The sequence below is a fragment of the Erythrolamprus reginae genome, chromosome 3 (assembly GCF_031021105.1).
Source record: "Erythrolamprus reginae isolate rEryReg1 chromosome 3, rEryReg1.hap1, whole genome shotgun sequence".
Lineage (NCBI taxonomy): Eukaryota > Metazoa > Chordata > Lepidosauria > Squamata > Dipsadidae > Erythrolamprus > Erythrolamprus reginae.
In genome coordinates, this window is record NC_091952.1 from 8,863,989 (window position 1) to 9,008,167 (window position 144,179).

The following is a 144,179-nucleotide window of genomic DNA, read 5'->3' on the forward strand; positions in this document are numbered from 1 at the left end:
TGGGGCTTGCCAGATGCTGACTGGCAGATTTTGGAGTTGCTTACTTTCAAGTTTCCAGAGCCGGAGGTGAAGCCCATCTGCACTATTCCTGCTTCGTTGACCCAGAACCTAAAATGAAATAACAGTTTATTCTTCTCCTCAAGCAACTTGTTTGTCTGCCACAGTGGTCTCCCAAGAGGGATAAATAATCCTTTGGGGTGTGGGAAGGAAATATTAAAATCTTTGTTTACATTCCTTGTTTCCTCTAAAAGAATAAGAAACAAATTCAGCTCTACTGGTGTCTCAGGTGTACTATATTGCAAATTTTATATCTTGTTTGTCATATACATAATAAATGAATACAGTATATGTGTGTGTGTGTATACACACACACATATATACACTTACATATACATACATACACACGCACACACACACAATCTATCAATATACAAACAAAATATAAAATATTGTGGATATGGGGTTTCCGGTCACAATTCAAAGTATTGGTAATGACCTTTAAAGCCCTTCATGGCATTGGACCAGAATACCTCTGGAACCGCCTTCTACCGCACGAATCACAGCGGCCGATAAGGTCCCACAGAGTTGGCCTTCTCCGGGTCCCGTCGACCAAACAATGTCGTTTGGCGGGCCCCAGGGGAAGAGCCTTCTCTGTGGCGGCCCCGGCCCTCTGGAATCAACTCCCCCTGCAGATTAGAACGGCCCCCATCCTCCTTGTCTTTCGCAAGTTACTCAAGACCCACCTATATCGCCAGGCATATGGCAATTAAGACATCTCCCCCAGGCTTTCTTATATTTTATGTTTGGTATGTATGTGTGGTATGGTTTTTAAATTGTTGGAGTTTTTTAATATAATTTTATTATTAGATTTGTGCCATTATTATACTGTTTTTATTATTGTTGTGAGCCGCCCCGAGTCTTCGGAGAGGGGCAGCATACAAATCTAATAAATTTAATTGAAATTGAATTTCATAAGCTGTACACCGTAATCATCACAATATTGACAAATCACTGCTTGAACTATCTTGCCTTGCATGTAATGAATCTATCTCATATACAGTCATACTTCATCTTACGAACTTAATTGGTTCCGGGACGAGGTTCCTAAGGTGAAAAGTTTGTAAGACGAAACAATGTTTCCCATAGGAATCAATGGAAAAGCGATTAATGCGTGCAAGCCCAAAACTCACCCCTTATGCCAGATGAAGCGCCCGTTTTTGCGCTGCTGGGATTCCCCTGAGGCTCCCCTCCATGGGAAGCCCCACCTCCGGTTCTTATTTAGAAAAGTTCATAAGTAGAGGCGTTCGTAGGTAGAGGTACCACTGTATATAATTTCTCAAAAGGCACAACGGGATCTGAGATTGGGACCGGGTGTTCCACAAAGAAAGAAAGAAAGAAAGAAAGAAAGAAAGAAAGAAAGAAAGAAAGAAAGGAAGGACAAAATAAAAGACCTCCTCTTAAATAGTTTTCAAGTAAAGGACGTTTAATGAATTATTGATATTTTATTGTGTCTGGAATACAACTAATGAGGCATGGGGGAGAAGTAAGCAGATTATGTTTTCCCCCCAAGCGTGCCATAAATGACAATTTTGCTTGTTTTATTGCCTGGGCTTGCATTTCTGAAGCCAAATATTTCTGCTGAACTTCTGCAGAAGGAAATGTTGTCAGCTTTCCAACTGACGCTGACCAGAACTGTCACGTATTTGATGGTGGAGCTGCTTTAGATGAAACAGCACGAAATCTTGGAACCTCCCGTACTCCTTTTTCCGATATTTCTGCCGAGGAATCTGCATATTTATTTTTCCTGCTGATTCATACAATCTCCAGACTTCCTTATCGTCTCCAAGGAGCGTCCTGTTTTTCAGACAGGGACATGGTGGCCAGAAGTCTTGAGACATCATCATCATTATTAATATTATCATTATCATTAGGAAGAGGGAGATTGCGATCCTGCTGCATAGAGCGCTGGTGAGACCACATTTGGAATACTGTGTTCAGTTCTGGAGACCTCACCTACAAAAAGTTATTGATAAAATTGAACGGGTCCAAAGATGGGCTACAAGAATGGTGGAAGGTCTTAAGCATAAAACGTATCAGGAAAGACTTAATGGACTCAATCTGTCTAGTCTGGAGGACGGAAGGGAAAGGGGGGACATGATCAAAACATTTAAATATGTTAAAGGGTTAAACAAGGGTCAGGAGGGAAGTGTTTTTAATAGGAAAGTGAACACAAGAACAAGGGAGCACAATCTGAGGTTAGTTTGTGGAAAGGTCAGAAGCAACGTGAGAAAATATTATTTTACCGAAAGAGTAGTAGATGCTTGGAACAAACTTCCAGCAGACGTGGTTGGTCAATCCACAGTAACTGAATTTAAACATGCCTGGAATAAACATACAGTCATACCTCGTCTTACGAACCTAATTGGTTCCATGGGGAGGTTCGTAAGACGAAAGGTTCGTAAGACGAAACATTGTTTCCCATAGGAAACAATGTAAAGTCAATTAATCTGTGCAACCAAAAAAAACCCCTCACAAAAAAACGCTGCCGCCCAGCTGTCACCTTTTAAAACAGCCGTTCGGGTTTGGCATTTGTAAGACGAAAAAAGTTCGTAAGAAGAGGCAATTTTTTTCTGAACCCCGGGTTCGTATCTTGAGTTGTTCGTAAGACGAGGGGTTCGTATCTTGAGGTACCACTGTATATCCATCCTAAGATAAAATACAGGAAGTAGTATAAGGGCAGATGGACCAGGAGGTCTTTTTGTGAAACAAACACAAAGGAATTTTCTCCACATGGTCATTACTAATTTATCCTGTAGCCTCCATTGGTTTTGCAAATAGCCTGGGAAAGAGAAATTCAAAGGATGCTCTACCTTTGAAGCTTTGCGGAATGTCTCAAATGTACATAGGGAAGAAATTCTCTTAAATGCTTTCCTTGCCTTTAAAAAAATCACCTTGAGATCTATGGTATCCTTTCATGCATATGTTCTGGGAGTGTGTTGAAATTCAGAAATTTTGGAAGGAAGTGCAGAACGAAATAAATAAAATGCTAAATATTAATTGGATAATTACAAAAGAAATAGCGATATTAATTAAACAAAGAGAATTAAGAGATTTTAAAGAAATAAAAACTGCAGCACTGGAAAGCGCTCAAGCGGTAGTGGTATTGGGTTGGAAAGAGTCTATAAAATGGACACTACAGAACTGGTACTGGTACATGGTGGATCACATTCATTTTGAAATCATGGAAATAAGATTAAACAACTTTGATGAAAATAAATTGGAGAAGCTGATGGCACGATGGAATAAGGTGAAAGGTTATATGCTGAGTAGAATCTGTGACGAAAATGTGAAAAATAAACTCCAATCACTCTTTCAATAATAACAAATGCAAAGTAGAGCTAAGGAAAAATATAAACTAGTAAATATTTGAACCCCCCGCAATTGGTGGTGGTGGTGATGGTTATTGTCAGTCGGGTGATGGGCACATGCACTGTGCACTGTTTTATGTTTGTCTTATGTAACCTTATGTGCAAAACCAATAAAAATATATTAAAAAAAAGAGAGATCCACGGTATCTTTTTTGAGATGCAGTGATGGGATCACAGATTATAAGACCAACAGCTTCCTTATCCTGCCTTTATTTTATTTATTTATTTATGTATTTGTCAAACAAGTACAGTATATTATTATAGTACATATTAACTTAACATAACATCATAACATAACATAACATAAGTAGAACGTAGTAATAGAAAGGATAATAAGACAGTAGGACAGGGGCATTAGGCACATAAGTGCACTTATGCACGCCCCTTATAGACCTCTTAGAAAAGGGGAGGGGTCGATTGTAGATAATGTAAGGTTGAAGATTTTGGGGTTGGGGGAAGCAACAACAGAGTCAGGTAATGAGTTCCAGGCGGTGACCACCCTATTGCTGAAATCGTATTTTCTGCAGTCAAGTTTGGAGCGGTTTACATTCAGTTTGTACTATCTGTTACGTGCTCTTGTGTTGCTGCATGTTTTCAATTTCCATGTTGGAAGTCAAATTGTTTAGCTAAGTGCCTTAGTGCATGGAGGAAACCCTGAGAATTATAGTAGTGTAGTTACTAGGGTGCAGATCATAACTCTTCTTCAAAATTTTGAAGTCACTGAAAAAATACAGAAAGCAATAGCACTTAGACTTATACACCGTTTCACAGTGCTTTACAGCCCTCTGTAAGTGGTTTACAGAATTTTTTAATTTTTTTCTTCACAGTTTTCATGCATATATCAATACATATACCTTAGAACAGGGGTACCCAAACATTTTACACAGGGGGCCAGTTCACTGTCCCTCAGACTGTTGGAGGGCCGGACTATAAACAAAAACTATGAAAAAATCCCTATGCACACTGCACATATTTCCATAAATTATACTTTTCATATAATTTCAAGGGCGGCATACAAATCTAATAAATAATAATAATAAAATAATAATAATAATATTGCTTTCCTTTCCGCTGTGTCTCAAATTACAGGGCTTCATTCTTTCTCTCCCCACCCCGATCTTCTGAAGCACACAAAAACAGCAGATGGGCTGTGATCACCCAGAGGTCGCCTGACCATGTCTTATTTACGGTGATGGGAACCGCAGTGAACACATCTGTCTTGAAAAAGCTGCTTAGAACAGTAGCATCATCCAGGGAGCAATTTTTGGATGGAAATAGGCAGCTGATCAGGCTTTCAATGTTTGTGCCTGGGGGGCTCCATCAAATCCAGAATGTTTTGAGTTCAGATGTTCCATTTCAATTCCCAGTTTGCTCCCTTCTGACTTCAGAAAGTTCTTTTGACCTTCCACGAGTATTTTAAGCTCAAAGCATCTGAGCCGGAAAGGGTATTTTAAATGTTACAAGCTGAGGTGTTTAGAAATTGGAAGGTCTTGCACACCTCCAGTTCATAGTTCCCTCTAAGCTGAGCAGTGAGCAATCGCTCACTTAAAAATCATCATCAACTCAGAGTTTTCCAAACCTGCCCAGAAGCCGAGAGGGAAAGAGTGAGAGGGAAGGAGAGAGAGAGGAAGAGAGAGAAACAGATAGAAAAAAGAGAGGAAGGAAAAGAGAAAGAAAAAGAATGGGAGTAAGGAAGAGAGAAAGAAAATCAAAATCTAGTTTGAAACTAGCTCAACTATTTAAGTGGCATTTTGATATTGATAGAGTTGCCCTATTATGAGCTCACTGTTATAGACACACAGTACAGTATTTTATTTTGAAATTCTCTGAGGCAAAACAGGGTGGGTTTATTTATTTATTTATTTGTTTGTTTGTTTGTTTATTTATTTATTTATTATTTCTGTGCCGCCCAGTCTTGAAGGAACTGCCGCTGAGACACTATACTTTTCCGCCCACCCCCCCAAAAAAATTAGAGGGAACACTGCTCCAGTTGTTTATTTGTGTGTGCATGGAGGCATTCACTTAACAAGCAGGAAGAGGGAGATTGTGATCCCCTTATATAGAGCGCTGGTGAGACGACATTTGGAATACTGTGTTCAGTTCTGGAGACCTCACCTACAAAAAGATACTGACAAAATTGAACGGGTCCAAAGACGGGCTACAAGAATGGTGGAAGGTCTTAAGCATAAAACGTATCAGGAAAGACTTCATGAACTCCATCTGTATAGTCTGGAGGACAGAAGGAAAAGGGGGGACATGATCGAAACATTTAAATATGTCAAAGGGTTAAATAAGGTCCAGGAGGGGAGTGTTTTTAATAGGAAAGTGAACACAAGAACAAGGGGGCACCATCTGAAATTAGTTGAGGGAAAGATCAAAAGCAACATGAGAAAATATTATTTTACTGAAAGAGTAGTAGATCCTTGGAACAAACTTCCAGCAGACGTGGTAGATAAATCCACAGTAACTGAATTTAAACATGCCTGGGATAAACATATATCCATCCTAAGATAAAATACAGAAAATAGTATAAGGGCAGACTAGATGGACCATGAGGTCTTTTTCTGCCGTCAGTCTTCTATGTTTCTATGTATATTTATATCTTCTTCATCTTCTTCTGGAGTGTGGGAGTATACATGAACATATAAGTGTATATCCCATATTTTTGGAGTATAAGACACACGTTAGTTTTTGGGGAGGAAAATAGGGAAAACAATCTGCTTACCAGGTATTTATCTGGCTAGCATTCCTAGCCAACACATTATTTTATCCCCTGGTTAGGGCTTTAAAAAAACTTTTTTTGGAGAGAGTAACAATAAAAGAACTTGCAAGCCAATAAGAGCAGGGAATATTATTAGCAACTGGAAAGAAACATTCGGAGCAAGTAGAGCAATGGAAAAAATCCTGCAAAGGCTTGGGGCTTGGAAAACATTCTATGCAGATAGTAACAATGAAAGAGCTTGCAAGCTGGTAAGAGCTGGGAATATTGTTAGCACCTGGTTAGACTGGAAAGAAACTTATTTGGAGCAAGTTAGTGCAATGAAAAAAAAAACCGTGGAAAGTCTTAGGGCTTGGAAAACATTCTATGCAGAGAATAACGAATCCCAGCGACTGGTGAGGTCCCACAGAGTTGGCCTCCTTAGGGTCCCATCGACCAAACAATGTTGGTTGGTGGGACCTAGGGGAAGAGCCTTCTCTGTGGGAGCCCCGGCCCTCTGGAATCAACTTCCCCCAGAGGTTCGCATTGCCCCCTCCCTCCTTGCCTTCCGAAAGAGCTTAAAAACTCATCTTTGCCACCAGGCTTGGGACTTTTAGATCTTCCCCTGATCACTGAATGCCTTAAGTATGATTGCTGAATGTTTGGTTAATAAGTTAATTGTTTGGTTATTTTTTTTTCTTTTAATTGTTTTTAAATTGTAGTTTTAATTGGATTACATTATTGTTCTGTTTTTTTATATATGCTGTGAACCGCCCCGAGTCGTCGGAGAGGGGCAGCATACAAATCCAATTAAATAAATAAATAAACAAACAAATAAACAAACAAACAAACAAACAAACAAATGAAAGAGCTTGCAAGCTGGTAAGAGCTGGGAATATCGTTAGCACCTGGTTAGACTGGAAAGAAACTTATTTGGAGCAAGTTAGAGCAATGAAAAAAACACCGTGGAAAGTCTTAGGGTTTGGAAAACATTCTATGCAGAGAGTAATAAGGAAAGAGCTTGCAAGCCGGTAAGAGTGGAAACATGTTTAGCACCTGGTTAGGGCTGGAAAGAAACATTCGGAGCAAGTAGAGAATGAAAAAAATAAATCCCATACAGTTACAATAATACAAGAGCACACAATGGGTACAAACTCAAAGTAAACCGCTCCAAACTCGATTGCAGAAAATATGACTTCAGTTGCAGAATGGTCAATGCCTGGGATGCAATACTTGACTCTGTTGTTACATCCTCAAGCCCACAAAATGTTAACCTTAATAAAATAGAATAGAATAGAATTTTATTGGCCAAGTGTGATTGGACACACAAGGAATTTGTCTTGGTGCATATTTTCTCATCGTACATAAAAGAAAAAGATACATTTGTCAAGAATCATGTACAACACTTAATGATTGTCATAGGGGTCAAACTGTCTATTGTTGACCTCACCCCATTCCTAAAAGGTCTACAAGGGGGCCTGCATAAGCGCACCAGCGTGCCTCCCATCCCTGCCCTACTCTCTCCATTTCCCCCCGTACCCATTTACTATGTTCATATTTATTTTTATATTACAGTATACTATACCTGTACCTTGTACATCAGGGGTCCCCAAACTTTTAACACAGGGGGCCAGTTCACTGTCCCTCAGACTGTTGGAGGGCCGGACTATAAAAAAAACTATGAAAAAATCCCTATGCACACTGCACGCATTTCCATAAATTATACTTTTCTATAATTTCATTCAATATTTCCAAGCTCAATTAATTTTCAGGCACTTAGCATTTATTATTATTAACTTTAATCAATCTTCTACATTTCCAATTATATTTTAAATTCATAATGCAAACTCACAAAATCATACAGTACATATCATAAACCCCTTATTTATCATATGTATCTTCCATTAATTTTACCTATGTAATTCTAAATAGTTCTAAAATTCTAATCCAATTTTATGAATTAATACATCCTAATATTAAACAACACCTAAATATATCTTTTACCAATATTCCCTAGTCAATCCATATTTAATAATCAATCATCCCTCCTCAAATTTCTACCACTGTTCTCATTTCTGGGTCTCTCTCCTGTCTCTCCCCCTTTTCTCTCTCATTTGTTTCTCATTTCTCCCTCTTCCTCCCTTTTTCTCTCATTTCTTCCCCCTCTCACTTCTCTCTTTTTCCATCCATATCTCCTCCCCCCTTGTGTGTGTGTGTGTGAACTTATTTATTTATTTATTCATTTGTCCAATATACAAATACATAGGAAGAAAGATAGACATGTGATAATATAAAAGAGGGTGAAAGTGAACTTAGAGGAGATGATATATGAAAGGAAGAGAATATATAAGATAGGTGAAGGAAAGGAAAGACAATTGGACAGGGGACCAAAGGCACACCAGTGCACTTATGTACGCCCCTTACTGGCCTCTTAGGAACCTGGAGAGGTCAATCGTGGAGAGTCTGAGGGAGAAATGTTGGGGGTTAGGGGTTGACACAATTGAGTCCGGTAATGAGTTCCACGCTTCGATAACTCGATTGTTGAAATCATATTTTTTACAGTCAAGTTTGGCGCGGTTCATATTAAGTTTGAATCTGTTGCGTGCTCTTGTGTTATTGTGGTTGAAGCTGAAGTAGTCATTGACTGGTAGGATGTTGCAGCATATGATCTTGTGGGTAATACTCAAATCGTGTTTTAGGCGCCGTAGTTCTAGGCTTTCAAGGCCCAGGATAGTTAGTCTATTTTCGTAGGATGTTCTGTTTCGAGTGGAGGAGTGAAGGGCTCTTCTGGTGAAATATCTTTGGACATTTTCAAGGGTGTTGATGTCTGAGATGTGATATGGGTTCCAGACAGATGAGCAGTAGTCAAGGATGGGTCTGGCAAAAGTTTTGTAGGCTCTTGTGACCGCCGTGGTCCCCGCCCCCCCAGCAATGGACTGTTAGCTGTGCTGGAAGGAGGTGTAAAATCTGGTGTGCTGTCACTCACCCACGGGCCGGATAAATGGCCTCAGTGGGCCTCATGCGGCCCGCGGGCCGTAGTTTGGGGACCGCTGTTGTACATGCTTAAACAAATCTACCCATCTACCTAAAAACTTCATTTATATCAGATGCTAAGTGAAAAGTCAGGACTCCGGTAGTTAAATCAAACTGGTTTATTCATTGCAAGAGAGGTTACAACAACTGGAAACGGTAGATTTGCCGGAATGAGGGCAACGGCTAACCCGTTGCCCTTTTATACTCTTTTAAAACGCGGGCTTTTTCCAACTGACACACATTTAACTTTCGCGGCTATTTTCTGAATAGCCGCGTCTTAACCAATCGCAGATTTTCTGCGAATATTTTTAAACAAACACAACACCCCTCCCTCTTTGGCTGAGACCATGATTACGTGTTAATCCACGTCACATAGTCCTGCAAACGGATTGGTGGCTTTACAGATCTCTGGGACCTGCGCAGTTCATTTTGCTGGGAGCTGCTTGCCTGGACGGCTGGCTCCGTTGCTCCGCTAAGGCTAGTCTCTGACGGGCCTGGTTGCGATGATGCATTTTGATCTTCGCCGGCCGCCAGGGGCAACAAGCAGCCATCGCTGGAGTCTCGAGGTGGTTCTGGTAAGTCCTCTATTGGTTTGTCTACAGTAGGCAAAATGTCTGGGTTAGTCTTCATTCTCTTGCGTAGTTGGTCGACATGCCGATGCCAACTGCGCCCATCTGTTAATATTACGATGTATGTTTTTAAACCTGTTTTATCTAGTACTGTTCCATCTTTCCATTTATCGTTGGAATCAAAGTCTTTTGCATAAACTAAATCCCCGATGTTAAACTGTCTCTCACTTTGTACTTTTATTTCTTTTTGGTCATTTTGGTAATTTGGGTGAATTCTGTCTAATTTAGAACGGAGGTTTCTGCCCATTAAAAGTTCTGCCGGGCTTTTGTTTGTGGACGCTGACGGCGTAATGTGCTGAATGGTTAAAAATTCATCAATTTGTTGTTGCCAATCTCCTAATGGTGCTTTGTTTAATGCTTCCTTTGTGGTTCTAACCATTCGTTCTGCTTGCCCATTAGCTTGGGGAAAATGAGGTGGAGTGAGCACATGCTTTATGCCCTGGTCTGCAAGAAATAGTTCCATTTGACGGGCTGTTAACTGAGGCCCGTTGTCAGATACCAAAATATCTGGAATACCATGTGTGGCAAACATTTTCCTTAATGCCTTTATAGTTGCGCTAGTAGTTGTGGATGCCATGAGTTCAATTTCCAGCCACTTGGAGTATGCATCCACAACCAGTAAAAAGGATTGGCCCCTGATTGGTCCTGCAAAGTCAATATGTATTCTAGACCAGGGCCCTCTTGGTGTTGGCCACTCTGATGGTGTGACTTTTGGTGGGTTGGGTCTTGTTCTCTGGCAGGGTACACAACCACCCACCCATGACTCTATGTCCTTGTCCAAACCTGGCCACCATAAATGACTTCTGGCAATATTCTTCATTTTGACTATTCCTGGGTGCCCTATATGCAATAACTGCAATGCTTGCTTCTGTAAGGATTTAGGAATAACAACCCTGTCTCCCCATAATATACAGTCTTTTAACACATTTAATTCAAACTGTCTATTCTTAAAAGGTTGAAATTGGTTTGGTTGTTGTTCAATTGGCCATCCCTTTAATATCCATTGTTTAATGTATTTCAAAATTGGATCTACTTGTGTCTGATTGGCTATTTCTGTTGCTGTTAATAACGTTTGTTTACTAGTTTCAATTAATAAAACGCTTGAGGCAGGGGCTGGATCACTGACTAATTCTGTTTGGGGGCACCTGCTTAATGCATCAGCATTTCCTATCTCTTTCCCCCCCCTGTGGATTAATGTATAATTGTAAGCGGCTAAAAAAATAGTCCAACGAGTCATGCGAGGGGAAAGAAAGGCGGGAGTTTGTTTGTTTCCCGCCAAAATACCTAAAAGCGGCTTATGGTCGGTGATTAACGTAAAGGGCCGACCACAAAGGTAATAATGAAATCGTTTAACTCCAGCGACAAGGGCTAACGCCTCCTTGTCAAGCTGGGAGTAATTCCTTTCAGCTGCCGAAAGAGTTTTAGAATAATAGGCTATTGGGGCTTCTGTGCCGTCCGGAAAGTTATGGCTGAGAACGGCTCCTATGCCGAACGGTGAAGCGTCGCATGTTAGGGACAAAGGCATAGCTACATTATATTGTACTAAGACACTGTTGGAGGAAAGTAAATTTTTTACTGCTGTGAAAGCGGCTTGTTCTTTTGGTCCCCACGTCCAGGCAGAGTCTTTCTTTAGGAGGTTATGAAGCGGTTCTGCCACCGTCGCTTTCTGTTTAAGAAAGACGGAATAAAAGTTAAGGAGTCCTAGGAATGCTTGTAAGTCTGTCTTATCTGAGGGGGTGGGGGCATTCCTTATGGCATCAACTTTGTCATTTGTGGGGTGAATTCCGAAACGATCTATGGTAAAACCCAAAAATTCAACTTTGGGCACAGCCCAAGAACATTTGTCTGCTTTTAAATGGAGTCCTGTTTCTTTAAATTTAGTTAAAACGCGCCTGATTCTGTCCCATAACTCAGATTTGGATGTGGCTGATATTAATACGTCGTCGAAATATGGAACGACCCCAGGAATATTATTTAAAATGCGTTCCATCAGACCCTGAAAGATACCTGGGGCGGTAGAGACTCCAAACTGGAGCCGGGTGCATTTAAAGGCACCTCTATGAGTTACGATTGTCTGGGCTTCAGAGGTGTCCTGATCTACGGTGAGCTGTTGATATGCCTGTGCCAGGTCCAACTTCGCGAAGATGGACCCATTACCTAAGGTGTGCAAGAGTTGTTGCACTACTGGGATTGGATAGGCATTATGCTGTAGTGCTTTATTAATCGTGGCTTTATAATCTGCGCAAATTCTAATAGAGCCGTCCGGCTTAACAGGCGTTACAATAGGGGTTTCCCATTTGGCATGATCAGTGGGAATTAAAATGCCCTGAGCTATCAATTTGTCCAATTGTTCATCCACTTTAGGCAAAAGTGGAATGGGAATTCTGCGGGGCTTTAATCGAATAGGCGAAATATTTGGGTCCAGATTAAACGATATGGGGCTGCCTGTATATTTACCCAGAGTGCTAGAAAAAACTTCGGGAAATTCTTTCAACAAATCATTTGGGTCAAAAGAGTCACATACATTGTTAACCCCTGAAATTTCAATGCCTAAAGGTCGTAACCATCTAAGTCCCAGTAACGTGTGTTTAGGACCGTCAACCACTAACAGAGGTAAAAACCCTTGAAATTTTTTAAACGCAATAGGAACATTTAAACATCCTAATACTGGAATTGAATGGCCCTGAAAATCACTCAAACCCGGTTCCCAAGGTTGCAAGTCAGTTTGTTTTACACGAGGTAAATATAATCTAAGTTTTTCCCAAGGCATTATGGAATGTCTGGAACCGGTGTCTAATTCCATTTGGCAGGGGTGGCCGTTGAGGAAAAGAGAAACAAATAGTTTGTTTTCCGCAGCGGGGAAATTGCAGTTTACGGAAGAAGGGGAGTTACCTCGTTGGGTAGAAGAGGGCGAGTTGTCAGCCGGGCGGGAAACGTTGCGTGAAAACGGTGGTCGTCGATTCCTCGGTGAAAAATAGGGTCGTTGGTTCTGCTGAGTTGCTGGAGTTGGGTTGGCGGCACGGCAGACTTCAGCGATGTGGCCGCGGCGCTGGCAACGGCGGCAATAGGCGTCCTTGAAATGGCAGCGAAAACGAGGGTGATTTCCGTTGCAGCCGGCACATCTGTCTACACGGGCGGCGTCTTTGGCGTCATGGTCGGAGGCTCTTCGGATTTGGAGACAGGTGTCGTCTGGAGTAGCGGATTCCGAGTGTTTTTCATCAGGAGAGCAGGCGTGCCAAGGTGATTCATCAGGAATGTGATGAACGGTTGAGGTTGCGCGTTTAATTTCGGCAACAGATGTTTCAGATACCTCGGAGGCTTTTGCTGCCTTAAGAATGTCTTGGAGAGAGGCATCCTCATCAACTAAGTATTTCTTCTGGAGCGTGATATTGGTTAGACCGAAAATTAGGCGGTCAATCAATTGTTCCTCTGGATCCTTGTATTTGCACTTCGGAAGGAGTGCGCGTAGCCGAGTTATAAAATCGTTGGTGGATTCTCCGTCCGCTTGCCTCATCTGAGCGAATTGATGGCGGTATACGCGGACAGGAGTCGTCGGCTGGTAATGAGCGGCAAGTTTTGCTTGTAGAGTTGACCATGCGACAGTTTCCAGGGTGTCTGGGTCAACGAGTGTAGAGGCTAGGCTGTAGACTTCTGTGCCGCAATAAGCGAGGAATATAGCTTTCTTCCTCTCGTCATCGGCGTCATGTAGATTGCTCGCTTTCAGGAAAAATGTGAATTTGGACATATACGAGGTCCAAGCTTCCGTCTCGGAGTTGAATACAGGCGGCGGTGGAGCCATGGCCGAGTTCATGGCTGCGTTAGCGGGAGTTCGACCTCCTCGTCGCCACTGAAAAGTCAGGACTCCGGTAGTTAAATCAAACTGGTTTATTCATTGCAAGAGAGGTTACAACAACTGGAAACGGTAGATTTGCCGGAATGAGGGCAACGGCTAACCCGTTGCCCTTTTATACTCTTTTAAAACGCGGGCTTTTTCCAACTGACACACATTTAACTTTCGCGGCTATTTTCTGAATAGCCGCGTCTTAACCAATCGCAGATTTTCTGCGAATATTTTTAAACAAACACAACACTAAGCTTGGTTCGTTTTCTGTGGCTTTGGTACAAATTAATTTTCAGTATTGTGTATGAATCTAGAAAACACGCTAAGCCGTTTGTATGAAGCAAATATCATTTGTGGCCTGGAAGGAAAAAAAGAATGCAATAAATCCATCAATGGCTGCATTAATTTTTCTCTCTCTCTTTCTGTTTGTTTCCATCCAGTTTTCTGCTGGTTTTCTCCTGCTTAGTCCTCTCCGTCTTTTCCACCATCGATGATTACGAAGAAAGTTCTGAATGGGCCCTTTACAGTCTGGTAGGTGTGTTGCTTAAATGTCCAATACTAAAATTTATTTATTTATTGGTTTTATATGCCGCTCCTCTGTGAGGACTCAGATGGATAAAATGGGTGGAAACTAATCAAGGAGAGGAGCAACTTAGAACTAAGGAGAAATTTAGAACTGTTAACCAGTGGAACAACTTGCCTCCAGAAGCTGTAAATGCTCCAACACTGGAAGTTTTGAAGAAGAGATTGGACAATTATGTGTCTGAAAGGGTAGATTTTTCAGTACTAAGTGCCCAAACTGGAATGTGCATGCATGCACCAGCCAGCTGAACTTTGGGTTTCCGGCTCTCCAGGGCATGCAAAGATCAGCTGGCTGGTGTACATGCACTGGGAAACCAGAAGAGCAGCTAGCAATGGAGCATGTGCCCAGAGAGAGGGCTCTGTGTGCCACCTCTGGCAGGCGGACCATAGGTTTGCCATCACGGGTATAGGGTGTCCTGCCTGAACAGGAGGTTACACTAGAACTGTGACGATGAACCTTTTCCCCCTCGGGTGCCAAAAGTATGTGCAGAAGCAAAAAAAACAATGAAAATAGGTCAAACCTCGCTCATGTCCGTCCATAATCCTGGGGGGGGGGGGAAATTATTGACCCCCTCAGAGAGGGTCCACAACTTGGGCGTCCTCCTCGATCCACAGCTCACATTAGAGAAACATCTTTCAGCTGTGGCGAGGAGGGCGTTTGCCCAGGTTCACCTGGTGCACCAGTTGCGGCCCTATCTGAACCAGGACTCACTGCTCACAGTCACTCATACCCTCATCACCACGAGGTTCGACTACTGTAATGCTCTCTACATGGGGCTACCTTTGAAAAGTGTTCGGAAACTTCAGATCGTGCAGAATGCAGCTGCGAGAGCAATCATGGGCTTCCCTAGGTATGCCCACGTTACACCAACACTCCGCAGTCTGCATTGGTTGCCGATCAATTTCCCGTCACAATTCAAAGTGTTGGTTATGACCTATAAAGCCCTTCATGGCATCGGACCAGAATATCTCCGGGACCACCTTCTGCCGCACGAATCCCAGCGACTGGTTAAGTCCCACAGAGTTGGCCTTCTCCGGGTCCTGTCGACCAAACAATGTCGGCTGGCGGGACCCAGGGGAAGAGCCTTCTCTGTGGCGGCCCCGGCCCTCTGGAACCAGCTCCTCCCAGATATCAGAGTTGCCCCCACTCTCCTTGCCTTTCGCAAGCTCCTTAAAACCCACCTCTGTCTTTAGGCATGGGGGAATTGAAATTTCCCTTCCCCCTAGGCTTATAGACTTTATACATGGTATGCTTGTATGTATGAGTGATTCTTTAAATTGTGGTTTTTTAGATTGTTTTAATATTAGATTTGTTTACATTGTCTTTTTATATTGTTGTTAGCTACCTCGAGTCTTCGGAGAGGGGCGGCATACAAATCTAATAAAAACAAATACAAATACATGTGTCCTTGTGTGAGATTTTGCATGTGGTGCATGCGCAACAGCTGAATCTCATACGGGGGCATGCGTGTATGTGTTGGGGACACACAGCTGTCTGCGCGTCGTGATATTTACTACCACACTGCTGTGTGACCCCACCACTGGATAGGATAGGAGAGAATAGAATTTAGACTGGACTAGACTAGAATAAAGAATAAAATACACTGCTCAAAAAAATAAAGGGGACACTCAAAGAACACACCCTAGATCAGAATGAATGAAATAGTAGATCCTTGGAACAAACTTCCAGCAGACGTGGTAGATAAATCCACAGTAACTGAATTTAAACATGCCTGGGATAAACATATATCCATCCTAAGATAAAATACAGAAAATAGTATAAAGGCAGACTAGATGGACCATGAGGTCTTTTTCTGCTGTCAGACTTCTATGTTTCTATGTTTCTATGTAAATATTCTCATGGAATACTTTGTTCTGTACAAAGTTCATTCATTCAGATCTAGGATGTGTTCTTTGAGTGTTCCCTTTATTTTTTGAGCAGTATACAAGCCACTGAAAAGCAGAGGAGGTCAAGAGTGAAGTAATTCACACGTTTCTTTCTTTCTTTCTTTTCTTTTTTTAAAAATCTGAAATAGATTTTATTCAAAAAAAACCTTTGGGATGATTCTAAATTCTCCTTTGTCGTGATCCGTTTCAGATGTACTGGATTTACTTAGAAACCCCAAAATGAACAGAGAATTGTTGGGTAAGAATTGTCTTGTGTTGCTATGCTCTACTACAAGTTTGGTCTCTCCTGCAGGAAATTGTGACGATTGTGGTCTTTGGAGTCGAGTACTTTGTAAGAATCTGGGCGGCTGGCTGCTGCTGTCGGTACCGAGGTTGGAGAGGGAGATTAAAATTCGCCCGCAAGCCGTTTTGTGTGATCGGTAAGACCCAATTCATGGCTAGGGTGGGTGAGGCTAATCTGGAGGTGTTTGGAGTCTTGCCAGAGAGTTCACGGCTGCATTTGCAATCAGAATATCGCACATCGCATCTCAGACATTAACACCCATGAAAATGTCCAAAGATACTTCACCAGAAGAGCCCTTCACTCCACCACTCGAAATAGAATACCCTAGGAGACTAGACTTTCAATCCTGGGCCTAGAAAGTTTAGAACTAAGACGCCTTAAACAAGATCTAAGTATTGCGCACAAGATCATATGCTGCAACGTCCTGCCTGTCGGCGACTACTTCAATTTCAACCACAACAACACAAGAGCACACAAGAGATTTAAACTTATTATTAACCGCTCCAAACTTGACTGTAAAAAATATGACTTTGGTAACCGAGTTGTCGAAGCGTTGAACTCATTACCGGACTCCATTGTGTCATCCCCAAACCCCCAACACTTTACCCTTAGATTATCTACGGTTGACCTATCCAGATCCAGAATGGAACTGTTGTCTCAACAAAACTGGTGTGGACCAGAGCACATGTGGGGGTGGAAACCAGGCGGGGCTTGGACTTACTGGCCGCTACCGTACACTCTTTAGGATCGTTGCGGGCGCGCATGTGCCCAGTGGGCATATGTGTGCCCTTCAGTGCGAGATTTGGCTTTTGCGTAGCAAGCGAAATCTTGCGTGAGGGTGCTATCGCACAAGAGATTTTGCCTATTTTTGGCAATTTATTTGCTTCTGCGCATGCACAGAAGCAAAAAGAATGCCAAAAACCAGCGAAATCTCACACACAGGAACGTCCTCATGCAATATTTCACTTTCTGCGCATGCGCAGTAGCCAAATCTCGCATCGGCACACATGTGGTGGGGCAGCTCCAGTCCCAGGCGTACTGGCTGCAACCCATTACTGGTGGAAATGTACGAAAAGTTCTGATTAAATCAGGGGTGAAATGCTCCCAGTTCACTCGTGCCTGTCAGTCATCAGAGAGCGGGTTGCGAAGGGAGTGTGAGGCTCCACCCACCTGCACGGATGCCGCCATTTGGGTTCTCTTACCCTCTGGGCATGCACAGAACACTTTGCGCACGCACGGAAGGTAAAGGAACCCAAATGGTGGCATCTGGGCAGGTGGGCGGAGCCTCGTGCTCTCTTCACCACCGGCTCTCTGACGACTGAGAGGCAGGAGTGAACCGGGAGCATTTCACTCCTGGGTTAAATGATTTTGGAGTACCCCAGGGTGAGAAAATGGAGAAATAAATGTTTCTGTGGTGGAAAGGGGTCTGGATTCCCAGGAGGGAGGGGCTGCATTCCAGAGGAGCAAGAGACAAGGCAGCTTAGATAGTTCGTGTATGAGAAAGAGGGTGAAGACAACAGCCCCTGCTAGTTTCCAGAAATATGTTTTATGGTGCAAACAGTCCGCTTGAGCTTGCCATGATTTCTGAGGAACAATAAAGAAAAGTTCTCAGAAGAATCTCATGTGCCTTTTTTGGGCTTTGGAGTCTGATCCACCTTCCTTCCTTCCTTCCTTCCTTCCTTCCTTCCTTCCTTCCTTCCTTCCCTCCCTCCCTCCTTCCTTCCTTCCCTCCCTTCCTCTCTCTCTCCCTCATCCTCCCTCCTTCTTTCCTCCCTCCCTCCTTCTTTCCCTCCATCCCCCTCCCTCCTTCTTTCCTCCCTCCCTCCCTCCTTCTTTCCTTCTTCCCTTATCTCCATCCTTCCTTCCTTCCTTCTATCTCTTCCTCCCCCTCCCCCTTCCTTCCTTCCCTCCCTCCTTCCTTCCCTCCCTCCTTTCCCTCCTTTCCCTCCTTCCCCTCCATCCTTCCCCTCCTTCCTTCCTTCCCTCTCTCCCTCCTTCCTTCTTTCCCTCCCTCCCTTTTTCCATTGATCAATCCATCCATCCTTAGAATATAGTCCAGGTTCCCTGGAGGAGGGGATCCATTCCAGAGGAGCAAAACACAACTATCTCAGATAGTTTGTGTATGAGAAAGAGGGGGAAGACAGCTCCTCCTCAACAGTTCCCAGAATATATGTTTTATGGGGCAAATAGTTTGCTTTAGTTTGGCTAGATTTCTGTCTGCAGGTGAGGAACAATAAAAGGAAACCGCTTGGAAGAATCTCATGTGTCTTTCTTGGTTTTTGGAGTCTGGCAGATTCTTTCACATAGGTCTCTTCCTTCTATTCAGACATCATGGTGTTAATTGCCTCCATCGCTGTGCTGGCCGCTGGGTCACAGGGAAATGTTTTTGCCACTTCCGCGCTCAGAAGTTTGCGCTTCCTGCAGATCCTGCGCATGATTCGAATGGACCGCAGGGGAGGCACCTGGAAGCTTCTGGGATCGGTGGTGTACGCCCACAGCAAGGTGAGCATCTGAGACCTCGGGAAGCTCTCAGTTATGGAAAGTCTGAGTAGCCATATTGGTTGCTGTGTTTTGGAGACGGGCCGGACTTCAATTCCCAGAATCCTTAGAACGGCACAAAGGATTCTGGGAACTGAGAATTAGCAGCTCCTGGAAGGCTCTTTTATGGGACAGCCAGTTTAAGTGCAGAGAAGACTGAACCATGGAGGAGCTAAATGGAGGAAAGTTTATGTACACGTACAACAACATCAAAATTGCGGGCCTTTCAAGATCTGGCCCCATGTCTGTGAAACAGTCTTCCCTGAGAGCTCTGGGTAGAGGAGAATTTTCTCCGCTTCCGCAAGGCACTAAAGACATTCCTCTTTGATTCAGCAGATTGAAATACCCTTGTTCTGGGAATCAGCAAAAGGGGAAGAAATTGGAGAGTTTGGGAATGTTTTAAACAAGTTTTGTGGTTTTATTAGTTGTGTTTTAACTAAGTGTGTGTATTGCTTACTGTCTGTCCTTGTTAGTTGTATATGGCTTGCTGTCATGCCCTTTGTTAAAAGGGCATTATAATTAAACATTTATTATTATTATTATTATTATTATTATTATTATTATTATTATTATTATTATTATTATTATTGTTGTTGTTGTTGTTGTTTTGTTATTATTACTACTATTACTATTCTTACTATTATTATTATTATTATTATTATTATTACTGTATTATTATTATTATTATTTGTTTATGAACACAAACCACAAAAATGTTCTGATCAGTTGATATTATAAGATGCATTGAATGTACAGGTAGATAAGGAAAAAGCCGAGGCAAAAATCCAATAATAAATGCAATTTTTAAAAATTTACAGCATAAGACAATTCCAAAACCATTGCATATCTATATATACACATAGATATATATATATGTGTGTATGCTCTGACCCAAATTGATGCATGACTGATAGATGAAGACAAATGTTTTATATTATGATGTAGGTTTCATGATGAATGATTGAGGGGTGAATGTTTTAATCCCACAAAGAAAGAAAGAAAGAAAGAAAGAAAGAAAGAAAGATAGAAAGATTTCATGCCAACAGAGTCCTTGACTTCTAGCCATTCATTTAGGGACCATTCAAAGCTGCAACACCACTGACAAAGGTAACTTATGACCAGTTCTCATACTTGCAACCTTCACAGCATCCCCAAGGTCATTTGACAACTTGACAACTGGCATGCATTTACAATGGTTGCATTAGACTCACGTTATCACCATTTTTGACCTTCCCAACTGGCAAAGTTAATGCGGGAAGCTGGATTCACTTAGTGACTGGGTAATTCATTTATGAATAGCAGTGATTCACTTAACAACCGTAGCCAAAAGGTTGTAAAATTCACTCAACATCTACAGAATTGTCGCAATTCTGGTGCTAATTCTGGTCCAAGATTACCTGGATATGATTTTTCTCCTGCTCTAAAATTATTATTTTTATTTCTTATATCAAATTGTATCATCTTTCTTCTCTCTCTCTCTCTCTCTCTCTCTGTATACGCATATACAAACAAACTCTGGATAATATATGAACAGTTGAAGCTCTTATAAAAGGAGGAAAAGCAATAAAGCAATATCAAAAATAAAAAACCCCGAAACAATATGAAAGCCTATAAAACATATTGCATTCAGGGAAAAAGTAATTGCATAGTTGAATTGGAGACTGAATAAAAGTCAAATGTTCATATTACAAGGCAAATCAAGGGCCAGGCAGTGGATCTGCCTTGTCCTCCTTATTGCTAAGAGATTAGTTCTTGAAGCTTGAAAAGATATAATTTATGCCATGACATAAGCCCTGGAATTATGTATAGCTCGCTACAGATGCAAATTATCTATGCATGATTAAACAGAAATCTACTCATATTTCCTTAAAATGAGAAGTACTTATATTTGTGTCCTCTTCTCTCCTCTCCTCTCTAATCTCCATTTTCTCTTCTCTTCTCTTCTCTTCTCCATGCTCTTCTCTCCTCTTCTCTTCTCTAATCTTCTCCATGCTCTCCTCTCCTCTCCTCTCCTCTCCTCTCTAATCTTCTCCATGCTCTCCTCTCCTCTCCTCTCCTCTCTAATCTTCTCCATGCTCTCCTCTCCTCTCCTCTCCTCTCCTCTCTCTTCCTTTCCCCTCCCCTTTTCTTTCTCTCTTCCCTTCCTTTCCCTTCCCCTCTCATCCCCCTTTCCTTTCCCTTTTCCCTTCCCCCTTGCCTCCCCTCTTCTCAAGAGTTAATGAGCACATTTGGGGTGGAAAAAAAGCTGTTTGGGGCAAGGCAAACAGACGTTGGAGGGAGAAACCTGGATGTACAAGGGTTGCTTTTGTCCTTCCTGCTTACTGAAGCGTCACAGGCTCAGAGATCAGTTTCTCCCCAATTAAACTTTCCTCTTTCTATTTATTATCCCAACTGGCATCCGGTGCCTACAATGCCTGGTTCGCACAACTGCCTGAATTTCCGTTAACCCTCCTTTCATCGTGGCATCTATCTTTAGATCCTTTAATTGTCAGCTCTTGTTGGATGGAGCTGTTTATGGGCTAAGCCTATTTTGAGGCCATTTGTCTGTGATCCAATGCTGGATTCACTCCTCCTCGTGTGCTTTGTGTTCTTGTTGTGTTGGCTGAGTGTAGCAATTGGTATTTGAACCTCTCGGTACACTGGGTAACACTGACTTTTTCTTTTTTCTTTATTTGAGTCTGTCTGGATGCTTCTGGAAATCTGTTCTGGGTTTTTATTTATTTGATTTTTTAATTATTATTATTATTATTATTTATTTATTAGATTTGTATGCCGCCCCTCTCCGAAGACTCGGGGCGGCTTACAATTTGACCTCGGTTACTTAGGAAGGTAGAATAAACATCAAATGAATAACCCAAGGTGGCAAGTGTTCCGAACATTCCTTCCTATTCCATCCGCCTTCTACCGCACGAATCCCAGCGGCCGATAAGGTCCCACAGAGTTGGCCTTCTCCGGGTCCCGTCGACCAAACAATGTCGTTTGGCGGGCCCCAGGGGAAGAGCCTTCTCTGTGGCGGCCCCAGCCCTCTGGAATCAACTTCCCCCGAAGATTAGAACGGCCCCCACCCTCCTTGTCTTTCGCAAGTTACTTAAGACCCACCTATATCGCCAGGCATGGGGGAACTAAGACATCTCCCCCAGGCTTATTATATTTCATGTTTGATGTGTATGTACTGTATGGTTTTTAATTGTTGAGGTTTTTATGTATTTTATTATTAGATTTGTTCCATGGTTATACTGTTTTTATTATTGTTGTGAGCTGCCCTGAGTCTTCGGAGAGGGGTGGCATACAAATCTAAATTATTATTATTATTATTATTATTATTATTATTATTATTATTATTATTTTCCCCAAACCACTATAGGAGTTGGATTGGGCTGCGAGAGAATAAGTGGCACCAAATCACCCAGCCATGCTTAAGTGGGACTAGAACTCACAATCTCCTGGTGATTAGTCCCAAGTCACGCAGCCGCCTTTCATGCCTGAAGTGAGACTAGAATTCATACTCACCTAGTGATTAGCCCCAAGTCACCCAGCTGACATTCATGCTAAAGTGGGACTAGAACACACTGTCTCCTGGTGATTGGCCCAAAATCATCCACCTGCCTTTCATGCCTAGAGTGGGACTAGAACTCACTTTCTTCTGGTGATTGGCCCAAAATCACCCAACCAGCTTTGTGTCTAAGGCAGAACAAGAACTCCCAATCTTCTGGTGATTGGCTCAAAGTCGCCCAGCCGCCTTTCATACGTAGGGTGGGACTCGAATTCGCAGTCTCCTGGTGATTGGCCCAAAGTCACCCAACCATCTTTCATGCCAAGGGTGGGACTAGAATTCACAGTCTCCTGGTGATTGGCCCAAAGTCACCCAATCAGCTTTTGTGCCTAAAGAAGAACAAGATCTCACCCTCTTCTGGTGATTGGCCCAAAGTCACCCAGCTGCTTTTCCTGCATAGGATGGGACTAGAATTCACAGTCTCCTTGTGATTGGCCCAAAGTCACCCAGTCGCCTTACATGCCTAGGGCGGGACTAGAATTCATAGTCTCCTGCTGATTGGCCCAAAGTCACCCAGTCTCCTTTCATGTGTAGGGTGGGACTAGAATTCACAGTCTCCTTGTGATTGGCCCAAAGTCACCCAGTCGCCTTACATGCCTAGGGTGATTGGCCCAGAGTCACCCAGCTGCTTTTCACGCCTAAGGCGGCATTAGAACTCACAATCGTCTGGTTTCTAAGCCAGCAACTTCACCCCTAGACCACATGTGTGTCCCTCCCTTTTATCTTGTGTCATGGCTATCCTGGTAATATTTTTCTTCTCCTCTGGAGCCAAGGATGTGGGTGGAGAAACATCCCAAAGCTCTCTTATTCTTCGTTTTTCTCTTTCGACGTTTGCAGGAGCTGATCACCGCTTGGTATATTGGATTCCTGTGCCTAATTTTAGCCTCCTTTTTGGTGTACTTGGCTGAGAAAGGGGAAAACGATCACTTTGATACATATGCAGATGCCCTGTGGTGGGGCCTGGTGAGTATCTTTTCCTTGTTCCAGGCTATGAACTTCTGGCTATCAATGTAGCCTCAGAAGAGTGGAGAGCTTAGGAAAACAGCTTGTGAATGACCCAGGCCATGGCACAGAGATAAACACGAACTGTTAGAATGTCTAGATAATATAGTAAACTATTGTGGTTAGCTCTGGCCCAGCTCCTGCCCCAAGGAATGTGCAGGTGGATGTGGGGGAGACATCCACATGCCGCAGGTCTGTTTTGCTCCCGATGGAATCTGCTGATGAAGCCTCCTCTGACCAAGGCAGCATGAGTGACAGGGAAGAGGGGAGTTTGGCAGACAGCCCAGGTGGAGATCAATCATCTGTATCATCTTTGGATTCTGAACAAGAATTAATGGCACACCCATGCATGCGTAAAGTGATGCACAGGAGACAACAACTAAAGGATTATTACAAGAGAAAATGAGGCCATCTGTGGTTGGGTAGGGCTCCAGTAATTAGGGCTGCTGCTATAAATAGCAGTGTGTGGGTTTGGCCGTTGTGGAAGAGTATCTGATCGCAGTTCGTCAGGAATCCTGGGTTGCTGGTTTCTGGACTTTGCTTATTGATTTTTCACGCCTTTGAAAACAAAGCAGAGCAATGTGTGTGTGTGTGTGTCTCACTTCGTTGGAAGAAGAAGGGGTGAGACTTAGCTGCTAGCTAAGTACTTAATGATTGCTTAAGGTTAATTTTACAGACTACCCAGTTGTTTTGGGACGAGTGCTCTTTGCAATACAAAAAGAGTGCTTAGTTTATTTTGAATTTTGGGATAAAGAACATTGTTCTGAATTTTCAAACATCTATGTATCTGAAATTTGTACCCTTGAATTTTCCCGAGGCTCCTACCAGAGAGCCTGGCAGAACAGTAAACCTTCAACAAACTTTAAGTAGAGTTAATGTAACAATGAGGGTTAGTCAATCAATGAATCAGACTTAGTACAAAATAGAACAATATTATTATATATGCAGAGGCAAAAACAATAGTAGTTACACAGTCCAATATCATACACATATAATCCTAATAATATTTTCCAAACCACGATATCACACACAGTAAAATATACACACAGCAAATATAAATATCTCTAGTACAAATTCCCCCAAGAGTAACATCGTTGGCTCTCCCTTATGGCCAACCAGGAAATGACTCTTAAAGGTACAGTCTTTAACTTACATTGTTAGCTTTTGTATTGCAACACCCAACATAGTTACATACAGTATACTAACACAAACAGCTGGAAGTTCAAACTGGCCCTTTTATTGCTCCAACTCTTCCCCCCAAACAAACCTCAAACAGCCTCTGATGGCAATTAGTCCAGCCCAGCACCAAGGCTGCACTGCAATAAATCTTACATTTATCTAGCAAAACAAGAGCAAGGCTAGGAGTTTGGGGAACAAAAAATCCAGATAATCCAGTTCAGAATGCCATGCAGGAATGCAAGGATTCTTGGAAAGTTCAAACGTCTCAGCCAGTGAAGAACTGCTGTCTTCGGCGCTACTGATGCGCCCCCCAAGGCCGTCAGGGGCACCATGTGTCCGGTGTACATGCGTGCAAACATTAACACAAGGTTTGGCTTCTGCGCATGCGAAGCAAGTGAAATCTCATGTGAGGATGTGCGCATGAGCGAGATGTCAGCAATTTTCGCCAATATTTTTGCTTCCGTGCATTTGCAGAAGCAAAAAAAATGGTGAAAGTTGCTGAAATCTCGCTAATACGACCATCTTTACACAAGATTTTGCTTGCTAAACATGCGCAGAAGCCAAATCTTGTGTGGGAGTATGCATGCATGCGTTGGGGACGCACCGCTGCGGAGTGTAGCATCTGTGCCGTTACGGTAACAGTCTATCTCTAGTTTCGGCATTTGTTCCTCACAAATGCCCTCCCAACTGCCTCTCCTTTAAACTCCATCCCCAGGTGTGCCTGGTGAAGAGAATCAGAATCCTTCTTCGTAATCCACACAACCCCCATTGCTCTATTCTGTGTTCTTCCCTGCGCACCCTAGGATGAGGAGGGGGTGGGCCTCGGTTTTCATCTAAACTCCCTCTCCCTTGTTCTGCCTCTCCCCTGCTCTGCCCAGCCTGACTTTGCCGTTCCCCAGTTTTCTCCACAACCAACAGAGCCACTCTCCTGCACTCTGTCAGCTGTTTGTCTCCCATCTCTGATTCAGACTCTGACGGGAGGCATGAAATGAGTTAAAAACTCATTTCCAGTGCAGTTCAGATTGCCTGATGGATCGAAATAGGGGTAATCTCAAATAAAGTATTTGAGTTTCACTTTTAGTGTATTATTTATTACATTAGTAATTATACAACCTCCAATGCTTGTTTATAATGCATAGACCAGGGATGGCGAACCTATGGCATGGGTGCCACAGGTGGCATGCAGAGTCATACCTGCTGGCACGCGAGCCATTGCCCTAGCTCATCTGTAAAGTGCATGTATGTGCCAGCCAGCTGAATTTTGGCTTGCACAGAGGCACTGGGAGGACATTTTTGGTTTCCAGAGTGCCTCCAGATAGACGGGGGAGGGTGTTTTTACCCTCCCCAGGCTCCAGGAAAGCCTTTGGAGCCTGGGGAGGGCGAAACACGAGCGTACCGGGCCCACCAGAAGTTGGGAAACAGGCCATTGCCGGCCTCCAGAGGAGTAGGGGAATCTGTTTTCGCCCTCCGCAGGCATTGAATTATGGGTGTGGGCACTCGTGCATGAGCAAAAGCATGCACACAGTCTCTTTTGGCACCCGAGGGTAAAAAGGTTCGCCATATCAATGTTGTTTGGCGGGTCCCAGGGGAAGAGCCTTCTCTGTGGCGGCCCCGACTCTCTGGAACCAGCTCCCTCCGGAGATTAGAACTGCCCCCACCCTCCTTGCCTTCCGTAAACTCCTTAAAACCCACCTTTGCCGCCAGGCATGGTGGAATTGAGATATCTCCCCCGGGCCTATACAATTTATGTATGGTATGTTTGTATGTATGTCTGATTAATAATGGGGTTTTTAAAATGTTTTTAAATTATTAGATTTGTTATGAATTGTTCTATTGCTGTTGTGAGCCGCCCCGAGTCTACGGAGAGGGGCAGCATACAAATTTAATAAATAAATAAAATAAATAAATAAATATTGCTCCTGCACCAAAATTATTTTTGAAGATTCCATACAATGATTCTGTTTTCCTCCAGATTACTCTGACCACCATTGGCTACGGGGACAAGTATCCGCAAACCTGGAATGGGCGTCTTCTGGCAGCAACCTTCACTTTGATTGGGGTTTCCTTTTTCGCTCTCCCAGCCGTAAGTAGCAATGGCACTTAGACTTATATCCCCCTTCATAGTGCTTTTACAGCCCTCTCTAAGGTTTACAGAATCAGCCTATTGCCCCCAACAATCTGGGCCTTCATTTTATCCACCTCGGAAGGATGGAAGGCTGAGTTAACCTTGAGCCTGGTGCAGTGGTGAAATCTAAAAATTTTCCCTACTAGTTTGGTGGGTGTGGTTTTCTGGACATGTGACTGGGCGGGCGTGGCTTGGCGGTCATAGTCATGTGACCAGGTGAGCTCAAAACATACTTTCAAAGCAATTAACATTTTAAATTGTTTAAAAGGATAGATATAGAAATATTAGCTCATGATTTTTGCAGATGAATATTCTTGATATTCAGTAATCTTTTAAAAATATTTTAGAAAGGAAGAGAGAATTGTTTAAATGGAAAATACATTCTAAGATGCTCCTTTGAATGTTTGATGTAAGAAGGAAGGAGATTGGACAACCAGTTGTCTGAAATGGTATAGGACAGGGGTCCCCAAATTTGGCAACTTTTAAGACTGGTGAACAGAATTCTGGGAGTTGAAGTCCACAAGTCTTAAAATTGCCAAGGTTGAAGTACCTCTAGTATAGGATCTTCAGCAGGAGACTGAGCCAGAAGGCCTCCAAGGTCTCTTCCAACTCTATTATCCTTTTAATTCTGTTAATTTTGGACCGGGAGTCATTGCTCACAGTCACTCATGCCCTCATCACCTCGAGGCTCGACTACTGTAATGCTCTCTACATGGGGCTACCTTTGAAAAGTGTTCGGAAACTTCAGATCATGCAGAATGCAGCTGCGAGAGCAATTATGGGCTTCTCTAAGTATGCCCATATCACTCCAACACTCCGCAGTCTGCATTGGTTGCCGATCAGTTTCCGGTCACAATTCAAAGTGTTGGTTATGACCTATAAAGCTCTTCATGGCACCGGACCAGAATATCTTCGGGACCGCCTTCTGCCGCACGAATCCCAGCGACCGGTTAGGTCCCACAGAGTTGGCCTTCTTCGGGTCCCGTCGACTAAACAATGTCGTCTGGCGGGACCCAGGGGAAGAGCCTTCTCTGTGGGGGCCCCGACCCTCTGGAACCAGCTCCCCCCTGAGATTAGGATTGCCCCCACCCTCCCTGCCTTTCGTAAACTCCTTAAGACCCACCTCTGCCGTCAGGCATGGGGGAACTAAAACACCTCCCCCTTGCCCATGTTGTTTTGTTGATTGATTGACTGTGTGCCTGTTTTTTATATATATTGGGATTGTTTTATGAAATTACTAATTTTAAATTGTAATTAGATTGGTGGGCATTGGATTTGTTATTATGTACTGTTTTTTATTATTGTTGTGAGCCGCCCCGAGTTTGCGGAGAGGGGCGGCATATAAATCCAATAAATCTAAATCTAATCTAATCTAATTTAATTTCCAGGGAATTCTAGGTTCTGGCTTTGCCTTGAAGGTTCAAGAGCAGCATCGTCAGAAGCACTTTGAAAAAAGAAGAAATCCTGCAGCTGGCCTAATTCAGGTGAGCCGAAAGGGGTGGGCTTGGGAAAGGCTTCGTGGAGAGAGAAATGGACCAAGAAGGTGCTGAAAAAGAATTGATTTTATAGCCTTTATTGTCATTGTACATTCGTGCTGCAAAACCTTCTAGAGCAGGGCTCTCCGATCTTGGCAACTTAGGACTTGTGGACTTCAACTTCCAGAATTCCCCAGCCAGCCTATAACTCACTTAACAACCAGATTGCATAACAATAGACGTTCTGGCCACCAGTTGTGCTAAGTGAGGACTATCTATATATCAAACCTTCTAGAGCAGGGGTCTCCGATCTTGGCAACTTAAGACTTGTGGACTTCAACTCCCAGAATTCCCCAGCCAGCTTATAACTCACTTAACAACCAGATTGCATAACAATAGACGTTCTGGCCACCAGTTGTGCTAAGTGAGGACTATCTATATATCAAACCTTCTAGAGCAGGGGTCTCCGATCTTGGCAACTTAAGACTTGTGGACTTCAACTCCCAGAATTCCCCAGCCAGCCTATAACTCACTTAACAACCAGATTGCATAACAATAGACGTTCTGGCCACCAGTTGTGCTAAGTGAGGACTATCTATATATCAAACCTTCTAGAGCAGGGGTCTCCGATCTTGGCAACTTAAGACTTGTGGACTTCAACTCCCAGAATTCCCCAGCCAGCTTATAACTCACTTAACAACCAGATTGCATAACAATAGACGTTCTGGCCACCAGTTGTGCTAAGTGAGGACTATCTATATATCAAACCTTCTAGAGCAGGGGTCTCCGATCTTGGCAACTTAACACTTGTGGACTTCAACTCCCAGAATTCCCCAGCCAGCCTATAACTCACTTAACAACCAGATTGCATAACAACATAAATTCTGGCCACCAGTTGTGCTAAGTGAGGACTATCTATATATCAAACCTTCTAGAGCAGGGGTCTCCGATCTTGGCAACTTAACACTTGTGGACTTCAACTCCCAGAATTCCCCAGCCAGCCTATAACTCACTTAACAACCAGATTGCATAACAACATAAATTCTGGCCACCAGTTGTGCTAAGTGAGGACTACCTATATATCAAACTTTCTAGAGCAGGGGTTTCCAATCTTGGGAACTTAAGACTTGTGGACTTCAACTCCCAGAATTCCCCAGCCAGCTTATAACTCACTTAACGACCAGATCAGAGGTGGTTTGCCTGAACTGGTAGTGACCTGCTGGTGACGTCATGATGATGTCATGGAACAGGTTTGGTTGGCTGCCGCCATGTTAGATTAGATTAGATTAGATTTATTGGATTTATATGCCGCCCCTCTCCGCAAACTCGGGGCGGCTCATGTTTTGTTTGAATTTTTTAATAAGTACTATTTACATATAGACAAAAGATAGAAACATTCCATAAGAAGCACTAAGCAAATACAAGATGATAAGCACTAAGTAAATACACTCCCCCCATCAAGGCAAAGTAAAAATGACTGAGCAGAAATGAGCGTTACAGCGTCATTTGAGGGAAGGAGTACTGGCGCCCTCTGATGACGAACCAGCCTAGAATATTTAACAGTTAAAGTGATAGTACAAGTTTAAAGTGATAGTACAAGTTTACAGTGGCAAACCCTAACAAACATGTACCCTGTACCAACAAATACCATAACTGGGGATGCTACAGTCTCTAGATGATCCTCAGTCTCTAACTCTACATCACTCTCACTCTTGGACTCAGATGACAAAAACACTGGCCTAGGATACCAATACGCATCTGTCTCTTGGTCCTCGAAATCCGCGACCAGCTGAGCCGGATGTGGACCGGCCACAAGAGATAGCACATTAGTGCACTTAAGCACGTCCCCCTCTACTGACCCCCTAAGTATGAAGTAAGGTCCACGGAAGTCAATTTGCAATTGAAACTGAAAATTTGTAGCTGACGCCACTGGATCAGGGACAGCATTCCAGACTTTGACAACTCTTATTTACAGAAATCTTTTTAACAGTCAATCTTAGAATGATTTACATTGAGTTTAAATCAGTTGTTTTAGTCTCGGTGGTGCAGTAGTTAGAGCCTCGGTGGCGCAGTGCTTAGAGTGCAGTACTGCAAGCTACTTCTCCTGATTAGCGGCTGCCAGCAGTTTGGCAGATCGAATCTCAGTAGGCTCAAGGTTGACTCAGCCTTCCATCCTTCCAAGGTGGGTAAAATGAGGACCCAGATTGTTGAGGGTAATATGCTTACTCTCTGCAAAGCGCTTAGAGAGGGCTGCAAAAGCACTGTGAAATGGTATATAAGTCTAAATGCTATTGCTATTGTTTGCGTGCATATTATTATTATTATTATTATTATTATTATTATTATTATTATTATTACAGTAGTACCTCTAGATACGAGCTGCTCCACATGCGAGTATTTCAAGTTACGAGCCGCGACGTGAGCGAAATTTCTGTTTGACACCCGAGTTCAAATTCGGGATACGAGCCGAGCTTCCACTAGGTGGCGCAAGAATCTCCTTGCTTCTGGTTATCTCGGCGCGAAAAACAAAGTCTAAAGGCATTCGTTCGAGATGCGAGTTGATCGACTTACGAGCTCGGGTCTGGAACGAATTAAACTCGTATGTTGAGGCACCACTGTATTATTATTATTATTATTATTATTATTATTATTATTATTATTATTATTATTATTATGTATTAGATTTGTATGCTGCCCCTCTCCAGGGACTCAGAGAGAGTTATTATTGTGATTGAAACAGAAAAACCTCATTACTTCTTTCTTTCATGTTTTTTTTTTTAAATCCTACCTGCCTTTCCTTCCTACTATTCTCTTAGGCTGCCTGGAGGTTCTACGCCACTAACCTCACCCGAACCGATTTGCACTCTACCTGGAATTACTACGAACGGACCGTCACCGTTCCGATGTATAGGTAAGCATTTTGTCTGCACCCATGATTCCTCTATAAGTAGTCCTTGGCTTACAACCATTCATTTAGCATCTGCTCAAAGTTACGACAGCACTAAAAAAAAAAAGGATGATGAAGCAATGTGAGAAAATATTACTTTACTGAAAGAGTAGTAGATGCTTGGAACAAACTTCCAGCAGACGTGTTTCTTTTTCTATATGTTTTAAAAATAGGAAACATGGTTGTCTTTTAACTTTTGTATTTGTTGTTTGAAACATGTTTTGCGCTTCCGGGAGTCTCGCACATTTCCGAAAGTGTACTGGTACTGTTTATATCCCTTCAAGGCGAGCCCCCAATTTTTTTCGATCTAAAAATGTTTGGACTGTTGGACACCATTTTGACTTCAAAAAAGTCAATATTCTGCTATAGCACATTTCATTGAAATGATCAAAACATTTACATATGTTAAAGGGTTAAATAAGGTTCAGGAGGAAACTGTTTTTAATAGGAAAGTGAACACAAGAACAAGGGGACACAATCTGAAGTTAGTTGGGGAAAAGATCAAAGCAACATGAGAAAATATTATTTGACTGAAAGAGTAGTAGATGCTGGAACAAACTTCCAGCAGACGTGGTCGGTAAATCCACAGTAACTGAATTTAAACGTGCTTGGGATAAACACAGATCCATCCTAAGATAAAATACAGGAAATAGTTTAAGGGCAGACTAGATGGACCATGAGGTCTTTTTCTGCTGCCAATCTTCTATGTTTCTTGGTCATGTGATTGCCTTTTGAGACCTTTTGGCAAGGAAATTTAATTTAATTTATTTGACTTGTATGCCGCCCAATCCCACGGCTCAAAGTCTATGGAGGGAAGTCAGATTCACTTAACTGTTGTGTTGTTAACAACTGCAGTAATTCTCTTAACAACTGTGGCGAGACAGGTGGTAAAATGGGACAAAATTCACTTAGCAACTGTTTTGGTCAGAAAATTCGGGCTCGGTGGTGCTGAGCCGAGAACTACTTATATTTCTATCCATCTTGCTTATTATTATTATTAATTTGTTATGTTTTGTTCGCATTGTTTTTTATTATTTTTTTACTCATTGGGAAGTGTTCTCTTTCTGTTGTTTTTTTCAAATGCTAGATTTAAATTGATTTTTCCATTGCTTATATCGGTTTACATTAATTTCTTTTTCTTTTCTTGCACATTTATGTTTCTCCGTTGACCACCGTCTTTATTTTTCTGCACCTGTTTCTCGTTGGGTATTGTTTTCTGACCATGGCCATGTCAGGAAACCTGAAGACGGTCTGAAAGGCTGGCCTTGAAAAGTAGGTAAATAATAATAATAACAACAACCCTTTTTTCCAGTTTTTTCCCCCAATGACTTTTCTTTTCCTATATATCATCTAGCATTTTGACCTGTGCTGTTTTTCTGTCCCTGATGTAGAAAATGAATTGTGGAACATTTTTTCTGTAAATGTTGATTCCTTCCCTGAGCAATTTAGAGTTCTGTTTCCGAACCTCTATAATTTTAGGATGGGTGCACTGCCAACTCCCAGAATTCCCCAGCCAGCATGCTTTAAGATGGGTGGATTTCAACTTCTAGGAATTCTGGGAATTCTGTCATGCTAGGAATTCTGGCAGTTGAAATCCACTCATCTTAAAGTCACTAAAGTTCAGAAATACTGGCCTAGAATAACTAAATAACTTCAGTTTTGAACAAGAAATTAAATGGGGAGCAGGGCATATGGAGAACACGGTTGCCAATTCTTTGTGAAAATAATCTCCAGGCAGAACGTTGATCGCAGAATGAAGCAGCCTTCTCTAGTATTTGTCTTCCAGGTTTGTTGGTAATGCAATTCTCAGAATTCCCTGGATTGGGCTGAAGAGGAATTTTGGGAAGACACATCTTGTTCTGAGAGGGAGAGAAAGAGACAAAGAAAGAAAGAAAGAAAGAAAGAAAGAAAGAGGAAGAGAGAAAAATAGAAAGGAAGAAAGAGAAAGAAAGAAAGAAAGAAAGAAGGAAAGAAAGAAAGAAAGAAAGAGGAAGAGAGAAAAATAGAAAAAAGAAAGAGAAAGAAAGAAAGAAAGAGGAAGAGAGAGAAATAGAAAGGAACAAAGAGAAAGAAAGAAAGAAGGAAAGAAAGAAAGTGGAAGAGAGAAAAATAGAAAGGAAGAAAGAGAAAGAAAGAAGGAAAAAAGAAAGAAAGAAAGGAAGGAAGAGAGAAAAATAGGAAGGAAGAAAGAGAAAGAAAGAAAGAAAGAAGGAAAGAAGGAAAGAAAGAAAGAAAGAGGAAGAGAGAAAAATAGAAAGGAAGAAAGAGAAAGAAAGAAAGAAAGAAAGAAGGAAAGAAAGAAAGAAAGAGGAAGAGAGAAAAATAGAAAGAAAGAAAGAAAGAATGAAAGAGAAAGAAAGAAAGAAAGAGGAAGAGAGAAAAATAGAAAGGAAGAATGAGAAAGAAAGAAAGAAAGAAAGAAAGAAAGAAAGGAAAGAAAGCAACCATAGATATAAATCAGGTTAAAAGACTCAACTGCATTAATAAAACTTAGCTGACTATAAAAATGGCTGTACTTGATTGAGCTGGTGATATCGAATAGTCGTAAATTATTTCTTTTGTGGAGTGAGAAAGGGGCAGAATCTGGCTGTTTGTATATAAGCAAATTCATGGCTGATTAGTATTGGATGGGAGGCCAAATTAGGAAAATTAGAATTTAGAAAAAAAGGAGAAATTAGGGAAAAAATTAGAAAAAAAATTAGAAAAAAAATAGATTTTTTTTTAGAAAACATTAGAATCTCCCAAGAAGTAACAATGAAATAAAATGAACAATAACACAACATTTTGATGTAGTGGTTAAGGTGCTGGTTTAGAAACCAGGTGAAAGTGAGTTCTAGTCCACTCTTAGGCATGGAAGCCAATTAGGTGACTATGGACCAATCATCAAGGGATGGTAATTTCTAGTTCCACCTTGGGCCAATTACGAGGAGATGGTAAGTTCTAGTCTTGCCTTAGTAATGAAAGCCTTGGCTAGGTTTGAGTCAATCACCAGGAGACTGTGATTTCTAGTCTTGCCTTAGATAGGCATAAAAGCTCACTGGGTGATTTGGGGCCAGTCACTTTCTCTCAGAGCAATCCACCTCACAGGGTTGTTGTTGTGGGGAAAATGGGAAAAGGGAGGTTTATTGGTTTATGGTAGTTATGTTGGTCTAAGTGTGTGCAGTTTCATCCTTAGGTCGTAAAAAACAGGTGAAAGGATACAGAATAGGTGATACCATGGCTATTATGGGAAAAATCTGTTTACCTGGAGCAGGAGTAGGCAAAATTGGCTCTTCTATGACTTGTGGACTTCAACTCCCAGAATTCCTCAGCCAATCATGCTAGCTCAGGAATTCTGGGAGTTGAAGTCCACATGTCATAGAAGAGCCAACTTTGCCTACCACTGCCCTGGAGGAACACAGATCAATCACAAGCCTGGGGAGGGTCAGACTAGAAGACCTCACTGGTCTTTTCCAACCCTATCCTTCTATGGAAATCCCGTGGTGAATCCCTCCATTTCATATTTCTAAAACAGGTTTGGGGGATAAATTTGAAGGCTGCCTTGGATCTCTGGATGAAAGACAGCATAGACATCTGATCTAATCAGAACAAATGAGTGAAAAATTTACTACATTCCAACTTTAAAAAAATAAAACCAATGATCCAATATCTTCTGTTCCTTATGTGCGAGGGGTTGAGTGCACTGAAATTTTTCTTGTTAAATTTGCAAGGCAACCATACTGGAATCTGAGAGAGGGACAGCAGGTGATTCAATTAGTGTTGTATCCTGGGCCTACGCAGCTTGAGAACGCACTGATATTTCAAACCAGTCTTTTTTATATAGAAAGTCTCATTTATAAAAGCCAAATTCATGCATGTGATTTCAACTTGGCAGCTTCTCAGTGAGAGTCATTAAAAAATAATTGTTCCATGGCTAGGCTGCTGCCAAAGATCAAAGCTACATGTGCATTCCTTCATGAGATAAGGAGTCTCCAGTTTCACAGACTTACTTTTATAGCTTCCCAGCATCTCCGCAGACGGGGCACTTTTTACTCAAAGGATTTTAGCAGGAAAATAACAGTTGGCTAGTGTAACCTGGCTGAAACCTCAAATAGCATCCAACTCCATTGCAAAACGTTGAAACTCCACTCCGAATTACCCATACGCCATCCTTAAATACCTATAGGGAGTGGTCAACAATTCCCTAGAGTCATAAACTACAGACTACTTCCTTTCCCATACAAGTATTCTTGTCTTTTTCTTAGTCTTCTAAAGCAGGCATCTGGCAAAGGCTCCTGATCTTCTTCTTCCTCCTCCTCCTCCTTTAAGTCAGGGGGGACATGATCGAAACATTTAAATATGTCAAAGGGCTAAATAAGGTTCAGGAGGGAAGTGTTTTTAATAGGAAAGTGAACACAAGAACAAGGGGACACAATCTGAAGTTAGTTGGGGAAAAGATCAAAAGCAACGTGAGAAAATATTATTTCACTGAAAGAGTAGTAGATCCTTGGAACAAACTTCTAGCAGACGTGGTCGGCACTTAACCGGGTTTTATTCCTAAGGCAGGACTATAATTCACACTCTCCTAGTGCATGGCCCAAAGTGATCCAATTGGCATTCATGCGTAAAGCTCAACTAGAACTCACCATCTTCTCCTGGTGTTGGCCCAAAGTCATCCAATTGGCATTCTTACCTAAATCAGAACTAGAATTCACCATCTTCTTGGTTAGTGATTGGCCCAAAGTCATCCAATTGGCATTCACGCCTCAGTTAGGACTAGAATTCACCATCTTCTCCTGGTGATTGGCTCAAAGCCACCCAATTGGCTGCCACGCATCAGGACTAGAACTCACAGTCTCCTGGTTCTTTAACCACTAACACCAAACTGGCTGTCTTTGCACCTAAAGCACCGTAGGATTCTTTTCGATAAGAGCCAAATCATCTTGTCTCCCTTTTTTTAAAAAGAATGCAAAACCAGATCTGGAATCTTGGACGAGGCTCAAATTTTTATTTCTGTCCTTCTGGATGAATGTATACAAGATGATTCAGTTCAGTGGAAGCCAGTCAGATGTGGCAGGTTTCAGGAAGCACAGGGAACCATGGTTCACTTAGGGTTTATAAGATAATCATGGAGCGCTGTCTTTTTCCTGCCCTTATTTTTTTTTGCTTCCTTTGACACCCTGGATATGCCGGGTGGAAGCGTTGATACAATCACATTGCGCACAATTAGCAGGAAGTAAACCCCCTTGATCTATTTTTACAGAACTGCTCGGTCTCCGTCCTTTGAATAATTGATTGGGGTGGTAAATTTTTAATCTCCTTCAGAAGTCTTCAGTAACACAGTTGTTGTGTGACCAAATTCACTTCGGGGAGAAAATGCCGCATTTCCAGAGCGGCTTTGCTACTTTCACTTGGTGATAAAGAAGACTTTGGATAGCAAGATGAGCGGGGTGTAAATAGAATAGAATAGTTTTATTTATTTTTATTTATTCATTTGTCCAATACACAAATACATAGGAAGAAAAATAGACATGTAGTAATATATATAAGGGTAAAGTGAACTTAGAGGAGAGGATATATGAAAGTAAGAAAATATATATGATAAGTGAGAGAAAGGAAAGACAATTGGACAGGGGACGAAAGGCACACCAGTGCACTTATGTACGCCCCTTACTGGCCTCTTAGGAACCTGGAGAGGTCAATTGTGGAGAGTCTAAGGGAGAAATGTTGGGGGTTAGGGGTTGACACAATTGAGTCCGGTAATGAGTTCCATGCTTCGATAACTCGATTGTTGAAATCATATTTTTTACAGTCAGGTTTGAATCTGTTGCGTGCTCTTGTGTAGTTGCGGTTGAAGCTGAAGTAGTCATTGACCGGTAGGACGTTGCAGCATATGATCTTGTGGGCAATACTCAAATAGAATAGAATTTTTTATTGGCTAAGTGTGATTGGACACACAAGGAATTTGTCTTGGTGCATATGCTCTCAGCGTACATAAAAGAAAAAGATACATTTGTCAAGAATCATATGGTACAACACTTAATGATTGTCATAGGGGTCAACTAAGCAATGAAGAAACAATCAATATTAATAAAAATCTTAGGATACAAGGAACAAGTTACAGTCATACAGTCCTAAGTGGGAAGAAAGGATGATAGGAATGATGAGAAAAACTAGTAGAAATAGAAGTGCAGATTTAGTAAAAAGTCTGACAGTGTTGAGGGAATTATTTGTTTAGCAGAGTAATGGTGTTCAGGAACAAACTGTTCTTGTGTCTAGTTGTCTTGGTGTGCAGTGCTCTGTAGCGACGTTTTGAGAGTAGGAGTTGAAATAGTGTCCAGGATGTGATAAATAAATAAATAAATAAATAATAAATAGATATTAATGGAAATATAGCTGATAGAGAGGTGTATAAAATGAGACAGAAGGAGGCGAAACAGATAATATATGCTGCTAAAGCCTCAAAAGAGGAAGAAATTGGCAAATCTGTAAAGAAGGGGGGTAAAACCTTCTTCAGATATATTAGTGATAGGAAGAAGAAAAACTGCAGCATCACGAAGCTTAGTACAAGGAATAATACATGCATTGATGGGAATAAGGAGATCGCTGACCATTTCAATAGCTACTTCTGTTCAGTTTTCTCAAAAGACACCTTACAAAATAATACTATAGAGGGATATAGCATTGCTTCCAGATGTACAGATTCAGCTCCAGTGATCTTAGAAGCCGATGTCTTAGAAGAACTTGAACGATTAAAGATAAATAAGGCAATGGGTCCGGATGGCATCCACCCCAGAGTTCTTAAATAACTCAGATCTGTCATTGCTACCCCCCTGACTGATTTGTTTAACCAATCCCTGTTAACAGGAGATGTTCCTGAGGATTGGAGAATGGCCAGTGTTGTGCCTATCCACAAGAAGGGCAGTAGAGAAGAAGCTGGTAACTATAGGCCAGTTAGCTTGACATCAGTTATAGTTAAAATGATGGAGACTCTACTCAAAAAGAGGATAAATCAGCACCTAAAAAACAATAACTTATTGGACCCAAATCAGCATGGCTTTACTGAAGGCAAATCATGTCAGACTAATCTCATTGATTTCTCTGACTATGTCACAAAGGTGTTGGATCAAGGTGGTGCCGTGGATATTGCCTATCTGGACTTCACCAAAGCCTTTGATACGGTTCCACATAAAGAGCTGATAGATAAATCAGTGAAGATTGGACTTAATCCCTGGATAGTTCAGTGGATTTCAAGCTGGCTGAAGCGTAGACATCAAAGAGTTATTGTTAATGGCAAGTATTCTGAGCAGAGACAGGTTACAAGCGGTGTGCCACAAGGGTCTGTTCTGGGTCCTATTCTTTTTAATATGTTTGTGAGTGACATAGGGGAAGGTTTGGTAGGGAAGGTTTGCCTATTTGCCGATGACTCTAAAGTGTGCAATAGGGTTGATATTCCTGGAGGGGTCTGTAATATGGTAAATGATTTAGCTTTACTAGATAAATGGTCAAAGCAATGGAAACTGCAGTTTAATGTTTCCAAATGTAAAATAATGCACTTGGGGAAAAGGAATCCTCAATCTGAGTATTGCATTGGCTGTTCTGTGTTAGCAAAAACTTCAGAAGAGAAGGATTTAGGGGTAGTGATTTCTGACAGTCTCAAAATGTGTGAGCAGTGTGGTCAGGCGGTAGGAAAAGCAAGTAGGATGCTTGGCTGCATAGCTAGAGGTATAACAAGCAGGAAGAGGGGGATTGTGATCCCGCTATATAGAGCGCTGGTGAGACCACATTTGGAATACTGTGTTCAGTTCCGGAGACCTCACCTACAAAAAGTTATTGACAAAATTGAACGGGTCCAAAGACGGGCTACAAGAATGGTGGAAGGTCTTAAGCATAAAACGTATCAAGAAAGACTTAATGAACTCAATCTGTATAGTCTGGAGGACAGAAGGTAAAGGGGGGACATGATCAAAACATTTAAATATGTTAAAGGGTTAAATAAGGTTCAGGAGGGAAGTGTTTTTAATAGGAAAGTGAACACAAGAACAAGGGGGCACAATCTGAGGTTAGTTGGGGGAAAGATCAGAAGCAAAGTGAGAAAATATTATTTTACTGAAAGAGTAGTCGATGCTTGGAACAAAATTCCAGCAGACGTGGTTGGTAAATCCACAGTAACTGAATTGAAACATGCCTGGGATAAACATAGATCCATCCTAAGATAAAATACAGGAAATAGTATAAGGGCAGACTAGATGGGCCATGAGGTCTTTTTTTGCCGTCAGTCTTCTATGTTTCTATGTTTCTAAGTTCTACCAGAAACCAGAACAATTACCAGCCTCTTTTAGGGAGGGAAAATGTGCGTCTTACACACTGAAAAATACAGTAGCTTCCAAACATATGAATTTTGATCACGTGGTGCTGCAAAGGTCATAACTCTGAAAAATGGTCATGAGTCATATTTTTCAGTACCCTTGTAACTTCGAACAGTCACTAAACGAACCGTTGTAAGTAGAGGACTACCTGCAGGGCAGGGGGAAGCTCCAGCAGAGGTTATCTCCGGAAACATCCCCATTGTGCCATTATTTCCACACCAGCCAGATTTTATGGACTTGGTTTTCCTCCTTGTAATTAGCTTTAATAAAGCTTAATGTGAGCAGGGAGAAGATTAATTAATGTCTGTCAACCCCTGGAGAGCTTTTTTTTTTAGAAATCACAGGCGGTGTTTTTAACTATTACCAAGCAAATCCACTTAGGATACACATGAAGCCATTTTGCAGCTTCCTTTAATAAGTCACCGCGGAACTGTTAAGGAGCCGTGCCTTTAAGGTAAATAAAATCTCCATAATATATGCAGTTATTACAATCTGCCTCTGTGTTCTATCCAAGGAAACTGGGAATATTTTTTTAAAGTTTCTGGCCCCAGTATTTGCAGAGAGCAAAGCTGTCTTTGCAGAACAGCTCTCAGGTTAATTACCTTTAATCACTAAAGAGAAAAATCCTCCTTTTTTTGGGGGGGGGGAATTATTATTTTATTAAAATGTAAAAATAAAAAAACGAATACAACAAAAGCATGTTATAGATGAGAAATAAATGGTTAACATACTGTGAGGTACTGTGAGTCACCCTCCAAAAAGCAGAAAGATGGGGTGTAAACCCAATCATAACCACCATTCTTGTTCTGCCTGACTGGCTCAGGCAATGAGTAACAATCCAAGGAAAAGAAATCAAACACACACGTGCTCTGCTAATCAGCAAACTTGTATTAAATAAACAAAAAAGGGTTACTCAAAACAGTCCAAAAACAATGATAGTGCAAGGCTTACTTCAGCCGCATACAAAACACAGGAAAAAGCAAACAAAGACAACCTGGAATGAGCAGAGACGTTTCAGGAGTCCTTTTGAATCTTTGGAGCAAACAGCAAGTCCCAGAGGTTTCACCTCTCACGTGCCTGAAAAAGCTGGGTTGAAAATCCAAAGGCACGGAACAGAAACTTCAGAGCAGGAACCACAAAATAACACAGATAAACAGCCACAGTTTGCCTTGTGCCTCTGTTCCCTTTTATATCTTTAGCCCTCATTAAGGGAACCACACCCAACCCAGGTGCTACTCTGATGACCTGTAATAATCCTTCAATTGATCCCTCCTTTGCATAGCTCTTCGGCTACGCATGTCTATGAATTGGTCTGCAGAGGAATCCAAGGACGAAAGACTGTCTGAGTGACTGCATGCCAAATCCCCTGGGCTGTCTGCAGAGTCCTGCGAACCAGTGGCCTCATCCTCCTGGCTGTCTGCCATGTCTTCCTGGCTGTCAGCCAGGCTTTCGCACTCACTTTGTGCCGCATCTCTCCCATCTGTGGGAGCAACGGCTGGCCCAGGCCCAAACACAACAAAATTAAGACGGAGGGACATAATTTTGGTCACCATGATGCAGAAAGCATGTTGAGACTCTAGAAAAAGTGCAGAGAAGAGTGACAAAGATGATTAGGGGAACTGGAGGCTAAAACATATGAAGAATGGTTGCAGGAACTGGGTATGTCTAGTTTAATGAAAAGAAGGACCAGGGGAGACATGATAGCAGTGTTCCAATCTCTCAGGGGTTGCCACAAAGAAGAGGGAGTCAAACTATTCTCCAAAGCACCTGAGGGTAAAACAAGAAGCAATGGGTGGAAACTAAACAAGGAGAGAAGCAACTTACAACTAAGAAGAAATTTCTTGATAGTTAGAACAATTAGTCAGTGGAACAACTTGCCTCTAGAAGTTGTGAATGCTCCAACACTGGAAGTAAATGTTTATTTTATTTATTTTATTTTTTATGCCGCCCTTCTCCTTAGACTCAGGGCGGCTTACAACATGTTAGCAATACGTACATTTTTTAAACAGCCAGCATATTGCCCCCACAATCTGGGTCCTCAGTTTACCCACCTCGGAAGGATGGAAGGCTAATTGAAGGTTGGTTTGCTTGGCTTGCATTTTTACAGTCCTGTTGTCAGAAGTTTCTAAAATCGGAGATGAATGTAGAGGATGTGTTGGCCAGGTGGCATTCCTGGATGGATTTTGTGACTGATTTGAGGTGGGGGATAGCGGGACTTGGAAGCCCAAAGAGGCCAGCAGCTTAAGGCGGTAAATTTATCTGAATAAAAGAGCAAGGAAAGTGAGAATATATTTGTCATCAGCATATAGATTGTGGGTGGAATGAGAACACCAAGTCTTCTCAGGGAAGGAAAGATGTGGTGGATTTGAAGTCATTAGTGTAAATTCTCCACACCCTCTCATAGTAACTAGGCCTCAGCTATTTTACATGGCTTATTCCTGGAATAAAACAAGTTTAGCCCTGTCTCACTGACAGATAGATAGGAAAAGAGCAGGAGGAAGATACTGAGGGAAAAAAAATCAAACACATTTTTTCCGAAAAGCTGAATAGGACATTGAGGGTTAAGGGCAGTGATAGCGCGCATACCCATAATGCAATGCCCTCCTTCATGCAAGAACCACAATCCCCCAAGTTACTGCCATCTGCGCATACACACAGGCCTCACTGAAGCCTTGGACTTCTAGTAGGCCCGTTTTTCACCCTCCTGGGCCTACCGGAAATTCGGAATCAAACTTCTAGTAGGCCTGTTGGGTCTGTTTTTCACCCTCCCGGACCTAACAGAAGTTGGGAATCAAACTTCTAGTAGGCCTGTTGGGTCTGTTTTTCACCCTCCCGGGCCTACCGGAAGTTCGGAATCAAAATTCTGGTAGGCCTGTTGGGTTTGTTTTTCACCCTCCTGGGCCTACCGGACTTTCGGCATCAAACTTCTAGTAGGCCTGTTGAGTCTGTTTTTCACCTTCCCGGGCCTACCGGAAGTTCGGCATTAAACTTCTAGTAGGCCTGTTGGGTCTGTTTTTCACCCTCCCAGGCCTACCGGAAGTTGAGCATCAAACTTCTAGTAGGCCTGTTGGGTCTGTTTTTCACCCTCCCGGGCCTACTGGAAGTTCGGAATCAAACTTCTGGTAGGCCTGTTGGGTCTGTTTTTCACCCTCCCGGGCCTACTGGAAGTTCGGAATCAAACTTCTGGAAGGCCTGTTGGGTCTGTTTTTCACCCTCCCGGGCCTACTGGAAGTTCGGAATCAAACTTCTGGTAGGCCTGTTGGGTCTGTTTTTCACCATCCACTGGCTCCCGAAGCTTTCCTGAAGCCTGGGGTGGGTGAAAGCAGCCTCCCCCACCCTCCGGAAGGCCGAAAATCAGCTGGCCATCACACTGGAGCTGACACAGGGCAATGCCTTTGTGTGCCCTCTGCATTCCACTTGTAGCATACTTGTCATAGGTCCGCCATCATGGGGCTAGGGCATTCCCTGTTAAACAGGTGTTAAATAAAATAAAAAGCTTGAACTGTGCCCTACGTATACCTTGTCCTTGACTTACAACTTTTTTGACGTTACAATAGCACTGAAACAAGTGATTTACAACTGGTCCTCACATACTGGCGACATTAAGAAAACTGTAATTACCCCATGCATTGAAAATGTAGAAAGAATGTAATAACAAAAATGCTTCTATATCAGAAACTTTATGTGATAGAGCAAAACTAAGCATATTTTTGGAATCAGAACATCAGACGCCATAAAACAGACATATTACCTTTGCTGATGCTTTTTTTGTGTTGAGCAGCGTTACGATTCTGAAGAAGTCATCAATTATGGTTTAGTTTTTGGAGCCAAGAATTGCACTTGATCAATTTATTCAAAATATTTATAACCTGTCTGTCAAATCTCTAAGGCATGTTGACACTCACAGTCTGAATCATCTGTGGACTTTGTCTACTCAATGGGATCTACTTGGCCTCCATGCTAATTTTCCTTGTTCTGTCTCTCCTCCCCACCGTCCTATTTCATTTCAAAATATTTTTTATTCTTTTTCCCTTTCCTTTTTTGAAAATACTTGAAAGCTCACAGCCACAAACCTATGGTGCCTCCAGGTATGCAGTGCATGTGAATGGGTGTTTGTATGTGTCAAGTTGTGGCTCTCGTTGTGTGTTGTTGTTGTTTTTTCCAGTCTCTTTTGGAATGAAACTCCCTCAACTTTTCTTTATTGTGTGCAAAACGGGATTTTGGATTTTTATGCCGCCCCGAGTCTACGGAGAGGGGCGGCATACAAATCCAATAAATAAATAAATAAATTTCCTAAATGACACACCTTCTCTACAAATTAAGGCAGAAATCACCTCGTGCAGAACTTCAAAGCCGGGATTGTGTATTCTTTTACATGCATTTCAAATTGTGTTGCTAGGCATTGTACTACAGAAGTATCTGAAGGATATGGTTAAAAAAAAAAAATCAAGATGGAAGCTTCAATCATGACATTGGGGAAGCCATCTTGACTTTTTTGACCTCATCCTCTGACTCACAGATTAAGAAGTTACCACTCCAACAGTCCATCTCTGTCCTCCAGCTCCATTGTACATGTGGGAGGAGCCTCCCGCGACGGGCAACCTGACCCTGGAAGAACCGGTTATTAAATTAATAATAATAATAATAATAATAATAATAATAATAATAATAATAATAATTTATTAGATTTGTATGCCGCCCCTCTCCGAGGACTCAGAGCGGTCTCCTGCTATCAAAGTGGATCCTGAGTGCTGTGCTTCAGTAGAGAAGTGAGCAATGGGGTGGCCGGTGTGAGGGAAGGAGGAGGAGCAGGGAGAAGAGAGAAACGGCCTTCTCCTTCCCCCGGTCACTCCTTTGCCAGTTTCTCCATTGCAGTGCAACGCCCAGGATCCACTTTGATAGTGGGGTGGGTACAGGAACGGGCTACCATTCTCAGCCCTACTGGAACGGGCCCGGAGCGCGCCCGTGCTTCCCCCCCTTTGTGCGTGCATGTGCAAGTGCAATTTCTGAATTTTTTTCTCTTCTGTGCATACGCAGAAGCAAAAAACCCAGAAATGGGCAAACAAGTAAGTGCCCGCTCGCCACTGCCTGCCGCCGTTTGCCCCCTCACTGCCCACTTGCTGCCTTTGGCCTCGCTCGCCTCTCACTATTGGGACGAATGGCGGCAGCAGGGCAGTGTGGGGAGCCAGTGTGAGAGGCGAGCGACAGGTGAGCGAGGCGAATGGTGGCAAGTGGACAGTGGGGAGGGGGAAATGGTGGTGGGCAACGGCGAGTTGGCACTTACTTGTTTGCCCATTTCCATTGGGGAGCCAGCGTAAAAGGCGGGCGAGGGGCGAACGGCAGGGAAAGGCCGCCCTAGTGGCAGGGCAGGGCAGGTGTAGGTCCGGGAAAGTGCCGGTGGCGCGTGCACATGTGTACATGCCCGGCATCACTATCAGAGGCAGTCTATGCGCTACATGGCCACCACCGGAACCGCATTCCCCCCCATTTAGGCTGGGGCCCACCACTGTGTGGGTGGAAGTGAAAAGCTCCCCATCACCAGCACTCCCAGTAAGCTCCCAATGACTGGTGTGTATGTGTGCGGCATGCATATACATGCTAGTGCGACATTCGGCTTCTGCGCATGCACAGGAAGCGAAATCTCATGCAAGGACGCTCACGTGCATGAGATTTCACTGGTTTTTCTTTGCTTCCAGGCATAAGCAGAACCAAAAAAAGCCAAAAATTGGGGAAATCTCACAAGTGCGAGCGTCCTTGTGTGAGAGTTCTCTTCCTGTGCATGTGCAGAAGTCGAATATCATGCATGCATATACGTGTCGGCGCTGTGAAGATGCGTGCGCATCTCCATTTTTCCTACCGGGACGGCCCATGCAGCAGCCCACTACTGGTGGGTGGGTAATTTAAATTTAGTAATAACCGGTTCGCCCAAACCGGTGCAAACCAACTGAATCCCACCACTGCTTGTGAAACTTTTCCAAACGTAAGATTGTTGGAGGCACTCCCTGGTCACGTGATCAAAATTTGGACACTTGGCAACTGGCTTGGACACTTGACAAATGTATTTATGACAGTTGCAATATTCCAGGATCACTTGATCACTTTTGGCGACCTTCTGACATGTTAAGTGGGCAGCCAGGTTTACTTAACGGCTATGTTACTAACTGAATAACGGCAGTGATTCCCCTAAGGGTGGCAAGAAAGGTTGTAAAAACAAAGGAAAACTCATTTGACTGTCTTGCAAGGGAAATTTTGGGGCTCAATTGTGGTCTTAAGTTGAGGACTGCCTGCAGAGAAAGATACAGGTTTTCCCCCCCAGCTTTGGACAAATGACTCAACACAGGGTTAGGCAAAGTTGGCTCTTTCTATCACTTGTGGACTTCAACTCCCAGAATTCCTGAACCAATCATGCTATCTCGGGAATTCTGGGAGTTGAAGTCCACATGTCATAGAAGAGCCAACTTTGCCTACCCCTGACCTAAACCTCTTTCTTTGACCTTTGCTGACCTTCTTCGCTCTCACTTTTTCTTTTACAATGGCTTCCTCACAACTGATACCCAATATATTTTTGTGGTGTGTGCATGTGTGTACTTGTGAGAGTGTATCTTGTTGGTGACACATTGTGCTACTTTTATCACGGACTGCTTTGAGGCATGACCAGCGATGTTGACTTTGCCTGATTGTTGTGTGTGCTTCCAGTAACAACTCACAGTGTGTCTTTCGCTACAGCAATGCTTCTCAAATAGTGGGGTGGGCCCCCCTGGGGGGGGGGGTTCACGGAGCAGTGCCGGGGGGGCATGTGACCCCAGGGAACATGCTTTTCTTTGCCACATGGAGTAGGGTTTTTTTGCACCAAACAATAGCACACAGCACAGAGCAGGAGATATGAAGTGCAGATAACAAACCCTTAAGAGACACCATGGAAAAATATTTAATGGGGGATGAAAAGAGAGGAGGAGAGAGACGGAGATAATGGGACAAACGTAAGTCTCCTGAAAGCTAAGATGAGGAAATAGGACTAAGCTTATGTAGTGCTTGGCTTTACGGTGACTACGGTGGGAGACAAGGAAAGACCGGTATGTTTACTTTGTCTAAAAATGTTGGAAGCAGGAAGCCCAATAAATTAAGGCATCACTTAAACACATTACACCTCAATCACTTGATTTTTTTCAGTGAAAATATGCCAAATATTGTAAACAATTATCCCAGCAGAAATTTTTTTGGGGGGGGGGGCGCAAAGTGGTTACTTCTTCCTAATGGGGGGCATAACAGAAAATAATTGAGAAGCACTGCACTACAAGGAGTGAGCACTTTTGTTTTATATACTTTAATTAAGGTTTCTGGATCTGGACTGCACAAATTACAGGCTATCATTAGGTGGCAGTAAAGGACTACATCTGTGGTGTCTCATTGTCCCCATCTAGTGGCCATTTGAGGGTTTGCAGCCCAGACCTTGTAGCCTTAGCTATCAAAAAAAGTCAGATTATCATAATAGTAGCAAAGAAAAAAATATCTCCATGTTTGAGACCTCAAATAAAGCCTACAGACCGGGTGAAATTTCTTAAAATTTTCATATTCAGCTGCATGTACTGTGCTTTATTCTGGCAATGGTATGATTCTTTGCGCCCCGTTATTTTATTTAAAAGTATGGTACATTTATCAAAACCTCATCTTCTGGAAGGAACGGGAAAGAAGTCTGGAGACAAAGTGAAGAAAGTTATATGAATTCTCTTTAAGGTTGTGTGATAATGAAGATGTGGGTAATATATGTGTCACAATGCTTTTTTGCAACAAACTAGTATTATCAAGACTAATTTATTCAAGACAAATGTTTTGGGGGAGGGGGTAATTCGTTGATTAGTTTTTGAGAAGTGCATTCAAATTAGTCATTTGGTCTTGTTGATGGATTTCAAGGTAAGGAACAAATCATTGTCAGCGAATGATGTTCACATTCAGTAGTGGTTTGCTACAGTAAAGGATGCCACATTGGTAGTAAGAGCTGTGTGCGCAGCTTTGGGTCTCTGGAGCGGGTGCGTGCACGTCCCCTCCCAAGATTTTACTTCCTGTACATGCGCAGAAGCAAAAACATGTTGGGACGTGTGCACAAGAGAGATTTCAGTGATTTTGTGAGGATGTAGAGGGACATTCTGAGAAAGCAGTGGACCATGAAAAAGTTATTGTCTATTAAATGGGAAGGTCTAAAATCTGAAGATCGGATGCTAGATCTGCATTACCAACACATGAATAGCTGTTGTAATCAACTACAGTGGTACCTCTACTTATGAACTTAATTCGCTCTGTGACCAGGTTCTTAGGTAGAAAAGTTTTTAAGAAGAAGCAATTTTTCGTGTAGGAATCAGTGTAAAAGCAAATGATGCGTGCGATTGGGGAAACCACAGGGAGGGTGGAGGCCCTGTTTCCTCCCAGGATATTCCTAGAGAGGCCCCACGGAGGCTTCTCCCTGCCTTTTCCGGCCCTATTTCCACCCAAGAGATTCCTAGAGAGGCCCCATGGAGGTTTCTCCCCGCCTTTTCCAGCCCTGTTTCCTCCCAGGATATTCGTAGAGAGGCCCCATGGAGGCTTCTCCCCGCCTTTTCTGGCCCTATTTCCTCCCAAGAGATTCCTAGAGAGGCCCCATGGAGGCTTCTCCCTGCCTTTTCCGGCCCTATTTCCTCCCAAGAGATTCCTAGAGAGGCCCCATGGAGGCTTCTCCTGCCTTTTCCAGCCCTGTTTCCTCTCAGGATATTTCTAGAGAGGCCCCATGGAGACTTCTCCCCACCTTTTCCAGCCCTGTTTTCTCCCAGAAGATTCCTAGAGGAGCCCCCACGGAGGCTTTTCCCTGCCTTTTCCAGTTACAGTTTCGGAGGCTCGGGTTTGTAAGTGGAAAATGGTTCTTGAGAAGAGGCAAAAAAATCTTGAACACCTGGTTCTTATCTAGAAAAGTTAATAAGTAGAGGTGTTCTTAGATAGAGGTACCACTGTATATATTAGATATATAGAGTATATGTAATAATATACTGTATACTAGTCATTTCTTTAACAATAAAACTGAATCAAATCATTAAAATCCAAAACCAGCGTTTAATTTTTTTCCCATTCCAAGCACAAAGTTCAGAAGTGGTTTCTAAGCAGAAGCAAAATTAGATGTGTTCTTTGATTAAGGCAGTCAATTTATCCATCTCTGCTAATTCCTTTAGTTTTTCCAATATGTCATCCATAATGAGACACCTCCCTCCTTTCTCCTGCTAGTTTTATCTCCTCATCCTGCTTTGGAAGGACATCTAGAGATTGAAAATTCCTAATTTACCTCCCGTTCTTCTGTATTTGCAATATATGGTACAGACGCACAATCCTAAGGGAAGGAAAAAGTTTCCATGACATGGTTCCTGTGTTTTTTCTCTCTCTCTCTCTTTCTTTCTTTTTTCTTTTGCCTGAAATTGATTTTGGATTTCTTCCCATTTAGGCTCATTCCACCTTTGAATCAGCTTGAGCTCCTGAGAAATCTGAAGAGCAAATCAGGATTAACTTTCAGGTTAGTAATGGCTGAGATTTGACTCCTGGAAAAATAAACATGTGAAATGTGATATTTATGGTTCTATATTGGAGTTCTTGAAAACGAGTTGTAAATCCCAGCGAAGGGGAATTTTAGAGAACCACAGAGATGACCATGGAAAGGAAAAGTAGAAAAATATGAATTAAATCTGGGATCGGAAGAAACATCCTTTGATTCACTTTGGTATATAAGACAATGTTTTCCAATCTTCCACCATTTTAAGATCTGTGGACCAACTCCCAGAATACAATTCTCAGAATGTGGCATTCTGGGAATTGAAGTCCAGACATCTTGAAGTCCAGACATCTTACCTACTTACTGACTTATATTTATTTATGTTTTTTGATTGATTGATTGATTGAATTTATATTGCCGCCGGTTCACCCATGGTGACTCAAGGCTGCTTACAGAATATAAAACCACCTTTAAAACAATAAAAAACTAACAAAAAGAATTCAAAAAAATTAATATAGTACAATATAACAAAATCATCCCCACGTCCCACCCCTCGCTTCGGCAACAGCAGATCATAAGAGTCTACGGAGAGGGGCGGCATACAAATCTAAATAATAATAATAATAATAATAATAATAATAATAATAATCATCATCATCATCATCATCATCATCATCATCATCATCATCATCAGTCTTCGGAGAGGGACGGCATACAAATCAAATCAAATGAATGAATGAATGAATGAATGAATGAATGAATGAATGAATGAATGAATGAATGAATGCATGCCGTTTAATGGGCTCCATCCCACTCTGGCTTCCTCAGGCCAGTTGGCAGAATCAGGTCTTCAGTGCCTCCCTAAAGAGTGCTAGTGTGAGGTCCTTTGTTATCTCTATTGGAAATGATGTTTCGGAGAGAGGGAGTCACCACGGAGAAGGCCCTTCTTCTGGGTCCCACCCAGTGTATCTCCCTCGGAGATGGGACCAGCTACATTCCCTGCCTCCTCGCTCTAATAGGTCAGGTAGATGTGACCAACAAGAGATGGTCCCTCAAATAACTAGGTTCCCATCTTTAAAAGACTAAGGTTGGGAAACACTGATATAAGAAGAAAGGCAATTCCAGTGAGGGTTTTAAGAGGTAGGCTAAATTAGAAAACAGGGACCATTAGAAACACTGCAATTCTCCTTTATGAAAATAGTTATTAATAACATACTTTTGAAAGATTTATAACAATTCTCCTCTCTCCTTCTTGAACCAAACAGAGTTCAAGACAGTGAAATTTTAAATTTACCGCTTGTCCTTTTTGGTTTCCCCCCCAGAATTAATTCATATTTTGCTACCAGCTTCTACATTCCTGTTCAAGGTCATTGCTGTTTGTTTACAGGAATGCAAGTTTGGCCTTTTCTTGTTCTACTTCCCTTGTGTAAGCCAGTAAGTTTAAAATAGCTACTGTGAATGCATCGTTGCTGCCTATGGGAATAAGGTTTAATCATTTAAACTCACTTTCTCTTTGCTTGCCTTAACAAAACAAAGGACGTTTTGATAGACGGCTGCAATTCTTCATACCTGTACGGTAGGAATTGAGGCTTAGCCATCTGTCAAAACTCGCTATCCTTTGTTGTGTAAATGGGCCAGGCAAAAGGAAAAGAGAGAGAGTTTGGAAATAATTCTAAAGCCTTTATTCCCCAGTTTTCCTTGCATCAGCCTGGATCATAACCTTTGCCTCAGTTTTAATTGTTTCAAAATATGTGATGGTTATGAAAAGAAGCGAATGCCTAGAGAAAACTAACACAGACTAACACAGTGGGCCCACACCAACAAAATGATGTTTAACATCGACAAGAGCAAAGTCCTTCACCTAGGCAGAAAAAACCCTGGACACACATACAACCTGGGAGAAACCCCTCTTAGCAGTAGCGACTACGAAAGAGACCTCGGAGTCTTGGTGGACAATCAACTAAACATGAGCCAACAATGTGTAGCAGCAGCTAAAAAAGCCAACACAATCCTAAGCTGCATCAACAGGGGAATACACTCCAAGACCAGGGAAGTCTTAATGCCACTCTACTACGCCCTGGTCAGACCACACCTGGAGTACTGTATTCAGTTCTGGTCACCACACTTCAAAAGAGACATTGAAACTCTGGAGAAGGTGCAGAAAAGAGCTACCAAAATGATCAGGGGTCTAGAAACCAAGACTTACAAAGAGAGACTGCGGGAACTGGGCATGGATAGCCTAGAGAAAAGGAGGGCCAGAGCGGACATGATAGCAGTCTACAGGTATACGAGGGGTTGCCACAGAGAGGAGGGGATCACTTTATTCTTCAGGGCACCGGAGGGCCGGACGAGGAACAACGGCTGGAAGCTGACCAAGGAGAGATTCAACCTGGAAATAAGGAAGAACTTCCTGACGGTCAGAACGATCAACCAGTGGAACAACCTACCAGCGGACGTTGTGAACTCCAATAGTCTAGACATTTTTAAGAGGAAATTGGACTGCCATTTGGCTGGGATGCTATAGGGCTCCTGCTAAGGAAGGGGTTGGACTTGATGACCCGCATGGTCCCTTCCAACTCTAACAATAAATAAACAAATAAACAAATAAACAAATAAACAAATAAACAAATAAACAAATAAACAAATAAACAAATAAACAAATAAACAAATAAACAAATAAACAAATAAACAAATAAACAAATAAACAAATAAACAAATAAACAAATAAACAAATAAACAAACAAACAAATAAATGTAAGCACCAAAATTTATTTATTTATTTATTTATTATTTAGATTTGTATGCCACCCCTCTCCGCGAACTCGGGGCGGCTCACAACAAAAATATAAACATTCGTAGAAATCCAAATAGATTCAATAAATTTAAGTATTTAAAATAGTTTTAAAAAGAACCCCACTATATTAACAAGCACACACACAAACATACCATACATAAATTGTACGTGGCCGGGGGAGGTGTTTCAGTTCCCCCATGCCTGACGACAAAGGTGGGTTTTAAGAACTTTACGGAAGGCAGGGAGAGTAGGGGCAGTTCTAATCTCCGGGGGGAGTTGGTTCCAGAGAGCCGGGGCCACCACAGAGAAGGCTCTTCCCCTGGGGCCCGCCAACCGACATTGTTTAGTTGACGGGACCCGGAGAAGGCCCACTCTATGGGACCTAATCGGTCGCTGGGATTCGTGCGGCAGAAGGCGGTCTCGGAGATATTCTGGTCCGATGCCATGAAGGGCTTTAAAGGTCATAACCAACACTTTGAATTGTGACCGGAAATTGATGAGGATTTAAATTTTTAACAAGAAACATTTAAAATTATATTTTTTTAAAATTGCTTTATTCGCCAAGGCAATCTTTAGTTTTAAAGGAAATGAAAATCAAATAAATAAATGCAGTGATACCTCGTCTTATGAACTTAATTCATTTCGTGATGAGGTTCGTAAGTAGAAAAGTTCGTAAGGTGAAGTGCAGGGCAGCCCTGTGCACCTTCAGTGTTCCACGCGGAGTGTATGGATTTTTTTTAAACTGGGCACGAATTTGATGCCAAGGGGTAGACGGCAGAACACTTAGGAGCCAGGGTAAGGAAAGGAGGAAGTCGTTCTGAATGCACAGCATCGTGATCGGCAACCGGCAGGCAAGGCAGCCGGCCGTGGGACTCCAAAGCCTCTCTAGCCTGGGTTGAACGAGCAGAGACTTCAGTGCCTTGAACTTGGCTGTTTTCATTGCAAGAGGATGCTGGAAACTGGAGATGATCAGGAGAAAGAGATTAATTCAACCCGGTAACCTTTTCCTATTTTGGAAAAAGACACACGCCCACCCCCAAATTGGGAGGGGAAGGGACGGCGTGAAAGCTGTTTTCATTGTGAGAGGAGGGTTCCATGGAAGGGTCGCTAAGAATGAAAAAAAGAGAGAATAACCTGTTGTGGTTGGCTCTGGCCCAGCTCCTGCCCCTAGGAATGTGGAGGTGTATGTGGGGGAAACATCTATATGCCACAGGCCTGTTTTGCTCCCAATAGAATCTCCCGATGAAGGCTCCTCTGACGAAGGAAGTGTGAGTAGCAGGGAAGGGAGGAGTTTGGCAGACAGCCCAGGAGGAGATCAATCTTCGTTATCATCCCTGGATTCTGAACAAGAACCTATGACAGACCCACGCGTGCATAGAGTGATGCATAGGAGAGAACAACTGAAGGATTATTACAGGAGATAAGTGAGGCCACCTGTGGTTGGGTGGGGCTGCTGTAATTAGTGCTATAGATAAAAAGAACAGCGTGCTGATTTAGCCTTGTGGAAGTTTATCTGATTCATAGTTCGTCAAGATCGTGGTTTTGCTGTTTCCCTGTTCAAGACTGTGGACTTTCTGGACTTTGGAATTTGGACTCAATTTCCCAGGTACTGGGTGAGAAATTGGATTGCATTTAACCTGTGCTTTGTGTGTACCAGAAAATCCCTTTAACATTTAAAAAGGGAGTTTTTTTCTGCTTTTCTGTTGATAAAGACTTTTGGTTTTTCTTCTATTGTGTGGTGTGTGTCTTTCTGGACTAATTACCCTGTAATTACAGGCGGTTGGGACATGCCGGCAAAACAATAACCAAGCAAAAAGTCAAATAGATTCTTAACCAGCCTTGTAGATAACTTCGTAGCCCAAAACGTAGAAGCAGGAACTAGAGGGACTGCAATACTAGACCTAATACTTCTAAACAGGGAAGAAATGATAGAGGGAATTGAAATAGAAGGGGCATTGGGAGAGAGTGACCACATCATCCTAAAATTCAATATAATGCAAGCACTAACTGCTGGACATCACTAAAGTCCCAAACCTCAGAAAAGCAGACTTCAATAAACTCAGAGACAACCTGGGAAAGTTCCCCAGGAAGGAAGTCCTAACGGATAAATCCACACAGAAAGCTTGGGAGGCCCTAAAAATACAACCAAAGATCCCCAAAATAACACAATCCCTACGAAAAAGAAAAACAGGAAAACTAAAAAGAAACCAGTATGGCTAAACAAAGACCTCACAGACAACCTAAATGGGGGAAAAAAAGGCAAATACAAAAAAATGGAAAGAAGGACACATAACTTTCACATAGCTTGCCTTTAGTAAGTTCCTTAAAACCCACCTCTGTCATCAGGCATGGGGGAATTGAGACTTTCCCTCCCCCTAGGCTTATAAAATTTATGCATGGTATGTTAGTATGTATGATTGGTTTTTAAATTGGGGTTTTAAATTAACTTAAAGTTAAATATTGGATTTGTTTACATTGTATTATTATTGCTGTGAGCCGCCCCGAGTCTGCTGAGAGGGGCGGCATACAAATCTGATTAATAAATAAAATAAATAAATAATAAATAACCAAGGCAGAATTTCAACAAACAGCCAGAATCTGTAAACAAAAATATAAGAACAGCAAAGGCTCAACACAGACAATACCTTGCAATGAAAGTCAATGATAACAACAAAAAGCACATAAACAACAAGAAGAAAACCAAGGAAACGTTCACTACACTAAAAAGTGAAGATGGTAAAGAAATCTTAGACAGCAGAGATAAAGCACAGCTGCTCAATGCCTATTTTACATCAGTTTTCACAAAAAAAGAAACCACCAACCAACTAAACTGCAGCAGGTTAATGTTTATACCAATACCTACTGTCTTGTACATGTTTGACAAACAAACAGCAAATAAATAAATAACTAAATAAATAAATTTGAAGGCAACGATTGACTTATGATAATCATTACTGACAAAATTGACAAAATTGAACGGGTCCAAAGACGGTCTACAAGAATGGTGGAAGGTCTTAAGCATAAAATGTATCAGGAAAGACTTCATGAACTCAATCTGTATAGTCTGGAGGACAGAAGGAAAAGGGGGGACATGATCGAAACATTTAAATATGTTAAAGGGTTAAATAAGGTTCAGGAGGGAAGTGTTTTTAATAGGAAAGTATACACAAGAACAAGGGGACACAATCTGAAGTTAGTTGGGGGAAAGATCAAAAGCAACATGAGAAAATATTATTTTACTGAAAGAGTAGTAGATCCTTGGAACAAACTTCCAGCAGATGTGGTTGGTAAATCCACAGTAACTGAATTTAAACATGCCTGGGATAAACATATATCCATCCTAAGATAAAATACAGGAAATAGTATAAGGGCAGACTAGATGGACCATGAGGTCTTTTTCTGCCGTCAGTCTTCTATGTTTCTATGTTTCTATTACATTCACTGTTGTGAGTATTCCCTGTCAGCCTCAGGAAGTGTCAGGTTCAGAGGAGGATGAAGAGACAGATGCTTTAATGTACCCTGATTTAAGAGAGTTGTCGTAGAGCAGTGGAGATGAAGACGTAGGTGGAAAGGAGTTAGACGTTAGCATGGAAAGCAGTTCATCTGCAGACAGTGGGGGTGGGGGCTAGCTGACGGTCCCTGGATGGACCCGAGATTTAGGAGATTTGCAAAAAGAAGGGAGGAGATGTTTGGGGAAAAGGTTTGAATCTGCAATTTAGAACGGTGTAAAATCAACCAATGTGTCATATCCTGAAAGGTAGCGGAAACGAAGCTGCTTTCGTGCAAACTGCGTGTTGAAATATGGACGGCATTCCTCGTTTCCAAGAAGTATGCTTTTGATGTAATGATGATAAACTGTGCAAATTTAGATTTAACATGACTCAGAGATGAACCGCTGACATGGAGGCTCTCGTCTGCTCATTAGAAAGGATTTATAGCTTTGCAAACTCAGCCTGCGAGATTTGGAATGTGCCTTGGTATAGCAGCATTCTAACCGTGACGATCTTCCCAGTGTAAGAAGATAAATAAAAGATTTACTGGTTTGAAAATCAAAACCTTGAAAAGCCATGGCCTTGACTACATGCACTTTTGTGGGCAGGGTAATGTCTCTGCTTTTTAGTATGCTGTCTGTTCTGTCGGGCTCAGTGGTAGAATTCTCCCGAAAATTCACAGGTACAAATTTCAGACACACACACATTTGAAAATTCAAAACAATGTTCTTTATAATGAAAATTCACTTAAACCAAGCCCTCTTTTGGTATAGCAAAGAGCACTCGTCTCCAAACAAACTTGTAATTTGTACAACTCCCTTATCAGTTCTGTGATACTTAGCTTGCAGCTGTGAGGCAATTCACAGTCCTTCTTCTTTCACAAAGTGAAACACACTTTGCTCTGGTTTAGTTTCCAAACGGGGAAAAATCAGCACACAAAAGGTCAAAGTTAGCAAAGCAGTCACGAAACACAATGATCAGATAATCCTCCACAATGGCCAAACCCACAGGCTGTTCTTTATAGCAGCCTCACTAATCACCACAGCCCCACCCAACCACAGGTGGCCTCATTTTCTTTGATAATAATCTCTCAGTTGTTGTTGCCTATGCATCGCTCTCCACATGCGTGGCTGTATCATTAACTCATGTTCCGAATCCAAGGAGGAGCTAGATAATTGATCTCCTTCTGAGCTGTCTGCCACACTCTCCTCCTCCCTGTCACTCATGTCTTCCTGGTCAGAGGAGCCTTCATCAGCAGATTCCACTGGGGGCAAAACAGGCCTGCGGCATGTGGATGTCTCCCCCACATCCACAGTCCTTGGGGCAGGAGCTGGGCCAGAGCTAACCACAACACCCACCAACCAAGGTAGTTATTACTAACTAACTAACATACTTTTGTTTCTCTTTAAGGAAAGAACAACAGCCAGAATCATCTCCAAGGTCTGTATATTTTTACTAAATTCCATCCTTTTATGCCTTCCCACTTCCCTCTCTCTTTCTGTCTGTGTTCCCGTACTCTTTGCGACACACGTGTGATGCATCCCTAGCGACAAGGACCTGAGAGCCATTCAAAGAAATGTTGCAAATGTTCAAACCCGCTGACATTCCCGTGCTATGAAGCCATGTCCACAGGGTCTAGGACAATACACAGTGGCCCTGCCAACTCATGTCCACCAACTCGCAGCTGCCACATTCCTGCAGGACAACTCCACATGGCCAACTCGTCCCAGGAACAAGTACCCGTGGCTGGCCAAAGCCAGGTTGGCAGAGTGCAGAGCGCATTGGAGTGAGGAAATGGCAGCGGCTGGCGGCTTCCTGTTTTCAAATGCCGTACTGTTGTTGCCACCACTGTGCTGGGCTCAGAGCCTCCTCCAATCAGCAGTGGGGTGGGTGTGAAAATGGGAAGGCCCTATATGCTGCCACTCTGCCCACTGTCCCAGTAGTGTGTTCCTACTGGTACGGCCTGTAGTAGTAGTAGCCCCAGTAGTAGCCCACCAATTGCCCAATTCTGGTGCGATGGTTCCAGTCTGTCTTTGCCGGTCTGTATGCACCTCTTTTTTTATATGTTTCCGCGAGTTTTGGCTCTCTTAGCATGTGCAGAAGGAATAATTGTTCCTCTGCACATGGGCAGAAGCAAAATTGTGTTGGGGACTTGCACGCGAAACACCACGATGCGCAAGCAGCGCACCAGTAGAAAAAGGTAAGCAACCCATCCAGGCAAGGGTTACACTTACTCGCCCCAACCGGTACCACCCTCCAGGATCGTTGCGGGCAGGCGCATGTCCAATCGGCACATGTACACCTGTCGACATGAGATTTTGCTTCTGCGCATGTGCAGCAAGTGAAATCTCACGTGAGGATGCTCTTGTGTGCACGATTTTGCCAATTTTGGGTGATTTCTTTGCTTCAGCACAAAAGAACCCCGCTGAAAATCGGTAAAATCTCATGTGCAAGGATGTCCCTGTGTGAGATTTCGCTTGCTGTGCATGCCCAGAAGCAAAATCTTGTGCATGCACGGATCTTCATTCCCACCACCGGAACTCCGTCCTAGGTGTACCGGCTGCAATCCACTGCTGAACCCATCCCTGCACTGGCCCCAACCTGCTTTGCTCACCTACCCACTCACTTGCCCACCTGCCTGCCTCTCCCTCCAACCACCTTTAGTGGCAAGCTGTCCATGTTGAGTCGTCCCGCAGTGATTCGGCAGTGATGAGATGACAGAGGCGAGTTGGCGGTGGTGAACTGGCTATGGCGAGTTGTCCTATTCTGGTGTTCACATGCTTTGCATGGGCAACCAGTCACATTGGGTTTTTGATCCTCCTTTTCTGCCTTTCCCGTGACAATGTGACTTTTAGCAGGTGGGAGTTGTAGAGCCGTAGCCATCTAGGTTACCGCTGGAATCTGGCACTGTCCTATCAAAAATGGAAAAGAGCACGGAGAATCCATATTTTGCGGAAAAGCTGGCGTAACGGGTCTAAGTTTCCTAAATTGAGAACGTAAACCAGGTTTCCGAAATTGTGGTATTCCAGATGCGTTGGGCTGAGCCGTATCAGTCTTTAGCTCATAATCATGGCGTCTTAAGAACGATGGGAGTTGTAGCCCTGAACACCAGGCTGGGAAAGGCGATTCCAAAGCGGCAACGAAGCGGTGATCATTTCCCATAATCCTCTCTTCCCTCACCTGTATTTCAGCCTTTCTTTTGGTTCCCAAGCACAGTTGAAAGAAAGGATGTTCATGTACACACCAACATTTGTCACACATCCCTGCTTTTGAGCAAGAAAAAAAAAACCTTTCTTAAAAGCCAGAGGAGTTTTTCTCTGGCTGCATCAGTTCCTTGCAAACTTAGTTTGAAGCATGTAGTTCCCCTGACTATCTGCCTTCCGCAGTGGATGATGGTTTGTGGAGTGCTGAAGATCAGGCTGCAGGTTTGGTTCAAGCTAAAACCCAAAATACCGTTTCTGTGGGATGCAACTTGGCTGATAGAAGTAATCCTAGTTGCAGCAATGCTTTCGTGCGAACCCCGCGTCAGCGTGCAGCAGTTCAAATGTAGGGCAAACAAAATGGCGGACACTAGGTTCAAATGTAGGACAAATAAAATGGCGGACACTAGGTTCAAATGTAGGACAAACAAAATGGTGGACACTAGGTTCAAATGTAGGGCAAACAAAATGGCGGACACTAGGTTCAAATGTAGGGTAAACAAAATGGCGGACACTAGATTCAAATGTACGGCAAACAAAATGGCGGACACTAGGTTCAAATGTAGGGCAAACAAAATGGTGGACACTAGGTTCAAATGTAGGGCAAACAAAATGGCGGACACTAGGTTCAAATGTAGGGCAAACAAAATGGTGGACACTAGGTTCAAATGTAGGGCAAACAAAATGGCGGACACTAGGTCTCTAGCAAGGGTACGGTCTGGGCATTCACTCGGACAATGAGTGGAATATTTTTCAAACCTGGCAACTTTAAGAGGTGGGAACTTCAATTTCCAGTGTTCCCCAGGCAGCTGGCTGGAGAATGCTGGGAATTGAAGTCTCCACCTCTTAAAGTTGTTAAGGTAGATAATCATTAGATTGATCCATACTGTAATTGGATAAGTAGGGAGACAGGGAAAGAGAGAAGAGAAAGGGGGAAACAAAGAGAAAAAAAATCAGCTGATTTCACTCAACGTCCTTAGGATTTGATCACTTTTACACAAATATTTTTCACCAAGGTTAAAAAAAAAGATTTAGTTACATATCTTGGTGAAAGTTTACCAGTTTGTCTGAAATTCTTTCTCGTTTTTAAATTTATTGGTGAGGCTGAAGAAGGTGTCGGGACTTGCTGGAGGATTGGGTGGCCCCGAAACGTGCCTGTGTCGTCGGGTCAACTTCTGACCCCACAAGGTAGCGGAAGCTGGAACACCGCCACAATCTGCACTTCCTTTGGAGTGGGTTGTAAGCAAGGTGCAATGCAGCTGTCAAAGAGAACCAAGTGGGTGTGGCACACCGAGAACTGCTGCTTCTTTGCAACAGCCGAGGACAAAAGAGGCACCTCTTCCATCTTCGGCTGTTTGAATACCGTATTTTTGGGAGTATAAGATGCACTGAAGTATACGGCAAACCTTGCACAGTTCCATTTCCTGCTGAAGAGCATTCTCTCTAAACTTTTAGTCATGTGTACATGTATCTGGGCATTTCCTATTCAGCTCTTAGACAACTGTCTGGCTAAAATATACATTTAATAGATATGGAGGAATTATTTGATTATCAGAACAGTTAATCAGTGGAACTTGCCTCTGGAAGTTGTGAATACTCCAACAATGGAAGTTTTTAAACAGATGTTGGATAACCATCTGTCTGAAGTAGTGTAGGGTTTCCTGCCTAAGCAGGGGGTTGGACTAGAGTAGAATAGAATAGAATAGAATTTTTTATTGCCCAAGTGTGATTGGACACACAAGGAATTTGTCTTGGTGCATATGCTCTCAGCGTACATAAAAGAAAACATAGATTTGTCAAAAATCATGAGGTACGACACTTAATGATTGTCATAGGGGTCAAATAAGCAATGAAGAAACAATCAATATTAATAAAAATCTTAGGATACAAGCAACAAGTTACAGTCATACAGTCCTAAGTAGGCGAAAATGGGTGATAGGAATGATGAGAAAAAACTAGTAGAAATAGAAATACAGACTTATTTATTTTATTTATTTATTTATTACTTAGATTTGTATGCCGCCCCTCTCCGAAGACTCGGGGCGGCTCACAACATGTAAAAACAAATCATAAGCAATCAGACAAATTTAAAATATTTAAATATTTAAAAAACCCCATATGCTAACAGTCACACACACAGACATACCATGCATAAATTAAACGTGCCCAGGGGGAGATGTTTCAGTTCCCCCATGCCTGACGGCAAAGGTGGGTTTTAAGGAGTTTACGGAAGGCAGGAAGAGTAGGGGCAGTTCTAATCTCCGGGGGGAGTTGGTTCCAGAGGGCCGGGGCCGCCACAGAGAAGGCTCTTCCCCTGGGGCCCGCCAACCGACATTGTTTAGTTGACGGGACCCGGAGAAGGCCCACTCTGTGGGACCTAATCGGTCGCTGGGATTCGTGCGGCAGGAGGCGGTCTCGGAGATATTCTGGTCCGATGCCATGAAGGGCTTTAAAGGTCATAACCAACACTTTGAATTGTGACCGGAAATTGATCGGCAACCAATGCAGACTGCGGAGTGATGGTGAAACATGGGCATACCTAGGTAGGCCCATGACTGCTCTCGCAGCTGCATTTTGCACGATCTGAAGTTTCCGAACACTTTTCAAAGGTAGCCCCATGTAGAGAGCATTACAGTAGTCGAACCTCGAGGTGATGAGGGCATGAGTGACTGTGAGCAATGAGTCCCGGTCCAGATAGGGCCGCAACTGGTGCACCAGGCGAACCTGGGCAAACGCCCCCCTCTCCACAGCTGAAAGATGTTGTTCTAATGTGAGCTGTGGATCGAGGAGGACGCCCAAGTTGCGGACCCTCTCTGAGGGGGTCAATAATTCCCCCCCCCAGGGTGATGGACGGACAGATGGGATTGTCCTTGGGAGGCAGAACCCACAGCCACTCCGTCTTATCCGGGTTGAGCTTGAGTCTGTTGACACCCATCCAGGCCCCAACAGCCTCCAGGCACCGGCACATCACTTCCACCGCTTCGTTGACTGGGCATGGGGTGGAGATGTAAAGCTGGGTATCATCCGCATATTGATGATACCTCACCCCATGTCCTTGGATGATCTCGCCCAGCGGTTTCATGTAGATGTTGAATAGCAGGGGGGAGAGGACCGACCCCTGAGGCACCCCACAAGGGAGAAACCTAGGAGTCGACCTCTGGCCCCCCACTAACACCGACTGCGACCGGCCAGAGAGGTAGGAGGAGAACCACTGAAGGACAGTGCCTCCCACTCCCAACCCCTCCAGCCGGCGCAGAAGGATACCATGGTCGATGGTATCGAAAGCCGCTGAGAGGTCAAGGAGCACCAGGACAGAGGATAAACCCCTGTCCCGGGCCCGCCAGAGATCATCCATCAACGCGACCAAAGCGGTTTCCGTGCTGTAACCGGCCCTGAAACCCGACTGCTGGGGACCTAGATAATCGGCTTCTTCCAAGGACCGCTGGAGCTGGAGTGCCACCACCTTCTCGACAACCTTCCCCATAAAGGGAAGGTTGGAGACTGGACGATAGTTGTTAAGTACGGCTGGGTCCAGGGAGGGCTTCTTGAGGAGGGGGCGCACAAGCGCTTCTTTATAGAGTGATGGAAAAACTCCCCTCCCCAAGGAAGCGTTGGTAATCTCCTGGGCCCAGCTCCGTGTCACCTCCCTGCTGGCCAAAACCAACCAGGAGGGACACGGATCCAGTAAACAGGTGGCGGAACTCACAGCTCCAATGGCCTTGTCCACTTCATCAGGTGTCACCAGATCAAACTCTTCCCAGACAGGTGGACAAGTACGTGCCCCAGTCACCTCGACTGACTCGTTGTCAGTCGACTCTGTTTTACAATTGGAGTCGAGGTCGGCCCGAATCCGAGCGACTTTATCAGCGAAAAACGTGTTAAAGTCCTCGGCACTACTCTGCAAGGGCTCCCCAACTCCCCCCTGATTAAGAAGGGAGCGGGTCACCCTAAACAGAGCGGCCGGGCGGGATTCCGCTGATGCAATCAAGGCGGCATGGTACGCGCATCTTGCCGCCTTGAGCGCCACTTTGTAAGTCTTAATAAAAGCTCTTACAAGTGTTCGATCAGATTCAGACCTACTCTTCCTCCATCGCTTCTCTAGACGTCTCTTCTGGCGTTTCAACTCCCGGAGCTCCTCGTTGAACCATGGAGCTCTACGGGGTCTAGCGCCACGGAGAGGTCGCAAAGGCGCAATCCGGTCAAGAGCCTCTGCTGCAGCCTCGTTCCAGGCTTTCGCAAGAGACTCTGCCGAACTGTGGACAAGTGCCTCTGGAATAACCCCAAGCGCCGTCTGAAAGCCCTCTGGGTCCATCAGGCGTCTGGGGCGGAACATCTTAATTGGTTCCGCCTCCCTGCGGGGAAGGATTGGAGCCAGGAAGTCAAGCCGTAGTAGAAAATGGTCTGACCATGACAAAGGCACTGCTTCTAAGCCCCTTAGTCTCAGACCATTACTCAATTGCTCGGAAAGGAATACCATGTCGGGTGCGTGCCCCCCTTCATGAGTCGGACCCTGTACTACTTGAGTCAGGTCCATGGCTGTCATGGTGGCCATGAACTCCTGTGCCAGCCCAGAGGTTTCGCCGAGTGACGGCAGGTTGAAGTCCCCCAAGACAATAAGTCTTGGGAACTCCACCGCCAACCCGGCTACCTCCTCGAGTAGCACAGGCAGGGCTTTTGACACGCAGCTGGGAGGCAGGTACGTGAGAAATAAGCCCACCTGAACCCCTAAGTCCAACTTCATCAAGAGTGACTCGCAACCCGCAATTTCCGGAGCAATGAGTCCACGTAGGCAAAGGCTCTCCCTGGCTATAATAGCCACTCCTCCCCCCCTTCCCTGGGGTCGAGGTTGATGCCATATCTGAAACCCAGCTGGGCAGATTTCAGAGAGAGGAACACCTCCCTCTGGGCCCAGCCAGGTTTCAGTAATACATGCCAGGTCGGCCTCCTCATCCAGGATCAGATCCCGGATGAGGAGAGCTTTATTTACCACCGACCTGGCATTAAGCAGCAGCAACCTGAGCCCAGGGCCAGAGTTACACTCATCACCAGTACCCAAGATTGGGCTCACGGAGCCAGAACAAGGGATCGTTATTAAGCAAAATTAGTAAAATGTTTGACAGTGTTGAGGGAATTATTTGTTTAGCAGAGTGATGGCGTTCGGGAAAAAACTGTTCTTGTGTCTAGTTGTCTTGGTGTGCAGTGCTCTGTATCAATGTTTTGATGGTAGGAGTTGAAACATTTTATGTCCAGGATGTGAGGGGTCAGTCAATATTTTCACAGCCCTCTTTTGACTTGTGCAGCATACAGGTCCTCAATAGAAGACCTCCAACGTCCCTTCCAACTCTGTTGTTATTATTATTATTATTGATTTGTCTAGACCAGATATCTCCAAACTGGCCAACATTAAGACTTATGGACTTCCGAGTATTCCTCATCCAGCCATGCTGAGAGTTGAAATCCTCAAGTTAAAACATGGCTAAATCGTATGAAGAACGGTTGCAGGAACTGGGTATGTCTGGTTTAATGAAAAGAAGGACCAGGGGAGACATGATAGCAGTGTTCCCATATCTCAGGGGTTGCCACAAAGAAGAAGGAGTCATCCTATTCTCCAAAGCACCTGGGGGTAGAACAAGAAGCAATGGGTGGAAACTAAACAAGGAGAGAAGCAACTTAGAACAAAGGAGACATTTCCTGACACTTAGAACAATTAATCAGTGGAACAACTTGCCTCCAGAAGTTGTGAAAATGTTGGTGATGTAGGGTTTCCTGCCTATGCAAAAGGTTAGACTAGAAGACCTCCAAGATCCCTTCCAACCCTGTTATTATGATTAAGTCTTAAAGTTGCCAAGTTTCGAGACCCTTGTTCTAGACACACAATATTTGGATCTATTTTTTGGAATCTTCTGTTCAGAAAGTGAACAACCGATGAACTGAAGACCAACTGTTGGCAAAGCTCCAGCCCACAAAAGGAGTCCTTAAAAAACACGTGTGACAAAATTGATTATATTTTGGTTATTGTATTTGATGGTTGAGCATTTTAATATACTCATAAAGAGTGGCCAAATTAGATAGCTTGACTCATTGATCTGGTGTGCTTTAACATAAGCCAGTATCTTAAATTATTTGATGTTGAACTCTAGATTGATGCCTTCTAGAATCTATTAGGACAGATACGTGCAATAACCTGATGGTCTTTGGACCAAGCCAGATGCTATGTTAGAGATATGGAATTCTCTTTTTATTTCACTCCCAATATTCTTAGCCCACATGGCTTCATCTATTGCAGGCATGTGTCTAACCTTGGCAATTTTAAGACCTGTGGACTTCAACTCCCATAATTCCCCAGCCACCCATGGTACTTGGGCAAGTCTGGGAGTTAAATCCACAGGTCTTAAAATCTTCAAGGTTGGACACACGCCTGCAATAGATGAAGCCATGTGGGCTAAGAATATTCGGAGAAAAGTGCATTGTATCCAGAAGTATCATAGAAACATAGAAGATTGACGGCAGAAAAAGACCTCATGGTCCATCTAGTCTGCCCTTATACTATTTTCTGTATTTTATCTTAGGATGGATATATGTTTATCCCAGGCATGTTTAAATTCAGTTACTGTGGATTTACCAACCACGTATCATGTCGGGAAGGGATAATATAATACAGTGATCCCTCGATTAGCGCGGGGGTTACGTTCCAAGACCTCCCGCGCTAATCGATTTCCGCGTTATAGTGGTGCGGAAGTAAAAACACCATCTGCGCATGCGCGCCATTTTTTTCATGGCCGCACATGCGCAGATGGTGGAGTTTGCGTGTGGGCGGCGGGGAAGACCAAGGGAAGGTTCCTTCGGCCGCCCAACAGCTGATCTGCTCCGCAGCGCGAAAGCAGCGAGGAGCCAAAGATGGGGTTTCCCCGTTGCCCAGGCAAAGGGGAAACCCCATCTTCGGCTCCTCGCTGCTGCCGCGCTGCGGAGCGGATCAGGTGTTGGGCGGCTGAAGGAACCTTCCCTGGGTCTTCCCGCCGCCCAGGCAAAGGGGAAACCCCAAGATCGCTTGCCGCTTGCCGTATTGCAGCTTGGAGCCTTGCTTCGCCTCCTTCGCTGCAATACGGCAAGCGGCAAGCGGCAAGCGATCTTGGGGTTTCCCCTTTGCCTGGGCGGCGCTGGGGCCATGCGGAGCCGCTCATCTAGGGGGGCGTGGACCGGCAAGGTGCCCTCCGCTCTCTCTCTTTCTCTCCCTGTTATCGGTGTGGTATAAGAGAGAGAAAGAGAGAGAAAGGAGGGCGACTTGCCAGTCCACGCCCCCCCTGGATGAACAGCCTCGCATGGCCCCAGCGCCGGGCTCCGCTGTTGCCTCCGCCCCCATTCGGCTCTGCAGCTGAGAGGCAGTAGCTACGTTCACTCCTTTGTCCTCCCCAGCACCTAGTGTCCGGCCCCACGCCACCTCCAGCTCCCGGTAACACACCCGACCTCTACTTGCAGGAGGGGGGGAGAGAGAAGGGAGGAAGAGAGTGTGAGAGAGGAAGAAAGAGAGAGAGAGAGAAATGATAGAAAAAAGGGGAGAAAAAAAGAGAAATGAGAAAATGATTGAAGCAGAGAATGACAGGAAAGAAAGAGAAAGAGACAGAGAAGTGACTCTTGGTGATGACGTATGACGTCATCGGGTGGGAAAAACCGTGGTATAGCAAAAAAACCGTGGAGTATTTTTTAATTAATATTTTTTGAAAAACCGTGTTGTAGCGTTTCGCACTAATCGAGACCGTGCTAATCGAGGGATCACTGTATTTCTATTTTAAAACATTATTTAATGTGAATGCATTTTAGTTAAGCTATTAATTTGGTAATTACCAGTTTGGGGGCAATATCATCCTTTGATATCTATTTCTAGGGTCCTGGGGGTGTTTTCATGTAACTAATCTTTATTATTATTATTATTATTATTATTATTATTATTATTATTATTATTATTATTTAGATTTGTATGCCGCCCCTCTCCGCAGACTTGGGGCGGCAAAAAGGAGGCAAAAATATTTTTTTTAAATACCAAAACCTAAAGCATAGATCAGTTTATGAAGAATTGCCAAGTAGGTTACTACTAGTTGAAGGGCTACCAAAATTCTTACTGCCACACTGTGGATGTGGCTTTTGCAGGACACCCTGCATTTTCTTTCAACATCTTTCAGTGCAAATTGGGTGCTCTGGGGTGGAGCTCCATTTTCACAACCCCACTGCGTTTCCCCCCCATCTGGGCAGTAGCCCACCCCTGGTTACTACTAACACTCCTAATAAATTTCTCTATTATGACCCGTTATTATGTTATTCATATCGTAAGAACAATTCCTAATAGGCATCTCAAAATTAAGTCTCCGGAGAGGGGCGGCGTACAAATCTAATACATCATCATCATCATCATCGTCATCATCATTATTATTATTATTATTATTATTATTATTAAATTATTAATTGTTAAGACATAAGGGCTTGCCTTTGGAAAAACCACATTTGCATGTTTTAATTTAATGCATTTAATTTTGATCTAATATGATTTAATTTTGATTTGATTTAATTTGATTTTAATAATTTATTTCATTTTTGGATTGAAGTAATGAAGATCAAAGAAGTCAGCTTTACTTGGTTACTTAAGAAGTTAGCCTTACTTGGGGTTTTGGTTCAACATTTGAGGGGCTGCCAAAGAGAAAAGAGGGTCACACCAGTATCGGGTTCCTACTAGAAAGGGGGCGATGCTGCACTGGTAGCCAAAATGGACCTGTGCGCACAGCTCTGGGTGACCAACAGGTAGGCATGCGCATCGGAGCAAGAAGCAAAATCTCGCAAGAGGACAAGTGTGTGCGAGAGATTGTGTTAATCTTTTGCATTCACACATGCACGGAAGCAAAATTTTTTGCCAAAATCTCACGTGACTGTGTGTCTTATCGCAAGATTTACTTCCTGTGCATTTGCAGGAAGCAAAATCTCGCGAGAGGACAGGCGCACAAGAGAGATTTCTATAATTTTTGGTGATTTTTTGCATCCGCAGAAGCAAAAAAACCCACCAAAATCTTGCGTGCCCATGTGGCTTTTCGCAAGATTTGCTTCCTGCGCATGTGCAGAAGACAAATCTTGCTCTGATGCGCATATCCGCCAGTCACCCAGAGCTGCGTGCCCATCCGCACCGTTAGTAGCGGTAAGTTGGAAACCCCACGGTCCACCTGGGGTCCACCTATTCCCCAAAGCCCCTGAAGGCAGAAGAAGCAGCAATGGATGGAAACTAATCCAGGAGAGAAACAACCTAGAACGGAGGGGAAAATTTCCTGAACGCCTTCCCTCTAGTTCTATCATTGGAGGTTTTAAAGAAGACATTGGACAACTGTTTGTCTTGAAATGATATAGGGGTCTCCGGCCTGAGAAGTGGGGGTTGGACTAGAAGACCTCAAAGGTCCCTTCCAACTCTGTCATTTTGTTATGATGTTAAACCACGTTCTACAACGTGTCGGGTTGTGTAGGAGCCACCTGGTCTAACTTTTCTACTCTCCCCTCATTTCCAGTCAAGCCACTGGGTGCAGAAAATCTGTTTGTGGATGCTGCTCAAGAACCTCTAGGTACCACGGCAATTGCTTTGCACTGAACCGATCCAAAGCTGCACGCTCATTCTCTCTCTCTCTCTCTCTCTCTCTTTTTCTTTCCCTGCTACCTTCTGTTCTGCCCATTCATCTGCTTTCATAGAGGTGAGCTGTGCTAAGCCAAGGGCATCTGTTTGGCAGCCTCTTTCTTCTTTTTCTTCCCGGCAGGCGGATAAAAGGCAGGGTCTGCAAAGGAGGATGGACGGTTGGCTGCGGGGATGGTGGCTTAGCCAAAGGTTTTCCAGAGCATGAGAAAAGGAAAGGGGAAAAAAAAGAGATTTAAATGCGTCAGGACCACGGGTGTTAATTAGCAAGCAAAGCAAAGCAAAAAGCAAAGCAAATAACAAAGCAAAGCAAAAAGCAAAGCAAAGCAAACAGCAAAGCAAACAGCAAAGCAAAAAGCAAAGCCAAAAGCAAAGCAAAAAGCAAAGCAAAAAGCAAAGCAAAAAAAGCAAAAATTAAAAAGCAAAAAAAGCAAAAAGCAAAAAAAGCGAAAAAAGCAAAAAAAGCAAAAAAAGCAAAAAAAGCAAAAAAAGCAAAAAAAAGCAAAAAAAGCGAAAAGCAAAAATACTGCACCCTAATCTCCCGCATTATACAGGTAGTCCTCAAGTTACGATCAACACTGGGTCCAAAATTTCTCTGCTTAAGGGAGGCACTTGATAAGTGAGATTCCCCCTATTTGACAGCCCGCATTGCCACGGTTGTTAAGTGAATTACTGTTAACCTAATCTTGCGTAGCTTCTGCTTCGGTAATCTTACACTACTAACCAGAGCTTACAAAACTTTTGCCAGACCAATCATTGAATACAGCTCATCTGTCTGGAACCCACATAAACACTTTAGAAAACGGCCAGAGATATTTTACTAGAAGAGCCCTCTACTTTTCCACTCGCAACAGAATACCCTACGCAACCAGACTTACAATCCTAGGTTTAGAAAGCTTAGAACTATGTCGCCTTAAACACGACCTAAGCATAGCCCATAAAATCATCTGCTACAATGTCCTTCCTGTCAACGACTACTTCAGCTTCAGCCACAACAATACAGGAGCACACAACAGATACAAACTTAAAGTAAATTGCTCCAAACTCGGCTGCAGGAAATACGAATTTAGTAATCGAGTAGTTGATGCATGGAACTCACTACCAGACTCTGTAGTATCATCACCTAACCCCCAAAATTTTACCCTTTGACTCTCCACTGTTGACCTCTCCCGATTCCTAAGAGGTCAGTAAGGGGCGTGCATAATTGCACTAGCGTGCCTTCCGTCCCCTGTCCTAATGTCTCTCACTAGTATCATGTATATAAACATTGTTATATCTTTGTATACCACCAATACGTACTTGACAAAATAAATAAATAAAAATAAAATAACTGCAGTTGTTCAGCTCGTAACATGGTCATTAAGTAAATCTGACTTTGCTTGTTTAGAAGGTCACATGACTTCAGGACACTGCAGCCATCATAAATATCAGTCATTTGCCAAGTGACTGAATTTGGATCACATGACCGTGGGTATTAATTATCAATGGTCAATGGTCAATGGTCAATGGTCAATCATTAATCATTAATCATTAATCATTAATCAGATTTGTATGCTGCCCTTCTCCGAAAACTTGGGGCGGCTCACAGAATGCTTCTTGCATTGGTCGTAAGTGTGAAAACTGGTCATCGGTCACTTTTCTCAGGGCCATTGGAACTTCAGATGGTCACTAAATGAACTTATAATTCCAAGACCGTCTGCATTAAAGGGAAAGTTTGTTCTTTAATGCCTTTGCAAGTTCCTCGATTTATAACCATTGGTTTAGTGACCATTCAAAGACACAACAGCAGTGGGGGAAAAAAGGGACCGATGACCAATTCTTGCACTTGTGAATTGTGGCAGAAACCTGAGGTTGCGTGACCAAAATTTGGACCCTTGGCGATGTCACCATTCCGGTGTCATGTGATCATAATTTGCAAACTTCCCACCCAGCTAGTGAAGGGCGACAAATTTTTTTGCTTCCACACTGTGGGCATGGCTTATTTTGTGGGTGTGGCTTGCCGACCATATGACCAGGTGGGAGTGGCTTGATGATCATGTGATCGTGGGGTGGCTTAAAGGCCATGTGACTGGCTTAAAGGTGGCCAACTTGGCTTAAAGGTGGCCACTCACGTCAAGGGTTAGGGTTAGGGTGCCTGGCCTTTCCTCGCCTCAAAGTGGTACATTTTCCCCATCTATTTACTATTACTGAACATTCAAAACATACTTTATTTTATTTATTTATTTATTTATTTATTTATTTATTTTGTCCAATACACAATGAGGGTTTTAGTGGGTATATATCTATATACACATAGTAAAATACATGATGAAGGTTATAGATGAGATACTCATAGTAAAATATATCTAAGAAATAATAGAAAAGAAGATATAGGAATAGAACATATCAATGAAGGAATAGAAGAAGAGATATAGGAATAGAAGAAAGGTATAGGAGATATAAGAGAGCAATAGGACAGGGGACGGAAGGCACTCTAGTGCACTTGTACTTGCCCCTTACTGACCTCTTAGGAATCTGGATAGGTCAACCGTAGATAATCTAAGGCTAAAGTGTTGGGGGTTTGGGGATGACACTATGGAGTCCGGTAATGACTTCCACGCTTCGACAATACTATTTAATTCTATGTATATATACCATATGTGTACATACGTATTACACACAGGCACACAAAAATATACATTATCTACTATATAAACTGTATGTGTATGTACACATACACATACATGCACACACAGCTTTTCTAAAATTATACACGTTCAACCTCATTTAGTACAATAAGAAAAACATACCCAGAGCCCAGAACGGAAAAAAAGAAAAAAAAAATCAAAATTTTTCTACCGGTTCTGCGTACTTGAAATTTTTCTACCGGTTCTGCATACCTGACCATACCTGTAGGAGCCCATCACTGCACCCAACTTCCAACAAGCGAAATCTTTGGAAGGATGCAGGATTTGCTTAACAACCAAATGAATCGCTTAACAACTGCACTGATTCTCCTAAGAACTGTGGCAAAATATATAATCAGAGGCAGCTCACTTTAACCTCTGCCCTGCTTAGCAACCGATAATTGCAATCCTAATTGGAATGGCAACTTGAGGACTACCTGTAGACAATCCCTGCTTTAGAAGATAATAAATGGAGGGCTTCCAGTATTGGGTTGCTATTGGTAAAGGACATCACACCAGTAGCAAAAGTTGAGTTGCGCACACAGCTTCGCTTCTGCATGTGCATGTGAGATTTTGCTTCTGGGCATGCGCAGAAGCAAAACCTTGTTAGGGGATGTGCATGTGCGGAGAGGGGCGGCATACAAATCTAATTAATAAATAATAAATAAATAAATAAATTTCAGCGATTTTTTTTTGCTTCTGCGCATGCATGGAAGCACAAAGACCGCTGAAATCTCTCTCTTTTCTCACGTGTCCCGTCACAAGATTTTGCTTCCTGCGCATGCCCAGAAGCAAAATGTCGCTGGGACGCGCATGCAAGCACCTAGGACAAGTGAAGCTGTGGCGCAGCACACCAGTAGGAGCAATAGCGGAAATCCGCCCCTGAGGGTTCCCTCCCAGGGATCTTATAGCATACAGCGGTCCCCAACCTTTCGGGAGTAGGGGAAGGGGAACCAGGACCACATGACGGGTGGGCTGAGGTGGGCCTGCGAAAGCTTAGCTTCACTCATGCTTCTCTTCACCAAAATCTTTTGCAAAGGGACTGAAGGCCCGAAGCAGTGTAAGTTCGCATCCCCAAAGCCGTTAGTCCATTTGCAAAAGCTTTGGGCATAGAGGAGGGAAACCTTTCGGGGTGCGGTCTCATGCGCCTTCAGACTCACTGAGGCTGCCCTGTTGTGGCCTGTTGGCTGCCGGCCCCTCCAGCCAACCTAATTGTTGTGGTTAGCTCTGGCCCAGCTCCTGCCCCAAGGACTGTGGATGTGGGGGAGACATCCACATGCTGCAGGCCTGTTTTGCCCCCGGTGGAATCTTCTGATGAAGGCTCCCCTGACCAAGAAGACATGAGAGACAGGGAGGAGGAGAGTGTGGCAGACAGCTCAGAAGGAGATCAATTATCTAGCTCCTCCTTGGATTCAGAACACTAATCAGGAGGAGGAGGAGGTGTGGTAATAGTCAAGGCCAGCAAAAAGGCAACCAGAGATCTCTAAGGGGAAGAGGGAATGGAGCTGAAAGAGAGAGAGAGAGAGAGAGAGAGAGAGGTGGAGCTTGGGCCATCCCTCGGCCCTCAGGTGAAGAGCCAACAGCTCCCAAGTTTGGAGGTGGCTGATGAGGAAGAGGAGGGACAGCTGGGTCCTGTGCCTGATGCACAGAAGGCAGAGGAGAGGAGAGTGGTGGAAATCCGTGTGCCAATCTTTGGGACGGAAGTACCACACTGGAGGCAGCTTTGGTGGTAAGTGAAGCTGAGCGGGATATCCTTTTCCTGCTCAATGCTCCCAATCAGTGATGACCTGCTACCAGGACTGTAAGATGCTACATTCCACTGGCGATTTCTGGTATTTGCACAAAGCATCCTGGAAATCACTACTGGGACATAACACGTTTCCGTTCCGATAGCAGGCCATCCCTGATTGGGAGCATTGATCCCTGATCGGGAGCATTAAGGCCTCGATGTGGGCACGTGTGCGTGTGCACAAGATTTGGCTTCTGTGCATGCGCAGCAAGTGAAATCTTGTGTGAAGATGCTCCTGCAAGCGAGATTTCTGTGATATTCGCTGAAGTTAAAATATTGGCGAAAATCACTGTGTGTGCGTGTCCTTTTGTGAGATTTTGCTTGCTGTGCATGAGCAGAAGCCAAATCTTGCACCAATGGGTGCGCGTGCCCTCTATACATGCATGCCAGCTGTATGGGTGCCACCATACATGAACGCTCCCATGATGGCCTTGGTGGGCTCACTGGTAGCGCTGAAGACGACAGACCTCCGCTGCTCCCAATGCTTCTGTTTTGGAGCATTGGGAGCAGGTGATTTGGTGGCGTGGCGGTAGGAGTGGGACCAGGAACCGGGCAATGTGAGCGACAGGCTAGTTCACACACCCATGCATGCAGTTGCACTTCTGTAAGAGAGAAGATAAGCCTTTGGGGCGCCGTTCGTGCTAGTGTAGCTGTGTGTGTGTCCCATCTACTGCTCGAATAGCACATTTCTGAATAGTCCATGATCCAGTAGTGGAAAGCAGCCCATGGATTGGGCATCCCTTTATTAGCACTTCTATTTATTGGGTATTGATTATTAATTTGCAGAGTTTGTAGTACAGTAGTACCTCTAGATACGAGCTGCTCCACATGCGAGTATTCCAAGTTACGAGCCACGACGGGAGCGAAATTTCTGTTCGACACCCGAGCTCAAATTCAGGATACGAGCCGAGCTTCCACTAGGTGGTGCAAGAATCCTTGCTTCTGGTTATCTCAGCAGGGAAAAACAAAGGCTAAAGGCATTCGTTCGAGATACAAGTTGATCGACATACAAGCTTGGTTCTGGAACGAATTAAACTCGTATCTAGAGGTACTCCTATATTTACTTTGCAGCGGCAAGGAGGAGAAACACTTGGCTGGCAACCCCCTTTGTTTAGCAGTAAATAATCACTCCTTGTATGAGATGAAAAGGTCAATCTTTTACTTACAATTTAGTTGATTCCTTTCAATATCATGCATTACAAGATGCAGGTAGTAAGGCTTAAATTACAGACTGTTGCAAAATCTCTCATGCGCCTCCCCTCACAAGATTTTGCTTCCTGTGTATGCGCAGAAGAGATGCGAAACTGTGTACACAGTGCACCAGTAGCGGCGGCGACAGCAACCGCCGCCTCATCAGGTAGGATAAGCGACTTGCGGTGGGACGCAATTTGGGGACTATTTATAGTCACGGCAGAGAGTTGTGGGGCACAAAATGTTCACTTCTTCTGGGGGTGGGGGGCGTAACAGAAAATAATTGAGAAGTGCTGAGTTAGGGAAACCCCAGGAAGGACATTAGCGTTCAAACCAGCCAGGTCAGCTTTGTGAACAACCTTAGACTGCCCTCCAAGGTTTGGGCTGGCTGGGGATTATGGGAGATGTAGGAGAATGGAAGGTTTGGAAAATATGTCCTGGGTAACGCAGTTCTCTCTATATTATAGATCCGTGATGGCGAACCTATGGCAGGGGTACCACAGGTGGCACGTGGAGCTATATCTGAGGTCACACAAGGTGTTGCCCTATGTCAGCTCCAGCACACATGTTTGTACTGGCCGGTTGATTTTTGGCCTTCCGGAGGGCGGGGGAGGCTGTTTTTGCCTTCTGCAGGCTTCAGGAGAGCCTCTTGAAGCCTAGGGGTGGTGGAAAATGGCACAACGGGCCTATCAAAAGTTCAGAAACCAATTTCCAGTAGGCCCATTGGGCCTGTTTTTCACCACCCATAGGCTCCAGGGGTTTCAGCGAGGTCTGTGTACATGCGTGTGAGGAAGCGAGTGTGGTGGTGGTTGTGTAAGCATGCACGGGGGGAAGGCATCGTATTAGAGGTGTGGGTACATGCATACACACTATTGTGGACATGCACACCCTTTTGGCACCCGAGCAAAAAAAGGTTCGCCATCACTGTTGTAGATTTTTCTATAAGAACATAAGAAGAGCCCTGCTGAATCAGGCCAAGGGCCATGGAGTCCAGCATTCTGTGTGATACAGTGGCCCACCGATTGTCCATGGGGATCTTGAGCAGAAAGAGAAGGCAAAACTCTCCCTTTCCCTTGACCCCCAACAAATTGTACTCAAGGGAATCCTGCCTGCCCCAGCCAACATAGAGGAAGCACATGGACATCCATTTCAATAACCACCGATACACTTGGCCTCCATGAATCTGTCCAATCCTGCCTTGAAGCTACCAAGGCTGACAGCTTTCACAACCTCTTCGGGAAGAAGAAATATTTCCCTTTATCTGTCCTCGCTTTCTTACCTATGAGCTTTAGGGAGTGTCCCCTCATCCTAGTATTGTGTGATAGAAAAAAGAATTTTTTTCTATCTACCTTTTCTATCCCATGCATGATTTTATACACTTCGATCAAGTCACCTCTTCAACACCGTGTTTCAAGGCTGGAAAGACCAAGGTGTTGCAACCTGGTTTCATAAGGGAGGTGCGCCATCTGTGTGTATCTATATAATTTGTTTGTAACTAAGAAGCGAAGTAGATACTGCATAGGTAGGAACGGAAACCAGCATTTAGAATAGGTGAAAAGTACGATTGGCTAGCGTTTGTAAAGATTAAGGTATCTTGTGAAGCTCTTCCAATGGATCAAGCATTATTTGAATCAAGGAAGAGGAAAACCTGCATGTCTGAATGTCCGGTGAATATCCCCATCTCATCGTCATTAGATAAGTACAAATACATTACTGACAGTTAGAGCAATTGGTCAGTGGAACAGCTTGCCTCCAGAAATTGTGAATGCTCCAACGCTGGAAGTTTTTAAGAAGATGTTGAAGTAGTGTAGGGTTTCCTGCCCAAGCAGGGAGTTGGACTAGAAGACCTCCAAGGTCCCTTCCCACTCTGTTGTTGTGGTTGTTATTATTATTATTATATTATGGGGTGAGGAAGCCAGTAAGAAAGAGAACTTGTCGTATGTTTCTCCATTGTATACGGTTGTAATAACCCCCGGAAGGTACTATATGGCCAGGTAGCATAGTACTGTACAGGTACAGTAGTCCTCGACTTACGACAATTCATTTAGCGACTGTTTGAAGTTACAACATCACTGAAAAAAATCACTTGTGACTGTTTTTCACCCTGATCACATGATCAAAATTCAGACGCTTAGCAACTGACTTATACCTATGATGGTTGCAATGTCCTGGGAGTCACGCGATTCCCTCTTGTGAACCTCTGACTGTTGTGAGTGATCCTTGTCAGCATCAGGAAATGTCGGATTTTGAGGACGATGAGCCGGATTTCTTAGTTTATCCTGGGTTAAGGAGGTTATCAGATGAAAGGGAAGCTGGGAGTGAAGTTGACAGTGATTTACGAGTGCTTCAGGGAGCTGATGTTACAATGGAAAGTGAGTCCATGTCAGATAGTGATCAAGAGGTATTAGAAAATGAATGGTTAGATCCGAGATATACAAGAAAAATAATAATAAGAGGTTCAAGGTAACAGGTATTAATCCACATTTTAGTAGCTCTGTGTATTGAAGAAGCCATTTCCAGGATTTAGCCGGAAACGAAGGCGTGGTCTGACAACTGCGCTGAAGAAGAATGATGGAGATTTTAGTGGCATTCTTGAAAGAAACCCGAAAAGATTTGTGAGAGGCTGTTTAAAATGAGTCAGAAACAGCCTCGCTGATTTGTCTGCTATTGCCCGGTAAGCTTCTGCCTAAAGTAGTGATTTATAGTCTGTTATCTCCAACCTATTCAGAAGGAATGTTAATGACGCCATAAAGCTATTAGCTTCCCTTGCCAAGAGAGAGAATTCCCCAGCTGTGCTGTTTGCATTTTGCCTGGCAAGATTTCCATGTATATGAACTACCGTGAAGAAAAATAAAAGTGACTGTTTTGAAGAATGAATCTTTTGGAGAATTTGTGGGAAATGTAGCCATGCCTAGAACACTGACAAGGAAAGTCAACGGGAAAGCCAGATTCACGAAACAATGCTGTTACTAACACACTGCAATGGTTCGCTTAACAACTGCGGCATGTAAGGTTGTAAAATGGGTCCAAACTCACTTAACAACATAAACTTTGGGCTCAATGATGGTCGTAAGTCGAAAACTATCTGTATTTTGAGAATTAGGTGATGAGCAGAATGATGGGACGAAGCAAGAAACTGTCCTTGTGTCTCAAAGATGCTTTTCAACACACAACTGGACTTTCTTAGTTTTTTTCTTAGGTTTTTTTTCCTTCGAGTCTGTGAAATGTTTCCTTCTTCGAGTCTGTGGACTCTTCGAGTTTGGAAGGGAAAAAAAACACCTAAGAAAGTCCATTTGACTTTTGAAAAGCATCTTTGGGACAACCATGACCTGGATGACCGAGAACCTCTATAAACATTGGTGTTTGGGTTCAGGGTGGATTCCAAGTTACCTCGATACCGGTTTACTTCCTACCCTACGCGTGGGCACGCCGCATGGGTGTGTGTGTGCTTTCTAAAATTTTAAAAATGATGATGCATGTGCAGTGCTGAGAACTCAGCTTCTACACATGCACAGAAGAAAAAAAAATCATTTTTTAAAAAAATTCTGACTTATCCAAATTTTTTTCTTAATTTCATTAAAAAAAAAAAATGGCAGTGCCCAAAGACGGGCACTGACCTGGTTTGGTTGCTACTGGTTCGGGCAAACTAGCTCGAACTGGGAGGAACCCACCCCTGGTCTAGTTGCCTTGGCACGCAATGCTCTATAGCACAGTCCCGAGAGAAGGACTTGAAACGGTTTATGTCCAGGATGTGAGGGGTCCATAATTATTTTCTCAGCCCTCCTTGTCAGCTTTTTCACAGCAGCTGGGTTCTAGAATGGAAGATAGACAAGAAATGACTCTTGACAAGTGTATCTTGGAGAGTTAAAATCAGGAATCAGGGGGTGGGACCAGGTTTCGACTGTTGGGCCATTCCCTTTGCACGGAGCTGCTTGGACCCAACGCTTCGTATCTGAATTTTCCCGCCCGTCGTTCCATCTGCACTCTACATATTCCATATCTGACCAGATCACCTTCTGTTTCTCCCATTCATTCATCCTTTCTTTCTTTCCTTCTTTCTTTCCTTAATGGGTGGCCCCGCTCCCCCGCCCCCATCTCCATTCATCGACCACGGAAAACTTTCCCGAAACGCCTTTTCAAGTCAGCGATGACCCAAAGCCATATCTCGCCACGGCCCCTGCTTCTACTGCGGCTGCTTTTGAAAAAGACTGTTGAATTTTTGAATGGCTAAAAGGGAGACGCCCCCTCCCCTGTCCCCCCCCATGGTGGTTTTGAGAAGTGACTCCCCCCTCCCTGCTTGTCTCTCCCCTTTTTCTCCTGTCTTGTTTTGATTTGTCTCCGTGTCCAGTCAGAAGGTCAGCTTGAAAGAGCGTGTCTTCTCCAGTCCCCGAGGTGCCACCACAAAAACTAAAAGTTCTCCTCAGGGATCCAGCGTCCGAAGATCCCCCAGCGGGGACCAGAGCGTGGAAGATAGCCCAAGTAAAGTCCCCAAGAGCTGGAGTTTTGGAGACCAAACTCGGGCCCGGCCGGCTTTCCGTATCAAAGGAGCAGCGTCCCGTCAGAATTCGGAAGGTGAGGCCGAAAAGTGCTCCAGGCAAGACTTGATCTGTGTTTGTCTTTTATTTATTTATTTATTTATTTATTTATTTATTTATTTATTTATTTATTTATTTATTTATTTATTTATTTATTTATTTATTTATTTATTTATTTATTTATTTATTTATTTATTTATTTATTTATTTATTTATTTATTTATTTATTTATTTATTTATTTATTTATTTATTTATTTATTTATTTATTTATTTATTTATTTATTCATTTGTCCAATGCACAAATACATAGGAAGAAAAATAGACATGTAGTAATATATATAAGGGTAAAAGTGAACTTAGAGGAGAGGATATATGAAAGGAAGAGAATATATATGATAAGTGAGAGAAAGGAAAGACAATTGGACATGGGACGAAAGGCACACCAGTGCACTTATGTACGCCCCTTACTGGCCTCTTAGGAACCTGGAGAGGTCAATCGTGGAGAGTCTAAGGGAGAAATGTTGGGGGTTAGGGGTTGACACAACTGAGTCCAATAATGAGTTCCACGCTTCGATAACTTGATTGTTGAAATCATATTTTTTTACAGTCAAGTTTGGAGCGGTTCGTATTAAGTTTGAATCTGTTGCGTGCTCTTGTGTTGTTGCGGTTGAAGCTGAAGTAGTCTTGAGAGGTTTTGGTGGGAGAAAGGCGACCGAAGCAAATTTCAGATTAGTCCTCCACTTACAATCACAATTGGGTTGAAAATTTCCATTGCTAAGCAAGATACAGGTAGTCCTCAATTTATATCAGTCCGTTTAGTGACCACTTGAAGTTACAACCTGTACTGGGTTAGATTTAGATTTATTAGTTTTGTATGCCGCCCCTCTCTCTCTACTGGTACGACTAACTGTGCACAGTTCTGTGTCTCCTGCATGCGGTCTTGCATCCGACCAAGATGTTGCTTCTGAGCATGCACGGAAGTGAACAACTCACCGAAATCTCGCTCACACAAATGTCCCTTCGTGAGATTTTGCTTCCTGCACATGCTCAGAAACAACATCTCAGTCGGATGCACACTGTTCTGTCGGGCCCTCTGGTAGACTCCTCCCAAAAATTCACAGGTACAAATTTCAGACAGACACACGTTTGAAAATTCAAAACTATGTTCTTTATAATGAAAATTCACTTAAACTAAGCCCTCTTTTGGTATAGCAAAGAGCACTCATCTCCAAACAAACTGGTAATTTGTACAAGTCCCTTATCAGTTCTGAGATACTTAGCTTGCAGCTGTGAGGCAATTCACAGTCCTTCTTCTTTCACAAAGTGAAACACACTTTGCTCTGGTTTAGTTTCAAAGCGGGGAAAAAGCAACACACAAAAGGTCAAAGTCAGTAAAGCAGTCACGAAACACAACGATCAGATAATCCTCCACAATGGCCAAACCCACAGGCTGCTCTTTATAGCAGCCTCACTAATGACCACAGCCCCACCCAACCACAGGTGGCCTCATTTTCTTTGATAATACTCTCTCAGTTGTTGTTGCCTATGCATCGCTCTCCGCATGCGTGGCTGTATCATTAACTCTTGTTCTGAATCCAAGGAGGAGCTAGATAATTGATCTCCTTCTGAGCTGTCTGCCCCACTCTCCTCCTCCCTGTCACTCATGTCTTCTTGGTCAGAGGAGCCTTCATCAGCAGATTCTACCAGGGGCAAAACAGGCCTGCAGCATGTGGATGTCTCCCCCACATCCACAGTCCTTGGGGCAGGAGCTGGGCCAGAGCTAACCACAACACACACGTGCACACCGGAAACGCAAAGCTGTGCTCAATTAGCCATACCGGTGGGAATCCACAACTGGTTACAACAGTGACTGATGACCATTTTTCACCACTGCCGCATCTCCAGAGTCACATGGTTTACATTCAGTCCTTCACAACTCACATTTATGACTGCTGCAGTGACCCGGAATCAGGTGATCCCCTTTTGCGACCTTCTGACAAATAAAACCAATGGGGAAACCAGATTCACTTAATTCAATTCAATTCAATTTATTAGATTTGTATGCCGCCCACCTCTGAAGACTCGGGGCGGCTCACAACAACAATAAAAACTGTATAACAATGGAACAAATCTAATAATAAAATTACATTAAAACCCCCCAACAATTTAAAAACCATACAATACATACATACCAAACATAAAATATAAGAAAGCCTGGGGGAGATGTCTTAATTCCCCCATGCTTGGTGATATAGGTGGGTCTTGAGTAACTTGTGAAAGACAAGGAGGGTGGGGGCCGTTCTAATCTCTGGGGGGAGTTGATTCCAGAGGGCAGGTGCTGCCACAGAGAAGGCTCTTCCCCTGGGGCCCGCCAAACGACATTGTTTGGTCGACGGGACCCGGAGAAGGCCAACTCTGTGGGACGTTATCGGCCGCTGGGATTCGTGCGGTAGAAGTTCCATGTTATTAATTTCAGAGCTGAAGTGGGTTCAATCGTGGTCGTTAAGTTGAAGACTACCAGTACGTCTTGTACCAGTTTACGATATTTTTTGTCGCTAAGTTTCTTAATCACTACTTACGGCGCTCTGCTGACAAAAACATCGTTCTAGGCAAGACGTCCTTTTTCTATTCCTGATTTTGCAGGGAAAGGTTAAGTATGCTCTCTTTTCACGTAGGTTAATGCAACTCTCTTTCATTTTAATGTAGCATTTTTGCAGCAATAAACTGCACCTTTTAATTTCCTTTTAATCCTGGAAACCATCTAGAGGCCTTTGGAAAGCCACAAAATGGATCACTAAATACAGCGAGGAAAAATTTAAGTGCTTCCTCAGATGAAGCTTTCAGCAAAATGCGCATAAATACTGTATTTTTAGAGGCACCTTTCCCCCCACTAAAAGAGGGTAGAAATGTAGGTGCGTCTTATACAGCCATTTTTGGCCTCCTGAAACCCTGCCCACATCCCATTTTTGCAAAAACTGGGCCTGTATTTTTTTTTTTTTTGCAAAAAATGGGTGCGCAGAGGGTTTGGGAGGGCTACAGAGTGCTCCTGGTGGCTGGGGGAAGGCAAAAACACCCTTGTTTTTGCAAAAAATGGGACTTTTTTTTGCAAAAACAGGAATATTTTTGCCTTTCCCCAACTCCCAAAAGCATTCTGCAGGCTCCTCAAACCCTCTGCACACCCCATTTTTGCAAAACAACCCGATGAAAAATGGGCCATTTTTCGCAAAAACAGAGGCGTTTTTACCTTCCCCCAACCCCTAGAAACGTTCTGCAGACTTTCCAAACCCTCTGTGTGTGTTTTTGTGCAAAAATAGGTGGGAAATGGGTCTGTCTTTGCAAAAAATGGGGTACACACAGGGCTTGGGAGGCTTCCAGAGTATTTCTGGGCAGCTGGGAGTTCCCGCTTCCTCCCGCTACTGTTGTGGTTGCGTTCGCAGCTCAGGGTGACCAGTGGGCTTCTGCATGCATCCAGTGGGTGTGTTTGTGCATTGGAGCAAGATCTGGCTTCTGCTCATGCGCAGGAAGCAAATCTCACGAGAAGATGCGCGGGCTCATGAGATTTCAGTGACATTTTTGCTTTCGCGCATGTACGGAACAAAAAAAAAAAGCTGAAAATCACCGAAATTTCTTGTCCTACCAGGATTTTGCTTCCTGTGCATGCAAAGTCAAATCCTGCTCTGACACATACACCCGCCCACCGGACACATGCACAAGCCCACCCGCCACCCGGAGCTGTTTGCTACTGGAATGCCCCCCGATTCAGATAGGAACCCAATACAGGGGTATCTCTACTTATGAACTTAATTCATTCCGTGACCAGGTACTTAAGTAGAAAAGCTTGTTAGAAGAAGCAATTTTCCCCATAGGAATCAATGTAAAAGCAAATAATGCGTGCGATTGGGGAAACCACAGGGAGGATAGAGGCCCTGTTTCCTCCGAGGAGATTCCTAGAGAGGCCCCACGGAGGCTTCTCTCCACTTTTTCTGGCCCTGTTTCCTCCCAGGAGATTCCTAGAGAGGCCCCAAGGAGGCTTCTCCCTGCCTTTTCCGGTTACAGTTTCGGAGGCTCGAGTGGAAAATGGTTCTTGAGAAGAGGCAAAAAAATCTCAAACACCCGGTTCTTATCTAGAAAAGTTCGTAAGTAGAGGCCTTCGTAGATAGATTTACCACTGTACTGATGAAAAAGTAACTTCATTATCAGTCTTCATGGGAAATATTTCCGGGCTCGGGTTCTTAAGTAGAAAATGGTTCTTAAAAAGAGCCAAAATAATCTTGAACATCCGGTTCTGATCTAGAAAAGTTCATAAGTAGAGGAATTCTTAGATAGAGGTACTACTGTACTGCTTCTGGGTGCCAGGGAGGACAAAACCTCCCCCCCCTTGCTTACTTCTTTGAAATCTGGTGTGTTTTATACACTGTCTTATAACCCGAAAAATACGGAATGTTTTTTTCCCCATCATCTCCTTCGTTGCCTGCTTTTCTTGCTAGTTTGTGTTTCTGCTCATTCTGCCCCAGCCTGAGGGCTCTCCCTGTTGAAAGCCTGTCTTCTCACCGCTTTCTTCCCACCTGGAATTAGAAGCGTGCCTCCCTGGAGAAGACATGCCAGATCCTGACAACAAGAGCTGCAACTGTGAATTTTTGACCGAAGACCTTACACCAGGACTTAAAGCCAGCATCCGAGCAGTGTGGTAAGTTGTGTGTCCGTGTTACGTAAAACCGTGACAACAGAGAATAATGCTCAAAAACTCAATGCTGCTAATTGAGTCGGAGTGGCAGAGTGTTTAGAGCGCAGCACTGCAGGCTACTTCAGCTAACTGCTAGCTGTAGTTCAGCAGTTCAAATCTCACCACTAGCTCAAGGTTGACTCAGCCTTCCTCCCTTCCAAGGTGGGTCAAATAAGGACCCAGATTGTTGGGGGAAAGAGGCCAATTCTGTAAACCGCTTAGAGAGGGCTGTAAAAGCACTATGAAGCGGTATATAAGTCTAAATGCTAATTAGGATTTATGAGGGACTGTGTCAGCCTCAAATGAAGGAAAGAATTAAAAAGATACAATCAGAATAGAGCTGGAAGGGACTTTTTGAGGTCTTCTAGTCCAACCCCCTATTCAAGCAAGAGACTCAATTCAGACAAATGTCCAGCCTCTTCTTAAAAACGTCCAGTGATGAAACACTGACAATTTCTGGAGGCAAGCTGTTCCGCTGATTAATTAGTCTTACTTTTGGGAAACTTCTCCTTAATTCAAGGTTGCTTCTCTCCTTGATTGTTTCCATCCATTGTCCTCGGACAGTTTTTCCTCTTGTGCTGCTTGAAAAAGAGCCCCCAGGTTAATATTGACCTTTATTGCTTCACCTGAAGCACAGCTGATCAGCTGATCAGCTGTGTTTTGGGCTAAATCCTGACTCTGAGCATGCGTGGAAGTGAAATCGCGCGAGTGGAGTGAGCGCAGGTGCGTGAAACATTGTGATGCGAACAGGGAAGGCCTGCCATCTTTGGCGCTACAGCTGTGCCCTCCGAAGCCTTTGGCGTGATCTGTCGGCATGCGCAGAAGCAAAAAAAACCAGCAAAGATTGACGAAATCTCACTTGTGCGAGTGTTTTCACACCATATTTCACTTGCGCATGAGCAGAAGCAAAATCTCACATGGAGAAGACTGACTTTGTGGGACCTAACCGGTCGCTGGGACTCATATGGCAGAAGGCAGTCCCGTAAGTAATCTGACCCAATGCCGTGTAGAACTTTATAGATTTCCAGTCTCCCCTTGTGACACCATCCCAATAGGAAAGGCAAGTAGGAAGTAGGAAAGGCAAGTAGGATGCTTGGCTGCATAGCTAGAGGTATAACAAGCAGGAAGAGGGAGATTGTGATCCCCTTATATAGAGCGCTGGTGAGACCACATTTGGAGTACTGTGTTCAGTTCTGGAGACCTCACCTACAAAAAGATATTGACAAAATTGAACGGGTCCAAAGACGGGCTACAAGAATGGTGGAAGGTCTGAAGTATAAAACGTATCAGGAAAGACTTAATGAACTCAATCTGTATAGTCTGGAAGACAGAAGGAAAAGGGGGGACATGATCGAAACATTTAAATATGTTAAAGGGTTAAATAGGGTTCAGGAGGGAAGTGTTTTTAACAGGAAAGTGAACACAAGAACAAGGGGACACAATCTGAAGTTAGTTGGGGGAAAGATCAAAGGCAACATGAGAAAGTATTATTTTACTGAAAGAGTAGTAGATCCTTGGAACAAACTTCCAGCAGACGTGGTTGGTAAATCCACAGTAACCGAATTTAAACATGCCTGGGATAAACATATATCCATTGTAAGATAAAATACAGGAAATAGTAAAAGGGCAGACTAGATGGACCACGGGGTCTTTTTCTGCCGTCAGTCTTCTATGTTTCTATGTTTCTATGTTTCTATACAGATGGACAGTTAGAAAGAATAAACCACGGCCGTAGGTTATTATCAATTATTGCAATGATATGCACACATATATTGCAAATAAAGCATTTCATTATTCTGAATTATTTAAAGCACAAAAATAATACCCTCTATCTATCTAGGAAAAAAGTTACATGTTTATTCAGCGCTAATTAAAAGGTCAAACCATGATTGGATTAAGAACCTACATGCCTAGTTAAAGCAACTCACCCCTTCTTGATTAGTTTATGGAAATAATTATTTGGGGTTCTATTGACTTTAGATAATTGAAGTCCTTCTATTTGTCTAATTAATTAAGATGCTTTCCTGTTTGCTAAGATGCTAATCTTCTTAAAAGATTATGGCTCATGCTCTGTGTTAGATATTAACTATTTACATTGCAACTAGGTAAGTTAAGAATTATTTTTTTATATTTGTACACACAAGAAACTGGTGATAAAAGAATAAACTTGCAAGTCCAAGAGACACCATGATCCCAGAGAGAGAAAGAGAGAGAGAGAGAGAGAGAGAAAGAAAGAAAGAAAGAGAGAGACAGAGAGACAGACAGAGAGAGACAGAGAGAGACAGAGAGAGAGAGCTTGCTTCTCAATGTTAAATCTGCACTTCTATGCTACTAGTTTTTCTCATCATTCCTATCATCCTTTTCCTCCCACTTAGGACTGTATGACTGTAACTTGTTGCTTGTATCCTAAGATTTTTATTAATATTGATTGTTTCTTCATTGCTTTTTTGACCCCATGACAATCATTAAGTGTTGTACCACATGATTCTTGACAAATGTATCTTTTTCTTTTATGTACACTGAGAGCATATGCACCAAGACAAATTCCTTGTGTGTCCAATCACACTTGGCCAATAAAATTCTATTCTGTTCTGTTCTATTATTCTATTCTATTCTATTCTATTCTATTCTCACAGAGATATTTCCAACATGGACAAAGCATTCTAGAAACCGTGTGTTAGTGTCTGTGATTTCTACATCTCTACACATGGCGGGTTTCTTCTTGTCACTCTGTTTTTCTGCTTTAGTATCATGCGGTTCCTGGTGTCCAAGCGAAAATTCAAGGAGAGCTTGCGGCCGTACGATGTGATGGATGTCATTGAACAGTATTCAGCAGGACATCTGGACATGCTTTCCCGGATCAAAAATCTTCAGTCCAGGCAAGTCTTTCCTTTTTCATCTGTATGCCGCCCAGAGTCCACTAGGAATTGGGCAGCTTAGAAGTTAAATTAAATTAAATTAAATTAAATATCAGTAATATCAGAAAGAGTGAAAGCGGTTGTTTGAATGTGGACCAACCATCTCCTCTGATGTCCATTCGGCTGTTCTTGAAAGTTACTATAACTTTTGGGGTATATGCAGGAAGTGAGGACTAAACTTCAACACAAATGGAAATTATATTTGGCATCTCGTTTATATTTTTGTAAAACAAGAAAAAGCAAGAGATGTATGTATGTATGTATGTATGTATGTATGTATGTATGTATGTATGTGTAGATTGTTGTGAGTTCAGGTTTTCCCCCGTGTAATATGTCTTTTATTAAATATGAAATAAAATATTAAATATTTAAAATATATTAAATATATTACACGGGGAAAAACCCAAACTCACAACAATTTACATACATATACCCATGAAAATCTACAAATATATGTATTTGCTGATAAGTGAAAAGGAAGGGAGCCTGTCGTAGATCTATTTCAAACTTGTTAGGTATCATCAGACAGAAATACCCTTACTGGGATTTGAACTTGCAGCCTTCTGCATGCAAGGCAGGATATTAACCTCTAAGCCACAAGCTCGCCTCCGAATCAGCATTTTTACCAGGGAAGAGTTATATGGTTGTTTTTCTGTCCAAAAGGCTGATTTGGAGATGAGCTTGTGGCTTAGAAGTTAATATCCTGCCTTGCATGCAGAAGGCTACAAGCTCAAATCCCAGTAAGGGTATGTCTGTCTGATGATACCTAACAAGGTTGAAATAGATATATAACAGGCTCCCTTCCTTTTCACATCAGCAAAAAATATGTAACCATGTAAATCTTGGCAATTATCCTTGCAGTTTTCTTGGCAAGGTTTTCAGAAGTGGTTTGCCATGTCCTCCTTCCTAGGGTTGAGAGACCGTTCAACGTTTTAACCTGCTTTTAATTTCAGCTGCCGATTCTACAATAATATACAGCATCGTTGCGTTCTCCTTATTCCCCCTTTTCGCCATTTTTGCAAGCGAGTTTTGTCATTCCTGTCTCTTGTTCTACCCCATGTATTTTGGCTTTCTTCGAGTGTTTCCCAAACGGGTTGAAGTACCTTCCGTTGATCACAGCAATATGGAGGTTCCATTTTTTCACGGTCTTGAGTACTTTGTTCGAAAGAGGACCACAGGATTGTGGGTTTTGTTGTTGCTGCAATGGAATATTTTCATACATTTCCCAACTCGTCTGTTCATACTTAGCCTTGCTCATTGCCGAACAATGAATCCACTCACAAGGGGTTCCTTTCGATCCTTCCCGAAGAAGGATTATTCCATTGTCGCTGAAAAATCCACCACCTTTTAACAACCGTCCCTAAATGATCAGATTGTTTGGATACTTGTTTTGTTTTTTGCTTTTTAATTGTGAGATAATCTCCCCCTTTTTGTTTCTTGATTTTAAACGTTTTCTCCCGCTGCAAAGTTCCCGAACCCAATTCTTTCTCTGACATGTTGCTTCATTGTGTCTTTTGCTGGTGTGTTTGTTTTTCTGATTTATTTTTGCCAGGATAGATATGATTGTGGGTCCCCAACCCTCTTCAACTCCCCGGCATAAGAAGTACTCAGCCAAAGGATCGCCCCAATACTCGCCTAGGTTAGGATATAGGCAATTTTGTTCTGAGCTTCTCACATGCTTCATGCCATGTTCAGAGATGCTCTTGGTCACATCCTGCTGGTTTCATTTCCCCCCCTGAATGGCTTGCTCTCCTGGATCTGCTTAATTATTATTTTTTTAATTTTTAGAGGCACCGAAGATGGCTTTTCACACCATGCAGACATTAGACATGGCTAGGAGCAGTTCTGCAATAATCTGATTTTATTTGTGTTGGGATCAGTTTTTTTTATGCATGGAATGAATTTAGCTGCTGCAGTGCCTATCAGTATGAAGCACAGCTTGGGCAATTAAAAACATTAATACTAATTTAAAACCCTTAAATCTTTATCACTACAGCCATACCCTCAAACATCCCAATCTAGTTTAGGCTAGATTAAATTAAATTAAAAGATGCAGGTTCTCACAGCACCCAGGCATACCGGCAAAGCAGGTTTTCAAGGCCTTCCGGAAGGCAAGTAGGTAGGGGCAGTATGGATCTCAGAGGGTAGTTGGTTCCTAAGAGCTGGGGCCGCCACAGAGAAGGCCCTCCCCTGCAGGCCCACCAACCTGCACTGCTTAGTTAATGGGACCCAGAGAAAGCCAACCCGGCGGTCGCTGGAAGGTATGTGGCAGGAGACGGTCCTGAAAATAGTCTGGTCCTAAGCCTTCCTCCTCCTCCTCTTCCTCCTCCCTTCTCCTCCTTCTCTTCCTCCTCTTCTTCTCCTTCTCCACCACCACCTCCTCCTCCTCCTCCTTCTCTTCTTCTCCTCCTCATCTTCCTCCCACTCCCCCTCTCCTCCTCGTCCTCATCCTCCTCTTCCTCCTCATTCTCTCCTTCTCCTCCTCCTCTTCCTCTCCTTCTCCTCTTCCTCCTCCTCCTCTTCCTCTCCTTCTCCTCCTCCTCCTCCTCCTCTTCTCCTCCTCCTCTTCTCCTCCTCCTCTTCCTCCCCCTCCCCGTCCTCCTCTTCCTCCTCATTCTCTTCTTCTTCTTCTTCCTCCTCCTCTTCTTCTTCTCCTTCTCCTTCTTCTCCTCCTCTTCCTCCTCTTCCTCCTCTTCCTTCTCCTCCTCCTCTTCCTCCTCCTTACAAAGACAGACAAGCTCAACCTATAACAAATAGCTATAAATGGGGATGACCCTGTTATGCTGCTGTTTTCAGTAATGGCCTGCTACCGGAACAGTAAGGTGCTCTATTCCGGTAGCGATTTTCGGGATACATGTGCAGCTATGTACCCCCAACACATATATGCGTCCCCCTTGGTTAGATTTCACTTCTGCACATCCGCAGCAAGCAAATTTTTGTGTGAAGAGCTCACACGGGCAAGATTTCGGTGATTTTCGGCGATTTTTTGCTTCTGCGCATCTACGGGAACAAACATATTGGAGAAAATCACCAAAATCTCGCTCACACGAGTGACCTCAAATGAGATTTTGATTGCTGTGCATACCCACGATGGCCACAGAGGGCGCACTGGTAGCCCCGAAGACAGCAGGAATTCCCTGCCTGTTTAGCATTTCAGTGTTTTGAGGGCCCATCTAGGCAAACGGGGGCACTTTTGTGCAGCCTTTGACAGACAAAAGGAACTGCGGCATCCAAAAAGGACAGATCATTTATGTATTTATTAATTGGATTTCTATGCCGCCCCTTTCTGAAGGTTTGGGCCGGCTTACAACATATAAAAAACAGTGATTTACAATAAAATTCATCCAATTTATTTATTTATTATTTATTAATTGGATTTGTAGGCCGCCCTTCTCTGTGGACTCGGGGCGGCTCACAACAAACATAGAATACATAGTAAAACAACTTGATCCAATTAATTACGCTAAAAGACTTAAAAAGATCCTACAAACGTAAAAAACATTCAATTTATCATTCACTCAAGAGGTCACTCTAAACACATTCGTTGATTGGGTGGGGGGAGATCTAGTGGCCCCAGGCCTGGCGGCAAAGATGAGTTTTCAAGCTTTTTTGGAAAGCAAGGAGGGTGGGGACAGTGCGAATCTCTGGGGGGAGCTGGTTCCAGAGAGCCGGGGCCCTCACAGAGAAGGCTCTTCCCCTAGGCCCCGCCAGCCGACATTGTCTGGCTGACAGGACTCTGAGAAAACCCACTCTGTGGGACCTCACCAGATGCTTTAATATAAAATCTAAAATCTGCAATTGATTAAAAATCAGTCACACCCATTTCTTACAACAATGACACAATCATTCATTGATTTAATCGGGCCAACCCTGATGGCATAAATGAGTCTTGAAACTTTTATGAAAGGCGAGGAGGGTGGGGGCAGTACGAATGTCCAGGGGGAGCTGATTCCAGAGAGCTGGGGCCCCCACAGAGAAGGCTCTTCCCCTAGGCCCTGCCAAGCGACATTGTCTAGTTGACGGGACCTGGAGAAGGCCAACTCTGTGGGACCTAACTGGACACTGAGATTCATGCGGCAGAAGGCGGTCCCATAAGTAATCTGGTCCAATGCCATGTAGGTCTTCATAGGTCATAACCAACATTTTGAATTGAGTCTGGAAACCAATTGGAAGCAAAGGCAGACCAAGGAGTATTGGAGTGATATGTACATGTCTACGCAAGACCATGACAACTCGCTCGGCTGCGTTCTGCACAATTTGTAGTTTCCAAACACTTTTCAAAGGTAGCCCCATGTAGAGAGCATTACAGTAGTCAAATCTCGAGGTGATGAGGGCATGAGTGACTGTGAGTAGAGACTTCCTGTCCAAATAGGTCCAAATAGGGCTGCGACTGAGCTGGGATGGCGCTGCAGGGGTGGCGCAAATGAGCAACTGAGCCGGGGTGGTGCAGCAGGTAGAGTGCTGTACTGCAGGTCACTGAAGCTGACTGTAGATCTGCAGATCAGCGGTTCAAATCTCATCACCGGCTCAAGGTTGACTCAGCCTTCCATCCTTCCAAAGTGGGTAAAATGAGGACGCGGATTGTGGGGGCAATAGCCTGGCTCTGTTAAAAAAAGGGCTATTGCTAACATGTTGTAAGCCACCCAGAGTCTAAGGAGAAGGGCGGCATAAAAACTGAATAAATAAATAAATAAACTGGTGCACCAGGCGAACCTGGGCAATTTCCCTGCTTCTTAATGAACTCAATCTGTATAGTCTGGAGCAATGTTTCCCAACCTTGGCAACTTGAAGATATCTGGACTTCAACTCCCAGAATTTCCCAGCCAGCAAATGCTGGGTGGGGAATTCTGGGAGTTGAAGTCCAGATATCTTCAAGTTGCCAAGGTTAGGAAACACTGGTCTGGAGGACAGAAGGGAAAAGGGGGACATGATCGAAACATTTAAATATATTAAAGGGTTAAATAAGGTTCAGTAGGGAAGTGTCTTTAAGAGGAAAGCGAACACAAGAACAAGGGGACACAATCTGAGGTTAGTTGGGGGAAAGATCAGAAGTAATGTGAGAAAATATTATTTGACTGAAAGAGTAGTAGATGCTTGGAACAAACTTCCAGCAGACGTGGTTGGCAAATCCGCAGTAACTGAATTTAAACATGCCTGGGATAAACATAGACCCATCCTAAGATAAAATACAGGAAATAGTATAACGGCAGACTAGATGGACCATGAGGTCTTTTTCTGCCGTCAGTCTTCTATGTTTCTCATTAAGGGGAAAAAAAAAGATCTTTCTACTTTTTTACTCTCTCTTTCCCCCCCTCTCCTGGCTGGGCTCCACTTGAGCACTTTCGGGTTTTGCTAACTGCTTTTGGCAGAGACCGGAGACGCAGATGTTTCTCTTTGCATGTTCCCTGAAAGCATGGAGTGCAATGTAGCATGAGGGATAAAATGCACCCTGTCTCAGCCCTCATTTCTTCCCGATATCATTTCAAAGAAAGAAAAGCATCTTTTCAAAGGCTGCCGATGTAGAAAAAACTGTTTCCACAACTTCATATGCGTTCCGTGGAAATTGATCGGGGAGCAATCAAATGCCATTGTTTGATTGACGGAAGTGCATTGGCACACAATCACGTCAATAAGAATCATAGAGTAACCTGGACGGAAGGGACCTGGGAGGACTTCTAGTCAAAGAAGAGGCCCTATATAAGTGAGGGCGAATCTTTTTTACCTCAGGTTCTGAAAGAGCGTGGGCGTGTGCTATTGTGCATGCGCGAGTGCCCACACACATAATTCAATGCCTGGGGAGGGTGAAAACAGCTCCCCCCGCTTCCCGGAGGCCCTCTGGAGGCCGGAAATGGCCTGTTTCCCAATTTCTGGTGGGCCCAGTAGGCTCGTGTTTCACCCTCCTCAGGCTCCAAAGGCTTCCTAGGAGCCAGGGAAGGTAAAAAATGCTTTTCCCTCATCCCCCTGGAGGCTCTCCGGAAGCCAAAAATGCCCTCCCAGAGTCTCTGTGTGAGGCAAAAATCAGGTGGCCGGCACACACACGCACACTGGAGCTGAGCTAGGGCAACGGCTCGCATGCCAGCAGATATGGCTCCATGTGCCACTTGTGGTACCTGTCCCATAGGTTCACCATCACTGCCCTATATTATTTCACATAAGTGGTTGTCCAATCTCTTCTTCAAAACCTATACAGATACAGTGTTCCCTCGATTTTCGCGGGTTCGAACTTCGCTAAAAGCCTATACCACGGTTTTTCAAAAATATCAATTAAAAAATACTTTGCGGTTTTCCCCCCTATACCATGGTTTTTCCTGCCCGATGATGTCATATGTCATCGCCAAACTTTCATCCGCCTTTAATAATTTAAAAAAAATTTTTTTTAAATAAATAAACATGGTGAGTAATAATCTAAATGGTTGCTAGGGGAATGGGAAATTGTAATTTAGGGGTTTAAAGTGTTAAGGGAAGGCTTGTGACACTGTTCAAAGCCAAAAATAGTGTATTTGCTTCCGCATCTCTACTTCGCGGAAATTCGACTTTCGTGGGCGGTCTCGGAACGCATCCCCTGCGAAAATCGAGGGAACACTGTATTGCCAACAAATAAATAAAGCACAGCTGCTTTAATGAGTCGAAGAGAAGACACAGCTCTTCTGAAGGATTTGAACAGCCCATGACAGTCATAGACGCAGCCCTTTCCCTTCCTAGAAGCTGTTTATGAAGCAGATGTGTGGCCCTGGGGACCAAATGCTTGCCAGAGTAGACAGATATTGCAACCAAACAATACACAGCTGCTTTAATGAGACAAAGAGAGGACACAACCCTTTCAAAGGATCTGCATTCAAATTTCTGTGCATCCTTCTGCCCGAATAAGGCAATTTGATATGATTTGAAAAGGCCAGATGACTTGACCCTTCCCTTGTTTTTAGTTTTTCGGGGTGTTCATAAACATTTCCTTTCATGAATCCATTTTTCCCCCTTTCCTTGCCTGACTTCGAACTCATAACTCATTCACGCCTTGTGCATGGAACTTTGCTCCAGAGCTGTGGAAGAAGTACTGTTTAAATTCTGCTCCAGACCAACACAATTTTCATTACTGAACGATGAATATACTGGTTTGTTTGTGGTTTTTATTCTTGGTTATTGTCAATTTGGTGTTTTTTTAAAAAGAAGTCTACCTGTACAATTCTGACACATTATGCAAAAGTAAAGTTGACCAGTGCTAACTAAGATTTTGAAATTAAGACAGACTGCTGCATAATAAGGAGAGGATATTGTTTAAACACATGTTTAGAACAACCAAGCTGAAAATAACTTGTAGTGTCTTCTCCAGTTAGCTTTTAAAATAAATCTAATTAAAAACAACTATGCATTAAAAACTGCAGAAAAAACAATTGCTGCCAACCTGCCTTTCTGTATACTGCACGAGTCAAAAAGAGGGCGGGGAAAATATTTACTGACCCCTCACATCCTGGACACAAATTGTTTCAACTCCTACCCTCAAAAGGTCGCTACAGAGCACTGCACACCAAGACAACTAGACACAAGAACAGTTTTTTTCCGAACGCCATCACTCTACTAAACAAATAATTCCCTCAACACTGTCAGACTTTCTACTAAATCTGCACTTCTATTCTACTAGTTTTTCTCGCCATTCCTTTCACCCATTTCCTCCCATGTTGACTGTATGACTGTAACTTGTTGCTTATATCCTAAGATTTTTATTAATATTGCTTCTTCATTGCTTATTTGACTCCTATGACAATCATTAAGTGTTGTACCACATGATTCTTGACAAATGTATATTTTATTTTATGTACGCTGAGAGCATATGCACCAAGACAAATTCCTTGTGTGTCCAATCACACTTGGCCAATAAAAAATTCTATTCTATAAAACAATAATTTCCCAAGGAAACCATAAACCATCTTCCATTTTCTCCTCCTCCTTTCCCAATTTAAAAAGGCCTCCAGGAAAAAACCCCACAGACTTTAAAGGTTGTATGAGCACAGGTACGGTAATTATGAGCCATATAAAAATTAGATGACCATCTTTAGAAAAAGGTTTTAAGAATAAAATTGATTATGTCCAGTAAGTCAAAGCCCATGTTTTAAAATTCTGCCAAATCTTGCAAAGGTTATACATAGCCCTATTAGAAAACATGACTGCTAATTTTTACTGGCTCATATTTGTGGAAACTTCCTACACCTCTAAAGAGTTCAGAAGTATTTTTCTTTTATTTATCATATTTAAGGAAATGAAAGATGACTCCCACTTAAAAGTTTCATCTTCAGATCATTTATAAGCTGATATCTGGAAATCAAAACTGTCTCTTCCTTTTTTGACCATTTCTTGAATTCTTCACTAACAAAACCTTTGAAAGTATTTTTATTGTTCAAGTGGGCTGATAGCTCTCTGTAATTCTTCATCTTTTCATTAAAACCAGCTATTATTTCTTAGCATTGAACACTTTGGGGTTTTCAGAAATTTCATTTTCTGAATTAAATCCTTGTAGTAGCAATTAGTACAGTGGTACCTCATGATACGAACTTAATTGGTTCCAGGAGGAGGTTCGTAAGGTGAAAAGTTCGTAAGATGAAACAATGTTTCCCATAGGAATCAATGTAAAAGCAAATAATGCATGCAAATCCTTCAGGAAAATCCCAAACTTTAGAAGGAAGGTGAACAGAGGGCAGGGAGGAGCAGCTAAAGGGGGTGGGTGGAAGAAGCAAGGCTAGGCTAAAGGGTGAGTGGGAAGGAAGAAAGGCAAGGGGGGTGCCCCTCCCTTTTCTTTCTTCAAAAGATACCCTTTCAGTGCCTCTGCAAGCACGCTGTTCTCCTACTTATTTAAATGCAGTCATTTCCCCCTCCAAGCGGCCCCTCCCTTTTCTTTCTTCAAAAGACACCCTTTCAGTTCCTGCAAACACGCTGTTCTCCTAGTTATTTAAATGCAGTCTTTTCCCCCTCCAAGCCGCCCCTCCCTTTTCTTTCTTCAAAAAAGGGGGGGAAAAGAAACCCCTTCATCCCAGCAGCAGCAGCTTGGATTCGTAAGGTGAAAATAGTTCGGAAGAAGAGGCAAAAAAATCTTAAACACCGGGTTCGTATCTTGAAAAGTTTGTTAGAAGAGGCGTTCGTAAGATGAGGTACCACTGTACTTTTAATTGTTCATGGCCAAAATTGGGGAATTGGTTTATGTTCTGCCGGGCTCTCTGGTAGGAGCCTCCCGAAAATTCAAGGATACAAATTTCAGACACACACACATTTGAAAATTCAAAACAATGTTCTTTATCACAAAATTCAAAATAAACTGATCACTCTTTTTGTATTGCAAAGAGCACTCTTCCCAAAGCAACCAAGTAGTCTGTACAATTTCCCTTAATCAGTCTTTAAGTACTTAGCTAGCAGCTTTGAAGAAACTTCACACCCCTTCTTCTTCCACGAAGTGAAACACCCACACACTTTGCTCTGCGTTGGTTTCAAAGACGTGAAAAATCAACAAACAAAGTCAAGGCACGATTCCTGAAGAACTGCGATCAGATACTCTTCCACAACGGCCAAACCCACATGCTGCTATTTATAGCAGCAGCCCTAATTACTGGAGCCCCACCCAAACACAGGTGGCCTTTCTTATCTCCGGTAATATGTCCTTACTTGGTCGGTTCTATGCAAAATTCTGCGCTTGCGTGGTTCCGAGACGTCTTCATCCGAATCAATGGAAGATAATGGAGATTGACTGCCTGGGCTGTGTGCCAAGCCCCCCTCTGCTGAGTCACTCCCACCTTCTTCTTCGTCCGAGGAAACTAAACTCTGAACTGACTCTGTCGGCAATAACACAGGCCTGTGACATGTTGAAGTTTCCCCTGCATCCACCTCCACATTCACTGGGGCAGGAGCTGGGCCAGAGCCAACCACAACAGTTTATATGTTAATGGCTTACCGTTCCTCATTTCTTGCATCCTTTCAGTTTTGGAGATAGGATAGGTTGGTTCTATAATTGCCCCTTTAAGTCTTGTTATGAGCTGTGGTGGCGCAGTGTTTAAAGTACAGTACTACAGGCTGACTGCTGGCTGACTGCAATTTGGCAGTTCAAATCTCACCAGACACAAGATTGACTAAGCCTTCCATCCTTCCGACGTCAATAAAATGAGGACCCAGATTGTTGGGGGCACTATGTTGATTCTATAAACCGCTTAGAGAGGGCTGTAGAGCACTGTAAAGCACTATATAAGTCTAAGCGCTGTTGCTATTGCTATTGTTACTAAATAGAGTTTATGAATTGTAGTTCAGGTGAAAAGGCTAAGGATTCATACCGTAAACTCTCAGTCAAAACTAAGATTCAAGCTGGTTTATTCACGGAAGACAGTAGTCTTATCGTTTATCAAGTTTAGCAACTTGAAGATGTTCTCGGTTTTCTTTCTGGGTTACTTCTAAACATTTCTGCCGCACGAATCCCAGCGACCGGTTAGGTCCCACAGAGTTGGCCTTCTCCGGGTCCCGTCGACTAAACAATGTCGTTTGGCGGGACCCAGGAGAAGAGCCTTCTCTGTGGCGGCCCCGACCCTCTGGAACCAGCTCCCCCCAGATATCAGAGTTGCCCCCACCCTCCTTGCCTTTCGCAAGCTTCTTAAAACCCACCTCTGTCGTCAGGCATGGGGGAATTGAAAATTTTCCGTTCCCCCTAGGCTTATAGAATTTATACATGGTGTTCTGTCTGGTTCACTCCAGAAGCCAATACCAACCCAAAAAGAGAAGCCAGACACACTGGTAAAAGGCAAAGGCAGTTTTATAAAATTCAAGAAAAACACAGGTAACAGAAAATGTCCTTACAATCAGGAAAATGCTGTATGTTCAGATACATCCACGAAGGCAAAAGTCCATGCAGCAATACAGAATTCTTGCTGCCAAGCCAAGGCTGTAGATAGCAGACCTACACCTCCCATGGATCTTCCAAAGCTGCTGGGCCACAAGCCAGGAACAGAGACGCCGAGGAACAAGACAGGATAACGCAACTCCAAACTGATAACACTCCACATGGCTTCAAGGGCTTGCCTGCCTTTTAAACCCTGCTAAGGAGGACTACACCCAAACCCAGCTGCTCCTAATTCAGTGCTGATAATACTTCTTTAATTGCTCCTTTCTTTGATCTGACCGTCTCTATCGCATGTCAATGACGGCTTGAGCTTCATCACCTAATGACTCCAAACTACTGGCTGGGGACAGCCCCCCCCCCCCCCCCCCCGGGGCTCTCATGCTGTTCTCCTTCATCCCATTCCTGATTTTCCTCTCCCCCGTCTGTTCAGCCCCCTCCTCTTCGCTGTCATCCTCCTCCGGGCATGGAGCCAGCAGAGACACAGCCGGTCCCTGAGCAGCCTCAGGCTGAACCATAACACATGGTATGCTTGTTTGTATGATTGGTTTTTTAAATTGGGGTTTGTTAGATTATTTTTAATATTAGATTTGTTTACATTGTCTTTTTTATTGTTGTTAGCCACCCTGAGTCTTCGGAGAGGGGCGGCATACAAATCTAATAAATGAATGAATGAATGAATGAATGAATGAATGAATGAACAAACAAACAAACAAACAAATTTTAAAAAGAGGCATATAATCTAACTTAAATAAATAGAGATCAAAACTAAAGAAGGCTTGGGAATGCAATGCAGGTTTGATGGCAAGGGGCAAATTTACTGTGCATATTGTGCCAGATTTAAGCTTTAGAATAAAATGCAAGCAAAAATAAAGAGACATATTACTTTGCATCTGAGTAATTACTTACCTGCCTGAGGCTATTTCTGTTAAATCATTAGACAAGGAAATCCGGTGGAATACAGGTAGCCCTCAACTTGCAACCATTCATTTAGTGACTGTTTGAAGTTGCAACGTGACTTATGCCCGGTTTCGACACTTTTGACCATTGCAGTGCCCTAAGGGTCCCATGATCACAATTCGGGCACTCGACACCTGGAATGTTGTTTGTGTCAATTGCACTGTCCTGAGGTCCTCCAATCACCATTTGCGACCCTCGGATTCACTTAACAACTGCAGTGATTCGCTTAACAGCGGTGGCAAAACAAAAGTCATAAAATGGGGCATAACTCACCCGAGAGTTGCCCTGTTTAGCAATGGAAATCTGGGGCCTCGCGATGGTCGTAAGTTGAGAACTTACCTGTACCTGCCTAACGATTAGGTAAGAAAAGGCTGGTGGAATACATGCGTTAAGGTCCAGAAGACGGAGAGCTGATCCCTTTGACCGCAGCTTGCTCATTTGATTTTGTTTGGTTTTTCCTGGGTGGGGCCTCTGTTCTCCAACAGAGTTGACCAGATCGTGGGGCGTGGACCATCCCTGACGGACAAAGACCGCACCAAAGGCTCAGCGGAAGGAGAACTGCAAGAAGATCCGAGTATGATGGGCAGACTTGGCAAAGTAGAAAAACAGGTACGATTCCTACATGACACGTTGGGGAGCTTCATTGGCGGCTGATTTTGCTTTCAGGTCTAACAACCTTTGCTAGATGCCTACTTTAGAAGATTAAGAAAAAAGACAAGAATACTTGTGTGGAAAAAGGAAGTAGTCTGTAGTTTGTTAACTCTAGGGAATTGTTGAACACTCCCTATAGGTATTTAAAAGCGGTGTATGGGTAATTCGGGGTGGAGTTCCAAAGTTTTGCAATGGAGTCAGATGATGTTTGAGGTTTTAGCCAGGTTACATTTGCCAACTGTTATTTTCCTGCTAAAATCCTTGAAGTAAAAGTGCCTGGGAAGCTGTAATAGTAAGTCTGTGAAACTGGAGACCCCTTATCTCAAGAAGGAATTTGCAGCTAGTTTTAATCTTTGGCAGCAGTCTAGCCACGGAACTGTTCTCTCTTAATTACCCTCACTGAGAAACTTGCCAAGATTATCTCACATGCATGACTGGCTTGTAAAAATGAGTAGTGATGGGTGAACTGAACCCGCACAATTCAGGTCCGTACTGAATTTTGTGGTGTTCGGTATGTCGAACACGAAATTTTTCCAAAGTTCTGGCAAAGTTCGGGGTCGTGTTCGGCATTCGGAGTTTTGACGTCACCGGCAGGTTGCTAAGGATGCCAAGGTGATCACTTCCTGGATTCCATGATTGTTTCCTCATTGCTTATTTGACCCCTATGAGAATCATTAAGTGTGGTACCTCATGATTCTTGACAAATGTATCTTTTCTTTTATGTACACTGAGAGCATATGCACCAAAGACAAATTCCTTGTGTGTCCAATCACACTTGGCCAATAAAGGATTCTATTCTGTTCCGTTCCATTTCGTTCCACTCCACTCCACTCCATTCCATTCCATTCCATTCCATTCTATTCTATTCATTATTTCTTTTGCTATTCTATATTCCACTCCACTCCACTCCATTCCATTCCACTCCACTCCATTCCATTCCATTCTATTCTATTCTATTCTGGCTAATCTTGTCTGTGGGGCGTTTTCCCAGGTTCTCTCCATGGAGAAGAAATTGGACTTCCTGGTCAACATCTACATGCAACGGATGGGCATCCCTCCTAGCGAAACGGAGGCCTATTTCGGTTCCAAAGAGCCTGAGCCAGCACCCCCCTACCACAGCCCAGAGGATAGCCGGGAGCACATCGACAAGAACGGCTGCATTATCAAGATCATCCGCTCGACCAGTTCCATGGGGCAGAAGAATTTCTCCGCCCCGCCTGCCACAACGATGCCAAACAACTCATGCCCGCCCTCCACCTCTTGGCAACACTACCCCCGTCCAAGTTACGCATCATCCCCGGTTGGCGATCCCGGTCCCTTGGTGAGAATCCCGCCGCCGCCTTCCCACGAGCGCTCCATATCCGCCTACAGCGGGGGCAACCGAGCCAGTTCCGAGCACGCCAAGAACGAAGACGTGACTGCGAAACACCCTGAAAGCGCCCTGAGAGACAGCGACACGTCTATTTCCATCCCGTCCGTAGACCACGAGGAACTGGAGCGGTCCTTCAGCGGATTTAGCATTTCCCAGTCCAAAGAAAATTTGGACGTCCTGAACAACGGTTGCTACACCGCGGTGGCCAAAATCAGACCTTACATTGCGGAAGGCGAGTCGGACACGGATTCTGACCTCTGCACACCTTGCGGCCCTCCGCCGAGATCAGCAACGGGCGAGGGACCTTTCGGTGATCTGGGCTGGTCGACCCCAAGGCAGTGAAACCACGGAAAACCATCGGAAGATCATGTCAAGAACACGAGGCCGTCGCAGGTCTGCGTCTAGGAGCTCTTTCAGCAGAACTGGAAGGTCATGTTTTGGGACCCAGAAGTAGGGGGCACTTAATCATAGTTTACCTTGGGGGTGGGGGAACAGACGTGGTACCTGTGACCTACAAGGTGTCAACTCAAACATAGAAAACAAGAGTCCTGTAAAGTGTAACTCGGAAGTCTTGAGATGTCTGTTTTTTCATCTTCCTGGCTTTCGAAAATTGGATAAGCGAAATTCTTTTCATACCCTTGGGTAGATAGCTACAACTCGTGGTAGTAGCCTTCTCTACTACACAGGCCTTGTGTCAGAGCTTGGTTGGGTAAATATCAGTTTTGAATAAGGAGGCGTTCACTGCCCTGAGCTTTTTGAATCGCACGCAAAAACCACGCTGGTGTTTTTTTTTTTAAAATGCCTTGGGAGAAGAAATAATAGATCTATCCAAAGTGTTGAGGAATGATGGCTTCATAATAATTATGCCCAGCAGTTGAGCACTGGAGGTTTAAAACGATTCATGTCACAATTTCCAATGGCACGTCCATAAATTCTTAGTAAGGAAACGGGCGTTGAAGCCTTTAGATCAGGATTAGGACCATTACTTGAAGTACAGTGATACCTCGTCTTACAAACGCCTCGTCATACAAACTTTTCGAGATACAAACCCGGGATTTAAGATTTTTTGGCCTCTTCTTACAAACTATTTTCACCTTACAAACCCACCGCTGCAGCTGGGATGCCCCACCTCCGGACTTCTGTTGCCAGCGAAGCACCCGTTTTTGTGCTGCTGGGATTCCCCTGAGGGTCCCCTCCATGGGAAACCCCACCTCCGGACTTCCATGTTTTTGTGATGCTGCAGGGGAATCCCAGCAGCGCAAAAATCGGTGCTTCGCTGGCAATGGAAGTCTGGAGGTGGGGTTTCCCAGCGAGGGGAGCCTCAGTGAAATCGCAGCATCGCAAAAACACGGAAGCCCAGAGGTGGGGTTTCCCATGGAGGGGAGCCTCAGGGGAATCCCAGCAGTGCAAAAACGGGCGCTTCTGCTGGCAAAAGGGGTGAATTTTGGGCTTGCACGCATTAATCGCTTTTCCATTGATTCCTATGGGAAACATTGTTTCATCTTACAAACTTTTCACCTTAAGAACCTTGTCCCGGAACCAATTAAGTTTGTAAGACAAGGTATCACTGTATTTGAATTTTAAAAAATAAGACAGCAAAATCTGACAGAGAAACATAGAATCACAGGGCTGGCAGGGAAACTCAGAGGTCTACTAGTCCAACCCCCCTGCTGAAGGCAGGAGACTTTATATCATCTCAGTCAAATGCTTGTCCAAGTCTATTTTTTTTGAAAGCAGGGCCGCTTTCATTCGAGTTCGATTTTGGTTGTTAAATAAAATATTTGGAGGATAGCGGCATCAAACCCTTAGGATGCCGCAACTGCTATTAAGGCAGAAAGCTGAGAATGTGAGAACACTAACACCTACACTTGCTACGTATATCTACGTTAATATTGACCCAGTCTGGAATGACTGCTTCCTGCTTTACACCTCATAATTGTGGCATTTGTCATGATAGAAGTGGCAAGAGGACTTAGGGTGTGACATCCATGCCCCGTTTGGGTGAGGATGTCATGATGTCCATGTTACCCATTAGCCCTTATCCTGGCTTGCTGTTACAGTCACTGTATCTCTTACAGAAATGTTCCCAAGTTCAAAATGACAAAGGAAAAGAACTTTCATACAATCCTACGGGAGGAACCTGAGAATCAGCTCAGGTTGCTTTTTGGGAACACCTTGAACATTTGCTGGAAAAGGGTGCATAAATCCTACAAAAATGAAAAGAATTCTTAGGGTAGAGCAGTGATGGCGAACCTTTTTTTCCTTGGATGCCGAAAGAGTGTGCGTGGGTACTGGGTCGTGACAGCTGTCAGCCTTGATAGCTTCAAGGCAGGATTAGACAGATTCATGGATGCCAAGCATATTGGTATGTCCATGTGCCGCCTTTATGTTGGTTGAGGCAGGCAGGATTCCCTTGAGTACCATTTGTTGGTGGTCAAGGGAAAGGGAGGGTCTTGCCTTCTCTTTCTGCTCAAGATCCCCATGGACAATTGGTGGGCCACTGTGTGACACAGAATGCTGGACTCGATGGGCTTTGGCCTGATTCAGCAGGGCTCTTCTTAGGTTCTTATGTTCTTACTATCGCGCATGCACGAGTTCCCACACCTATAATTCAGTGCCTGGGGAGGGTAAAAAAAGCTTCCCCCACCCTCCGAAGGTCTTCTGGAGGCCAGAAATGGCCTGTTCCCCAATTTCTGGTGGGCGCAATAGGCTCATATTTCACCCTCCCTAGGCTCCAAAAGCGTTTTACCCCCCCCATTCCTCCCGGAGGCTCTCTGGAAGCCAAAAATGCCTCCCCAGAGCCTCTCAGAGCCAAAAATCAGCTAGCTAGCACACACATGCCCGTTGGAGCTGAGCTAGGGCAATGGTTCATGTGCCAGCAGATATGGCCCCATGTGCCACCTGTGGCACTCGTGCCATAGGTTCGCCATCACTGGGGTAGAAGGAAGAAGAAGAGTTGTTCAGGTGCCAACCAGTAGGTGGCAGCAAAGCACGACCTCTGCATGCATTGTGCCGCCTGGGCTTTAACGCAGTTGTCAATCTTGGCTAAGTCAGAGATGTGTGGACTTCAACTCCCAGTATTCCCCAACCGTGAGGAAGTCTGGGAGTTGAAGTCCATACATCTTCAGGTGGGTGAGGTTGGGGAACACTGCTCTACTTTCTCCAAAAATATTTTCTTTCATCCTTTCAGCCCTTTCCAGAGTGAGATGGATGCGCTCTTGGAATTCTCTTTTGGCTTGGTTAATCTTTGCTAGATTTGTGGCTCTTTGTTTTGTTTTTGCCTGGCGTATTATTTCTCACTTTGTTTGGTCTGTATTTATCAATGGCTGCTAATGCATGAACGTAGTCTGGTTTTCCTCTTTGCTATACAGTTGCAAAGCCTGGAGAAGCTACCATAGAGAGTAAACAGAGAGACACAACAAGGAGATGTGTCCTCAGTATCTTTCCTAACTAGGTGTTCTAATCCCAAGTTATGAACGTATCAAAACACACCGTTTGAACAAACTTAATTTAATCAACGAGCCACTGCTAATAACTGGCTTAGCAGTGGAGACACAGCCACAAATCAAAAGGCAATCCTTTCTTGCAAAAAGTCAGCCGCTAATTAATCTTCATTAGCAGCTGGTGTAAGTTCAGCAAAGTCATAACTCAAAGCAATGGAATTAAATTCTTGTTACATCACGTAGTGTCCAAAGTGACCAGTCTTTCCTGATAAGCAATCCAAGGCAGAAAAACAGAGTAGAGATTTTCATGAGACAATCATGATGCAACAAGACAGGAGTCTAAACTGTGGTTTCCTGCAGCCTTTCAGCTGCCTCTCCTGTCCTTAATTAGAGTAGGGCAGTGGCCAATTAACCTCCAGTCTTACTCCCGAGGAGACCTCCTCTGGAGTAACCACTCCTGTCTCTTGGCAGCTCTGCGGGTTCTTGCATCAAAATTCTGCTGAATCTTGCAAAGATTATACATAGCTCATGTGCCAGAATACATGGCTCTGCATGCCACCTGTGGCACCCATGCCATAGGTTCACCATCACTGAGCTAGGCAGAGGAACAGGGGGAGTCTGTTCCAGAGGTGGGTTCCTCTTGGTTTGGACCGGTTTGCCCGAACTGGTAGCGACCCTCTGGTGACCTCACTTTCCTAGTGTCAGTGCCAGTCCATAGGCACCGGCAATTTTTTTGTGTGCGGGGGAGGGATTTTTTGTGATTTTTTTCCAGATTTTTTTTCCGTGTTGTTTTCTTCTGCGCATGAAGTTCTGATTTCTCTGCATGCTTGGAAGTGGCCCCACGCTCCTGCCCCTGGGTTTATACGGATTTCATTGCACCTTCTGAAGCACAGCTGATCGACTAGGCAGCTGTTTTTCGTGCTAACGTCCTTGTTAGCAATGCGGAAGAGCTTAAATTCAACTACGGAGCATGCGCTGCAGCTAATTTGCATGAGCGGATGCCTGCACGCACGCAAAATCCACACTTCCGTCACGATGCCAGCCAGTGGAGAAGATAAGTAGAACCCACCCCTGGCTTGCTCCCAATGCGAGTATGCGCAGAGCTGCCAAAAGGCAAGAAGAGTTACGGAGGAGGAGGTCTACTTGGGAGTAAGACTTGGAGATAATTGGCCCCTCCCATAGGATATACAAGTGAAGCGAATGGAGGTCCTCATTGCAGGAAACAACTTTGTTCAACTCAGGTCATTTCAGTTCCGACTCCGTGTTTCTAGTTGGCCTAATTGGTCTTTGGCTGCGGGTCAAGAAAGATAAAAATTCATGTGCTTATCTGCCTCCTTCCGAAAGATTTCTCTCCGACTAATTAACATTGTTTAGGACTTTATTGCGGCTGGGAAAGAACGTAATTCACAGCCATTAAAATAAAAAGAGGTTTTGGGGACGCCTGTTTGTGCTGTATTATTAATCAGGAAGCCTAGGCCAGAACACTTTGTTTATTCTGGATTATATTTTCTACGAACGAAGACAAATATGAATGTCACCGGATAATGTTGCAGAACCCAATTTGGGTCAGTTACCGGGATGAGAAGTTTATTTTTTTAAAAAATTATTTCTTTATTGTTAGAGTTGGAAGGGACCATGTGGGTCATCAAGTCCAACCCCCTGCCTAAGCAGGAACCCTATGGCATCCCAGCCAAATGGCAGTCCAATTTCCTCTTAAAAATGTCCAGAGTATTGGAGTTCACAACGTCTGCTTGTAGGTTGTCCCACTGGTTGATCGTTCTGACCGTCAGGAAGTTCTTCCTTATTTCCAGGTTGAATCTCTCCTTGGTCAGCTTCCAGCCGTTGTTCCTCGTCCGGCCCTCCGGTGCCCTGGAGAATAAAGTGATCCCCTCCTCTCTGTGGCAACCCCTCGTACACCTGCTATCATGTCCACTCTGGCCCTCCTTTTCTCTAGGCTATCCATGCCCAGTTCCCACAGTCTCTCTTCATAAGTCTTGGTTTCTAGACCCCTGATCATTTTGGTTGCTCTTTTCTGCACCAAGTTTACTCTGAGCTTTCATACTTGTGCTAGAACCCAAATCTAGCATCTTCTAGGTCAGTGATGGCGAACCTTTTTCCCTTCGGGTGGCGAAAAAGTGTGCACGTGCACTATCGCACATGCGCGAGTGCTCACTCCCATAATTCAATGCCTGGGGAGGACAAAAACAGCTTCCCCCACCCTTGGAGGCTCTTTGGAGGCTGGAAACGGCCTGTTTCCCAATTCCTGGTGGGCCCAGTAGGCTCGTGTTTTGCCCTCCCCAGGCTCCAAAGGCTTCCCTGGAGCCAGGGGAGGGTAAAAACGTCCTCCCCCTCCCCCTGGAGGCACTCTGGAAGCCAAAAACACCATCCAAGAGCCTCTGTGCAAGCCAAAAATCAGCTGGCTGGCACACACACACATGCACATTGGAACTGAACTAGGACAACAGCTTGCGTGCCAGCAGATATGGCTCTGCGTGCCACCTGTGGCACCCATGCCATAGGTTTGCCATCACTGGCCTAATATTTTTGGTTCATTTTGTTTGCTGAGGTTTTTTTAAGAGGGATGAGAGAAAGAGAGAGAGAGTTAAGTTTAAGTTTAATTGGATTTGTATGCCGCCCCTCTCAGAGGACTCGAGGTGGTTCACAGCATATATAGAAGACAAAAAGTAGAATAGATCCAATTAATACAATTTTAAAACTTCAAATAATTTTAAGAGGGAGGGAGAGAGAGAGAGAGATAGAGAGAGAGAGAGAGAGAGAGAGAGAGAGAGAGAGAGAGAGAGAGAGAAGCTATCTACTGCCAACCATTTTTTATTATTATTGTTTTTGTAAAATGTTTTTATTCCCCCCCCACATTAAAATCATATACAACATCACATGTACCTTCAATACAAATCAATAAGTATGTATTGTCTCATAAATACAATAACCTAAGTTACAGTCCAATCTTACTTGATATTATTCAGTCTGTCTCAATCTTTCCTTTTCCCACTCTTATTCTCCACCTCTACTATCTACTTACACCTTCTCTCCCCTTTTCTACTACCATCTCCCCCTCCTTCCTTCCTTATTCTCTACCTCTCCTTCTACTCTCTCCCTTTCTCTCCTTCTTTTCTACTTCCTTCTAAATCCTCCCCTGAGTGAATAGTACTTCTATTTCTATTACATGTCAGACTGAAAAGCTTATCTAAATTCATACCCTTTATTATTATAATTCTTATTTCTTAAATCCATATCTATTCTGTTGTGTTTTTACTTTAGACATAGGTTATTTATCTAATGCTGCTTCTTGGTCTAATTTTGTCATCTGGGTTACACAAATTAATTTTTCTCATTGTCTTTCATCCCATTCATATTAAATTAAGTGGTTAAATCTCTATCCATTCATACAATTTCACCCATAAGAATCCTTCTTATTTTATCTATCTACTTATCAACTTATTTATCAATTTATTTATCAATTTACTTATCAACAGGACAAGATCCTATCTTATCTTCTGCCAATCATTTTTGATCTGCGATTGACAGAAAGGCACAATGCAATGTACTAGCACTGAAGGAATTCCAAGTTCAACCTTGGCCATCAATGGGACCGCGTCACTTCTGGTTTGATTGGGGTTTGTTTTTTTCCCTGAGATATTGATCCCAGGCACAAAATTGTGTGCCTAAACTTTGCGTCCTTCAAGAGATCCAACTCAATCTTTTGATACCCATTAACTGGGCTGGTATTTTTAGTTTTGGGATAATAGTATTCATAACCTGGTTGAAATGTCCTAGAAAACTTTTCTAAAAATATCATTATTACCCAAATATCTAGTCAGAGCAACTCACAAAGCAAATTTTTAGCTTCTGGCCTGTTAGTGCATACCTGCCGAGGCCAAAAAAAAAAAAATCTGATTAAAGCACCGGTGCTACCAGAAGTTTGCTACATGCAATCTCAAAATGTATTCCTATATGTAAATGTTAAACAAGCAACCTCCCAAACTTTGGACATAATCATATTGCCATCTTACTCAATCTGCCTACCAGGTATTCATCTGGCTAGCATCCTTAGTCTGGTCAGCTTCAGCACATTATTTTATCCCCTGGTTAGGGCTGAAAAAAACCTTATTTGGAGCGAGTAGCAATGAAAAAAAGGCTGCAAATGCTTAGGGCTGGAAAAACATTCTTGGGAGCGAGTAGCAATGAAAAAAAGGCTGGAAAAGGCTGGAAAAACATTCTTGGGAGCGAGTAGCAATGAAAAAAATGCTGCAAAGACTTAGGGCTGGAAAAAATTATTGGGAGGGAGTAGTAATGAAAAAAAGGCTGCAAAGACTTAGGGCTGGAAAAACATTCTTGGGAGGGAGTAGCAATGAAAAAAAGGCTGCAAAGGCTTAGGGCTGGAAAACATTCTTGGGAGGGAGTAGCAATGAAAAAAAGGTTGCAAAGACTTAGGGCTGGAAAAACATTCTTGGGAGGGAGTAGCAATGAAAAAAAGGCTGCAAATGCTTAGGGCTGGAAAAACATTCTTGGGAGCGAGTAGCAATGAAAAAAAGGCTGGAAAAGGCTGGAAAAACATTCTTGGGAGCGAGTAGCAATGAAAAAAAGGCTGCAAAGGCTCAGGGCTGGAAAAACATTCTTGGGAGGGAGTAGCAATGAAAAAAAGGCTGCAAATGCTTAGGGCTGGAAAAACATTCTTGGGAGCGAGTAGCAATGAAAAAAAGGCTGGAAAAGGCTGGAAAAACATTCTTGGGAGGGAGTAGCAATGAAAAAAAGGCTGCAAAGGCTTAGGGCTGGAAAACATTCTTGGGAGGGAGTAGCAATGAAAAAAAGTTGCAAAGATTTAGGGCTGGAAAAACATTCTTGGGAGCGAGTAGCAATGAAAAAAAGGCTGGAAAAGGCTGGAAAAACATTATTGGGAGCGAGTAGCAATGAAAAAAATGCTGCAAAGACTTAGGGCTGGAAAAAAATATTGGGAGGGAGTAGTAATGAAAAAAAGGCTGCAAAGACTTAGGGCTGGAAAACATTCTTGGGAGGGAGTAGCAATGAAAAAAAGGTTGCAAAGACTTAGGGCTGGAAAAAAATTATTGGGAGGGAGTAGTAATGAAAAAAAGGCTGCAAAGACTTAGGGCTGGAAAAACATTCTTGGGAGGGAGTAGCAATGAAAAAAGGCTGCAAAGGCTTAGGGCTGGAAAAACATTCTTGGGAGCGAGTAGCAATGAAAAAAAATGCTGCAAAGACTTAGGGCTGGAAAAAAATTATTGGGAGGGAGTAGTAATGAAAAAAAGGCTGCAAAGATTTAGGGCTGGAAAAACATTCTTGGGAGGGAGTAGCAATGAAAAGAAGGCTGCAAAAGGCTGGAAAAAAATTCTTGGGAGGGAGTAGTAATGAAAAAAAGGCTGCAAAGACTTAGGGCTGGAAAAACATTCTTGGGAGGGAGTAGCAATTAAAAAAGGCTGCAAAGGCTTAGGGCTGGAAAAACATTCTTGGGAGCGAGTAGCAATGAAAAGAAGGCTGCAAAAGGCTGGAAAAAAATTATTGGGAGGGAGTAGTAATGAAAAAAGGCTGCAAAGACTTAGGGCTGGAAAAACATTCTTGGGAGGGAGTAGCAATGAAAAAAAGGCTGCAAAGGCTTAGGGCTGGAAAAACATTCTTGGGAGCGAGTAGCAATGAAAAGAAGGCTGCAAAAGGCTGGAAAAAAATTATTGGGAGGGAGTAGTAATGAAAAAAAGGCTGCAAAGACTTAGGGCTGGAAAAACATTCTTGGGAGGGAGTAGCAATGAAAAAAAGGCTGCAAAGGCTTAGGGCTGGAAAAACATTCTTGGGAGCGAGTAGCAATTAAAAGAAGGCTGCAAAAGGCTGGAAAAAAATTCTTGGGAGGGAGTAGCAATGAAAAAGCCTACAAGCTGGGAAGATTGTTAACACCTGGTTAAGGATGAAAAAACCCCTTTTTTGTAGGGAATAGCAATGAAAACAAACCTGCGAGCCGGGAAGAGCCGGAAAGATCGTTAGGGTTGAAAAAAAAAGGCTTCGAAAAAAGCTACATTCAGAGTATAAGATGCACCCAAATTTTCAGCCTTTTAAAGGGGGGGAAAGGTACGACTTATACTCCAAAAAATTACGGTAGATCCTCTTTTCTTAGGTGACGTGTCCCCCTGCATCTTCTCACCGAGGTCACATGTAATAATCTTGGCAATTGAATAATCCCGTCATCATCCCACGATGTATTCAGGATTGCAAACATTTTCACATCCTTTGTAACGCTATTGGCCTTGTAAATGATGGCATGCCTCATTCCCAGTCGCTGCACACGAATGCTTTTGTATACTTCGGTCAAATTAATATTTTACCAGAATGCAAAAATAGAGGAATTTCTTTCCTAACTAATTTTTTTAAAAAAACCAATTGAAATCAATAATAATAATAATAATAATAATAATAATAATAATAATAATACATTGGCCATGAGGCTTGCCTGCTGATGCTCTATTTCTATTTATGCACTGCCGTTTTTCATTAGTGCTGTAGAGATTGCATTCTTTTTTTAAACATTGCAAGAAAACAGGGACAAAAGGGGCTACGGGAGAACAACCATGGAACAATCACCACCAAAGAGAGAGAGAGAGAGAGAGAGAGGAAGAGAGAGAGTAAGAGAGAGAGAGAGAGAGGAAGAGAGAAGACCATTTATTTCCCACAAGTCCAAAAGCAGGAAGCAACACACTTTTGCCAGTTGTCATTATATGTGGCAATCCGTTGATGCAACCATGGCCAAGCCTACACACCTCTTCTCAATGGGTTCATCTCTCTAAAACCAATTTTCGTTCATCACCTAGAGCAGTGCGATGCAAGTTCAATTCTAGGTGGCAGCAGGTATTTCTCTCTCTGGGCACAATGGGAATATACAGTACCTGCTGAAGGAAACTCCTCATTGGTGACGGGAAGGGCATCGGGCCAGTAAACGCTCACCTCCATTTGGTTTGCCCAGACTCCACCCAGATGCAAAGGGATTACGGGGTCATTGAAAGAAGTTGAATCTTTGTTAATCATCTGCTTTGGACTACAGCTTCCATCCTCCCTGTTTGGCAGAGCCTTTCGCTTTGTTGGCTGAAGATGACCATTGCTCCAAGTCAACCGATCCAGAGATCCGCCTCATGAAAGTGATTTTAAAATGTTCTCCAGATCTTTGTTCCTCCAAGGCAACTTTTGAGCGAGATTATAAGCCATGCACAAATCACTACACTGCGGCGATAAAAGATTTGAATTTTGGGGCGGTTCGTCATTTGTAAAATGGACATTTTCTATCCAGAAAAAAAACAGAGTTCTGAATTTTCTTTCTGGAGAGGGATGGAATGAATTATCTTGTGGAAAGTCATCCCTTAGGTTTGGTGTTCTTGCAGGGCGGGGAAAATTGCTTTTGCCTGATTTATTCATAATAGCCTTAGCTGACGGTCATCTAACTACTACCTTTTGTTCTTGAAAAGGATCTCATGCAGGGGGAACCTTATCTCCCTTCCCCAAATGTGCAGGTACCCGGCCATGAAGGGCTTTTAAGGTGAAATTTGCACCTTGAGTATGGTCTGGAAGCTGACTTGCAAATTTATGGGACTTTGTGAACTTTTGATACTTTGTCTTACCAGCTTCCATGGACCCAGGCCATTCTATAACGTCCCAGGTGGATTGTACCTTGGACCACTACAGCTGTTGAAGTTCATACGATGCCACCTGTAAAACCCCATGCGCCTATTTGTAAGTTTGATATCTGGTTGCGTTGAGCTCATTCCTTGCTAAAGAAGCACTTGAGTAGGAACGATCCAGATGGAGGTCTCCAAAATTGGCCACTTTAAGACTTGTGGACTGGGGAATTCTGGGAGTTGGTAAAAGGCAAAAATGAATGAGCTCTCCAGCATCACCATCAGGAGAGAGTGCTGGCGCCCTCTTATGGCGAACCAGCCAAAGTCCTTAAAGGTATATTGCATCTATAAAGGTACAAACTACAATTGGTAGTTTACATACATGGCAACCCCAAATACTGGTGAGTACCATGTACTAACACACAACGTCTTAAATTGGCCGTAGTATGTTAGACTATGTCAGGGGTAGGCAAAGTTGGCTCTTCTATGACTTGTGGACTTCAACTCCCAGAATTCCTGAGCCAATCATGCTAGCTCAGGAATTCTGGGAGTTGAAGTCCACATGTCATAGAAAAGCCAACTTTGCCTACCCCTGGACTATATATGAACTCTTCTTTGAATGATAAGAAGCCTTATCTGTTCCATCAGAACAAGGACCAGCTCTGGTAAGAACATCAGGAGTGGAAGTCACAAGGTGATACTATTATTATGACCAGGTTGGGGAAAAAAAACCCCAACAGGTGGAGCTTGGACTGTGCTACCATCTTGACTTTTTTGACCATACTTCCTTTTTTACTTTAAATAACTTTTATTGAATTATATATTTTCAAGCAAACAATACAAAAGAAAGAGAAAGCCATAGTAAACACAACAAAGACATAACAACAACAAACAAAACCACATAGAATTAAAAAAAATGTTGACCCCTTAATTGATCTATCAATAGTTTATATGTTACCCCTTAGGATTTTCTTACGGCTATTTCTATCGATGTATTAATCATATTAGTTATTTACATTATAGCTGATATTGTTCTACTTTCACCGCCTTTCTGTTATCATTTCCCAATAGTTCTGTTTAACACAAATCATGCATTCTATCAAATACCTTTTATTTTTTCACCATACTTTCATAGACACTTTTGATTAGATGGGTTACAAGAATGGTGGAAGGTCTTAAGCATAAAACATATCAGGAAAGACTTAATGAACTCAATCTGTAGAGTCTGGAGGACAGAAGGGAAAGGGGGGACATGATCGAAACATTTAAATATGTCAAAGGGTTAAATACGGTTCAGGAGGGAAGTGTTTTTAATAGGAAAGCGAACACAAGAACAAGGCGGCACAATCTGAGGTTAGTTGGGGGAAAGATCAGAAGGAACGTGAGAAAATATTACTTTACTGAAAGAGTAGCAGATGCTTGGAACAAACGTCCAGCAGACGTGGTTGGTAAATCCACAGTAACTGAATTTAAACATGCCTGGGATAAACATATATCCATCCTAAGATATAATACAGGAAATAGTATAAGGGCAGACTAGATGGACCATGAGGTCTTTTTCTGCTGTCAATCTTCTATGTTTCTATGTGGACTTCAACTTCCAGAATTCCCAGGGTAGAACAAGAAGCAATGGGTGGAAACAAGGAGAGAAGCAAATTAGAACAAAGGAGAAATTTCCTGACAGTGAGAACAATTATCCAGTGGAACAAACCTGACTCCAGAAGTTGTGAATGCTCCAACACTTGAAGTTTTTAAGAAGATGTTGGATAACCATTTGTTAGGATTTCCTGCCTAACAGAGGATTGGACTAGAAGACCTCCAAGGCCCCTTCCAACTCTGTTGTTATTATTATTATTATTATTAATTGTCCTGAAAGGCTGGATGGCAAATTCTGGCAGTTGAAATTCCACACGCCTTTGAAGGCACCAAGCCGGATCTAAAGAGCTGGCCTTTGAGCAACTCATTCTCAACTATTACCCAAATGTGTTTGTGTTCACTTCTATTTTTTTGGGGGTGGGGGTGGGATGTTTGCAGGATATGGTCAAAAAAGTTCAAAATGGCAGCCGTGACAGTTTGATTGGCGTGCTTCATGTTGTTCCCGTGAGCTCCTTAATTTCTTAATTACACCTTGTGGATTCCACTGCTTCTGCCTGTTGCCTCAGGCCACTTGGTGAAATGGCTGATGAACTCTAATGATTTTTGATAAATATTTAAAATGATTTAAATTGGATGCCCCACTTATGGGGAAGCCGATTCAATTCCATTTACGGGACAAAACCAACCCAGCATTATTATCAGGCGTGGATCGGTTCTTTTTAATTTGCTGAACCTGGCTTGGCTTTCTTGCACATTCGTTCTTGCTCCAAAGAATATTTCATAATGCCTTTGGTACTGATGTACAATTTTATGATGTTTTTGGGTTTTTTTTAAAAAAAATTGCATCGAATGGGATTCCTCCGATCTTGTATTATAGCGACTGGACCTTGTAATCTGTAATTTTCCTTGTAAATCTCAAAAAGGAGAAAAAAAAAGAAGAGAAAGAAAGAGGGAAAAAAATTGTCTTTTGTTTTATTTTATTTTTCTCCTATGTTGTGTTCTGTCGGGCTCTCTGGTAGAATCCTCCCAAAAATGCACAGATACAATTTCAGAAACACACACACGTTTGAAAATTCAAAACAATGTTCTTTATAATGAAAATTCACTTAAACTAAGCCCTCTTTTGGTAGAGCAAAGAGCACTGGTCTCCAAACAAACTGGTAATTGGTACAAGTCCCTTATCAGTTCTGTGATACTTAGCTTGCAGCTCTGAGGCAATTCACAGTCCTTCTTCTTTCACAAAGTGAAACACACTTTGCCCTGGTTTAGTTTCAAAGCGGGGGAAAATCAGCACACAATAGGTCAAAGTCAGCAAAGCAGTCACGAAACACAACGATCAGATAATCCTCCACAATGGCCAAACCCACAGGCTGCTATTTATAGCAGCCTCACTAATTACCACAGCCCCACCCAACCACAGGTGGCCTCATTTTCTTTGATAATAATCTCTCAGTTGTTGTTGCATATGCATCGCTCTCCGAATGCGTGGCTGTATCATTAACTCTTGTTCTGAATCCAAGGAGGAGGTAGATAATTGATCTCCTTCTGAGCTGTCTGCCACACTCTCCTCCTCCCGGTCACTCATGTCTTCTTGGTCAGAGGAGCCTTCATCATCAGATTCCACCGGGGGCAAAACAGGCCTGCAGCATGTGGATGTCTCCCCCACATCCACAGTCCTTGGGGCAGGAGCTGGGCCAGAGCTAACCACAACACGTTGGGGTGAGGGAAGGAACACAGTCATGTGTCTTTGATGGTTCTTCATATCTCCAATCCAAAGAAGAAAGCATTGAAAGAAAACTACATAGAAGTTGTTTTGTCTGGCTGGATCAATAATTAAAAAGCAAACCTACACACGATGGAAACATTCAATCGAACCAAAAGGATTATTATTACACACAGTCCAGCCAGAAATAAGTAAATTCTAAGGCATTTTAGGTTGATAGCATTTCTGTCTATGGAGCATAAATAACACTCAGGGATGCACACCAGCTAAAGGCATAAATCTTCACTAATTAAGTGTCTCTGGTATTTCTCACTTCACTCACTGTTCAGAGCTTAACAATCTTCTGTAAAAGCAGGACCAAAAATCCAGGGAATCAGGAACAGTCTCTCGAGGCACTGTCTTCATGAAGAAAATTGCTTGCCACACCTCTTCTCCCATCAGCCTGCCCTTTATATATTGACAGTGTGCGGCTATATATCCCATAGAGATATTCAATGCCTAGACCCCCGTCTATAGAGATATTCATGCCTGTCTCCCATTCTTCTGACCCTGGCATCTAAGAGAGGATCCTCAAAGTCCCCATCGCCCTCTGATTCAGACAATACCCTAACTCTACAGTCTCTGGTGGTTCCCCAGTCCCCAATTCCCATTCACTCTAATTCTCAGACTAACATGGCCTGCGATGCTAGTACTATTTTATCTCCTCGAAATCCGTGACCAGCTGAGCCAGACATGGACAACTCACAACAGAAGAAAACAAAGGTTAGGAACTTTTTTTGTGTGTGTGCGTCTGGCAGAGGTTTGGTCTGGTTCGCCCAAACTGGTAGCAACCTGCTGGTGACATCACAATGACATCAGGGAACTAGTTCAGTTAGTTCTGGTCCGTGGGCACCCCCCTCTTTTAAAAAAAAATATTTTGAGAATATTTTTCCCCAAAAATTTTTTGGGGGAATTTTTTGCTTGTTTTTGCTTCTGCACATGCGCAGAAACTGAGTTTTGGGAACTGTGCATGCACGTGCCCTCGTGAGAAACATGCCGTCAGTGCCCCAAATAGCATCTGGGAAATAAATCAGATTCCAGTCTAATTCTCTCACCCAAGGTTCGATTTATTAACAGAATATAGAACATAGAAGACTGACGGCAGAAAAAGGCCTCATGGTCCATCTAGTCTGCCCTTATACTATTTTCTGTATTTTATCTTAGGATGGATCTATGTTTATCCCAGGCATGTTTAGATTCAGTTACTGTGGATTTATCTACCACGTCTGCTGGAAGTTTGTTCCAAGCATCTACTACTCTTTCAGTAAAATAATATTTTCTCATGTTGCTTTTGATCTTTCCCCCAACTAACTTCAGAACCATGTTGGCCACGCCATTGCCATTCCGATACTAACTTCCTTCCAGTACTCCACCCAGGTTAAGGTTCACCCCTCGTCCCGACACCCACAAGTGCTGGGCACTGCTGGGCACTCACAGCGAATGGTGTGGAAGGAGGCTTTAGGGTGCCGTTTGAAGCTTTCGGCCAGCTGCAGAGGATGCTCCTCTTTGTCCAGCAGCAGGTTCGCCACGCCATCCATGCCACCTGCCGAGAACAACAAGAATCCATACAGCTGCCCTGCACCACAAGGTTGCCTTCTCTTCCAGGTTCGGAGAACGCTCTCTACATGGGGCTACCTTTGAAGAGTGTTCGGAAACTCCAGATCGTGCAGAATGCAGCTGCGAGAGCAATCATGGGCTTCCCTAAATATGCCCATGTTGCACCAACACTCCGCAGTCTGCATTGGTTTCCGATCAGTTTCCGGTCACAATTCAAAGTGTTGGTTATGACCTATAAAGCCCTTCATGGCATCGGACCAGAATATCTGCGAGTCGGACTTCTGCCGCACGAATCCCAGCGACCGGTTAGGTCCCACAGAGTGGGTCTTCTCCGGGTCCCGTTGACGAAACAATGTCGGCTGGCGGGACCCAGGGGAAGAGCCTTCTCTGTGGCGGCCCCAACCCTCTGGAACCAGCTCCCCCCAGAGATTAGGATTGCCCCCACCCTCCTTGCCTTTTGGAAACTCCTTAAAACCCACCTCTGCCGTCAGGCATGGGGGAACTGAGATATCGCCCCTTGCCTATGCAGCTTTATGTATGGTATGTTGTACGTATGCTTTTTTTAAACTATGGGTTTTTTTAGACTTTTAATGTTAGATTTATTATTATAGACTTTTAATATTAGATTTGTCATTGTATACTGTTTTTATCATTGTTGTGAGCCGCCCCGAGTCTGCGGAGAGGGGCGGCATACAAATCTAATTAATAATAATAATAATAATAATAATAATAATAATAATAATAAGTAGTAGTAGTAGTAGTAGTAGTAGTAGTAGTAGTAGTAGTAGTAGGTTTCTCATGGTGTTAGGAACTAAAGCTACTATTCTGGTACCTTGGAACATATTTTTAGAATCCGACCAATCAGGCTTTTACAGTGAGAATGTCCCTGTGACCTTCCTTCCAATCAGCTTAAAGCTCTGTTGGGAAAATTGCTGCTGGATTTATGGTTGGGGGTCACCACAACATGAGGAACTGTATTAAGGGGTTGTGGCATTAGAAAAGTTGAGAACCACTGCTTTAGACTCTTTAAATATGAACACTTGTATGTTCCCTCAACTATTTTCTTTCCTGTATTTCCTGTATCTTTCCTGTCAACGACTACTTCAACTTCAACCACAACAATACACAAGCACACAACAGATACAAATTTAAAGTAAACTGCTCTAAACTCGACTGCAGGAAATACGACTTTAGTAACCGAATAGTTGATGCATGGAACTCACTACCAGACTCTGTAGTATCATCCCCTAACACCCAAAACTTTACCCTTAGACTATCCACTGTTGACCTCTCCCGATTCCTAAGAGGTCAGTAAGGGGCATGCGTAAGTGCACCAGCGTGCCTTCCGTCCCCTGTCCTAATGTTTCTCTATTATTAGTACCAATATCATGTATATAAACACCGTTATATCTTTGTATACCACCAATGTGTACTTGAGAAAATAATAATAATAATAATAATAATAATAATAATAATAATAATAATAATAATAATAATAATAATAATAATAATAATAATAATAATAATAATGTTCTTTAGATGTTTGGGGGAGACATTTCCACAATTCTCACATGACACGACATTACAGTAGTTGAACAATACCGAAGAGACAGCCTGTAATGCAGCTGATTTCCCAGCAGAGGGCAGAAACGTCCTTTTGTACAACTTGGAAGCCATTTCTGTCTCTGATTTCAAAGTCAAATTCTTCCATTTGTATCCAACCAATTTCAAAACTCTTTCCCATTTTGCCCCTCTGTGGGATTTTTTTTAAAAAACATTTCTTAGCATTTACTCAAACTAAGAAAATAATTGAGTAAATGCTAAGAAATACCAGGGCTGTTCCTAAGGGGAAAATACACACAAACCTAAACATGACAGAAACAGACAGACAGAGAGAGAGAGAGAGAGAGAAAGAAAGAAAGAGATGGAAAGAGTAACAACGAGAGAGAGAGGGGAGATGGATGGATGGATGGATGGATGGATATACATGATAGACAGATAGATAGCAATAGCATTTAGACTTATTTATTTATTTATTTATTCAGTTCGTGATATTTATATGCCGCCCAACTACAAATATACCACTTCACAGTGCTTTACAGCCCTCTCTAAGCAGTTTACAATATCAGCCTCTTGCCCCCAACAATCTGGGTCCTTATTTTATCCACCTCGGAAGGAGGGAAGGCTTACATAGAGATGATGATAGATAGATATGATTAGATAGATAGATAGATATGATTAGACAGACAGACAGACAGACAGACAGATAGATAGATAGATATGATTAGATAGATATGATTAGATAGATAGATAGATATGAGTAGATAGATAAATAGATATGATTAGATAGATATATATGATTAGATAGATAGATAGATAGATATGAGTAGAATAGAATAGAATAGAATAGAATTTTTTTTTTTTATTGGCCAAGTGTGATTGGACACACAAGGAATTTGTCTTGGTGCATATGCTCTCAACGTACATAAAATAAAATATACATTTGTCAAGAATCATGTGATATGAGTAGATAGATAGATATGAGTAGATAGATAGATATGATTAGATAGATATGATTAGATAGATATATATGATTAGATAGATAGATAAATAGATAGATATGAGTAGATAGATATATATGATTAGATAGATAGATAGATAGATATGATTAGATAGATATGATTAGATAGATATGATTAGATAGACAGATAGATAGATAGATAGATAGGTAGGTAGGTAGGTAGGTAGGTAGGTAGGTAGATATGAGTAGATAGATAGATAGGTAGATAGATAGATAGATATGATTAGATAGACAGATAGAGATAGATAGATAGATAGGTAGATAGGTAGATAGATAGATAGATAGATAGATAGATAGATAGATAGATAGATAGATAGATAGATAGATGGGATGATATATAGAGATATATAGATGGAGACAGAAAGACAGACAGAGATATTTCTTGGGTGTCCACACTTGGCCAATAAAGAATTCTGTTCTGTTCTGTTCTGTTCTATTCTATTCTATTCTATTCTATTCTCTATCCTATCCTATCCCATCTCTTCCCTTCCCATCCCATCCCATCTGCACGACAAGCAAAATTTAAAAATGTAAAAAACAAAACAAAAACAGATGGTTGCGCCCATGGATTGTCACTGACCAATCCAGTTCGGTGACCTTACCATATAATCACCAGCGGGTCACTACCAGTTCAGGCAAACTGGTCTGAACTGGAAGGAATCCACCCCTGCACCTCAGGCATGAAAGCCGGCTGGGTGACTTTGGGCCAATCACCAAGAGACTCTGAGTTCTAGTTTGAACTTAAAATAGCTTAAAATGATCGGTCATAACTTGAAGAATCCCTGTATGTTGCAACTGGCTATATGAGCTTGCTTTTCTCTTTTTCAATCGAAGACAAACTGACTGCATTCTAAATTCCCTTAAATAAAAACTGTTCCACTGATCAATCTCCCCCTCGCAAATGGACACCGTTTATTGCCCATCAATTCATTCGTCCCCAGATCTAATACTGTCTTTGCATTGCTTGTAATAAAAACAGAGAGCACAGGTAAGATGAGAAATCCTACGGCCGACATAAAACACAAAATTAATTTCTACTGCCGAAATAGATCCCTTTCAAGCACATCTCCCAAATCAGAAACTGCAATGAATTATAAGCAGCCAACAGCAGGATTTGGGGAGTGAAAACTGGGGGATAAAACTATGGCTTAAAAACAACTTTCTACATAAAAAAACAAAACCCCAAATTCTTATCTATCTCCTGTATGTATGTATGTATGTATGTATGTATGTATGTATGTATGTATGTATGTATGTATGTATATGTATATACAGTGGTACCTTGGTACTCGAACGCTTCCTTTCTCGTACATTTCGGATAACGAACAAAATTTTCGGCAAAAATTTGCTTCGGTATCTGAACAAAAATTCAGATACCGAACAGCCAGAGAAAATTTTGTTCATTATACGAAATGTGATCCCGGCAGCTTCAGGGGGCTGAGGAGCTCTCTAAGAGCTCCAAGCTGCAGGAAAGGTGGGGGCTGCTGCAATCTTGGCAGCTTCTGGGGGCTCCTTTCCTCATTGCTTCCTTTTATTACCTGTAAGCAGCTTCAAAAACTTTCTCCTTCCCTGTGGCTGCAACAGCGGCGATTTCCCTTCCAGTAGCAAGAGCGCCGGGAAGTCACGTAATGAAGGGAAGCTGCTGGAGCTGCAGCAACTGCTGAGATGGCTCCGGCGGCTTCCCTTCATCACGTGACGTTATAGCAGCAGCCCTAATTACTGGAGCCCCACCCAAACACAGGTGGCCTCCTGTAATATGTTCTTACTTGGTCTCTTCTGCGCTTGCGTGGGTCCAACATGTCATCATCTGAAGCTATAGAAGATAAGGAAGATTGACTGCCTTGGCTGTGTGCCAAGCCCTCCTCTGCCGAGTCACTCCCACCTTCTTCTTCGTCCGAGGAAACTAAACTCTGAACTGATTCTGTCGGCAATAACACAGGCCTGTGACTTGTTGAAGTTTCCCCTGCATCCACCTCCCCACTCCCTGGGGCAGGAGCTGGGCCAGAGCCAACTACAACAAAAATAAATTGGGACTACAATTCCTATAATCCCCTAACGAACCCAGCCATGCCATTTGTGAATTTTAAAATTTGTCCTAGCTTGGCTGGCGAGTCCCACATTGGGAAAAATATTGTTGGTATTTAACACCAAATAAGTTATCTAAGATGTGTTCTGTCCCAGTGATGAGCCCTCCAAGAAATACCCCCCCTCCACAGATTTGACAAGATTTAAGCATGTCGTTCTAATAGTTGATTAGCAAGGAGGTTTAACTTTATTTATTTTATTTTATTTTATTTTATTCTATTCCATTCCTACTTTATCTATCTATCTATCTATCTATCTATCTATCTATCTATCTATCTATCTATCTATCTATCTATTTATTGGATTTGTATGCCATCCCTCTCCGTAGACTCGGGGCGGCTAACAACAATAGTACAAAACATCATGTAAATCCAATACTAAAACTAATACTAAAACAATTAAAAAAAACGTATTTATAAAACCAAACATACATACAAACAAACATACCATAACTGTGTAAAACGTAATAGCAAAAGCAAGAAATAACACTGTTCCATCTCAGCTGTTCATTAGAGCCTCGGGTAATAAATCAAACTCCCTAAATAATTTTGTTTGATCCAATCTATAATTAACATGACTCACTCTAAGTTGGCAGGAAGCCCAGAAATCAAGATTTCACCTTCTTATTTTGTAATTCGCATGAATAATCCAAGAGCCCAACCCAAACGGCCATCGCTCACATTCGAAAGTTGATTTCCACACTGGCTCGTCACGAAATCAAGTCAGAAGTTAATGCTTCTTTTTCTACTTTTCCTCTCTTTCCCCCCCTCTCCCTGTACTCATATTTGCTTCTGTATTTTTATTTGTTTATTTATTCATTCATTCATTCTTTCTTTCTTTCTTTCTTTCATTCATTCATTCATTCATTCATTCATTCATTCATTCATTTATTGTTAGACTTGAAAGGGACCATGAAAGCCATCAAGTACAACCCTCTGCCCAAGCAGGAACCCTATAGTACACCAGTCAAGTGGCAGTTCAATCTTCTCTTAAAAATGTCCAGAGTGTTGGAGTTCACAATGTCCGCTGGTAGGTTGTTCCATTGGTTGATCGCTCTGTTCCTCCTTATCTCCATGTTGAATCTCTCCTTGGTCAGCTTCCAGCCATTGTTCTTTGTGTGGCCCTCAGGTGCCCTGGAGAATAAAGTGATCGCCTCCTCTCTGCGACATCCCCTCGTATACTTGTAGACTGCTATCATGTCCGCTCTGGCCCTCCTTTTCTCTAGGCTATCCATGCCCAGTTCCCTCAGTCTCTCTTCGTAAGTCTTGGTTTCCAGTCCCTTAATCATCTTGGTTGCTCTTTTTTGCACTTTCTCCAGAGTTTCAATGTCTCTTTTGAAGTGTGGTGACCAGAACTGAATACCGTACTCCAGGTGTGGTCGGACCAGGGCGTAGTAGAGTGGTATTAAGACTTCCCTGGTCTTGGAGTGTATTCCCCTGTTTATGCAGCTTGGGATTATGTTGGCTTTTTTAGCTGCTGCTGCTGCACATTGTTGGCTCATGTTTAGTTGATTATCCACCAAGACTCCGAGATCTCTTTCGCCGTCGCTACTGCTAAGAGGGGTTTCTCCCAGGTTGTGTTTTGTGTTTTATAATTTATAATCCAATAAAAAGTACACAGATAGGGAAAATTCATTCCCCCTGCCCCACAACTCACTAGCAAATTGACAAAGTGAAGTTTGTTTTATCACAACAACTATCTTTGATGTCTGTTTTCCACTTTATTCTCTAAAAACTCTATTTTCACGTAAAAACCACAGCTTCATGAATGCATCACCTTCGTATTTATTGATAGATGGTGATCTATCTCTGACGCTCACCTGATAACACGGTGCTGGCTTCAAAGCAAATGGAAAGGTCTTGGGAATTCCTCATCTATAATATGATGGTTTTGAGAAGCTTTGATCTGATTATTTGTTTTCAAGGTCACGGCATTCTCCATTATTTCCCTTTTGAAGATCTAGCCTACTTTTTTTTCCCTGCTGTTCCTTCTAGCATAACCTGAAGAGACCGCCTTCTGCCGCACGAATCCCAGCGACCGGTTAGGTCCCACAGAGTGGGCCTTCTCCTGGTCCCGTCAACAAAACAATGTCATTTGGCGGGGCCCAGGGGAAGAGCCTTCTCTGTGGCGGCCCCGGCCCTCTGGAACCAACTCCCCCCAGAGATTAGAATTGCCCCCACCCTCCTCGCCTTTCGTAAGCTCCTTAAAACCCACCTCTGCCGTCAGGCCCGGGGGAACTGAGATATTCTTTCCCCCTAGGCCTTTACAATTTATGCATGGTATGTTTGTTTATATGTATGCTTGGTTTTACAAATAAGGGTTTTTTAATTGTTTTAGTATTAGTTTTAGTATTGGATTTAAATGATGTTTTATATTATTGTTGTTAGCCGCCCCGAGTCTACGGAGAGGTGCGGCGTACAAATCCAATAAATGAATGAATGAATGAATGAATGAATGAATGAATGAAACATTGAGACGAGGGCACAGTGAAATCCAGCAATATCACGACTCAGCAAAGGTTAGGAATGAGGGACCCAGGTCCTTCACCCAGTTTGTGAAGACCAAATATGATTCAGGGCATCAGACAAAGAAAGTGTGAAAACCAGATTAAAGGAATGACGAGAGTTGGGAGGGACATTGGAGGTCTTCTAGTTCAACCCATTGTGCAAACAAAATGAAGTTCAATGCAGAGAAAAGTAGGGTCCTACACTGTTGTGGTTAGCTCTGGCCCAGCTCCTGCCCCAAGGACTGTGGATGTGGGGGAGACATCCACATGCTGCAGGCCTGTTTTGCCCCCGGTGGAATCTGCTGGTGAAGGCTCCTCTGACCAAGAAGACATGAGTGACAGGGAGGAGGAGAGTGTGGCAGACAGCTCAGAAGGAGATCAATTATCTAGCTCCTCCTTGGATTCAGGACAAGAGTTAATGATACAGCCACACATGCGGAGAGCGATGCACAGGCAACAACAACTGAGAGATTATTATCAAAGAAAATGAGGCCACCTGTGGTTGGGTGGGGCTGTGGTCATTAGTGAGGCTGCTATAAATAGCAGCCTGTGGGTTTGGCCATTGTGGAGGATTATCTGATCGTTGTGTTTCGTGCCTGCTTTGCTGATTCTGACCTTTGTGTGCTGATTTTTTGCCGCTTTGAAACTAAACCAGGGCAAAGTGTGTTTCACTTTGTGAAAGAAGAAGGACTGTGAATCACCTCACAGCTGCAAGCTAAGTATCACAGAACTTATAAGGGACTTGTACAAATTACCAGTTTGTTTGGAGACCAGTGCTCCAAAAGAGGGCTTGGTTTAAGTGAATTTTCATTATAAAGAACATTGTTTTGAATTTTGAAACGTGTGTGTGTCTGAAATTTGTACCTGTGAATTTTCGGGAGAATTCTACCAGAGAGCCCGACAGAACATTCACCCAGTTTGTGAAGACCAAATATGATTTAGGGCATCAGACACAGAAAGTGCGAAAACCAGAATAAAGGAAGGACGAGAGTTGGAAGGGACATTGGAGGTTTTCTAGTCCAACCCATTGTGCAATGGGGCCAAACAAAATGAAGTTCAATGCAGAGAAAAGTAGGGTCCTACGCCTAGGTAAGAAAAACCCAAAACACACATACAAACTGGGCGAAAACACTCTCAACAGCAGTGAATGTGACGGAGATCTTAGAGTCTTAGTGGACAACAAACTAAACATGAGCTAACAATGCGCAGCGGCGGCTAAAAAATCCAACACAATCTTAAACTGCAGAATATCTCCGGGACCGCCTTCTGCCGCACGAATCCCAGCGACCAATTAGGTCCCACAGAGTTGGCCTTCTTTGGGTCCCATCAACTAAACAATGTCGTTAGGCGGGACCCAGGGGAAGAGCCTTCCCTGTGGCGGCCCTGACCCTTTGGAACCAACTCCCCCCAGATATTAGAGTTGCCCCCACCCTCCTTGCCTTTCGTAAGCTCCTTAAAACCCACCTCTGTCGTCAGGCATGGGGGAATAGAGACTTTCCCTCCCCCTAGGCTTATGAAATTTATGCATGGTATGTCTGTATGTATGATTAGTTTTTAAATTGGGGTTTTAAATTAACTTAAATATTAGATTTGTTTACATTGTATTATTATTGCTGTGAGCCGCCCTGAGTCTGCGGAGAGGGGCGGCATACAAATCTGATTAATAAATAAATAATAAAATAAATAAACAGAGGAATACACTCCAAGACAAGGGAGGTGCTAATACCACCCTAGTTAGATCACACCTAGGGTACTGCATTCAGTTTTGGTCACCACACTACAAAAGAGACATTGATACTCTAGAGAAAGTGCAGAAGAGAGCAACCAGGATGATAACAGGACTAGAAAAAAAACATACGAGGAAAGGTTGCAGGAACTGGGCATGGATAGTCTAACAAAGAGGAGGTTCAGAGGGGACATGATAGCAGTCTACACATACTTGAGAGGCTGCCACAGGGAGGAGGGGAACATATTATTTTCCAAAGCACCAGAGAGCCAGACAAGGAGCAATGGTTGGAAGCTGTCCAAGGAGAGATTCAACCTGGAAATAAGGAGGAACTTTCTGACTGTGAGAGCGATCAACCAGTGGAATGATTTGCCCGCAGAGGTGGTGAACGCTCCAACACTAGAGACTTTGAAGAAAAGACTGGACTACTATTGGACTAGTGTGATGTAGGGTCTCCTGCACCAGCAGGGGTGGGGCTAGATGACCTGCAAGGACCCTTCCGAATCTAATAAACAAACAAACAAACAAACATTAAATAAATAAATAAACAAACAAACAAACAAAACCCTGTGCTCAAACAGGAGACCTTATACCAGTGATGGCTAACCTTTTTTTTTGCCCGGGTGCCAAAAGGACATGGGTGTGTGTGATAGCATGCATGAGTGTGTCCACACCTACAAGGCAATGCCCTCCCCTGTGCATGCTCACACAAGCCCCCCACAGTCCCCCCGCATATGCGCATAAGAATCACTGAATCCTCTGGAGCCTGTGGATGGCAAAAAATGGATTTCTGAACTCCTGAAGCCTCGGAAGGGTAAAAAAAACCACCCAATGGCCCAACCAGAAGTTCATTTCCAAACTTCTGGTAGGCCCATTGGGTCTGTTTTTCACCATCCACTGGAGGCAAAAACGACCTCCCCTGTGTTATGCCAGGCTATTGGCAATTAGTCCCCAGTGAGTTCGGAACAAGTTTTAAACACACACAGTCAAAAGAAATAAAGCAAGCTTTATATCAGCCTTGAAACGCAAGCTCTGAGAGGAGTCAAATTACTCTCATCTGAAAATTCCTTAGATGCGGATGCGTTTCAAAACAAAGGAGTAGATAAGACAGCTGTAAATCTACTCAGCCACACATGCCAAAAGTCCTCAAGATTTCTTTGACCATGAAATATCCCAAAGTTCACTAAACGTCCTTGAATACGTTGCAGCAATCGTCTTTCAGAAGTCTTTTTTTCACAAACGGATAAACGCCCACAGCCCACACTTCCCAGCGCCTGTTTTTATCACCAACTCATTAACATAATTACCCCGTGAACAGGTGTGCTCACTTATCTTCTGAGACCCTTGCGCAACTTTTTCCTTTGTGCCACAAGCCTGCGCACACGGGCATCTACAAGTGGGTCCTCCTCTAATTCAGAAGACTCACTAATTGGAGCACTGACTGCACCCATCTCCCTATCTGTTTCCTCTCCCCCACTGTCTGTCCCTGAGTGTGAGCCAACTTCACTGTCCGATTCTGCTGGCAATAAAACAGGTCTCTGATAAACCGAGGATTCCCATAAATCAACATCAAAATCCCCCACTGCAGGAGCTGGCTCAGAGCCAACCACAACACCCTGCCCTCTGGGAAGCCAAAAATCAGTTGGCTAGCGTGTTCGTGCACACTGGAGTTGACATAGGGCAATGCTACGGGTGCCATAGGTCCACCATCAAGGAATACAAACTAAGGTAAAGGAAAAATAAAATAAAGTAAAAAAGAAAAAAAAAGAAAGAAAATCAAAGAAAAAGATACAAGAAAAGAAAAAAACAGAGAAGATATAAAGAAACTGTTTCTGTAAAACATTTTTAATTGGTTTTCCTTGAATGCAGTCGATTTTGTCATACGCGAATTGTTAGTCCATAATTTTTCCCATTTTTCTAATTCAATTGTGTAGCTAAAATTCAAAAACCAATTAAAAATGTTTTATAGGTGGCACCTATCGCCAGAAAGACTATCAAAAATGTTCCCAAAAACCTCTCCATTATGCTGGAAGTGGAAAAAAGAAAGAGGCACGTTCTACCACCAATGGTGGACATGCACACAGGCAAAAAATCTCTGGAATAAAATAACAAATTGGTTAAAAGAAATAGTAAATGAAGAAATTGAAAAAAACCCAGAATTATATTTATTGGGTATTTTTAATAAAAAAATAGAAAAAGAGGTAAGATACCTAGTTATACATATACTAACAGCTGCCAGAATAGTATATGCCCAACAATGGAAAATAGACAAACTACCGGGAGAAAATATAATAATTAAAAAGATACTAGACTGTGCGGAGATGAACAGGTTATCTAAAAGATTAGAGGGAAAAGAAGAATCAGATTACTATAAAATATGGGCAAAATTTTATGATTGGCTAAAGAAAAGAGCAACAAAGAAATAAATAAAAATCTACGCAAAGCAACACTTCGAATAAAAGAATTGAAAAATTAATACTATGTGAAAGAAGCAAAATTCTCTGATCAAACACCTAACAAGTGGGGAAACTTTCATTTCTCAAATGTTGTATGTGTATGTCTTTATGTATGTTTTTTCTTTTTTGTATGTTATAATTGAAAAAAACAAATAAATAAATTTTAAAAAAGAAACTGTTTCCGATATTCTTCCCAACAGTTGTAAGTACAAATATTTCTTAACCTCTCTCTAACGTTGCATCATAATACTCTACTTTTTATGAACGATCTTGTCTAGTCTTCAAAACCATAAATCACAGGTTCATTTTATCCCCCATTTTTCCGGGGAAAAAAGTCCACCAGAGGCTTCCAGTCACCATTAAGTGTATATAAAATATCTTTTCTCTACTGGAGAAGTCAATTTAACCATCTCAGTAAAATCAGTTCTTTTCACCAACTATTCCATTGTGAATTGTGTCAAAACCATTCACCTCTATGCAAACAGTCACGGTAAGCGTATATTAAAATAATTTTCTATAGCTTTTATCTGTTTAGTCATTTCCTCAAAGGAAAATGAAGCCTCTTTGGGGGGATTATTTATGATAAGGGGAATTTGCAGGACACTAGAGGGAAGTAAAGGATAAGAAAAGAACCAATCTGTGCAATGCTGTTGGGACCCTTATGCACACATTGAAAGCTTGATCTGTGATTGCACAGAAAGGGACAAATTAATTATAGAACTTAGAGAAGTGTTTCCCAACCATGGCAACTTGAAGATATTTGGACTTCAACTCCCAGAATTCCCCAGCTGGCTGGGGAATTCTGGGAGTTGAAGTCCAGATATCTTCAAGTTGCCAAGGTTGGGAAACACTGACTCAGAGGACAAAAGGATGCTAGGAAACATGGGAAATGTGATATAGACGGACCAACAATAGAAAATCGAAGAGAAAATGTGGGATGAAGACATAGAATTAGAAAGTACTGTAAAATGATGTATAATGCTGTCATACTATTTACTAAGACTGCACTACTATTACTACTAGTTTTTTTCTCATCATTCATATCACCCATTTCCTCCCACTTATGACTGTGTGACTGTAACTTGTGGCTTGTATCCCTGAGATTTTTATTAATATTTATTGTTTCTTCATTGCTTATGACAATCATTAAGTGTTGTACCTCATGATTCTTGATGAACTAATCTCTTTTTGTATGTACACTGAGAGCATATGTACCAAAGACAAATTCCTTGTGTGTCCAATCATACTGGGCCAATGAAGAATTCTCTTCTCTTCTCTTCTCTTCTCTATTATTTTACTGAAAGAGTAGTAGATCCTTGGAACAAACTTCCAGCAGATGTGGTTGGTAAATCCACAGTAACTGAATTTAAACATGCCTGGGATAAACATAGATCCATCCTAAGATAAAATACAAGGGCAGACTAGATGGATCATGAGGTCTTTTTCTGCCGTCAGACTTCTATGTTTCTATGTTTCTAATCTTCTCTTCTCTAATCACTCATGTCAAGGGTTTGGGTAAGGGTTAGGATGCCTGGCCTCTCCTCACCTCACAGAGATACAACATCTCCATTTACTATTACTGAACTTTCAAAATATACTATTTAATTCTATGTATATATGCCATATGTGTACATACATATTACACACAGACACACAAAAATATACAGTATCTACTATATAAACTGTATGTATATGTACACACACACATACACACACACACACACACACACACACACACATCTCTTCAAAAATTATACACATTCAACCTCCTTTACTGCAATAGAAAAACATACCCAGAGCCCAGAAGGGAAAAAAAGAAAAAAACCCATTTTTTTCTACCGATTCTGCGTACCTGACTGTACCTGTAGGAACCCATCACTGGATACACCTGCACATGCCAATGGCACATGTTCTGCCGGCGTGTGCCAACAGCCCGAAATTACAGGGTTATTAGTCCAAGCAGACACACACACACAATCGAATGCAAAAGAAATGTTCTTTATCAACAGAAGAGAAGAAAAAACTCCCTTTTAAACTTCAAAGGGATTTCTTGTACAAACAATGCACAGTTTAAATGAAAACCAGTTTCTAACCCAGTAACTGGAAAATTGAGTCCACTAATTTTCTCCAAACAGTGATAAACACTCACAATGAATTATAATCCAGAATCAGGATTTCCACACACAGTCTTGAATACAAACAGGAAACAACAATCCATGGTCTTGACAAAACTATGATCAGATAATCCTCCACAATGGCCAAACTAGCACGTTGCTCTTTTATCAGCAGCTCTAATTACTGGAGCTCCACCCAACCACAGGTGGCCTCTCTTATCTCCTGTAATATGTCTTAAGTTGTTCTCTCCTATGCATAACTCTACGCATGCGTGGGTCAGTCATACATTCCTCCTCTGAATCCAAAGAAGATAAAGAAGATAAGGAAGATTGATCTCCTCCCGGGCTGTCAGCCAAGCCCCCCTCTTCCATGTAACCCACACTTCCTTCGTCAGAGGATAATTCACTAGTTGACTCTGTCGGGAGCAAAACAGGCCTGTGGCATGTGGATGTTTCCCCCACCTCCACCTCCACATTCCTTGGGGCAGGAGCTGGGCCAGAGCTAACCACAACAGTACGGAGCTACTTGCACAGCTCCATTTTTGCTCCCGGTGTGCAGTGTAGCGTGCACCAGGTAGCAACCTGATTCTGGTCATAAGTATTTTTGTTTTGGTCTGGGGTAACTTCGACCTGTGATAAGTCAAGGGCTATCTGTATAAGAACTAGTTTAGTTTAATTGGATTTGTATGCCACCCCTCTCCAAGGACTTGGGGCGGCTCACAGCATATGCAAAGACACAATAGTACAATTAATCCAATTGATATACATAAAAATATCTTTAAAAATTCTAACTTTAAAAACTTTCATGAACATTCATTCAATAAATCACACTAAAAACATTCGTTGGTCAGGGGGAAGATCTAGTAACCTCAGGCCTGGCGACAAAGAATAGAATAGAATAGAATAGAATTTTATTGGCCAAGTGTGATTGGACACACAAGGAATTTGTCTTGGTGCAGATGCTCTCAGCATACATAAAAGAAAAAGATACATTGGTCAAGAATCATGTGGTACAACACTTAATGATTGTCAGAGGGGTCAAATAAGCAATGAAGAAACAATCAATATTAATAAAAATTGTGCAGTGCTCCATAGTGAAGTTTTGAGGGCCAGAGTTGAAACAGTTTGTGTCCAGGATGCGAGGGGTTAGTAAATATTTTCCTGCCCTCTTTTTGACTCATGCAGTCTACAGGTCCTCAATGGAAGGCAGGTTGGCAGCAATTGTTTTTTCTGCAGTTCTGATTCTCCTCTGAAGTCCGTGTCGGTCTTGTTGGGTTGCAGCACCAAACCAGACAGTTATAGAGGTGCAGATGACAGATCAAAGATGAGTCTTTAGACTCTTTCGGAAAGTAAGGAGGGTGGGGAAAGTGCAAATCTCCGGGGGGAGCCGATTCCAGGGGGGCGGGACCCCACAGAGAAGGCTCTTTATTTTTATTTATTTTTATTTATTTTTATTTATTATTTAGATTTGTATGCCGCCCCTCTCCGGAGACTCGGAGTGGCTCACAACAAAAATACAGAAATCATAACAAATCCAAATAATTTAAAATATTTAAGAAGATTTAAAAAGAACCCCATTTACTAACAAACACAAACAGAAACATACCATGTATAAATTGAACATGCCCGGGGGAGATGTTTCAGTTCCCCCATGCCTGACGGCAGAGGTGGGTTTTAAGGAGTTTACGGAAGGCAGGGAGAGTAAGGGCAGTTCTAATCTCGGGGGGGAGTTGGTTCCAGAGAGTTGGGGCCCCCACAGAGAAGGCTCTTCCCCTGGGGCCCGCCAACCGACATTGTTTAGTTGACGGGATCCGGAGAAGGCCCACTCTGTGGGACCTAATCGGTCGCTGGGATTCGTGCGGCAGAAGGCGGTCTCGGAGATATTCTGGTCCAGTGCCATGAAGGGCTTTATAGGTCATAACCAACACTTTGAATTGTGACCGGAAATTGATCGGCAGCCAATGCAGACTGCGGAGTGATGGTGAAACATGGGCATACCTAGGTAAGCCCATGACTGCTCTCGCAGCTGCATTCTGCATGATCTGAAGTTTCCGAACACTTTTCAAAGGTAGCCCCATGTAGAGAGCATTACAGTAGTCGAACCTCAAGGTGATGAGGGCATGAGTGACTGTGAGCAATGAATCCCGGTCCAAATAGGGCCGCAACTGGTGCACCAGGTGAACCTGGGCAAACACCCCCCTCGCCACAGCTGAAAGTTGGTTCTCTAATGTGAGCTGTGGATCGAGGAGGACGCCCAAGTTGCGGACCCTCTCCGAGGGGGTCAATGACTCCCCCCCCAGGGTGATGGACAGACAGATGGGATTGTCCTTGGGGGGCAAAACCCACAGCCACTCCGTCTTATCCGGGTTGAGTTTGAGTCTGTTGACACCCATCCAGGCCCCAACAGCCTCCAGACACTGGCACATCACTTCCACTGCTTCGTTGACTGGACATGGGGTGGAGATGTAAAGCTGGGTATCATCAGCGTACTGATGATACCTCACCCCATGCCCTTGGATGATCTCACCCAGCGATTTCATGTAGATATTAAATAGCAGGGGGGAGAGGACCGACCCCTGAGGCACCCCACAAGGGAGAGACCTCGGAGTCGACCTCTGACTCCCCACTAACACTGACTGCGACCGACCGTAGAGGTAGGATGAGAACCACTGAAGAACAGTGCCTCCCACCCCCAACCCCTCCAGCCGGTGCAGAAGGATACCATGGTCGATGGTATCGAAAGCCACTGAGAGGTCAAGGAGCACCAGGTCAGAGGATAAACCTCTGTCCCGGGCCCGCCAGAGATCATCCATCAACGTGACCAAAGCAGTTTCCGTGCTGTAACCGGGTCTGAAGCCCGACTGTTGGGGACCTAGATAATCCCCTAGGTCTTCCCCTAGGTCCCGCTAGCCAACATTGTTGGGTCGATGGGACCCTAAGGAGACCAATCCTATGTGACCTCACTGGTCACTGGGATTCATGCGGCAGAAGGCAATTTTTGAGATAGTCTGGTCCTATCCTGTCTTGACATGATCATGGAAAGAAAGGGGGAGAATCCACAATATTATAATATTTACTCATTTTTTTAAAAAAATCAATTAAGTATCCAGTCAGGTGAGCCTATCTATCCCTTGTAAAAATATTTACTACAGCAATTTTAACCGGGGGGAAATAAATTATGTCTGTATATGCCTCAATTTTTCTGCAATACCAAATTTAATCTTTTCGTACACACTCCATGCATTATATATGTGACAATATTTGAAATTTATTTTCTTTCCAGGCTGCCTAAAAATTGCTACATCATTTCCCATGGAATATTATTAGCTGGAGGCAAAGATGATTCCCCCACCCCAATTTATTTTTCCTTTCTTCGATATTACTTTTTAAGATGGATTGTGTTTACGACGTTAAAAAGTTTGAGGGGGGGAAAAAAGAACGGCTCGATAGGAATCAAATTTCAGTATCTAATTCAGGGGTACTGCAAGGGTCAAAAAAGTCAAAATGGCAGCTGTTAAGGAGTATGCAGAGCTATCTCTGAGTGGTCAAAGATACACATACACAGAGGAAATATGGAGGTTTTGCAGCTATCCAGCTAATAGCCCAGAGAAACGATTAATAATTCAGTAATACTACCCAGATACATTAAGTGTATCAAATATTATTTACTTTCACAAATATCTTAGTCAAGAATAGTCCTAGCCATACACAGTTAAATCAGTCAATACATCTCAATAAATAACCAATACTATAAGCTTACTTTTCCAGCTTACAAATACATAAACCATCATTTGAACACACAGCTCTTACTACAGTATAGTCACAAAGACAAAAACAGAGAGAGCAGAGAGTAGCCAAGAGAATGAATCACTCTTTTGGCTCCCTCTTGTGGCAATCTGTAACACTAGCTCTTAAAGCAATAGTGTTCTAATATGTTGTGGTTGGCTCTGGCCCAGCTCCTGCCCCAAGGAATGTGGAGGTGGATGCAGGGGAAACATCAACATGCCATAGGCCTGTTTTATTGCCGACAGAGTCAGGTAGTGAAGTTTCCTCGGAAGAAGAAGAAGGTGGGGGGTGACTTAGAAGAGGGGAGTTTGGCAGACAGCCCAGGAGGAGATCAATCATCCTTATTATCCCTGGATTCTGAACAAGAATTTATGACACATCCATGCATGCGTAGAGTGATGCATAGGAGAGAACAACTGAAGGATTATTACAGGAGATAAGTGAGGCCACCTGTGGTTGGGTGGGGCTGCTGTAATTAGTGCTACAGATAAAAGAGCAGCCTGCTGGTTTAGCCTCATGGCAGTTTATCTGATTCATAGTTTCGTCAAGATTGTGGTTTTTGCTGTTCAAGATTGTGTGTGGACTTTCTGGACTTTAGAATTGGATTCAATTTCCCAGTTATTGGGTGAGAAACTGGATTGCATTTAACCTGTGCCTTGTGTGCAGTGTTCCCTCTAATTTTTTTTTTGGGGGGGGGCAGAAAAGTATAGTGTCTGAGCGGCAGTCCCTTCGGGACTGGGCGGCACAGAAATAATAAATAAACAAACAAACAAACAAATAAAAAACCCACCCTGTTTTGCCTCAGAGAATTTCAAAATAAAATACTGTACTGTGTGTCTATAACAGTGAGCTCATAATAGGGCAACTCTATCAATATCAAAATGCCACTTAAATAGTTGAGCTAGTTTCAAACTAGATTTTGATTTTCTTTCTCTCTTCCTTACTCCCATTCTTTTTCTTTCTCTTTTCCTTCCTCTCTTTTTTCTATCTGTTTCTCTCTCTTCCTCTCTTCCTCTCTCTCTCCTTCCCTCTCACTCTTTCCCTCTCGGCTTCTGGGCAGGTTTGGAAAACTCTGAGTTGATGATGATTTTTAAGTGAGCGATTGCTCACTGCTCAGCTTAGAGGGAACTATGCCTTGTGTGTACCAGAAAATCCCTTTGACATTTAAAAAGGGAGCTGTTTCTGTTTTTCTGTTGATAAAGACTTTTGGGTTTTCCTTCTATCATGTGATGTGTGTCTTTCTGGACTAATTACCCTGTAATTACGGGCTGTTGGGACACGCCGGCAGAACATAATACATGTAAGCATACATTGCTGGCTTATTCTATATATTGCCAAACCCAACTAGTTATGTACATAGTATTAACCTTATTCCACCAGATTTGAAATTTTGGGCTTAGAAAACGTAGAGCTATGTCGCCTTTGATCTGATCTACATGTAGTTCATAAAATCAACTTCCACAATGTCCTACCGGCCAATGAATACTTCAGCTTCAACCACAACAGCACACAAAATAGATTCAAACGCAATGTAAACCATTCAAAACTCGACTGCAGAAAATACGACTTCAGCAACAGAGTGATCAATGCCTGGAATGCACTACCCGACTCTGGTTTCTTCCCCAGCCCCCCAAAAAATTTAACCTTAGACTGTCTAAAGTCAACCTCACCCCATTCCTAAGACATCTATAGGGGGCATGAATAAACGTTGTATCCAGGATAAATACCTAAGCAGGGGGTTGGACTAGAAGACCTCCAAGGTCCCTTCCATCTCTGTTGTTGTTATTTATTGTTTATTTGTTATTTAAATACCATACTTTATAAGACTTGTGCCATTCTGAAGCACAAGGGGTAGCTGTGTAACCACTGATACTTGCACCTAGGGAAGGCTTGAATGAGAACTTTCTTTGTAAAATGAATGGGGCCAAATCTCTAGATGTGAAAAGGAGATTATTGTCTGTTTGTTTGTCCTCTGTTAACGTTCCTTGTATTTTCATTTTTTTCACCTGCATCTGCTCCGCCCCCCCCCAACATACAAAAAACAAATTTTAATATCACTTCTTATTAGGGAGACTAATAGTAGTAGTAGTAGTAGTAGTAGTAGTAGTAGTAGTAGTAATAATAATAATAATAATAATAATAATAATAATAATAATAATAATAATAATTTATTAGATTTGTATGCTGCCCCTTTCCAAAAACTCGGGGTGGCTCAACAATAATCATTCAGCTGTGGCAAGGGGGGCGTTTGCCCAGGTCCACCTGGTGCACCAGTTGCGGCCCTATTTGGACCGGGAGTCACTGCTCACAGTCACTCATGCCCTCATCACCTCGAGGCTCGACTACTGTAACGCTCTCTACATGGGGCTACCTTTGAAAAATGTTCAGAAACTACAGATCGTGCAGAGGGCAACTGGGAGAGCTATCATGGACTTTCCTAAACATGCCCATGTTACTCCAACACTCCGCAGTCTGCATTGGTTGCCGATCGGTTTCCAGTCACAATTCAAAATGTTGGTTATGACCTATAAAGCCCTTCATGGCATCGGACCAGAATATCTCCGGAACCGTCTTCTGCCGCACGAATCTCAGTGACCAGTTAGATCCCACAGAGTTGGCTCTTCCGGGTCCCGTCGACTAAACAATGTCATTTGGTGGGACCCAGGGGAAGAGCCTTCTCTGTGGTGGCCCCGATCTTCTGGAACCAGCTCCCCCCCAGATATCAGAGTTGCCCCCACCCTCCTTGCCTTTCGTAAGCTTCTTAAAACCCACCTCTGTCATCAGGCATGGGGGAATTGAGATATTCCCTTCCCCCTAGGCTTATAAAATTTATGCATGGTCTGTCTGTATGTATGATTGGTTCCTTAAATTGGGGTTTTTAAAATTACTTTTAATATTAGATTTATTTACATTGTCTTTTTACTGTTGTTAGCTGCCCCGAGTCTGCGGAGAGGGGCAGCATACAAATCTAATAAATAAATAAAATAAATAAATAAATAATAAAACAGTGTGACAATGTAAACAAATCTAAATATTAAAAAAGCATCTAAAAACCCATCATTTAAAAACCATGCAAAACATGCATACCATACATAAAACTATAAAAGCCTGGGGGAGATGTCTCAATTCCCCCATGCCTGGCGATATAGGTGGGTCTTAAGCAGTTTGTGAAAGACAAGGAGGGTGGGGGCAGTTGTGATCTTTGGGGGGATGATTCCAGAGGGCTGGGGCTGCCACAGAGAAGTTGAACTTTGGGGACGTTGATGCTGTCTGAGTTTGATTGTTCTATTGCAGACATCTCAGTACCTAACTAGGCAACATCATCAGTGCTAGTGAATATGTTTATATTGCAAAACTTGGCCTCGAGTGTTGGTGGAGATGGGATTTTTTCCCCTTAAGGTAGTTCCTTGATTAGGCTGTTGTTTACTGCTTGTTTGTCTGGTGTTTATCTGGTGTTAATCCTTGCTTATCTGGGTGTTGATTGAGAAGGAAACCTGTTGAGAAGGAATCCTGGAAATTTGGCATGAAGACAAACCAGCCATGAGCATGGACATGAAGAACATTTACACATAATTCATACAGGACAATAAAAATACTAAAAAAACCCACAAAAAAACCACGAACAGATCTTTACTATCAATTGATACTCAGATAAGCAGGGATTAACACCAGACAAAGAAAAGGAAAAGGAATCCCCAATCTGAGTATTGTATTGGCAGTTCTGTGTTAGCAAAAACTTCAGAAGAGAAGGATTTAGGGGTAGTGATTTCTGACAGTCTCAAAATGGGCGAACAGTGCGGTCGGGCAGTAGGAAAAGCAAGTAGGATGCTTGGCTGCATAGCCAGAGATATAACAAGCAGGAAGAGGGAGATTGTGATCCCCTTATATAGAGTGCTGGTGAGACCACATTTGGAATACTGTGTTCAGTTCTGGAGACCTCACCTACAAAAAGATATTGACAAAATTGAATGGGTCCAAAAACGGGCTACAAGAATGGTGGAAGGTCTTAAGCATAAAACCTATCAGGAAAGACTTCATGAATTCAATCTGTATAGTCTGGAGGACAGAAGGAAAAGGGGGGACATGATCGAAACATTTAAATATGTTAAAGGGTTAAATAAGGTCCAGGAGGGAAGTGTTTTTAATAGGAAAGTGAACACAAGAACAAGGGAACACAATCTGAAGTTAGTTGGGGGAAAGATCAAAAGCAACATGAGAATATATTATTTTACTGAAAGAGTAGTAGATCCTTGGAACAAACTTCCAGCAGACGTGGTAGATAAATCCACAGTAACTGAATTTAAACATGCCTGGGATAAACATAGATCCATCCTAAGATAAAATACAGAAAACAGTATAAGGGCAGACTAGATGGACCATGAGGTCTTTTTCTGCCCTTAGACTTCTATGTTTCTATGTTTCTAAACAGTAAACAACAGCAATCTAACCAAGGAATTACCAAGAAGGAAACAACGCTCCTACCAACACTATCAGGGCAAACCACTATGTATAAACAGGAAGCACATTCCCACCCCCTTCTAGCCCTGAAGATGTTATCTAGACAAGTAACGAAACATCTCCATGTGAAGGCTCACATCGCCGTATCAGTGGAATTCTTAAGTGCTGTTTTATTCCATGGTATTGGAATCTGACTTAAGCTCTTATTATCTGCAAAAAAGTAAAAAGACTCAGAAGATTTTGCTAAGATGTTAGTGATTCTATCTGATTCCTAAAGCCAATCTTTTTCCTCTGTGCCATTTTGGCCAGGGGGGTAGAGCTATTATTTTTTCTGCCTGTTTATTTAACAGCAAGGGTAACACGCATCATAATTTGATTACATTATCGGGAATCAGATGCGTTTCTAAGGTTTTGCTCAGAGCGTTTCCACCCTGCCTGCCTTCATTTTTTTAGCATGAATTTTATAATCTACTTCAATCTGTTACGACTCTGGGTGGCTTCCTCAGCCCCTTGCTTCTATCTAACTTTTTGCAAATTAGATATTTCTGCCAAAGCACCATTTGGTTAGAAGAGAAGGATCATAAACAGCTACTTTATTCAAACCATCCACTTCCTTGAAAACAACTCCTGTTTTTAATTGTTAAAATATCTTTTTACTCCCTCTGTTTGGAGATGGGAAGGGAGCACTGCTTAAATTAGTGTTTCTCCAATGCTGTAAGCTTTAAGAAGTGTGGATTTTAACTCCCAGAATTTCCCAAGCTAGGGAGTTGAAGTCCACCCAATTTAAAGGACAGGTAAGACAGGGGACGGTTCAGTAAAGGGCTCCTGAAACAGTCCCACAGAAGCCAAATAGCATGTGTGCAACATTTCCGCAATTTTTGAATGCACAGAAGCAAAGATGTTAGTACAGGGTACATGGTTGTTAGGGATTGCCATTGTAAACTGCATATTGTACACTTGTACTAAACTTGTACTTAAAGAGTTAATGTGCACTCAAAGAGTTAACTTGTACTTGAAGAGTTAATATTCAAGGCTGTTTGGTCACTTCCTCATTGAAGCTATAAAAGCTCATTATTCTGCTCAGTCACTTCCTTTACCTTTACCTGAGAAGGGGGAGTTGTGTTTACGCTTCGTGCTTGTATAAGCTTTGTGCTTATTATCTATATTGTATTTTGCTTGGTGCTTCTATCTTGTGATTGCTCAGTGCTTACTATTCTGTATTTGCTTCGTGCTTATTCTGGATTGTTTATATTTTGTTTATATGTAAATAATACTTATTTAACTAAGTCTGTGTCTTGGCTTTATCACACATCCACGCTCTGTTAAAATTCTCTGCTCGGTGTTGTCGAAGGTTTCATAGCCTAGCTAACCGAGACAAGCCAACAAAAGAAATGCCAGAAATTTCCATGAGCCATGCCAGGTTCAGCAATTGTTGACTTGGGCAGCACCAGCAACAGCAGTGGCCCCAAGCTCCAGTTACGTGGTCTGCTCTGTGCTCTCCTGTGCCACAGGCATGTCTCGGTGCAGAGATGGCACCCTGAGCGAGTCGTGGCCTTCGGGAGCACAGCAGTGGAGGCCCGGCCTGGCAGCGCACCGCTCTCTGCCATGCTTGGATGACAATAGATGAATGATGCTCGGAGGGCGAGGGAAGCAGGCAGAGCCCCTATGCTGAGCAAGATCCTCCCTGCTCCCCACTCAGCATATGTCGAAGGTCACGTAGCCTAGCTGCTCCGAGACAGACCAACAGAAACAAACCCACACCCCCAGCTCCAAAGGGAAAAAAATGGCCTAAAAAAATCAAGGATCAGTTCTGTGGGGAGAGATTTTTCTGCAGACCGGAGGGGACGTGGTTTCGTGTGCTGCCTGCATCTCACAGATGGGGCTTTGTTTGTTTGCGTGGCCTGGTTTCCGGGATGCTGCGGCCCAGTGTCATTCCATGGACCCAGAATTGGGTACCCCCCTCCCCGGTCTAAAATAATCCAGCTGTTCAATTGTCATCAGTCATCCCCATGTATAGATTACTATTGCAATCCTGTGATTATCCCCTTGGAGGTTAAGTCCTGTTGCTGCCCAGCCGGGTTTATTTTCACGTAAGCCTTTCGTGATTAAAGCTACCTGCCTTCAAAAACAGAGACGCCTGTGTTTTTCCTACAGGGATATCAAAACAAATCCCCCGTAGCTGTTGAGAAGCAGCTCTTAAAACCTGGCACTGTTGTGACATCTGTAGTGGAGGAAGGGCTCGGGGAAGACCTCATGGAGAGCTCTGCATTTGCTCGTGTCTGGAGTTAAGTCACGTAAGTGTTGTTATTTATTTATTTATTTATTTATTTATTTATTTGTTTGTTTGTTTGTTTGTTTGCTTGCTTGCTTGCTTGCTTGCTTGCTTACTTACTTACTTACTTACTTACTTACTTACTTACTTACTTACTTACTTATGTATTTGATTATTTATTTACTTACTTACTGTTGTGGTTAGCTCTGGCTCAGCTCCTGCCCCAAGGAATGTGCAGGTGGATGTGGGGGAGACATCTACATGCTGCAGGCCTGTTTTGCTCCCAGTGGAATCTGCCGACGAACTCTCCTCTGACCAAGGAGGCCTGAGTGACAGGGAGGAGGAGAGTTTGGCAGACAGCCCAGGAGGAGATCAATCATCAGTATCATCTCTGGATTCTGAACAAGAATTAATGACACATCCACGCATGCGTAGAGCGATGCATAGGAAGCAACAACTAAAGGATTATTACAAGAGAAAATGAGGCCACCTGTGGTTGGGTGGGGCTGCTGTAATTAGTGCTGCTGCTATAAATAGCAGTGTGTGGGTTTGGCTGTTGTGGAGAATTATCTGATCATTTTGTTTCATGAATGTCTTGCTGACTCCGGCCTTTGTTTGTTGACTTTTCACCACTTTGAAACCAAAGCATAGCAAAGTGTGTTTCACTTCGTGGAAGAAGAAGGGCTGTGACTTTCTTCACAGCTGCAAGATAAGTACTTATGAACTGATAAGGGACTTGTACAAACTACCAGGTTGTTTTGGGACGAGTGCTCTTTGCAATACAAAAAGAGTGCTTACTTTATTTTGAATTTTGTGATAAAGAACATTGTTTTGAATTTTCAAACGTGTGTGTGTCTGAAATTTGTACCTTTGAATTTTTGGGAGGCTCCTACCATTCATTATTCATTTATTTTTTTATTTATTTACTTACTTATTTTTTCGATTATTTATTTACTTACTTACTTACTTATTTATTTAATCGATTATTTATTTATTCAATTTTTTACTTACTTACTCACTTATTTATTTATTCAATTATTTATTTATTCGATTATTTATGTATTTATTTATTTATTTATTTATTTATTTGATTATTTATTTATTCGATTATTTATGTATGTATGTATTTATTCATTTACTTACTTACTTACTTATTTATTCAATTTTTTATACCGCCCTTCTCCTTAGACTGAGGGCTTTACAACATGTTAGCAATAACACTTTTTTTTACAGAGCCAGCCTATTGCCCCCACAATCTGGATCCTCATTTTACCCACCTCAGAAGGATGAAAGGCTGAATCAACCTTGAGCTGGCGATGAGATTTGAACCGCTGACCTGCAGTTCTAGCAGTCAGCTTCAGTGGCCTGCAATACTGTACTCTACCTACTGCGCCACCCCAGCTCAGGTGTTCTGCTCTAGGCTTCACCAAATCATGAAACATGACTCCTTGTTCTGAAAAAAACCCACTTTTATTTGGCTAATGTGAATGCTTACCTGAATTCACATCCAGCAAACTCCCGGCAAACAGTCTTTCAAGAGTGAGTTGCAACCACAAACTTTATTGGTTCTTGGATAGTTACCAGGCCAATAGCTTCCTGACGCAATGCTGAACAAGGGAAATATTATTTTATTTATTTATATAAATATAAATATTTATATTTATATTTATTTATAGTTTGTGTTGGGAGGGACCCTTTTGTGGGTCTTCTAGTCCAACCTCCTGCTAGTGCAGGAGACCCTGTACCAGTGATGCCAAACCTTTTTTCCCTCGGGTGCCGAAACAGGATGTTCGTATGCTATTGCACATGCATGAGTGTTCATACCCATAATTCAATGCCTGGGGAGGGTGAAAACAGCTTCCCTCACCTCCCGGAGCCTTCTGCAGGCTGGGAACAGCCTTATTCCCAACTTCTGGTGGGCCCAGTAGGCTTGTGTTTTGCCCTCCCAGGCTCCAAAGGCTTCCCTGTAAAAACGCCCTCCACCATCTATTATGCCGGGCTTCACTTTACGAGCCCCAATTAAGTCAGAAATGTAAATTCAAACACACACGCGGTTGTAAAGTAAATAGAGAGTCGGTTTATCAAAACAAAAGTATTGTACACATGCACTTTAAACAACCAAAGTGCTCTCCCACAAACCACAAGCCTGGAATGCTGTGAAAAACAAAAAACAAAACAGAGCAGATAAAGGCAGCTATGAAGGCGTCATAGCCACCCCACTTCAAGAGTCCACAAACTGTACTTAACTGTGAAATATCCAAAAAGTCTCTGTAAATCCTGGAACGGATTTACATTTATCATGTCTCTCCTGGTCCTTCTCTTTGCTAGACTATCCACGCCCAGTTCCTGCAACCTCTCTTCGTATGTATGTAGCTTCAACCACAACAACACAAGAGCACACAACAGATTTAAACTTAATATTAACCGCTCTAAACTTGACTGTAAAAAATACGACTTCAGTAATTGAGTTGTCAAAGGGTGGAAGTCATTACCGGACTCCATAGTGTCATCCCCAAACCCCCAACACTTTACCCTTAGATTATCCATGGTTGACCTATCAAGATTCCTAAGAGGTCAGCAAGGGGTGAGTACAAGTGCACTAGAGTGCCTTCCGTCCCCTGTCCTATTGCTCTCCTATATCTCCTATACCTTTCTTCTATTCCTATATCTTCTCTTCTATTCTTTCTTAGATATATTTTACTATGAGTATATCCTCTATAACCTCCATTATGTATTTTACTATGCGTATACCCACTAAAACCCTCATTGTGTAATGGACGAAATCAATCAATAAAATAAAAATAAATAAATAAATAAATAAATAAATGTTATAGTTGTCAGTCCCCTTATCATCTTGCTTACTCTCTTCTGCACTTTTTTGAGTGTTTCAATGCCTTGTTTTTAGTGTAGTGACCAAAACTGAATGCAGTACTCTAGGTGTGGTCTAACCAGGGCTTTATAGAGTGGTATTAGTAAGTCCCTAGCCCTAGAATGTATCCCTCTGTTAATGCATTTTAGGATTGTATTGGCTTCTTTGGCCGGCGGTGGTAGTTAAGGGTACTGTTTCACATTTTTTTAGATTGACTGCTGTTGAGTGGTGTCATGATAGATTTTCTCATCCTGGAGAAGATGCTAGGAGGTAGATGCAACTATGCTGATTTTGAGTTTGGTATTAGTTTTCTACATTTCCCATTTAAAATCCAGTTCCTTATATTCTATCGCTTCCTTTCTTTAAAAAAAATAAAATAAAAAACTCTGGAGAAAAATTGAAATGGATGTTTGGTACATTATCTGTAGTACGTATTATTTTGTATAGCTTTTTCATGGCTATGGTAGAGTCTTTGCAGAAAAAAACAAGCCATTTCTCCTAAGACAATATTGCTTTTCCTTAAATAGGTCTTATTCAGTTACTTGCAACTTTCGAACGAGTTGCTCAAAGGCATAAATTATGTATGAGCGATTCCAATAAAATATAGTCATCATTTATTGAAGGGGTTATATAAAACTTCCTATCTGTCTATATCTATGACAAGTCCCTACCTATATAAATTTGTCTTTTTTGGCAGGGACATTGCTTTTCTTTTTAATTTCTTTTGTGTTCTTATTTTATCATTTTTCTCTGGGTTCTGCTTTTTTATTCACAGAGCTTTCCTAACTATATACACATATCAGACGACAGGTGGGTCTTGTTTAGTGACCATAATTGAAACAATGACTGTGCTTCAGTGAAGGGCTGCCAAAAAATTTACTACCACACTGTGGGTGTGGCTTATTTTGTGGGTGTGGCTTGCCGACCATGTGACCAGGTGGGAGCGTCTTGATGATCACGTGACCAGGGGAATGGCTTAAAGGTCATGTAATTGGCTTAAAGGTGGGCAACTTGATGTCACTCATGTCAAGGGTTTGGGTTAGGGCTAAGGTGCCTGGCTTCTCCTCTCCTCAAATAGATCAGTGGAACTGCTTGCCTCTAGAACAGTGGTTCTCAACCTTTCTAATGCCGCCACCACTTAATACAGTTCCTCATCTTGTGGTGACCCCCAACTATAGGTTTAGCACCAATTCTTCCAGCAGATCTTTAAGCTGATTAGCAAGAGATCAGAGGGACACCCCCCCTGTAAACGCCGGATTGGTTGGATTATAAAAATTTGTTCCGAGATGCCAGAATAGAAGCTTTAGTTGCTAACACCATTGGAAATTTGTCTTTTCCCATGGTCTTAGGCGACCCCTGTGAAATGGTTGTTCGACCCCCAAAGGGGTCCTGACCCTAAGGTTGAGAACCACTACTCTAGAAGTTGTGAATGCTCCAACACTGGAAGTTTTTAAGA

At 42.9% G+C, this 144,179-nt stretch overlaps 1 protein-coding gene across 1 annotated transcript; it reads left to right on the forward strand.

The window, feature by feature from the left end:
• Nucleotides 1-13,933: 13,933 nt before the first annotated feature.
• Nucleotides 13,934-100,267, forward strand: KCNQ2 (potassium voltage-gated channel subfamily Q member 2). Its single transcript, XM_070744235.1, has 18 exons — nucleotides 13,934-13,962; nucleotides 14,070-14,160; nucleotides 16,412-16,538; nucleotides 18,729-18,904; nucleotides 23,331-23,456; nucleotides 26,647-26,757; nucleotides 28,188-28,283; nucleotides 31,091-31,185; nucleotides 43,628-43,657; nucleotides 49,030-49,098; nucleotides 56,770-56,799; nucleotides 68,099-68,152; nucleotides 78,212-78,435; nucleotides 82,975-83,086; nucleotides 85,870-86,001; nucleotides 87,593-87,679; nucleotides 98,347-98,470; nucleotides 99,504-100,267. Exons 1-18 carry the CDS (start codon nucleotides 13,934-13,936, stop codon nucleotides 100,224-100,226), a joined length of 2,436 nt encoding a protein of 811 aa, XP_070600336.1. The 3' UTR covers nucleotides 100,227-100,267.
• The last annotated feature ends 43,912 nt before the right edge of the window (nucleotides 100,268-144,179 follow it).

Bases quoted from the DNA above. Each gene is read 5' to 3' on its own strand.
- KCNQ2 (XM_070744235.1), top strand. From the start codon at position 13,934: ATGAATCTAGAAAACACGCTAAGCCGTTT. The intron at 13,963-14,069 runs GTATGAAGCAAA...GTTTCCATCCAG, and splicing joins GAAAACACGCTAAGCCGTTT to TTTTCTGCTGGTTTTCTCCT. The intron at 86,002-87,592 runs GCAAGTCTTTCC...TATTTTTGCCAG, and splicing joins ATCAAAAATCTTCAGTCCAG to GATAGATATGATTGTGGGTC.